At 38.7% G+C, this 144,179-nt stretch overlaps 5 protein-coding genes across 9 annotated transcripts in view; 4 read left to right on the forward strand and 1 right to left on the reverse strand.

The window, feature by feature from the left end:
• Window positions 1–20,455: 20,455 nt before the first annotated feature.
• SEPSECS (Sep (O-phosphoserine) tRNA:Sec (selenocysteine) tRNA synthase) lies at window positions 20,456–43,144 on the reverse strand. Of its 2 annotated transcripts, none has more exons than XM_062492691.1 (11): window positions 43,031–43,144; window positions 41,580–41,734; window positions 39,259–39,377; window positions 39,012–39,170; window positions 38,317–38,470; window positions 34,747–34,849; window positions 32,495–32,624; window positions 32,277–32,368; window positions 25,099–25,192; window positions 24,393–24,483; window positions 20,456–23,257 (listed from the first exon to the last, which is right to left on the reverse strand). In XM_062492691.1, the coding sequence occupies exons 1-11, from the start codon at window positions 43,142–43,144 to the stop codon at window positions 23,008–23,010; spliced, it is 1,461 nt and encodes a 486-aa protein (XP_062348675.1). In that variant the 3' UTR covers window positions 20,456–23,007. The 2 variants fall into 2 exon arrangements, with proteins under 2 accessions (XP_062348675.1, XP_062348676.1); XM_062492692.1 differs by lacking the exon at window positions 43,031–43,144 and adding an exon at window positions 40,524–40,730 and having other exon boundaries at window positions 41,580–41,716.
• Window positions 43,145–46,260: 3,116 nt separating this feature from the next.
• PI4K2B (phosphatidylinositol 4-kinase type 2 beta) lies at window positions 46,261–68,467 on the forward strand. 3 transcript variants are annotated; one of them, XM_062492695.1, is made up of 11 exons: window positions 46,261–46,608; window positions 50,509–50,666; window positions 55,688–55,888; window positions 56,390–56,521; window positions 57,876–58,029; window positions 59,536–59,603; window positions 60,102–60,198; window positions 62,649–62,782; window positions 63,860–63,919; window positions 66,457–66,651; window positions 68,428–68,467. In XM_062492695.1, exons 1-10 carry the CDS (start codon window positions 46,311–46,313, stop codon window positions 66,628–66,630), a joined length of 1,476 nt encoding a protein of 491 aa, XP_062348679.1. In that variant the 5' UTR covers window positions 46,261–46,310; the 3' UTR covers window positions 66,631–66,651; window positions 68,428–68,467. The 3 variants fall into 3 exon arrangements, with proteins under 3 accessions (XP_062348679.1, XP_062348678.1, XP_062348680.1); XM_062492694.1 differs by lacking the exon at window positions 68,428–68,467 and having other exon boundaries at window positions 66,457–67,887; XM_062492696.1 differs by lacking the exon at window positions 68,428–68,467 and having other exon boundaries at window positions 46,435–46,608; window positions 50,518–50,666; window positions 66,457–67,887.
• ZCCHC4 (zinc finger CCHC-type containing 4) lies at window positions 68,157–78,499 on the forward strand. The gene is given in 15 exon segments (XM_062492693.1): window positions 68,157–68,285; window positions 68,288–68,377; window positions 68,380–68,410; window positions 68,413–68,546; window positions 70,073–70,155; window positions 70,851–71,126; window positions 71,623–71,703; window positions 72,020–72,092; window positions 72,573–72,723; window positions 73,225–73,325; window positions 74,500–74,621; window positions 75,178–75,253; window positions 75,749–75,800; window positions 76,491–76,635; window positions 78,277–78,499. Coding segments are annotated over 15 exon segments (1,668 nt in total). The 3' UTR covers window positions 78,401–78,499.
• Window positions 78,500–79,234: 735 nt separating this feature from the next.
• ANAPC4 (anaphase promoting complex subunit 4) lies at window positions 79,235–97,074 on the forward strand. Of its 2 annotated transcripts, none has more exons than XM_062493431.1 (28): window positions 79,235–79,342; window positions 79,951–80,056; window positions 81,129–81,261; window positions 82,475–82,549; window positions 82,662–82,688; window positions 82,791–82,835; window positions 84,326–84,410; window positions 84,774–84,884; window positions 85,456–85,539; window positions 85,780–85,866; window positions 86,561–86,625; window positions 86,719–86,761; window positions 86,869–86,945; window positions 87,374–87,474; window positions 87,567–87,618; window positions 87,922–87,977; window positions 89,148–89,200; window positions 90,119–90,175; window positions 90,339–90,395; window positions 90,930–91,023; window positions 91,710–91,807; window positions 92,300–92,361; window positions 92,452–92,490; window positions 92,577–92,678; window positions 93,776–93,853; window positions 94,582–94,752; window positions 95,923–96,046; window positions 96,394–97,074. In XM_062493431.1, the coding sequence occupies exons 1-28, from the start codon at window positions 79,235–79,237 to the stop codon at window positions 96,607–96,609; spliced, it is 2,406 nt and encodes an 801-aa protein (XP_062349415.1). In that variant the 3' UTR covers window positions 96,610–97,074. The 2 variants fall into 2 exon arrangements, with proteins under 2 accessions (XP_062349415.1, XP_062349414.1); XM_062493430.1 differs by having other exon boundaries at window positions 89,148–89,194.
• A 44,784-nt stretch (window positions 97,075–141,858) lies between these two features.
• SLC34A2 (solute carrier family 34 member 2) overlaps window positions 141,859–144,179 on the forward strand; it is an 11,796-nt gene continuing 9,475 nt past the window's right edge. Inside the window, exons 1-4 of the mRNA XM_062493432.1 lie at window positions 141,859–141,967; window positions 142,067–142,201; window positions 142,683–142,811; window positions 143,715–143,858. Coding sequence (XP_062349416.1) covers window positions 141,862–141,967; window positions 142,067–142,201; window positions 142,683–142,811; window positions 143,715–143,858 — 514 coding nt within the window. The 5' untranslated portion in view covers window positions 141,859–141,861. The remainder of the gene's footprint in view (window positions 141,968–142,066; window positions 142,202–142,682; window positions 142,812–143,714; window positions 143,859–144,179) is intronic.

Raw genomic sequence — 144,179 nt, forward strand, 5'->3', positions numbered from 1 at the left:
TGGAAAGAGGAATAGGCAGAACAAGCTGGGGTGCCCCAGAGATTTTCACACATAGCCTCACCTACAGCCCTACCCTGCAACGAGACTTTTTGAGATGAGGAATTAATAATATATTAGCACCATAGGAATAAAAGGAATAAAAACTTCATGAACACAACAACCCACACACCCTCCTTTTTCTTTCACTTGTGAATCCCTGAGAGACTAAGGGACTCACAAATTGCCTCTTGAACTGCAAAACTAATGGAATCTGAACAAAGGCTGTGCACCCACATCCCCATGCCCCTTCCCTCCCTGCATCCTTATCCACTCAGGATCTGCACATCCTCACTATGCCAGTTTCAGTGACCTCATGCAATCCTTGTTTCTCTCCCTCCAACTGTGCCCCATCCTTGCACCTGCCAGGTGGGCAAGAAATTGGAAGAAGTTACAGCTGGCACAGTACTCTGGGTGTGCCAAGCCCAGCTGCTGCCGAGGCTGAGCAGAAGGAAGGGTGGCTGAATGCTCCTTGCCTGCCCCTCATCTCTTCTTCCCACCAGCTCCCTGAGTGGGAGCTCAGGATGTGTGTGTCCTCCATCCTTCTCTCCAAACTGGTTTAAACTCAGTGAGTCCAAAGTTATCAAAAGGTCCTGGCAAACTGGTACAAATACAAATAGAAGCAGTAAAAGAAGTCTAATTTCTTTAGGACATCAGGAAAAAGAAAAGCCCCCATGGAAAGGATGACACTTCTATGAGAAAAATAGATTTTGTTATTTGTGGGATGGCTGCATTTCATTATTTTGCTATATGAAATTTTGATATGAAATTTGACCACTTAACTCCCCAGAAAATCAACAAGGGATTTTAATTTTTCTCTTTCCACCTTAAACTAAAGAAGAAAATATTTATAATTTACACTTGAAGATGAAAGAAAAATGCATCCTTTATATGTGTAAGGACAGAAAGACTATGGCATTGGATACAGAAAAAGCAATCTGCTTCTGGGTGAATTATGTCTTTTGAATTCAGTGAAACAGAATTACTGTATTTTTTACCATGTTTGGACAAAGCTCAGATAATCTGCAGCCCCTCAAAACATAGGTGCATGAAAATAAATCCTTAGATACCCCATAATTTCAGATAACCCACAGAGACAGGGAGGCCCTGGAAGAAGGAAAGGAGGGTTTATGGGAATCATGGCAAAGGACTATTAAACAGAAGGCTAGATTTTGCCTTGTATATATCTGTTTATGGACAAATTGTACAGTCAGGTAATGAATTCTATCTACTGCCATTTGATCAACTGCAGTTCCTTGACCATTTCACCTCAATTCCACTTATTGATTTCTTGTGCACTGAACTACTTCCAACCTTGTCACTCAAACCAGGATTCTTGGGTACAGCACCCTCACAGAACAGACAGTCACTGCATTTTGGAAGAGGACAAACCCTCTGCAGTCCCAGTTTCCCTGAAAACGACCCCATATTGTCTCCTGCACATTTGAGATGAACCTTAAGATAATGTCCATCAAATGACAGACATTGGGGGTTTTAAACACCAGTCAGACTTGGTCTGACACAGCTTTAGTGATGTTAAAAAGTGTTATTATATTTTCTGCATTTCAGGAAAGTCAGAGCTCATTTCAGCAGATGAGGACAGGCAGAACAGTCTAAGATCACCCAAAGAGATGCAGAACAGCTTGGTTGTATTGACAACATAGCATTTGGTGCCATCTTTGCTAGATTTTTCTCTTCTTCCTCCTAATTTCTATTGGTTTCAGTCTGTTGTCCAGCCTGGGGTTGCTGAACGCTGCTGGAAGTGTGAAGGGGCAGTTCTGATAAAGGGATTTTGGGGCCTAGTCAAGCTCTGCCTGTTGCTTTCTCTTCCATGACTTACTCCATTTCCCCCATATTATTTATACTCTGAAATGCTTGCAGAGATTTGTGCTCCCTTGTCAGCTCTTTCTCATAAAGCAGCTACCTGAAGGTGGGTTGATCCTTGCTGGATGCTCTCCCACTTGCCAGCATGGAGAGCATTGAGATAGAAGGTGGCTCTAATTGTTTATACTCATTTCCATATAAGAGTCCCTCCCTTCATTTTCTCTTATTCCAGTCCTATGAAAATCATGTGTGGTAACCTCTGTGCTACAGGGGGAAGGAGTATTTTCACTAATTATGTTCTGTTTTTAATGATGTTACATTTTATTAGAATATTTTATATTTACAAAATGTATTTCTATTTTACTACATCATACAACCTAATCTAGTGCACAGAAAAGCCTATCCCAATGTACCAGAGCAAAGAATGCAGGTTTAAAACCCTGTAGACCTTTAACTTCCAATTATCATAACATCATTGCCCATCTTGGCCAACTATGTCACTGACTACAGTTTAAGCAAAAATTGCCAAGTGCATCTGTATTGCATTTGTCAATCAGTTCAACAAGACCCATTTAAATTGCTTTGAGACACTACAAACACTCCTGTATAACAAGATCTGGCGTATTCATGTGTGTGTTTTAGCAATTAAAGAAGTGGCACACTCATGGGAAGCGCTGAGGACCTCAGTGTTTATACTGCCATTCCCCTTTCAAAGGGAACACAGAGTGCTTGCACAAGAATTAAGTGACAAAAAGATCAGACTGACTCTACCTGAAGAGATGTGTAATTCTGAATGCACTTTTTTATCCCTCCTCTGCCACAGCTGATTACCCAACTTGGGGAAGGCTTCCCAATGTTTTCCAAAAACTTGTGCAAAAAGTTTGTGCTGTTCACCCAAAATGTTCTTGACAAAATTTGGATCTTTCCTCTTGGTTCTACTAGGAGGTCCCCTCCTCAGCAAAGTGAACCTGTCATCTTTGTTCATCCCATGCCAAAATGCATCAGAAGGGCAGAGGGTGGGAGGAGGAGGAGACCAGCAAAGGATGAGGATTGAGTCAGGATTCCCAAGAGAACTTGGACCATAGGTGTCCATGGAACCTGATGGGCTGCATCCAAGCTTGCTCATTCTATTGGCTGCTGCCCTTGTAAGGTCACTCTCTGTCACCTTTGAGAGGTCTCAGGGAGAAGGAGGGGTCCCTAAAACCTGGAGGAGAGCAAATTTTGAACCTGTCTTTAGAAAAGACCAAAAGCATAAGCTGGGGAACACAAGGACAAGGCAGTTAGCTTAACTTTGCTCACTGCCAAAATCATGGAATCCTCCAGAAACACTTTTCTTCAATGGATGGTATTTACCTGAACATTAGCAAGGCTTTTGACACTGTCTCCTGTGATATCCTTGCATCCAGGTAAGTCTGGACAGGTGGGCAACTGGTGTCTAAAGGCTGTTTGAATGGTTGGGCTCCAAGGGTAGGGTGAATGAACCATTCTATACCTAGATGCCAGTAACAAGCAAAATGCAGCAGGCATGTGTCCTGGGACCTGTCAGGTTTCACATCCTCATCAACGGCACCATGAGTGCACTCTCATCAAGTCTACCCCAAATGGCTGCACCACTCAATAAATGGGACAGCAGATCTGCCATCCAGAGGGACTGGACACACTGGAGGAACTGGCCAGCAGGAATATCTTGAAATTCAATATAGATGAATGCCACCCCCTGCTTTTTGGAAGGATCAATCCACTGCAGGGACACAGCTGATTTCCAGCTGGTTGGGAAACAGCTCTGCCAAGATAGACCTGGGGCTGTCGGTGTGTACAATCTGGGCAAGATTCAGCAGTGTGCCCTCACAGCAAATGTGGCCAGGGGTTGGTTACCAGGGCTGTATTTATGAGAGTGTGGCCAGGAGGTCAAGGGAGTAGCCCCTTTACTCATCAGTAGTGAGACTATGTCTGAAGTCCTGTGCCCAGTTTTGATCCTTCCAAATGAAAGGGAGAGGATGATGATCTGGGGTCAGTTCAGCAAGTGCCTACAGGCTGGTTGGAGACTGGAGCCCTTCCCTCTGAGGACAGGCTGAGGAAATTGGGCTTGTCCAGCCTAGAGAAGAGAGATGGTTTTGGAGGCACCTAACAACAACCACCCAGCATCTGTGGGGAGACCATCAAGGATGCAGGGCCATGGTTTTAATCCACAGAGAAACATGGTAGGAGAATGACAGAAAACAAATAATGAAACAAGAGAGGTTCAGATTGAATGTGTGGAGAAAGACTGTTGCCACGAAGACAATCAGACAGTGAGGTAGCTGCTCTAGGAGGCTGTGCAGTCTCCATCCTCAGCAGTTTCAAGAAACAACTGTATCAAACCTTGAGAAACCTGGTCTAACCTCAGAGCTGGCCCTGCTCTGAGCCGAGGTTGGACCGGTGATGTCCTGAGGATCCTTCCACTGTGATTCATCCTGTGATCACAGGAGTCTCTGGAAATGGAGCCTTGTTTATAGACACCATAAACAAAGGTCCTGGTTGTAGGTGGTATCACTGAGAATAAGAGATGAAATTTTGAGGTTTTTTGCTTCTCCTATATTTAAATTATCATTAAAAATGATGGATTATTTCAGGGTGGGTTTTTTTTTGCATCACCCAGATATATTCATATATACACACATCCATATATATAGAAACAGAGATTGTCTGTACATTTTCCTCTGTGTTTTTATCCACTAAATGCATGTTTTATAATCCTCAGTGTTTTGCAAGGCTACAGGGTAATCTGCTTCATTCAGTAGTTACTCTTGCTCAGGAAATGCACAACAGCCACGAATGCTCTACAGCTTGGTTGCTGGGTAAACTGTAGCTCATTTGTATTCAGCACACCGTGTAAAAGTGATAAGGAGCCAAATACTCCTAGGAAACAGCACAAATGAAATACAGCACACAGGAGGCAAAGTATTTATAGAAACAAAATATCAGCATTTTCCACACATTTACACAAAGCAATTTCAGTCTTTTCATAGGAAAAAAAGAACATCTCTGGCACTCATTTACTCATTTCCCTGCAGTCATATATTTTGGCCGAAAAGCACTGACTACATGGAAAACCTTCAGGTCATAGCAAATTAAAGATCAATGACAACCTAAAATAGATGCTGTCATATTTTCACTCCTAACATGTCTTTGCAATAAGAGCATTGTTTTAGCAGGTAAATAACATGACACTTCTGCTTGAATGGGATTTTAGCATTGCGGCTGAACTCTGTCCGCAGATCCCCAGCCCGTTACGAGAGAAGAAATTACATCTATGTTTAACTCCTTGGGACCTCTGAACTGATTCAGTGTGGCCCATTAAGTTCAAGACAGAGGCTGCCCATTGGAAAAGCAGCTGACCACATCTCCCTTTGTGTGCACCTCTCAGCCACAGGTTATGTTTGGGGTGGGGAAGCCTTGCTGTGTCCAGGCGTGATGCTCACTGCAGCCCTTGAGACAAGCCCCTGTGCCACCAGGGCTGAAATGCTTCAGGTATGCTCAGGGGAAGCGAGGAAAGAGCTCACCCCACTCAAGTCAAACTGGCTACACTGGCAGGGGGAGGAGCAGGTCAGGCCAGGCCCCTCTGTCCCCCAGTGCCCAGTGCTGCTGCACAATCCCCTCAAGCCACTGAGCACAGCACCCCTGCCACTGCCTCTGACACCCAGCTGACAGAGAAACTTGTCCTCGGTCTCTGAGTGAACAGGTAGGAATAGAGACCTGTTTTTAAAGTGCAGGTAATTGATCCATGAGCCTATAAGTGATGTTTTAAGACTGTCATTGTCTCTCATATATAGTCTTACAAGTACCATTAATCCTATGCAACAACTCTTATGGACTGGAGCAAAACCACAGTTATTTAGCAATTCCACAGTAAAGTAATAGAATAGGTAACAATTTTTGCATTAAGATTAGAGAATTATCATGTGTGCAACTAATTTCAAGTATTTCCATTTGGCTAATGTGAGTGAAGGTTGGGGAACACCACCAGCTGTACCTTCACCTAAGATCCCTTGGCTTTAATGATTTCCTGTTCTGGGATTTCTGGGGGTAGGGATTTGGAAATTCATGGAAAATATATGATAAAATCCCATCTGAAATGTGAATTTATCTTTTATTGATCTTTTATTGTTGGAGTTTTCATTAGAAGCACTGAGAAACAGGAAAAACAAGAGAAAATATTGAAACTGTCTAGTACAAAGCAAAGATACAAAACAGTGGGGAAAAGCATCTGAACTTGGAAACAGCAAAAAGACCTAAAAATGTCTTTTTGTTGCCATAGTGTAAAACTGAGTAAAAAATATTTTAGACAGAAATTGTCTTATCTAGTAGCAGAAAAGACACTAAATTTAATGGTACTAAGTAATAATTTGCACATCTCTATTTTAGCCTTTATTCTCTTCAGTCTTTACCAACATTAAATAAGCAACTAAATACGGAGTGATCAGTACAGGCATGTGATTTATAAAGAGAAAAACAAGGCTTGGGCTGCACTGGAGGCTGTGCAGCAGGAGCTACAAAATTCTGTTTTTTCAAGTATTTTCTTGAATCTATTTTTGTCTATACCTACAAACACAACATCTGCAGGTAAAACAAAGACATTAAAAAAATGTATTCCTGCAGAAGTTTCTTGCTCTACACCAGCCTGCAAAGCTTCAAATCAGTTCCTACCTGGCAGAGGAGTGACAATAGGTACCAGTTTTAGACAAACCTGAAAAGATTGAACAAACTGGGGAAAAAAGGATGCAGTTACAAAATGTATAAAAACCTGATCCTGAAGCAGCTGCAAAGCAGCAAATCTAAAACTCTTCTGGCCAAAAATGTGGAGGCTTTGGAAATTATTCTGTTTAGGATAAATTGATGCCATATTGTCTCTGACAAAATTTCTGAGCCCTGTTCCTTTAGGCACTAGAGGGATTAAGAAAACAAGGATAAGCACACAAGTTTCTGTGCTTCTAGCAAGCCTCATCCAGGCAACCTATTTCCAAAACTTCCTTTCTGGTCTTTTTCTTGGGATCATTCTTATTTTAGGTAGGTCTGACTTCCCCTCAGTTCTGTTTTACTCTTCCCTCTCATCTATAGTCAAGGAGCAGAAAAGCTCCTCTTCACAGACTATTCAGTTTCTTCTGTGAATTTACATATGTATCATTGTATCTGGTGCTGGTACTAGGTGAAAGATGTTTGCTTCACCAATTTGCAAAACAGCTAGGTTGGGATGAAAGCTATCAGAGACATAGATGAATATATTCATGCTCAGGACATTTGTTTCACCCTTCTAGATGCTTACGGATTTACTGACATCTTTAAAATTAATGTGTAGGCTCATTATGTTTTGTATCATGTGGCTAAACTGATCCGGTTTCTCCAGAGCTGTAAGAAGGATGTCAGTGTTTCTCAGTGTGTACACAAACAATATCTCTTTTCCTCATATCAGATTTCTATTTCCCATGCTAGGATACTTTTCATTTTTCAATACTCATAAATCATACTCATGCAACAAAACAATTCCTTTTATTGTGGAGTCTCCTAGGGGGTCAGCAAGATCATGTCTAGAGCAATGCACACATATAGAAGCTGCAGTTTAGGAGTTGTACTTTTCAGCTAAACTCAAAAAGACAGGCTGGGAAAGTAAGGTAATACCTCTCTGTACAGGGTGTAGGTGCAGAGCACTGAAACCTCAGTAACGTATTGGATGGACCTTGGAGGGCACAGGACACTTCCTTCCCACTTGCAGGAGGATGGATCAGTAACAGCAACTAACTCAGGGTAGGCTGGAGTGGAAAAAACAGAAAACCTGACTTAGGGATGCAATACTGATGATAGAAGCATCCCTTCTGGTGCCTTGTCTGAAGTCAAACAGGCTGCATAGCTTGGGAATTTGGGCATCATCTACAGAACACAGTTTTCAATACTGAGGCAGCTGCCTGTCAACTCCATTGTTGTCCAGCTCTGGTGAGTCCTTAGATCAAAAGGTGCCCATGTCCAAAACTGCCCAAAACTTACAGTTCCAGATCAGGCATATTTAAATTAAAAGGTGATGCAGAAATGGGGTGCTTATTTTCCTCTGCCCCCATGAAAGCCTTGAGTCACTCTATTTTCTTAAAGCACCTTAACGCAACAAGGGATCAAGACCTTCACAAAATGCAGTTCCAGACTCTATTTTTAAAATATCATCATAACCACCATGTTCCTCCCTCACACAATGCTTCTGATCATCATTCAGTGAGGAAATGACAAATCTGTTCTCAGTATTGCCCCAAAAGATTCTATAAGCCATGAGGAAAGAGTCATAACCTGAGGCTTAGAGTCTCCTCCTCCCTGGAGGAGGAGGAGATGTATTTCATCCTTCCAGGTGTGACCAACAGGACAAAAAAAATCCCTTCAACATTCATTAAGCTGAGCAGAAGGAAAAAAGAGCTTGACAACCTTTGGCCTCATAACCCAGGAGGTAAAGAGCAGTGTTCCAAGGATTCTGCTGCTCTCCAAATGTGGGGCACAGATTCCCCAGCTGAGGCCCAGCCAGGGACCTTCCATGGTTGTCTGCACCTCCAAGTGAAGCACTCCAGCCCTTTGGACATATTAGAGGGCTCAGAGTATCCATACCTTTAATGTCCCAAGGATTTCTGGCCGCTACCTTGTCTATATACTCTTGGGGCTGTGGATGACATTCAAAACGGTCAGATAGCACAGAATTGTATGAAAGACTTGGGGGTGATAGTTGATGAAAATCTTAATATGAGCCAGCAAGGTGCGCTTGCAGGCCAAAAATCCAAGAGAATCCTGGGCTGTATCAAAAGGAGAGTGGCAGCAGGTCAAAGGACATGATTCTCTCCCTCCATTCTGACCTTGTGAGACCCCACCTGAGAAGCACTGTGTACAGTTCTGGTGCCCCCCACATAAGGAGAACATGGAACTGCTGGAGCAAGTCCAGAGGAGGACCATGGAGTTGGTAGGAGGACTGGAGCACGTTCCCTACAACAACTGGCTGTGAAGGTTTGGGCTGTTCAGCTTGGAGAAGGCTGTGTGGAGACCTCGTAACAACCTTCCAGTATTTGAATGGACCTGCAGGGAAGCCAGAGAGGGACTTTTCATCAGGAACTGTAGTGACAGGACAAGGAGTAATGGACACAAATTGAATGAGGGGAAACTTAGGTTATATATTATTAGGAAAATATTCTTTACTGTGAGGGTGGTGAGACACAGGAACAGGTTGCCATGGGAGATTGTGGATGCCCCAACCTTGTCAGTGTGCAAGGCCAGGTTGGATAAGACCTTGAGTAACTTGGTCTAGTGGGAGATATCCCTGCCCCTTGCAGAGGGGGCTGTGGACTAAGGAATATTCAAGCCATGCTCACCCCTTAATGTTCTAGGATTCCAAAATTCTGTGGGCTGAAGTAGTCATGTATTTTTTTTCTTTTTTTTTCCTTTTTTTTTTTTCCCCTGGCAATTAGGAATCAAGCCTCCAGGGATGCAATCTCTTACCAAAAGAGTTCTGGCCTAGATATTCCTTCTAAAAGAAATCAAGAGGGAGCCAAGGGACATGGACAGACCATAATGTAGTGCAGCGTGCTGGAATTGGAAGCTTTCTTCCTCATACAGGGTATGCCCTGATCCAGACCCAGGCTGTCAGAATACCCAGTCAGCATTTGCTCAAAGTTAAATCTATTGCTTTTTATAGGCAGCGCTAGGAAAAAAATCTTACCAAAACTGTTACAAATGCAAACATGCACCCTGAGTATCACAGCTAGGAGAGGTGGTGTGTTGGTGCCCAGTGTGGAGGCTTGGCTCAAGTGGTCCCACTGGTGCAGCTGTCACTGGCACTTCCTGGCTCCTGCACAGGGCTCAGGACAACATGAAGTGCAATGCTGACAGCTGGATAGTGAGGAAGCTGGCCCTCCCAATCAGTGCAAATCTAATGTCATGGCTTCCATCAGGAGAATCATCACTACCAGAACTGCAAGCTGGAGTTACAGGATATTGCCTTAAACCAGTCACTGAAAGCAGAATACACCTATCAGTTTGAATTCTAAATCAATGAGCAAAAAGAATATCCTTGCTTAAGATAAAAGACTGATATCACCAGGGCTGCTCTCCACCATTTGACAGATTTTGCTTTATATTTATATGACCTTTTCCTTTCTTTACATTTTTGCGTCTGCATTCTAAAGCAGAATTTTATACAAGTTCTAATAAAGACAACTTTGACTGAAAATGATTAATTTGTTTTGGAGCACTGCTAAGACCTATTTTCAGAAAGAATGGAAAATACAGTCATGACAAAAGAACTTTGAATGAAGACAAAGGTAAGCTCTTTGGGAGTGTGGCCAATGCTCTGGGTGTGGGAATCGCATTCCCAGAGGTTCCTACTTGACATCTGGCTGCCAAAGATTGAAGCATGGGAAAAAACCAAAGACTAGTGTGCAAGAGCAAATAAAGGTCAGAGCAGCAAAGAAGGAATATGAAAATATGAGATCAATCTGTTGGGAATTGTGTATTTATCAACAAAAGGCTTTGAGAAAGATGCTTCAGGAAGATGAGGCATGCAGGAGGATTTGGTTGAGAGACAAACAGGAAGAATCTTGCATTGAATTTGGAAAGAGTAGCACCACACTTTGGTGACCATTTGGGGTGGCAAAATGCTGGCATATTCCTAACTACGCTTATGCAGACAAAGGAGAAAATCTTCTGCTACTATGATGCCTGTTTTTATAATGGACACCTGAAATAAAGATGGGAATTTTAGTTGCACTTCCTGTGGTATAGCTGATGTCAATTTTCAATAATGCTCTAAGTACTCAAACAATACATAAGTTTGATCTTAACAAGACATGATTTGGGCAGCATTACATCCCACCTAATTTCAATTAAAATAAGACAAAATCCACAGAAAAACCTTCCCCCTGCATCTCACACTTACCAGTATTTAAAAGTGCAAGAAAAACTCTCCATATGCACTAACAAGCAGCAAAGTGGCAAAGACTACAAGATAAATATCTGTAATAAGGAGCTTGGTGCCTTCTCTCCAAAGTGTCTAATCAATCAAAATGTATTTTGCACTGCATATTTGCCTATGATATTTGCTGACTGGTGTGAGTAAAGCTTATAAATATTGACAGTCTTGTGCTTTTTGGGAAAGAACTTTTTAAGTAAGGAGCCATCCATCATAGCATCAGTGTTTTTAGGAGCTATTTAGAAATAAACTAGGACTTGGGTTGTTCTAGAGGCCCTCAGTTATCACTTATTGCTATAGGAGTGGTTACTGGATGGTTACCCTCAATAAAGGGGTTTCTATCTCAGCACATGCAGCTTGGTACACGGCTCAAATAATTTGTCTGTTCCCTGTGCCCATCTTCATTTATTTGCTTTTTTGTGTGTGTGTGTGTGTTTGTTTGAGCTTGTTGTTTGGGTGTTTTTTTTTCCTTTGATTGTTAGCCTGTTAGAAGCCTCCACTCACAGGAAGCAGATTTGTGTGCAGTTCAGACAGGTTAAACACTAGTGGGAAAAGCTAATGTGGAGAGACTTGATTAAGGTCCATCAGGAGCTGCAGTTGATGCCCAGGCTGATGCCAAGTACCAGCAAGAGCCTCAGCTTTCTCTGAAGTTAATTTGCTGTTTGTCAGCAGCTGGTAGGATCAGGCTGTGTTCCTGCAAGCTCTATTAACGTATAATTGGATATGTTCAATGGTGTTCCCAAAGAGCATTGTTTTGTCTCTTGCCTCGGTTATCTTTCAGGCATTTAACAGCTGGTTAAATAACAGATACAGGCAAGAGGGAGCAGTTCTGCTGGGGCCTGCCTGTGCTCAGCCCAGCTGCACTGCAGGGATCGGTGACCCGCCGGTGCTCCTGCTCTCACACTCACACAAGCTGGCCTGAGACACAGAGGCCACAGCTCGTGCCTCTGTCTAGTGCATCTGCATATTGCTTAGGAGGAAAAGCAGCTTCATTTCCTTCTGTTTGACACTTCTGAGTGCAGTGGTTAATTCTATCGGCTATTATACTATATAATACGGTTATGTATGAAGCGATAATATACTAGAATATAAACTAATAAAACTAAACTATTATCTGGACTTTGGAAAAAACTTGGAAAGGTTTATTTCTTTATACAATGGAAGTGTTCTTGGAAAATGTGAAATCTCAAGGGAAATTTTGTGTATGTATGGATGAATTATGACTTAGATGACCAGGAATCATGGTACCTATATTTTAATGTTTCAAATGATTCTCTTAGTAGGATTTAAAAAAAAAAATAAAAAAGTCTTAGAAATTACCAGTTTGAATAAAGTTTGCCTTTGTTGAGACTTTGCAGTAAAATTGAAAGCAGACCTCAGCAACAACCTAAGTTTGGACAAAAATTTTAAATTCTTTGGAAAACAATCTAAATATCTGCATATAGATGCAGCATATGATGCTTCTGTTCTGCATGCTGTATGTTAAAAATAAAAGGTTATTCTGAGACGGAACCAGAAAGAGAAGTAATGTTTCAAACTAACTGATAGCATTGAAATGTTTCCTGACAAAAATCTCATTTTAGATGCCTTGTTTTCTGGAAAGCTACAAGCAACAGCTGAAAAAACAATAACATTTTATAATGTGAATAAGCTAATCCCTTAATTTTCAGCAACTTGTATTAAATTTTCCTAAAATCATAGACTTCAAAGGTAGGATTGGTAGATTGCAAGAGACTATGTAACTATAAATGCTAAGATACTATTTTTAATTATTTGAAGTATCTGTTGGTTGTCCTGAAAACTGATATTTTCTGGCAGTGCATATTCAATAAACTGAGAGCAGCAGAAATGGCGATAGCTCAGAGTCTCTTCACTGCTCCTCTGTCCTTCTGGAAGGAAATCAGAAATCTTTTTTAAGCTCCTTTTACCTTAGGCAATTCGAAATTATTGAAGGATCTAACTAGTCAAACCCAGTAGCCTGCAACTTGGGAGCTGTTGATTTGACTCCCATATATTGCTATAATGTGGTAGTTAGTCTTGCGGATCCTATACCAAACATTATTCAGGCGAAAATGGATTCATTTTTGTTTAAGTAGAAAACAGTTAAAAATGGAAGATTTGAAGCAATCTGCATGTGAAAGAGAGAGAGGCAAGGACAGGACAGTACGTGTCCTGAGCTACCTATCTTGTACCTCACGTTTTGACCTGCTGCTTTGGGCTTCTGAGACAGAGCCAAAGGGCGTAACTGGCACAGCTACATGAAAGGCAATTGGCCTTCTGAGAGGATCCTGCTGTCTTGTCCTTGTTTCCTATAAAGTGGGAAAAATACTTACTCAGCTCTATCTCACAGACAGATGGAAGAATCCACGTTTTGCATTTCAGGCTTTGTAGACCTCAGGCAAAAGTAAAAGATACATGCAAGTGTTGTACAACCAAAATCATAAAATAGAGAATTAAATTTAATTTTAAAATTAAAATATTTATGGGGTTTTTGTACATGCAAAGGCTTCTCTGAGATCAGCTCTCTCCTTTTTAAGCCACTGTGAATTTCTGTTGGTCCTTTTGGAAGGCCTTGAACTAAGTCCCTCATGACATATGTGCTCTTAGTCTGGACCAGTGACATGATCAGTCTTCTGTGTCATCCCTATGCTTTCATGACACAGTACTTGCACGGCTTTATCTTACTGAGATTCACAGACTCATAAATACAAATGTCTGTTACTGTAGAGCAGAAAAACAGGAGCAACTACAATCCCTGCACAGCCCTGCCATGCAGGATGCACCATGAGGATATACTTGAGCATGGGGCCATGTAGTAAGACCCAAAACACAGGATTTCTGCCAAGAAAATCCATTTCTCCAGCTAGGATAGGGGTGAGGAAGAGAGAAAGGAGCTACAGCACTGTAGCGTAGGAACTACACTGTACATGAACATAATATCAGCACTGCAGTGTAGGAACAACAAAACTGGGGCAAACAGTGGGTAGGGGAAAGTTGAAGGTACCTTACAATTTAATAAATTCATGCCTGATCTATAAAGGAGCAAATGCAAAAACCTTGCAGGCCTGCCTACACAAAGGACTGGGGAAAAGTCTAAAGTAGAGCTAATCCCTTCATAAGCCCTTACACCTCTTCTACTCCTCACTGGGTTTAAGGCCCATTTAAACCTTATCCAAACAATTCCAATGAGCACTTTATGGATGTCAGCTGCAGCCATGGCACTGACAGCCACAGCCACATTAGCCCTGGAGGCAGCACCACCTGCATCTACTCCTCTGACAGACCCCACCTTGACTGAAGGTGGAACACAGCAGAAGATGGGATGGAGTCGTAGAAATTCAAAGCAGCAGCATGCAGAAAACCAAATAGGTAAGGTAAAAAGCAGAAGAACACACAGCCACAGTAAGAAAAAAGGCAGGGGGTTACAGCAATCTGGTAAACTGAAAAAGGAGGAGGAATCACAGAATTCCAGAATGGGTAAGATTGGAAAGGATCACAGTGAGTTCATTTGGTCCAAACTCTCTGCTCAAGAGGGGCCATCCTAGAGCACATGGCACAGGACTGTCTCCAGATGGTTCTTGAATGTCTCCAAGGAAGGAGTCTCCACAACCTCTTTGGGCAACCTGTTCCAGCACCTGGTCACTTACACAATAAAAAAGCTCTTCCTTATATTAATGAGGTCCCCTCTCAGTTGTCTCTTTTTAGGGTTGAGCAGGCCCAGCTCCCTCAGCCTGTCCTCATAACAGAGGTGCTCCCATACCTTAATCAACCTCATAGTCCTCCTCTGGACCTGCTCCAGGAACTCCATGTCTCTCTTGTACTGAGGAGCCCAGAACTGGACACAGCACTCCAGATGAGCTTCACCAGGGCTGAGTAGAGGGGCACGATCAGCAGCCTTGATCTGCTGGCAATGCTGTCCCTAATGCACCCCAGGTACCATTGGCCCTCTTGGCCACAAGGGCACTGCTGGCTCGGGGACACTTGGTGTCCACCAGGAGCCCCAGGTCCTTCCCTGCAGAGCTGCTTCCCAGCACGTCAGTGCCCAGCCTGTGCTGGTGTGTGGGGTTACTCTTCCCCTACTGCAGGATTCTGCATTTGATTTTTTGGAATTTCAGATTGTTCCTTTCTGCCCATCTCTCCAAGCTGCCCAGGTCCTTCTGAAGGACTGCACAGCACTCAGGGGGATCAGCCCAAAGCTTCTCCCAGCTTTGACATCCATGAACTTGCTGAGGAGGCATCTGCACCTTCATCCAAGTCATTGATAAATAAGTTAAATAATACTGGGCCCAGTATTGAACCCTGGGGGGCACCACTTGTGACAAGCCTCCAACTAGACCCCATGCCACTGATTACAACCCTCTGGGATTTGCTGCTCAGACAGCTCTCAATCCATCAGGAAGGAGGAACTGTTAGAAGAGTGAGATTTATCATCTTTAAAAAACCCACTGTCCTTCCCAATGTGTTTATTTTGAGAACACATTCACTGTGCATGTTTAGCTCAGAGAAGAGAATAGATCAGCTCTCTGCTGTCACCTCGACTGACAGACAGCTGTTGCTGTGGCAGAGTGACAGCTGAAAAGCCATGAGATTGATTCCAATTCTTGCTCGAGAGGCTTGTGCTCACTCTGCCTTTACTGATTTCTTCTAATTGTCTATTTAAAACATTAAAAAATACTGGGAGATACAGGTCAGTGCTCCAGTAAGCTGATGTTTGGGCAATGTTTTCCAGGTACAAATGAAGATTTGCTTATGCTCAACACAAAGGCTGGAGAGAAAAAAAATTAATGATCTTATCAGGTAAAGCAGGTGTTGTGGTCACACCACCAAGGTCACTAGCATTAACAAAACACTTTGAAAACAGAGCTGTGGCATGTTCCCAGCAAGGTGCTGGAGTGTTGTAGAGATAATGTACTCAGCCTCGAGGGGGAAAAATATGATGCGCTAAGACTCGTTAACAGCTGTTAATGGCAGAGAACTGTGGACAGGAGAAGGATGTTTGACCTACCAGTCCTTTGGAGGAAGATGTAAACAACTGGCTTTATTCCCCACTGCCTTGCTCCTACTACGGCCTCCTATGCTTATGCCAAATAATTGCAGTATATTTACTAAAATGCTGTCACAGCAAACGAGCTGAGCTTTGCCACCACTTGCATGGATGTAAAAATCTAGAAAAACTGCAAGGTAAAGGAAAATTAGGGCATGCAAATGCAGAGAGAGGTGTTTATGCAAAAACAAAGTAAACAGGGAGACTCGGAAGTTCATATATGTAGCAACTAAATGAAAGTGGCACCTTTTAACTCTGCTAAGTGGTGCCCCGGGAGTCCTGAGTCACTGTTAATGCCTTCCATGACAAAACCACGTTGTTATTACTCCTTCTTTCTGGGCCTACGGCAGAGCCATCACATCTAAGAAAGAGAAGACACCACTCCCTCCTGGACCAGCAGACTGGACAGCCCAAGCCCGCTGCACACATCATTTCTGCCTAGCTGATACCTGCAGGAGGGCCACTGCAGGCCATGCCTCGCTTGGCAGAACACTGGCATTTCAGGATGCAGAGCACAAGGTGTGCCATCATCAGGTCTGAGCTCCAACACCTCAGACCTGCTCCACCCCACTGGCAAATCCACACGTGCCTTACAGCCTTGCTTGAGGCAGCAGCAGTGTTTCACTCACCATAACTTCTAATACTGATAAGGGTGTAGAAGCAATAAAGAAGCATTTATACTACCCATTGCAGTGCAAAAAGAGATGGAAAGCTATTTACTTGTAAATGAGCATATGGATCCAGAAGTCAGTGGATGAAACCAGCACAAGACACTGTGAAGAGCCCATAAAGACCTCCACTTTCTCAGTGACTGTGTCACTGAGAAACATCTCCCCTCAAGAGGCCTTGGATTAATGAGGCTAGAATTCCTAAGCATGCCTCCAGAGACAGAAAATTAACTGTGAGGCCCAATGAAAACATGCACAGTTAGGTCAACATGGGGTGCATCTCTTCTTCAACTTGAAGCACTATCCTTTAGCAGATTTAGACACACATTTAACATTCAGCTGAAATTTTTAGAAATCAAACCAAAGAGAAAACCAGAGCATGACAGTTTGTGCCATCTGCATGGGATATGAGCATGGGTTTTAATGACACCAGTTAAAACATTATTAAAAAAAATTATATTACAATCCATTTACTGATTACAAACCCCCTAACAAAAAAAAAAAAACTAGTGGCATGTGCACTTGCACCTGCTGCCGCTGTGTGCTCCATCTGACTTCTTACATAGGAGGTTCTGCATCAGTGGGGATGGCAATTCACTGGTAGGCATCCTTCCTCCCTTCCCATCCTTTTTCTGATGCACTAGTAAAGCATAGTCTAAAAAAAAAAAACCACACCCAAAATTACTCAGTGGGGTGAGGGCAGAACAGAGAACCAGAAATGCATAGTATTTGAGAGTAGGCTACCACTGTGATGAAATGAGAGCTACATTTTTACAGTAATCTCTGGTGCTTACACTGTGCAGGAGGTCAAGAATTTACTATGGATACTCTCATTCTTCAGGAGACTTAATACTTCCTCAGCTGCACAGCAAGAATTTCAGGCTATTTCTATTTTTATGAACTTCCTAGACACTTTCCTCATCTTCCATTTAAAAATGTGTCTTCACTGTATCCCAAGCCTCTCCGCCCACTAAGCTATTTGCAATTCCGCTACCACTATTGAAGTAGATGTAGTATAGAATCAGAAGCCAGAAGACAATGAGAGTAGTAACCAGACCGGTATTTAATCAAGATAAGTAATATAGTATGTTGCAATTTTTTAAGAACACACTTCTATAGAAAATAACAGAAACCATATTTTCCCTCAACAGCTACATTTCTCAAGTTGACATATTGTAGACCAAACTAAGCTCTTTTCCCTTCTGCAGTTCCACAGACTTCAGAAAGTTGCAGGTTTAACTCCTCAACAGTAGCTGTGTCTGCAAACTAGCTCTAATTCACATGTGCTTGGCAGCCCAACATCAAAGCAAAGCAGGAATGCTTTCCCCTACCGAGCACCGAATTTTCCTGCAGCCAGAGCTCAGGGCTGCACCCGTGAACCACCAGCTGCAGTGCTGCAGCAGTGCACCCTGTCCCAGTGCCTACAGAGTGCCTCTGAAATAGTTTAGGAAAGGGACAAGAATGGCTGCTAACATTCTTTACGTGAGTTTCCATAGCAACACGACCTTTATATGTTACAAGAGCCAAACACATATAACCAATGTAGAAAGCTTCAAAAATGTTGGAGGCCTTGTTTTTTTCCCCTGCATTTTGGCCATGTGCTCCTCTGGTACACTTCAATCACAAGAAATTTGCTTCAGAAAGAGTTTTTGGAGAAAACAGATCAGTAGTAATGCTGTGTGTTCATCCTGAATTCCTAAGTGGCGTGTTCCTACTTGGGATGCCTGGAAGAAGATCAATAACAAACGCACCTCTGCTGCTGCCATCGTATGTGTACATGACCAACACCACCCTCCAAACAGCAGTAGGTGTAAGATGGTAGCCTAATGTTTGCAGCCCTTTAAGAACAATAGGAAAGGTAGCACCCAGCTGAAACAGCTGTATTCTTCCTATTCACATTATGCTAAAAATCAAACAGCTATCATTCTGCTATAACTAACTCAGCCTGGACAGGAATACAGGATCTAAAGGCAAATTAAATTTCACCATCCACATTAAGAAATCAATTCAGCTTCTGAACTGCTTCAGCTTTGAATTTAGTTGAAATGTGGTTTGATGAAAGACTCCTGCTTAGCAGCAGATATAATTATCACACCCATCTTAATTAGATCATGAACTTGACTTTAGGATCCCCAAAGGAGTATTGAAAGCTTGGTCCAGTTAAATTGAACTTTGTCCAGAACACTGGAGCTTATCCATCAAGATAAATATATTAGCAGGTCTTTGATACAACAGATGCTTGCTGAGTAATGGAGCCAATGTCTTTTTAACTATGGTTTTTAAAAAGGATTATTAAACTGCACTAAAGTGTATGCTGTTATCTTTGAGGGGGAAAAGGAAATATAATATATGAAAAACAATTATTACAGAGCACATGGAACACAATTTTTCAAGCACTAGTTTCAGAATTTAAAATAATTTGAACAAAGGTTGTCCGTGGAGTGTCACTTTGTAACCAATTCAAGGCTTAAAATAGCTATCATTTAAAAAAATTGTCAGCTATAGAAATCGTTTTCTCTTCAGACTCCAAATCCTGTCAGACCAGGATGATTAAAATGTTGCATTAAAAAAAAAAAAAAAAAAAAAAGAAAAAGCAGGGGGGAGGAAAAGGCAAGCTAATCTCCCCTTAAAAAAGTAAAACCAGCAACTCAGTCTTTAAAGTCTCATGAACAAAAAGCTGTAGCCCATCTATCATTCACATATGGATCCATGTAATGATTCTTCAATTAGAATTATTATCTGTACAGCAGCTGAAGACTGAGAATTGCTGATACACTGCAGATGAGAACATTTGCTAGTCTCTGGGCTCCAGCCTTTCTTAAAAAATGATGATCACACAATATAGATGGCTCGGTTTATATGTGTATTAAGCTGCAATGCCAGCATTTACATTTGCAACATTACAATTTTGCTTTCTTAGGCTCAAGAGAATTTGCTGCATCTGGTAGATTTTATTTGCTTTGTATCTTAGGCAATTGTTACGAGCAAAGCACAAATAGACAATATTATTGCTCCAAGTCTTTTGTTTTGTTGATGATCTCAGATACCACAAAAAAAAAAGTAAACTGAAAGTGGGCCTGTGAGATGGGTCATTCAGTGTCAGTTCACTTGCACTGTATTATCCCAGTGCTATTTTTATAAGGCACAGCCATCTGCTCCCTCATTTCTTCCACCTGTATAGATCCAGACAGTCTAAGATGCAACATCAGAGGGAAAGAAAAGCACCTCACACAACACTTGCAGGCCCTGTAAGGAGGGAAAATTCACTTTGGTGATTCAGATGGCAGCAAGCTGAGCAGTCCCTGTCTACCCATGCACCCTAACTACGTGCTGGGACCTAGATGATGGAGAAAGGTAACTACATAAATAGTAGCTGTGAGACAGCCCTGCTACATGGGCATCTCTTCTTGGTGTTTCTACTAAGGATTCCTGCTCTATGAACCCTGAGTGTGTTCTGAAGCCCAGGTATTCTTTCCAGATGTCTCCCTCATAACGTAGAAGTAGGCAGCAAGTTGGCTCTTACAGATTTTTGAGCCATGCAAAAGTCTTTAGAGCTATGTGTACATAAAGATTAGAAAAAGGGCTACAAATTAATTAAAAAGCTTTTCTACTTCACTGTACAATCTTAGAAAGATCTTCACAGAAGGCAAATACTGCTAATGTATTTGTTATTTGTTTTACACTGCACAGTTTGATATATGCCCATGCCACTGCCATCTTTCACAGCACTGCTTTTAGTGGGTGAGAGCTGCCACAGCCATGAAATCTCCCTGTAACTGTTATACAAAGGAAATGAAACCTCTGCTCATGGGTATATGCTCCAGTGTTATCTCACTACTTTATTATAGACATTACTGAATAAAAAATACTTTTTATCCTCTACTGAATCTCCTGTTTCAAATATGCTGTAAAGAACCATGTCTCCTCCATTTACTCCTCCCTCCATTTATTTGGAAGGATATTGCCATTTGAATTACTTAAAATTGCCTTACAATCATGTGACATAATAGAATGGTTCTGTCTCTAAAAAAAATACTATTAATTAAAATTAAAGACATTTATGGGGATAAAGCAAGCAAACAAAACTGAAAACTGCTACAAAAGCTTATCAAAGCAATATAACATGAATACTTAGGTCAAGAGTTTATACATTGTGGTGGGACACATTTCTCAAAATATTTTAGATTTTCTCACTTCAGGTGGCAATCTGTGAACTTGAATGACATAAATTAAATTTTATATTTGTTTATAATTAAAGCCATCACCTTATTCTTTTTAATAAAAAGGTTTAAGAAGTAAAAATCAAAAACTACTTAGGCCTATGAACTCTTGTTCAGAGCTTTGTTGAAATTTTCAGCTTTGATTGCAAATGGGAAACACTCCAAAGACAGAAAAAAACATTAATCGAGGAAGCAGTTCAATCCATGTTAGAAGTGACTGAATTACTTTCAGGAGACAATTTATCATGAGACCAAAAAAAAGGTAGAAATGTCTTCCTCTCAGAGAAGGCAAGTGCTGTTTTCTTTATTCAGAATCAGGATACTACACATTGACATGCTTATTTTAGCTGCTATCACACATCTCCCTAAACTCTTGTAGCGACAGTGCTAACATTCACATTCTGTGACTGGTCACCTAAATCAATAATTTACACTAATTCAGACAATATCAAAAACCAGGAAGAAAGGTATCACTAAGGCCTGATGGTTTTCACCGGCTGCTCCAATATACAGAATACTGAGGCAGTAAGCTGCAGAGATGTGGCTCCAAAGTTTGTGGAAGTCTTACAGACTGGAAAAACTGAGATACAGCATGCTCTCATTAAAAAAAAAAAAAAAAAAAAAAAAAAAAAAAAAAAAAAGGAAGGGAGGGGAAAGAGAGAGAGAGAGAAACCTGATGTGTCTCCCAGGATGTGTTTGTACAGCAGATAACAATGGTGACTGCAGTCTGGGGAGCTGTACCTGCACAAGCTTGAATCAATCTAACACATAACTCCAGCAATAACAGCGTGGAAGCAGCAGTTCAACTTAAGCTGAAGATACAATGAACCTCATTAATTGAGAGCACCTTCATTATGATTAGCACATTATTAACTCCCACATACTAGCATCAGCTCTTGCATGAATTCATTTGAATGTGCTGGACAGACAATCTCTCAAAGGCACCACTATTTTGATTATGTGATTTACAGAGGACTCTGAAGGATACATGTCTCAGACCCCACCCAATAAAGTGACCAAAACATTACCTGACATTTAGAACTCATTAATTGTGTTATCCTGAACAACACTACATTACAGACAAAGAAAATGTCTTTGAACATTATGCTTACTTTGAACAGTAAATTACATAGAAGCTATGTACAAATGTAGTAACCACATTTAAGAATAACTACACATTTTGCAACCTGCAGCATTGTCACTCCAGTGATATGGAACCTTTGTTTGAGGAACAGACTCAGAATCTATTGTTTGCTTAATGAATTCAAATCAACAACTGCACACATCCACAGAAGCAACACTGCCAATGGCAAGAGACAACAAAAATGGAAGTATATAAATTTCAACAACAGACTGAAAATGCCAAAATACTCTCAGGTCTTACTGGCTCTTAAAACTGATGTGTTAGTGCTACAAGGCATTCCCCCTTTTCAGTGAGTTTTTGATCTGATTACCCTATGAAATGAGAAGAACAAAAATTAAAAAAAAAAAAAAAAAAAAAACCAAAGCCAAAACCCCCAGTGACTGTACTTCTTCAAAAGCCCTGACTTTCAGTATTAAAGCTCCTTTGGGCTGCTGAACTATGCAAACGTTTTCAAGAGCTGAGTACTGACAGGATGTGAAGTACTCTAGGCTCCTCTTTGCCACTGGAGGCTGACTGGTTCTAGGTAGATCATGACAGGTGAGAACACCTGAAAAACATTACTATTCCAACTCTGTCATTTACTCATGCAGTTTGAACACTGTATTTATTAAGTGCTATCCCAACATTTGCAAAAAGCTTTTAAAAGAAATTAAAAGTGACACAGTCACTGATGAAAAACAAGTATTTTGAGAGCAGAGAAATATGTTGCTTGGATGGTCTATACCTAGGAGGGAATTCAGTCACCACCACAGCCAATACTGTTAAACAAAACATGTGAATAAACATACTGTGATTTAGTAAACAAAGAGCCACACACAGATTGAAAGGCAAACTCTAGATCTCTGTGAACATAAAGCTGTACTTGGCAGATAGTAACTGCATTTCATATATTGCAAAAAACTTGAGTCTGGTCCTTTGTTCTTGGAGTAAGTATAACCTAAGTTCTTAAAGCTGAATTCCACCCAAATTTTTATTATTGTTTTCAGTAACAAGAATATAAGATCAAGGATAAATTTCTGCACTGCAGATGCACAGTCCTAACCCAGTACAAAACTGACATGCTTCTGACAAAACCTTATCTTCCTGTGTTACTAAATTTGTATCTTCTAGTCTTCAAGTTGTTCTGCGTCTGTATTAACATCACTTATTTCATTTATACTTTTTTCTTGCTTTGCTTCTTTTCTAAAAGTCTTCAAACACTTGTCAAGTCTTTTTAGGAATACATCAACATCTTGCTTTTTAATTCCAATTGCTGAGGCAGCATTGAGGTACGCACAAGGATAGTCATTTGCATGTGACATAAACCCTTTAAAAGTGTAGTTATTCACAGTTTGTACAGACCCACAGGGAACAACTCTGAAACAAACAAACAAACAAAATCATGAATTAGTTAAAAGATGCCTTGACATTGTATGTGGTACCCTAGGCTGAACACAAACAAATTCCTAATTAAGTAGGGAGTTGCTATTCCTTCCACTGATGCTCAGCACCAGCATAACTTAAGATCTGTTGAAAACAGGTCAAACAGCATATACTACAAAAGAATTAGTTACATAACAAAAGGGAAAACCTGAAACCTTCACATCAGCAAAGAACTGGAGTTTTAACTCCAAAAATTTCAACTCTTGAACAATTTCAGCCAAAGATGGTTAAAATTACAGGGCCAGCCAAGGTTAGGACAGGCAAATTAGAAAGAGTATCTAACCACAGTACATATAGATTTACTGCCATTCATCTGTGCAGGAAGTTCATAATAGTCCAAGCTAATGAAGCATACCTTCTGACGTGGAAACATTCATCTCTCCTACAAAAAAATAACATTAAGTCTATAGCAGAAGTTAGCATGGCAGCAGTAATATTCAGATTAAGGAATGCTGCCAAAACAAATTTTAAATCATTCTCTTCCTCTAAAAGGCTTAAACCAAAATAATTAAAAATTATTTGGCTTGCATTTCATTGTAACAGTATCTCTAAGAATTAATTCAGCTCAAACTGGCTCATGCTATAGATTTTTGATTTTTTAAATTCTTTGTTAACACAGTTACAGAAAGCAGAATTTTTTTTTCCATTTGACAAAAAGCTATGTAGGATATTAAAAGCTTATTCCCTTAACATCCAGCGTAACCATATTGTGCTGCAACAAACAAAACAAAGATCTTCCATTGTAGCTTACATCTAAACTGTAAGATCAGATAACATCTGGAAACTAAATTAAATCAAGGGATACTAGGGAATAATGGCACTAAATTAAATGGGCATAGATTACCTATTTAGGTTATCAAAGCAGACATAGAAAGCCTCACTGCTAACTCAGGCAAGGAGACATTACTACTCTATAACAGTCATGAAGAAGGGTGATTCTCTAACTCATTATTGTTAGACTTCCTCCTGTAATCATGACACAAGTGGTATAAATTCACAGGATTTCATATAATATATGCTAATACACCCCCTCTACTCCACCAATTTTTTTAATTTACAGTATCCTTACCTTGCTCCAGAAACTTGTCTTGTGAAAAGCATAGATCCAAGCTGGGTAACAGCAGCATCATTAGTTTCATCCAGATTCTTCAGTGACATGGCTAAAGTAACATAAGGTCAGATTAAAACTGCTACAAAGCTGCTTTTTTTCCAAAGAACCACCACAAATGACAAGTTGCTTTTCAACAGCAACAGGCTAGCCAAATATATGTGCTCACATACAAAGAAAAAAAAAAAGAACATGGCATTTAATAATTGTTAATTTTTCCACAAGTTGTCATAGATTACTTCCTTGTTTAGACTGCATGCAGATTTTGCACAGGTGGGCAGTATTATTTTGGTGTTCAGCAGAACTTTTGGTTAGAAAAAATACTTTGAGTAGGAATTCCATAATTTCTTTTACAACATTAAGACGATGAGTAATTATACCTTAATTTACTTTTAAATCTACTTTTTATGAAGTATTACTACATGCTAACAACTTCAGCCTGTCTTTAATTCATTTCTGTCAAATGAATATGTTGGACAGGAGAAAAATAAGGGGTCCACATTATTACACTACTTTTATTGTATATTACCTTATTGGTAACCTTATTGAATTATTATTCAATTTAGTAGAGTGTAGTGATGTTTAATAAATAGGAATGGTATGTGTAAATGCATTATGAATCCACAGTATATTGCATTTTTTTTTAAGTTAAAACCCCGACAATTACCTAAGGAAATGGGGTTATGTGGTGTGTCTAACAGTCTCTCATTGTGGTTATCTGCCAGCTTCTTCAGTTCACTTGAAAGATATGAAAACATCTCCTGAAAAAAAGATGCAATATTTTTGTTATTAGCTATCAAACAGAGAAAATAGCACTTATTTCACAAAATTGTTATGTCTCCATTACACCCTACAGATGCTCAGCTGATTCTCTTTTCATGTGTACCAAGTAAGTGGATCAGACAATTCTCTGAAATAATTCTATAAAGGAACAGCTCCATTTCCTGAACACTGTTCTTATCTCTCAAGCTGATGCAGAAGTCTCTATCTAGTCTAATATATGTGCTTGGGATGTCATTCATTCTCTCTGCGGCCCTAAACCTACGGAGGTAAAAACTCCTGAAGAGATTTTCACTGCCCTATCAGGTCTTACCTCACCCTACTTTTCAGGAGCCTTCCATGCCCGAGCCCCCTAAGTCACTGAGAACTGTTACCTTCACAAATGGCAACCTTTTGGCAAACAGCCCCTTACTTTTTTGTCTTCTCTCCCTTAATATATTCCAGACTAAAAGCAGTATATTTTGTTACCATGTATCACACAATCACATTTCCCCCTAGTGCAGAGACTTGTTTTTCTGGATGACAATAAAAGTCCAGTCTCTTAGAGAGGCTGTAAGTATGCATTTGACTGCATTTCATTTCACACAATATATGCTCTCCTGAATACTCAGCTCTGTTGAGCAGTCTGTCCTTTTCCTAGGACCCCCCTCCTGTTCAAATTGACTAAAAGAATTAAATACCTGAATTTCTGCTATCACTTAATTGGATTGCACCTTTACTGTGAAAGTGTCGTAAGACTGAGATTCATAAATACTTTGGCTCAGATAAAAGTCACACTGCACATGAAAGGCTGCTTCTCTTACTTCATCTCTATTTTATAACCTCCCTCTTCCCCAATAGTAATCTATGATAATTTCTCATGCTCTTCCTCAGTTTATTATATTCTTCTTCAGATATCAGTTCAAAACACTTATGGACAGAGTGACAATAAATACCACTCTTCTTACTGTAAGCTTTAGCTTTTTTACTATTCTTTTTAATGCTTAGTCTCTCACAAAAACTAGCAAAACCATACAGACACTGGGTAGCCTTCTTTAAAAATATTAAACACCAGGCTTCTCCTCTTTCAGGCCATAAAAATTTTCCTGCTTATCTGCTTAAGTGTGACTGTCTGTTTAAGCATCCTCATCAATTTCTGGACCTGACAAGTGATTTTGCTTTCTTTAAACAGAATTACCTCTTCTGTTTGTAGACAAGCATCCTGCTTTGACCTTGACAGATATAAATTACAGCTTGTGATCAAAATTATGCCTTTGAACAGAACCTCCCCAAGGTCTTATGAAACCAAATGAGCTTTGTGGTACCTAAGTTAGAAAAATGTTACAGCTGCTTTTTTCTTGAACCACCGCAGGAAACCTTGCCTCCCTTCATGAGTGACTAAATGAACACAGCTCCCCACCTGTACTTCTAATACCACAGAACAAATTCAGATGGAGAGAAAAAAGTACCCTGTTACTGCCTAAATGAATTAGGCTATTGAAACAACTATCCACAAAAACATAAATCTTCTGAATTACTTGAAAAAACACATAAAATTTGGGAGGTATCTATGTTTAATTATCAGAACCTGAAATCTGTGAAAAATCATTCTTATTTCTCGCAAATAAAGTGATTGTACGGTTTCATTTCAGAGTTTATTTATGGTTCACACACAGAAGCTGAATAATATTTATGTTTCAAATGTTCAGCGACTTCTTCCTTTCCTCCAGTCCCTCAATGTGTATAAGCATATTATTAATTTCTTACTTTCCATAATAAGCATCACTAATGTACTAGCCCTTTTATTAGTATTTATTTTGGAATACAATTAATAAATTAATTTTTGCTCCCTCTGCTGGCTATTTACTTATAAAACAGAACCAAAATATTATAGAAATAAAAATAATTTGTGCCTACTCTGGAGATATTATTGGTGAAAACCGTACTGAGAAAAATATACTGAAACAAGACCAACTTACAACACACAAAAATTGTTTGTATCTAGGAAATTCTCTGATAAATCTCTTACAGTATTACTGAGAGGACTGCTGAAAGGAATACTGGAAGTATTACTGAAAGTTGGTATAAAAAGTTACCCACTGCACAAATATATTAAATTTAATTAAATCTATTAAATGAAATTAGGCTACTAGATGAGCCTTTACATACATAGGATTTCATTAAACCAAAGAAGAATAGAAAGATAGTAAAAAAATCCAAGTATGTATTTTCATCAGTTTGACTAAAGCTACTTGAACACAAATTCAAAAGTTTCCTTTTTTTTTATGAAAAACTGTATTTTGCATCTTTCCATTGGAAGCCCTCTAGATATTTTATAGTTTCAGAAGTTTGTTGCAAAATAGATTAACTGCCTTTTGAAAAAAGGGATTAAAGCAATATTTTTGTGAGGTCAAATCTATAACCAACCTCCATTATAAAATATTTCTCTTATATGGAAAATTTATAAGCACCCTAAGCAATTATATATAATCGAGGTCTTACAAAATAGATTTTCTCTAGCAGGCACTCAAGTTTTCTCCCATGAAGCCAACTATTATGCTAAAGATCCACTGAACAATGCAAGCACTAAATGTCAGTTACGTTTCATTATTTAAAACACTCTTTCACCTTAGAAACTTATCACAAATCTTCATTTGGCTAGACAAATGAATACTAAACTATGTGGAAATGTCTTTCACTTCTGGTGCTTTGAGCATCTGAGCCAACAAAACACCTTAAAAACCAAAGAACAAGTCAACAACACTTTCTACATCAAACAGGCCAAACAACTCAATTGTTTGGATGAATCAGTCTACTTTCACATACATATACAAAAATATTCTCAAGAAGTGTTGTAACAATCATTAAAAATATTTCAATCATACTATATTTGCACTATAAAACTATTTTTAATAGAACCTACAACTAGTATGGGTGACTGTTCATTTGTTGCTCCACTGTGATAGGCACTGTTGTTGCAAAAGAGAGTAACAAGAGATAAACAAGTAAGGAAAAGGCCAGTAACTCCAGAGCAAAAGAAGATGGGGGTACTGAATAAGCCATCAATCCCATTATCAGCTGACAAAGAAGCAACTGACAAAGGCCAGAAAAGTTTTTGTGCAGGGTTGAAACTATCCTAGCTGGCTCTAACCACCCAGCTTACTCACACTCTGAGTCTGTAACACTCTGCCTTCCCCACTGTGTCACTTGGATCTGAAAAGACGACCTGTCCTCAGGGACTGGCCACAGAGCTGCCCATGGTGCAGAAGAGGACACTGCACAAGAGCCATTTCACAGCCTCTCCACCCTAGACACCGGCTTCCAGCTCTCCTGTGCTTGCCTGAGACTGATCTGGCCCCATCTTACTTTGCCACAACAGCTGTTTTATAATGCAACCATCACAGCCTCTCGTGTTCCGTGCCTCAGAAGGACCAGCTGCCTCTGAGCTGGGATCTGACCAGACCGCTTGGTGCACCACAGCTTCCAGCAGAGGAGCTGCAGTGCTGAGCATGGAGGACCCAGGAGGCTCAGCTTCTTGAAATGCAGCCAAACACATGACAAACTATACTTGTATGTGTGTGACACCTGCACATACCACACACCCTCCCAGGCAGATTCTCTTTCATTGCAGGTATTTTGTTATGGGTTTATACTAGAAAGTTTTAAAAATATGAAATTAACTACAGAAACTTTAAATCATTATATCATCTGTATCTAACATGTAATCTAAGAGAAAGTGTCAAGTAAGCCTTGCTAATCTGATTTGGTAACACTAACATTCACTTTTTTAAGGGTCTTTCTTAACAACAGCAAACACATACTCTCTTCAGCACTTGTGAGACCTTGAGTTCAGGCTCCGTGACCCATACTTCTCCAAAAAAGGCTCTAAGTATGGAGGCCTCTCTGAAATTTCCATTTGTGCTTGGTACTTGTTTAATTACACACCACCATTTAAAACTGCATTTAAACTAATTTGCCTCCAGCTCCTCTGAAGTTTGAATATGGTTACATATACTTTGCTGCAGAAACCCCCCCCAGTCTCCGACCTGCATCAGGAGGGGGAAACAGAACAAACCATTCTTCAGTGCAATATAAAACCATGAATGTGCATTACAACAATACTGTGCATGAGGAAAATCCTGAAATATTCTCATATCTGACATGCTACATGACATGTAACAAGCTGACTAGGAAAAAAAGAGGAGTAACAAATGTCTATCTTGCTTTGAGAATAGCTGATCGTTTTACATTTTTAATATCCCTCATTAAATGGCTCTCCTTCCATCATAAGAACAGCATCACAAATTTGAACTGTACAAATAATTTATTCCAATCAGAATTCCATCAATGATAACTCATGACACATAAACCCAGTATTATACCAAACTGTAAACCCAACCAATTTCCTCCTGGTCTGTATGATTTTAAATATTTTATATACATACTCCATAAGGATATAAAAATAACTCCAGTTTTACTCTCAGAAAGTAAGCAGACAGATGGATACCAATATAAAAAGCTCTATCACATCCCACAGTAACACAGAAATGCATTTAAGAAAATGAGAATTATCTTAATTGTTAAGTCCAATGAGGAAATCCACAAATGCTGTAAACAAAACCATCACCTCTTGAATAATAATGGTATAATAATTAGTTAAGTGGATTAAGAGGACCATATTGGATAATAGCAGGTATTAAACCTGGCCTGTAGGGTTCTGAATGTAGGGTTCTTGCTCTCCATGAAAATTGAGATGACAATTAAGCCTGTTGTTTATGCCATTACACAGTGCAACAGCTATATTTACTTCACGTGGCCTGGTTTAGACACACATGTATATATGAAAATAGCAACTTTTATGACCTAGAATAGTAAAATATAGGACATAACATAACCTGTACTGCGGCATCAAAAGTTGCTATAAAAACACAACCTTTACATAAAGTTCTTTAAAAGCAAAGGTATTGACAAATTTGACTATGGACCAGCTGTTATCTGCATTGCAAAAGAACCTAGAATTGCCTGCTGAGATCAGAAAACCAGTGTTCTAACCATCACATACACGTACAAAAAGGAATTCTGAAAAGTCAGTACTCCATCATATCCCTACATGTAATCTCATACTCTTGGACAATTGCACATTCCACAATTCCCAGCTTGTCAAAAAAATCCCACTCTATGTACGTGCTTCTCTCCCTCGTATATTCTCTTTCCTTCCTGTATGAAATAGCTGATCTGTGTAAAAGAAAAAACGGTCAGATTATTTTGTTCCTTGCTTGTGCAAGACTAATCTCTTCTCAGTAATATTCTGGTCTTTCTGGCCTAAGATCAAATAAGCCAAAGTAACACCCACACCAGTGAGGATCAGGTAAAAAGAGAAATAAAAGTAAAACACCTGAAGTTTTTTATAGCTGATTTTTTTTTCTGTGAGTAGGTGCAGCTGCACCAATATAGAAAGGAGTACTCAATGTCAAGCTATAAATAGTTCCTGCTGGAAGCTTAATAGCTCTGCTTCCTCAGAGCACAGGCAATAAACTATCACTATTGCATTTTTACAATTCAGGAATGAACAGATTTAAGCAAAAATGTTTCTATTTCTATAGCAAATCCAATAAAAGTAACATATTTATGCCATATATGAGGCTGTGTTTATAGAGTATACTCACATTTGAAATAAAAATACCTGAAGTTGTAAAAATATAATACTGTATTCACTTTAGAAATCTACTTCCAAGAAAATTAGATGACTCTAAGTATACAACTATTCATTAAGACATTTATAAAATAATTATTATATATAAACTTGGACAATATATCTCATGCTCTTTATATATCTGCTACTGGTAGAAAGGTAACAGCAAAATCAGCTTTGTAAAAAAACAGTAAATTCACTTGAAATTCTTTTGGACATAAAAGTAAAGGGGAAAAAATACAATTTGCTTTTAATGAAAACACAAAACATAAATGGCAATACATACAACAGTCCAGAATAAAATGTTGCAGTAGAGGCAAAAGTGGTAACTGCTTTCAGTGTTTCACAAGCTGTTTTCACTTTAGTTGCACAGATCACTTCTTAGTCATTGTAAGGGTGCTAAGTTGGTTTTCTATAGTCTAGCTATTCCTGTGGGATCTCAGTTCCAGTACAGAATTTATGGATGCCTCTATAAGAAGCTAGAAATAAGTCACAGCATCCAGAACTACTGCTCTGCCACATAATCAGGGGCAGCAAGCTGTAAGCAAGAAACAACTGGAATATAGTTTTCAAATAAAATAATGCAACAGATAATGCATAGCTTAAAATTATTAATTTAATAGTACTTAATTCACAGCATTTCCTTCTACAATGCCTCTATAAAAAGAATCTTCTGTATTACTACATAAAGAGAGAAAAATCAGGCATGTATTAATTCCAGAATTAAGGATAACTCAAGATATATAAATTCCAACATGACAGCCACTGGATTTTTGTGCAAGTGCAATTATACCCAACTTAAAACCCATAGCCTGTGAAAAGCTAAGAAGCAACTCAGCTGTCCATCTAGAAGAATAACTAAAATTACAGTATCTTTCTCTTTTTGTGGCAATGCACAGTATTTATTACCCAAACAGAAGTTTTAATTCTCCAGAGAATGTAGCACACAAACATTTAATTAAGCACTATCAGCACAAACACAATAGGGACAAAAAACAAAGAGTACAGACTCTGGGTTACTCTGAGTGTGTAATCTCCTGTCCTGGAAGCAGTGTGACCATGATATAACAGTACAGTACTTCTCCATTCAAGTTTTTGTGGAAAAATTCTACCATATTAGTCACATTTAGGAACAACAAATACTAATACTGGACAAGACAGTACAGGCCCTCCGTATAGCCTCCCAGTTTGAACAAACAACATGGAAATCATGCTTACACTATTTAGACAAGAAGTAATGATATCATACTGACTTTCCAGATTCAGAGCTCTGAGCTCGGAATTAAGTTCAATGGCTTTCTAGAGAGAAACTGGAATTACCACACAAAGCAGTTTTGCAACAAGACTTTGTTAACAGCTGACTTCAAGAAAATACTGCTTGCCAAGAAGCTTACCTTTCTCTCTTTCAGTAACTTTTTGTAGCCACTAGTTCCCAGAGACAGAAGTGTAATGAGGACATCTAAAGAAGGAGATGCAGATGCTCTTCCTAAAAAAAAAAATTAAAAAAATTGCAGATTAAAGTTGCAAAAATAAATTTCATGTGAAAGAAAGCTGATAATCGAGTTTTCTACAGTTATTCTATATGGCTGAAATCAGCCCATGAACTAGTTACCTGGATACATTTTGCTGATCTCCTGAATGAAGGACTCATTGAAGCCAGCAATAATAGCACCACCTACTGGAACCATAAAATTTTTGTCCAAGCTCTGAACAAAAGCATCTATTCTGCCAACTCGAGAACCCTTTATCAAAAAGGACAAAAAATAAAAGCCACAGCATACATTAGAAAAAAAGGAAATGAGATAGCATCATAATTATATAAAAGTGTAGCTAAAATAAATATAATTACTGAAACTCACAGATACTACATTTGTGATCAAAACATAAAAATCACAGTACTACCTCTTTTAGCACTGCTTACTATTAGTACCATTGTACTAACACAGTACCTTACAAATTTCCATTTTGCTGTGATTTAAAATACTTATTTTAGTTCCTGCAAGTCTACATATAGGTCCTTTTCAGCAACAACAAAAAAGAAACCCTTCAAAATTTAATGGGAGTTATACAGCTAAAACTGTTCAATGCCAAACAGTTTTTACAACTCTCACAATAAAAGGCTACAAGTTAATGCTTCATTAGCAAAGCTTTTTTCAATACATATATAAAATCGTATTAAAAAAGACCAGGCTTATTTCAGCATTCCTCCTTCTAAGGCTGTTTAGGCTGTTTTCAAAATCAAGATTCAAGTAATTTCTTATAGCAGTTATCCCCCATCCTTATACCTAACCATTGCTATTTTCAAAGGGCAAAATGTGGATTCTGCAGTACACCTTCAATTTGAGTAGTATGTAACTGTGAACTGTACAATTAAAAAGTATGCAGTATAAGAGAACCAAATACATATCTTTTTAAGACTACATACTAAATGTAAGAAGTAGAAACAGAGTTAATACCTATGGCAAACAGACGGGAAAAAAGCAGAGCCAATTAAACATCATTTATTAGTTCTGTATTTTGACAGCTTAGGGAACAGGAGATAGAAGAACAGTCCAAGTTTGTCAGTTTTTTGTTGGGAACATGAATGCCAGCAGCTACCATTTGATTCAATTGACAGGAGACCACCAGAGGAAAAGCACAACGTGAAATGGTCTCAAAAGCTTTTTCCTGAGGTACTCTTGCAAGTTGTATTCACACTGTGCTCAGCATGTACATATTCCTAAGTATTCATTAATAACTACTTTCTCATAAACAGAAAATTTTCTACCACAAATAATAAATTTTGTAAAAAAATGTAAAAGAAATCAGAGCTCAAATGTATACATTTGCATAAGCAAGGAACAAAGAACCTATCAAGTCTAGAAAAAACACAGAAACAAACATGGCAAAATTCTATTTGTAGCACTATAGTCTGAAATGTTTATTATCAGAACATTCCACAGCCTCACTCATGTTAGCTTCTCACTAAACTTGAGCAAGCTAAATACAATAAACATGTACTAAGTACATTACAAATAAAGCATATACCATTTTCTACTTCATAAATTCCCTCAGTTTTTCAAGATTTAGAAATGCCAACATGATACTCTTTCACAACTGTACATTAAAGCTGGTCTCTGTCCTGTTAGCAATGTCTTAGTATTCAGAAAAAAAGATGACCAGGATATTTTAAATTACTAATAGTTCAGGATCCTCTGGATCCTATTAAAATATAACCCCCCATTCTTTTGAATAGGTAACAGAAAAGAGAATATTGAAGAACAATGCATATACAATACAATGAGGAAAAATGCAAGAATTCTGTTTCATTACTGATCTTAGATAACAAGCAACATCCTTTTCAAACTAAACAGCAACTGAGATTAATTTTTTTGAACATAACAATGAACTTAAACCAGCTTCCTCAACCATTCTCTGTGCCAACAATATTTTAACAGTGACAACTTCTATCAAGTGCAGAATCCTTGCTGTAGAATCCTGCACCTTCATTTAAAAATCTGTAACTCATTCTGTTGAAGGCTTAATTTTTATTAAGGTATGATCCATTATGTCACTTTTAGTCAACAAATTTAGGAAATATTTTGAAAAAGCTTAATAAGGATACTTTTCCATTATAAAGAGACATGAACATACACAAAACCTAAATAAATTTAGAGTTATATAAAAAACGCATAATAGAAATAACTATTATGCCTAAATTCCATTTCTGTCTGTTGTGCTTTCCCAGAAAATTGTTCAAGTATCAGACATACATGGGATTACTCTCCAAGTTATGAAGCATCTGATAAAATTTGCTAGGTTGTCTACAATCACAGATTTACTTATACTTGTTAAAAAATATTACTGGAAATACACAGCTCCTACCTGCTGGATAAGATGCATACATTTTGAAGATTGAACTCCATAGGCATTGTTGACAATATGTGGAATGCCATAATTAGCACAAATCACAGCCAGCTCCTCCAGCCTGTGAGCATAAAATTCTAATTTAGAGAAGCATTGATTACTGTATCTTATCTTACAGGTCAGACCATTAAAAGACTGACAGGTCTACAACAGAGTCAGAAAGAGAAAAGTAACCTTTTTTTATTAGTACCTCAAGGCATTATTTACCATCTTAAGCTATAAATGTTAAGATGAAAATTCTATTGGCTTTTACACATATTGCAAATTGTTAATCTAGTCTGAGATTTTTCTTGCTTCACTTAAAGTTTTGTCTAGACATCAGTTAACATATCCCAAGCTATTCTTTAGATGCAAGCTTTTCTGTTGTTGTTTTTGCTTTACCGTTAACTAACAGAGCTTTAGCTAATCACTTTTATTTATTTATTCTAATATTCAATGTGAAAACAGTCTGTAGTAGTTTCAAGTGTCTTGGGAATCAAAAGCATTCTGTAACACGAAGTTTTTACATGGTTCTGTTTATTTCGAAGAACTAGTATTTAGATTTTTTGGCAGGAATATTACTTGCATGTTTCAGATAAACTGATTATGAGAAAAGAAACTGCTTAAAGGAATGGAGAGCCCTAAAATGTCTGAATATGGACATCAATTAATTGAAAATTTGTTCAGCTACTTACTCTTCACTTGCCTTTAGTACCCCTGAAATCACAGTAAGCTCAACCTGGATTGATGAATCAGTCAAATTAAGATTTATGTGAGCACAGTGAGACAATTTTAAGTAAGATCCTTCAGCATTTTAAACATACATATATGCAGTACCCTTTTCTGAAGCACTCCAAGCATGCTATATTATAAAAAAAAAAAAATTACTCAACATTTTCCCCAAACTTTTGAATCTATTTTAGAAATGGAATATATTAGAAAAAATTAGGCAACATAAAATAATTTTAAGTGATGATAAAAGTAATATTATCTTAAAAAAAAAATCAGGAAGCTCTACCTCCAGTGCATTTTTACTCTATCTTCTTCTGTACAGTCTCTCACTGTAATTTACTGACACACATATAAAAATGTGACGAGAGTATGAAAACATTTTCCAAGAGGTGACATTCCTTTGCATTCTATTTCTACTACATTGTCTAGAGTTGTGCTGCATTGCAAAATTCTGCTGCAAGTGTGTGTCGTATTAAATTTTCCAAACATAAATCCGTAGGAAATCAGCATCACCATTATTATCCTTAAAAAAATCAAAAGCGCCTTAAGATTAGGAAACACCAGTAATATAATGCACATACTGATTTTCTACAATCAAGATATTTGTCAGGAGATGCATTTCCAATAATTTTTCACATTTATCAACACAGAATCAGAAAATATTCTGAGTTGGAAGGGACCCACAAGGATCATCACAGCAAACTCCTGGCCCTGCACAGCATAATCACCAAGAGTCCCACCCTGTGCCTGAGAGCATTGTCCAAATACTTCTTGAACTCTGTCAGGCTTGGGGCTGTGACCACTTCCCTGGGGAGACTGTTCCAGTGCCCAACCACTCTGGGTGAGGAGCCTTTTCCCAATATCCAACCTAAACCTCTCCTAGCTCAGCCTCAGCCCATTCCATTGGGTCCTGTCACTGTCACCACAGAACAGAGATCAGTGCCTGCCCCTCCTCTTCCCCTTAATGAGAAAGTTGTAACTGCAATGATGCCCTCAGTCTCCTCCAGAGTGAACAGACCAAGAGACCTCAGTTGCTCATGTGGCTTCCCCACACTAACAGAATACTTGAGGAAACAATATGCAGGGCAAAGTTTTTGCCTTCTGATCTGCTGGTTCTTAATCAGTTGCATTCTTCACCTTCTAGAGAGACTCAAAGGGAACATAGTTTCCTTCTTACAGGCTTCTTTTCAAGTGCAGGCAGAGAATTTCACCAAACTAGAAACACAGAGGGTATACAGCTATGTATGTTCACCCTTCTCACCTTCTGAAAATTAAAGGAGCAATCACCCATCTTCTAGAAGTATGGAAAACAAAAAAGTTTTTTTTCTTAAAAATATTCTATTGAACAATTAGATCCATTTTGCAATACAGAATGGAAATGCTACAGTTTGAAGAGAATGTATTGTATGCAAGGGAAGCAAACAATGCACAGCACCTGTATGTATCCACACTGGCTTCCAAGGCCTAGAATGCAGCATTGAAAGTGCTACTAATCATGTCATAAAAAAAAAAGCATTAACATAAGTTGGCTACTGAAGTTCTTACTAGTCACAAATAGAGAAATATTTCCCAATTTATTCTTCCTTTCTTTTTCTCCTGTTTGTTAACGTTCATGAAAAGAAAGCTTTGTTCTTTTTTTCTACTACTGAAAGTAAAAAGATTCCGAATTCTGCTAAATCCATAAACCAACTGAAAAGGACACTTTCCCTTTGGTTCTCTTAAATACAGTCGTTTTAGAAACACCTTAAAGCACAAGCAGGTAGAATACTGAGAAAAAGGGCTTGTACACCTAGAGAATTACTCCCACTAAGTTAAACAGTACTTCAAAGGAAAGCCATAGGTACAGCAGCCATAAAACTACTTAAAATTTTAAAATACAACCACAACAACTAAATACAACTTTACAAATGCAGATATTTAAAGACAGACGTTTAAAATTGCATCCTTCAGAAATGCTGTCGGTTTTCCTTCCTATAGGAACATGAAAGTTATGGCCTTCAACAGATGACAGTTTCTTTTAAACAGAAAGCACGTTCAAATCTTCCTACAGTTGTGGTATATCATAACATAGTGCCACTACCTAATAATTCATCTCTTTGTTGTAGAGGACAAAACAATCGCAGCATGTCAAAAAGAGGAAGCAGGTAAGGAGAAGATTCATTTACCCAAGCTATAAAACAGACCATTCAGTTTTGATAGCTGTGATTTAAGTTAGCCAATAAATCTGCAAGTCAGCTTCAAGCAATATTTGTAGTATTCTGACAGAATTATATGGTTTTAACTCCCATCTTTCCCTCTAGCAACTAGGTTAACCTATGATGAATACTGGGGCTTTTTTTTTAAGGTAGGAGATGAGAGTGAAATGTATTTTTACTTGCCACATTTCAGAGTCAATAACATTTCTTTCCTATGCTTGTGGAGGAGAAGTGTAAAAAAGGCAACAGTAACATCAAGACACGGCATTAGCTAGGGAGCTACATTTCCTGGATTATGTTTCCATGAGAGTCTAGTTCTATTATTTCCATGAAATTTTAAGAAAACCATTAGCAAAATGACATTAATTTCACAAGAGAGCAACATTAACCTCACTTACGTAACATAAGAAAAACTTTCTGTGTAACTCTCACTTTTTAAATATACTTTTCTGGAAGGGGATTAAAGAACCTTTACTGATTTGTTTGCAGAAGCAATTCTAGGAAGATGGATGGTCAAAACACAGAGGTGTTGGTTGGTTGGGTTTTGTTGTTGTTGGGAGGTGGGGAGGATGTTTATTTGTTTTAACAATAAAAAATAACAGTTCTTACAAAGACTGTTTACCTATCAGGTACCCTTGGAGCAAAGCAAGATGTCGTAGAATGCACACAAAGAATATTTTCAGCACCAAGAGCCTTGATTTTGGCCTCCACTGCTTCAAGGTCTGTCCGTAGCTCATCACCTTCTAATACATTTTCTATCACCAAAGGCTCAAAACCTGACCAAAAAAGCGAGAACTGAATGTAACTCAACAAGTCTCTGACTAATTGTGGAGTTTACTTGCAGTATACATTTGAAAAACACTTCACGCTACTATTGTTTTAATAGAGCCTAACAGAAAAGACTGTGCAAATCAGACAGATTGTCACCTTCTGATCACAATTCCTAGGACACAAGTTTTTGCATAAATTTGAGAGATTTTAACCATGAGCTTTGGTTTTATATAATTCTAAGGACAGTAAATAAGGCTTCTTATTCCAAGGGTGAACTGTAACTTCCTTAGTATTGTGTTCTCACTTAACTCCTTTATACATCTCTGTACCACTGCACACACCCACATTTTGCATGGCATTAGAAAGACAGCATGCATATTTTAATTACATGTTGGAAATCAGGAGTGGCACAAATAGAGCAGAACTACCACACATTAGGCCTTTTTTTGTATCTTACTACAAGGCTATGAATTGATCACTCTGATGACAGTGTGCGTTCTTCCAACAGATACGAAACCTCCATTTGTCAATCAGTTACCTTCTTACCTGCAGTTATCATTGATTTAAAGCAAGATTTCTGGTCTATACGTGGCCAGATAATGTACTTTGCTTTTGGTCTCTTGTGCCTCAATGTTAAAAAACACAGAGTTAGACTCATGCCTGTTGCCATAGGAACCACAAAGCAACTGGTCACTGTCCGGACACCTGCACATAAAGAGCAAGTCAGAAATTAACACGAAGAATCCATGATGTAACTTCACAAACAAGTGAGATATTTCAAATATATACCTACCAGCCAGTTTTATAACATCCAGAACTACTGAATTAGTAAGCTTGTTCAAAAGGCTTGAACCTGCAGCTTTAGGCTGTACTGCAGAAATATCACCTGACCTTCCAATTCCATGGATCAATCTAAACAAAAGAAGTTGAAAACACACATCAAGTTGTTTCACATTGCAAAGCTATAATTGTTGCTGACTGAAGATAATTTAATTTGATAAACAATTGTGGAAAATTTTGCACCCAATGCTACATCAATATCTGCCACAATCAATTAAATTTTAGCAAACTACACATATTTGTATGAAATTTTGGGTTTTTTTTTAAACAGTAGATGAACAATGCTCCTGCATACAAGTAAAAACTATGAGAAGACCCATAGCAGCAATACCTTTAGCATCTGGCAGGTTTCCTTTTAAGTGCACCTCAGCACTTCTTGGTGTTTGCCGAAATAGCATTATAAATGCTGACACGTTCAGACACACAACCAAGGAAAACAAAAATTAGTTGTCTGTAGTGTAGTGTAATATAGCCATAGTGTTATTATAGATACTCCCTTGACAAATGCTTCATCTCCATAAAGCAAGGAAATAATATATACAAAGCCATACATATCTATATATACACATATATATGTATCGCTCTGCCCATCTTGTACATCTTCACTTCATCTATCATTTTACTGTGCAATGTTATCTGTCATGGAATACTATGTCTCTCTGTATTCTGTTTATAAATGATGGATATAAAATGCATTTATAAATATTGAGCATTATTTAGTTCAGGAGTGGAGGATCCTGAAGTAATTTGTAAAATACAAGCTTACAGAACTAACTTTACCCATGGCTGAAATGCAGCAGCTGCTCAAGCAAGCTAATAACAGTATATGCCTACTTATGGCTTTAATTCCATTTTTGTCTTGGCAACAGAATAAAATGCAGTCCAATGAGTATGTGGCAGTCAGAACTTCTTGGAGCATGGTTTTACAGCTTAAATGTATTCTCCTGTTTCAAGTTCTAAGTAGAAATCAACAAACACTTGATAATTAATTGAAACTTACATATAATCCTTACTCCACCTAAAATATTTTCTTCCCTCATTCCTGCTATGCTCTCAATAGCTGTCTCATGTCTATACTTTTTATTTTGTGCACATATGTACTGCTTCCTAAGAAGTAATCCTCTGTAAGACTGACCCTTTATTAAGCTAAAAGGAGAGACAGTTTAAAGACTATCTCCTGATACCTCCATCACTCCCAAAGTCACCTGTAAAACTTACTGCAGAAAGAAGTGGAGGACACCTTGCTTTTGCTGACACTCACAGGAGAAGCGAGATGCCAGGTGACAGAGCTGCATTGGAACAACAATAGTGAAGGCCAGTTCAGGCTCCCTCTGGCCAGAAGCCAGGCACTCTTTCTCCAGCACTGTCCAAAAGCAGAACTTCCTCAGATATCCTCCCCTCCCATGCATATCCTAGTCTAGAGAGCTGTACACAAAAATAAAAAAGCCAAAATGATGCATTACTGGATTTCACCATGAATTTTTCATGGTACTGCAGTGCTTATGAAAGCCATCAAGCCTAAGTAACTCAACCCCCACATGGTAAAACTTACTAAATTTCTGGCCTCTAATATGTTTTTGTGTTTATATTTCAAGGAGAAACATCCTGGAACTTTCACTTTGTTTCACTCCTGTTGGATAAAACATCACAGCAAGGTACTCCACATAGAACTCCACACACACATATGAAAACATACATTCATAAGGAAATTAACACAGAGCCTCTAAAATTATTGCATCCAACATAGCCATTAAGTAAGTGTCAGAAGGGCTACAAGCTAATAAAAGCTCTTTTAGAGATCTCATTGCTTCATATAAAATCTATTACAGGTGAATGGGGGTTTCATCTGCCTATCAACAAATATAATAAAATACAAACAGCTGTTCACTATCAATGTTCAATATCATGTAACTACAATGTACAGTAGTTTTAGAAATATACAGATAAAAACCTGTACCTTGTTTAAAAGGCATGTAAAGCACAGATTATTTTAAAACAGTAAGATCTCTGTTTCCCTTGTAGAGGATGACTCAACTTCAGCTTCTACAAATTCAGCATACAGGACATAATCCTGACAAAACATTTTTGTTTCAAGGCTTTCTAATGAGTTATTAATGAAAATTTAATCCAGAAGGCTGTATCAATTCAATTATTGCATTATATTATTTTTCTCAAATGCTACCAAGGTCTTAGCTAAACAAAGCCACAATAAAATATGCCATTGGAAAGCATTAATAATAAACCTGAATAATTCAAATAGTAAATAATTTGTACCTGTAATGCCTTCGGGCAACAAGTCCTGACACCACTCTTCCTTCCCTCTCACCAACACCACAGTTTCCCAGGAAGTTATTGCTATCCATTATAGCAAGTTCATGAAGAAACAATTCAATGGTGCTTTCATCCCATCCATCTTCAGGACATTTCCCCTTAATAGCAATAATAATAATAAAATATGAAACTTGGAAATTAAGAACAAACAAAACTTTATGCAACTTGTTTGATTATTGTTACCCTTCTTTCTCATGCTAAGCAGCAGCTTGTATTACCATTGCTTTCTTCTAAACTATCTAATGTTAACAACCCACATTCAGAGAAAAGTTAAATAGCAATTTTCCCGTATATTAAAATAATCAGGATATTTTTTACCTTCAAGTGTTCTCTATGGTACACACAAAACCACTGCAGGGCATACATATTAATTACTCTCTAAAAGATGATAGATTATTTGATGTATTCTCTAGGCATAATGTAGACAAGAACTCAACAATGAAAACTGCACAAAAGGGAAGATACTCAGGTATTAGAGAACCAAAAACATGAGCAGAAGGGAAATAGAGTTTTAATGTAATACATCTTCCTACCTACACATTTTCCTTCCTAGTTTTTGTCTAATAGGGAAGAAAACCATTTCCAAAATATGTCAAAACCTGCAGCCAGAAACGTGTTCTTTCTTGTGCTCTTTACTGAATTAGCAATTGCATTCACCTTTGCAAACTGCAGGCAAGATTCTCAAAGGACACGGACCCATAAAACCATGAAGATTTTGTATAGGTCCACAGGCTTTTTCACATGGCCCAGTAACAAAACAGCCAATTCAATAAATCGAATTAGCTTCTGAACTGCGGTATCAAAGTTAAGTTGGAAACAGCAGACGATAAGACTGAGGATGCTCAAGAACCAAAACATCTGCTAATTCATTCACAGGGAGTTTTATACACTGGAGGTAATAAAATACATTGTTTTGACACCTTACAAAGCATCACTTTTTACCTCACGTAACAATGTGCTAATATTTCACCGCTTTTAAACCTTTATTTAACTGTTCGCTGTTTCTCTGCAAATGCACAACCCAGGGCAGTAATTTCCTTTTCTTCTCAAACGCGGCCTTTCGCTCTGGGGCTCCGCCAGGTCCGCGCCACGACGGCAGCGGCTGTCCCGAGCCGCCGGCCGGCCGGAGGCTCTGCCAGAGGGCAGAGTCCGTGAGCCCCGGCCGGCCTGCGCGGGGCCGCCGCGGCCCTGCCCGCCTGCCCGGCCCGGGGGCTTTCCGCCGCACCCAGCTGCTCGGAGGGGCGGCTCGGGGCCGCTCTGCCCGCTCGGACCCCGGTGCGCGGAGGGGAGAGCGCTGCCCCACAGAGAACAGTGGTGCACGGAGAGCGGGCTGCCGGGGACTGCGCCCCGCTCGGCCCCCAGTGCGCAGGGGCGAGAGGCGGCGGCTCCATTACCTGCTCCAGCAGCGCCCGCAGGCGCAGCTCGTGCGCGCGGCGGCCCTGCGCCCCCTGGCGCACATAGGCCGCCGTCACCAGCCGCTCGCTGCAGCCCTGGTTCTCCGCGTTCATGGCCGGGCCGCGCCGCTCCCGGAGTCGCCCCCGCCTCTCCCCCTCCGCTCCGACCGGCCCGGTGTGGACCGGGCACTTCCCGCCGGGAAGGGGCGGGCAGGGGCGGAGCGGCGCGCGCGGAGCTCTGGGGCCCGGCCCCGCCCCGCCCCGCCTCCAGGTCCGCGCAGCGGGCAGAGCTCCGCGGGGCCGCCCCCGCCGGGCCCTTCCCGCCCGCTGGGCTGCGCTGGGCTTCCCCCGGGGCAGGCACGGGGCCTCAGAGGAGCGGGTCGGAGCTTGGGGAGTGCCGGTGGCGGCGTCCCGCCGTCAGAGGCTGGGAAGGGCCTGTTCGTGGGCTGGTTCTCCTTGCCCGCAGAGTTGAGCATTAGGCTGTTGAGAACAGCAGCTGCTGCCGTCAGGGCGAGGGCATTCTTTGCTCCTCGGAGTGTCTGTGGACACAGGTGCCTGTGGGACGTTCTCCAGGGAATAGCAGCAGCCTGCTAGGGTTGGGGACTTGGCCCAAAACTGCATCACAGGGACAAGGACAGCGAGACCTTTTTTTTGTTTGTTTGTTTGTTTTTTTTTTAAACACAACTTTAGGAAAAACAGTTACGCCAACAGGAGGTCTGGGTCAGGCTTTGCACCTTTGCTAGGAACTGCCAGTAAAGCCTCAGCAGGTGGAAGGAAGCTTCCTTGGAGCTCGGGCACCCGGCCGCAGTCGCTGTCCTTTGCCACGGGGACCGGCAGGTTTCCACTTGCCTCCTTGAAATAACTAGTAGGGAGCGTAAGCAAATTGAAGAGGCGCGTTAAGTACGCAGTGTGTTTGTTCCCATGTTTAATTATAACCAGTCTGTACCTGGTCAACTGAATCTGTTAATGAAATCTTACCTGATTCTTCTGTTTTACAGTTTTAAACTCAGGCGGCTTATTGGCGTGTGAAGTGTACGTAGCGACCGTCCCGCTTCTGTAAGTTTAGTTAGCCTGATTAGGATCTTTTGGGCGTTTTGACAGAGTAATCTTTTGATTACCTGTTTGAATTGTTGGCTCATACTATAATTAACACAGTTACTTAGCTCTTGGAGCAGAAGAGAGCTCTACAAGTTAGACTGTTCCCCTTCGCGGTCCCCGCAGTCACCTGCGTTGCTGGATGTTGTGTTGCTCAAGCTGCTTTATGAACGCGGAGCAGCTGCTCCTCCTGGTCTGTATCACAGGAGGGCGCTCACCTAAAGCAATAAGCGCACGATTGTCTGTGTATTCCCCTTTTTTCCTCCTGTTTCTCCTAATCCAGTGTTTCGACATAGTGCTCAAATACATATAAGCGGATGACAAAGTCTGCTCTGTTGGTTAGAAGGATAGGGACAAAAGCTTTAGCGTAAGGAAAATGGCCCGGCTTATTTACGTCATGTAATTATTAGTAATTTTAATCCAGGTGGCTAATTGAAGAGTATTAGCTATTTGGAATTAAAATTAATGGTTTGTTAATTACACTGATGGTAGTGTTTTGTTGTTTTGGTTTTTTTTAATTATCAGCTTTCGTGGTGTTTGAGCTATGCACTGCTGAAAAGTGAGGCAATGTAAAGGCTTTGTTAGCTCAAGACCTGAGAGCAAGTTACAGAATTCTTATTGAAACAGATGAAAACTATCAGTTATCTGCATGTAGAAATACAGTAACATATGTAGATGAAAGCATAAACCAGGAAAAAAATAGGGTTTTTACTATTTTTTGCAGTGAGGCTGGTGAGACACTGGAACAGAGTGCCTGCAGAAGTTGTGAATGCCCTGTTTCTGCAAGTGTATAAGACCAGGTACAGTGGAGGTCTGACTGACCTGCTTTAGTGGAAGGTTTGTCTTTAGTGGAAGGTCTTTGTCCACAGCAGGGGAATTGGAAATAGGTGATTTTTAAGGTCCCTTCCAACCTAGGCCTTTCTATAAAATAACTAATGAGTTTTCTTGTTTATTTTTTTTCAAAAGAATGAATTCTCAATCTTTGTAGAAGCTTGTGAATTGACGGTTCAATGGAACATTATTGAAACAGGCACAACTTACTTGTAGCCAAATGGAGGTGCAGTATTACTTAACAGTCTGCTGGGAAAAGTGTCAGACTTCTCCCTTTTAGTCTGATCTTTTTGTTTGCTTCACAGAGAAATGTCCATATAATTTTCTGTACAGAAAATTAGACCCAGTTGCTGTAACCTCCATTTATGTGTTTACTAGACATCAAATAAATATTTATCTGGAGTCACAGTTGACAGAGTTCACCTTTAATAGAAAGAAATAGGAACAGAAGTACAAGAGTGAACAGATTTTATCAAATGTTACAGGTGTTAGTAGTTACATAACTAAATGACACTCAGCTTAATTCTGAAGTCCACTTGCTGACAGGCAACTCTATACAAAACAAACACAGGTCCAGCATTTCAGCAAGGTTATATTTTGTCAGTAATAATGAAAAGTGATTTTTTTTCACTATGCAATTGGATTATACGCATGTTGAATTCTTATACCATGCTCTTAGCTATGAGAATGAATAATATAATTACTACATATTACTTTTACTATTTTTAGCTGAGAACTGATTTGCTCCCAGTATAACCCTTAATCCCAGTTCTATGCAAGTATTTAATGCACATATCTTTCTCCCCTATTTCACCGAAATTTGAGGAAATCCCTTTTTCTATAGACTGGATTGGGAGAAACATTCAGGCTGAAATTTGATGCAGTATGTTGGAGTTATACTCCAGATGACAACGCATGGATAGTGGGAGAACATGGAAATCATGGCACTGTATTCATAGTATTTTCTCTTACACTATTTTTAGGCTTCGTTTTGGAAATTACCGTGACCGAACGATGTTGTTCAAAGTTTGGGGAGGGCAGAGCAGCAGGCTATGGCAAGTGGTGGCTAGGAGGCAAGCCTGGTCCAGGTGTAGCACTAAGGCGAGTTTCAGGGATGTTTTTGTTCAGCGCTCGTCTCCCGAGGGCTCGCTGGCGCAGAGAAACCTCCGCAGCTGCCGCCGGCCGCCCCCGATGGCGGCGCGCTGCCGCGGCCCCTTTAAGGCAGGTGGCGGGGCGGGCGCGGGGCCGCGCGCACGCGCGGTGCGGTGCAGCCGGAGGGGCGGGAGCGCCCCGAGCCGGCCCGGCCGCGCCGCCGCCTCCTCCCGCCGCTGCTCGGCCCCGGCTCCGGCCGCCCATGGCGGAGCCGGGTGCGGAGGAGCCTGACGAGCGGCTGCTGCTCCTCGTGGAGCCGCCGCCGTCGCCGCCTCAGACCGAGTTGTCCCTGCGAGGGCCGCAGAGTGCGAGAGCCGTCCCCGGCGGGGCCGTGCGGCAGTGTGGGGAGCCGGGGCTCGAGGAGGTGGAGGACTCGGAAGACTCGGAGGACTCTGGGCCCGAGGGGGATGGAGAGGACGAGCCTCTCCTGCGGGCCTCGGGTAGCGGCCGCGGGCGGCGAGCGGGCGCCGCTTGGGACAAGGAGCGCCGCGCCGCCGCAGGTACGGGGCGGGAAGCGGCAGCGCTGTGCGTGGGGAGGGCGGCCCGCGGGTCCGGGGGGCAGAGGCAGCGGCAGCCCCTGCCTGGCCCTGTCCAGCCAGCAGGCTACAAAAATACCTGTCGGGACTGACGTACGCTCGGTGTGCCGTGTCCGATGGCATGGCATCGGTGAGCGGCGGAGGTGTGTTGGCCTCTCTCGACGTACGACTTGCTGACTGATAGTGAGGGGAAGATGCTGCAAACGGATAGAAGTTCGACTGCTTCGTCCCTGTGTGCAGGGCTGCACGAATTCGTTTGCATCTGCGTGAGTGTTTCCACTGTCGCTTCTCCCTGCTCTCTGTCTGCAGCTTTGTTGGGCCTTGTATTGTTTGTTTCTCTCGTGTTGTTTGAAACTTGTGGCTTTGCGTGTTTTAAAGACTGTTTTGTGGTGGAACTGCTGCTGCTGCTTCCTGAGCACTTGGAGAAAGGTCAAGTTTTCAGTTTGACTTGCCTATCCCACTAACTACTTTTTTGTGACCCCCTATCGTTCCATCTTGAAAAAAAGAGAAATAAGCCTGTATTTGTTCTTTGTTTTAATCACATGCTCACTTTGTACCATCACATGCTTTAAGAGTTTTAGATGTGGGCTCTACTGTCATATTTTTGGTTTTCATAACAATTCATCTTCTTTTCATATTTTCAAATCTGCTCTCGAAGAGAGAAACACAACGTAAAAGTCCAGAAATGCAAGAACTTAGTTATTAATGTGAAAAGAGACATAAATGTGCCCATTATCGAATTCTAAATATACTGACAAAATGATAAATTACATGATATTTATTGCTCACTTTCTTTTCTTTAGACTTTCAAACTTTCTGATTCTGTGCAAGTTTCTATACAAGTATATTTCTAGGATGAGTTTGCTGACAGAAATACATGGAGTTCTCTCACTTCTTTGTTTTTGCTATTGTAATTATAGTATAGGATTTCTTGCCAGAGACTGGCAACACTGTTTCTTTTGCAACAATAGAGTACTTAAAAATCCAAACAACCCCCCCCATGAAGTTTAACAAAATAAGTTGTGCTAATAATTCCAATTTAGTAACTACAGAGAACTTTTTGTTTAGCCATAGACAGGAAAATCTCATCTTTTAAGCATTGGTCTGGAGTGTAGTCCATACCTGTAATGTAAACATGCCATTAAAATGTTAAGAGTTTTCCTGTCTTTTTCCTACAAGACTTAAGGTCTGTTAAGGAGATAGTGCTTCTAGCAAAATGTTTCTAGAAACTTTAAAAAAAAAAAGTTGATGCTTCAAAGTGGAGGCAAGAGACGTGGGTCTTGCACCAATGATGCAATTAGGATGGTGAATGCAGAGTACTACTTGGAATCTGCCCCAAAAGTGTGTAAGAAAATCTCAGAACTGATACTGATTACACCAGCTCATCCTTTGTTTCCTTGTTCTTACCTTTTCCGTATGTGTAACCCTTGAAGGTGCAGATTGTTTCACATGTCAGCTGGAACCAACATGCACCAGATGTTATTCGTGTATGTTATTGCAACACAGAGTGTTTCCCTAATGGAGCTATGGTCAGAATAGGAGATTATGGAATTGGTTAAAGGGGCTACTTTTAATCATGTTAATGTTTAAAAAGTGTAACTCTAGCTTAGTGTGAAGAAGTTCATACATGTTACTCTTGCAAAGTCTGTTAGTTTAGCTTAGCTCATGTCATGCTAACTTGATGGAAGAACAGGTTGAGGTGCATACATGGATGATAGTATTTGTATGTTCTTTGGCAAGTCTTCATCATTCCAGTATAGCAACTTCACAAACTTGGGCCTTATCCAAATTAATGTGAAAAAAGTTCTCAAGCTTGGTAGTTCGACTGTGTGTGTGTGAGCTCTGTCTCCTTAGTGGGAGTTTAATGAGAAGAGTAATTGCAACAGAAACCTTAATTAGTTATAATTGTAAGTTTAGAGACTGTACTTGGAATAAGTTGTGGCATAACATGCTTTCTCAGTGGAAAATTTGATTAAAACAATTTTTAAAATAGACACTAACTAAACCCCCCCCAAACCCTAGCACAATACTATCTTCAATTAATATGGTTTATTTTCATATGGAGAGGATTGATAAACTCCTTAAAACAACTAGTTTCCTTGTAAATGTTTTTGTACAGCCACATCACTGTTGTATCATGCTTTCAAAAATTATCTCTTCTTCTTTCAGCCTGCAGTGTAATGGGTTTTTTTGTTGCTGTTCTTTTAATATTTTTTTAGAAGTTATCTTTTCTGTTAGAAAAGACATGGTTGAAGAATTTCCTCAGAATTGAGACTACTTAATGGCTCTAGATTCTAGAATAAATGCACAAAAATTAAAAACTGACCTCTGAGTCTTCCACACAGTCAACTGCAATCCATGTGATACAAAGTTAATCTGTAGCTTTTCTTCATCTGGAATATAACTGTGAAGAATGATTTAGCATGGGTGTTGCTCTTCATTTGTAACAGTGTAATGCACAACCCTGATTTTGCTTTCACTGACAACAATATGTAGTAGTCGGAGTTCAGCTGTGTGATGTCATATAGATGTGTGGAGATAGTCGAGGCTTGACTGAAATAAGAGCCACTGATTCAAAGTGACTTTTTCCATTAAAGTAAGTTTATTGTAGGTTTTTTGGTCAATTTCCCCAACTCAAATACCTCGGGACAGGAAAACCTTTGAACCTCTCTCCTCTCTCTTGTTGTCCTGCTCTAAAGTGTAGTTTATCACAGCAGTATTGGCCAGATGGTTATAATAGATTCTGATCCAATGGGCTGTAGCTGTTGATTCTTAAGAATGATCTGCTATTAGCTTTTAGGTTTCTCCTCTTAGTTGCTAACTTATACTAAGATTTTCCTAATTTTTAATGCTTCTTTTTGACTGTTTTTGTTGGGAGTCCATGTTACTGTTTTAAGTGGTACATACAAGCAAGGGCTAATGTTCTAAATAGCTTCAAAAACTGTCCTGAGGTGGAAAAAAAAATTAAAAGGTGTTTTTTAGTTTAGTGTATGCTAAATTCTTCAATTGCTGAAATTGGAAGAAAGCGACTTTATTTGTAAATGTTTAATTTAGAATAATGTAGCTGTTTGTTAATGCAGAATCAAGCCCTAATGTAGGGGCCCATTAGATTACACTTAGTGAACATGTGAAACAACCCTAGCCTTTGAGGATGGTATAATAATCTACAGTATCAAAACTTGTGAATAAGTATTGAAAAAATTGAAAGGTCAGTAGTATCCTGGCACTTTTCTTTCCACTCGTGTTTCTAAACGTTTGCATAGAGTCCTGGAGTTTGCCCTGATGTCTGCACAGACCTGATCAGTTGGCAGGTAAAGAAATGCTACGAGTTGCTTACAGTGTTTCAAGGCTGCAATGCTGCCGGGTGCCATAGGTCGCTGCTGTGCTGGTGCCCCTTGTGAGTGCTACATGTAGCAGATTATTCAGTGGATTAACTTCCTTGCCTTTTAGCAGATAATAAACACCTTAGCCAAGCTCTTAAAGGAAAGGTACAATGCTATTCTAATAGTGAGAAGTGGGCAGGACACAAAAATAATATGTAAATTTTTCATGCTTTTTTTTTTTTTACAGTTCTGACTTTGAACTTTTCCTTATACTTGTTTTGTAAATAATATTAAAAAGATAAATTCTTGAAAATTGTAGACACTTAGTAGTGGCAGTCTCAAATTTGCAGATTCGGCTGATTTAGTGAAACAAAGTTGGTTAGACATGGATAAATCAGTAGAAAAACTTTCACTAATTAAATGAACCAGGTTTTTAAGCCTGCTGTTGGATGGGCGTCAGCAGGGAAGGCTGCTGGTTTATCAGTGTGTTACTTATGCTTAATTTGTAGTAAAAATTGCACTTAAGAGTGATTGTTTCCTTGTTTTTCAGGACATACTGCAGATATGAATATATTTTTAGATGATCCAGAATTCGGAGAAATTATTCTGAGAACAGAACAAGCTATAGAATGTGGAGTTTTTCCAGAAAGAATCTCTCAAGGATCCAGTGGGAGTTACTTTGCTAAGGATCCAAAAGGGGTGAGCATGTTACTGCGAAGGCAGATACACCATCAGCAGCAAGCTGAAAATGGAAAGTCAGAAATTCTATCTATATGCAAATTAATTTAAATAAGTTATTTAATAATTTATTGTATGCCAAAATTTATTTGGGAAAAATCAAAGCAAGTAATACTTAGACTTCTAATTATGCCTTGCTGCATAAGCTAAGGCACAGTAACTGCTATTTCCGCTGCAGTTTTATCTTGTTTTTAATCATCTGCACCAAAGAAATATGGAGAGAATAAAAGGACCTCTGACATCTGAAAACAGTTCAGGAATTCCTTTGTGCAGAATCTTGTTCTCTGCGTGTCTTAATTGATTTTTGCCCATCTGAGCTCCTGATTTCAATATGGTTTAACTTCCTTTAAGCCTCCTATATTTTTTTTCTCTTCTTAGATAGCCTTTTATTTAGGTCATGTCTGCTTTCTCATATGTGATTGGTAGATGGGCAACAAGAGTGATGCCATTAAATCTACCTTTTAACTTGTAGTTGTCTGCTGAATCTTAGCTGGAAGATTCGGTTTTTTCTTGTGTAAGATTTGGTTTTCCCTTCTAGTTGGTAAATGGTACCTTGAGTAGTGATCATCAGTGAGGTGTCCTAAGGTTACTTTGAGACACAGAAGTAGTAGTTAGCTGAATCTCTCTCTTGAAAAGCAACATGTGGTTAGCATTATTTTGTAAGAGGAGATGATGTCTCAGACATACTTCCACAATGTTTTCTTTAAAATAGAAATACTTTACTACTGACCTGTTTCACAAAATAAGACCTCCAACGGCTCAACTTCTGTTAATTTGTCACATCTGATTTTATTTTAAGCTCAATCACAATTTTTTAGCTCTTAGATAGATGTAGGTGTTCATTAATCCTGAAGATATCAGTTGTGCTGGAAATGGAAGTTGGAACACTTTGAATGTCGAGGTTTTCAGAGCATGTTCAAGATTTTTGTTGTTCCCATAACAGTAATTTTCCTTTCATCTAGGAGGTATTAAGTTTTTTGTTTCGCTTTTAGTCATATTTTGGTCATTAGAAAATATATTCCTGCTTTGCCAGTTAATTTTCATAGGTTTTTGTTTGTTATAATGACAATTTTCCGGTGATAGCTTTTACACTTTATTGAATAAGTGATTTTTTTTTTTAGAGTAGCTACCTGACTTTAATATAAATAACTATGTCTATTTAAAATATATTTTTTATGGAAAGTGGCAGGACCACGCCTTCAAAATCTTCTGTAAATTGCAGTTCATATGCCTGTGTTCCAGGAACATTTGTTAGTAATGATCCCCTTCATTCTGGTGGAGAAAATAAAAAGGACGGTCTCTCTCTTTTTGAAAACTGAAGGGAAAAAAAACAACATTTTTCTGTAATGGCTTTGTGGGATTTTTGCTATCACATGCACTGATGTAAATATAAAAACTTCTTCAGAGTTCCTGCTTCAGGTCACTCTCTTTTTTTAGTAGCTTAGATCTGTAGATTTTCTGGTTGTGTGCTTATATACATACACCTATTCAAACGTTATGCTCTTTTTAAAGTAGTATCTTAAAGTAGGTTTATATCTTATGTAGTATGCAATAGAAAAAAATGTAAGTTGTCAAATACTGGTTTGCATCAATATTTTTTCAAAATTTCTGTGCATGATGTGTCTAAAGAATATTCTAGAGTGTCATGCTAAAAATACTTTACAACTGATTAAGTTTTTTGAGTTTTTCTTAATGCTGTGCAATCAAGATTTTTTTATTATTAGAAACTTAGTAGAGAAGTCATTAGTGAAAATAAATCATACCACAGCCCTGGCTACGGTGAGAGTATTTATACATCATTTTTATATAAACTTGACCACAGTATTTTGGATGGGCCGTGTTATTCCTTGTTTCTCATGTGGTGATTTTCTTATTGGTTTTCTTTTGCTGTGTTGTTTTTGCTCCTAGTTAAGTTTCTAGTAGTGACTTGCCCTCCTCCCTTACACAGGTCATTGATTTGAATATAAGTATTTAGAAGAAACAAAGATTGAGAAAAGGAGACTGTTTATTTTACATGGTTAAAAAAATTCATTGCAAAATATCAAAGTATTTGGGATACGGGACTGTGAGAATAAAAATACCAAGTGCTTAGAAGACTTTAAATTTTGCTTTTATTCTTTGCTTTTGTTCTAGAGCTTATCTGTATTTGCTATCCATATTAAAGGTCTGATAAAACTTCATTTTGTCAATAGTGCAACTTTCATGTGTAGAATGGATTTCAGATCCTGTTTGAGTATTGCATCATTCCACTTCAGACCGGTTCTGTCACTTGCTTTTTCCTATTCCTCTTGAGTAATCTCCTCTTTCTTATACTGGGAAGGAGCTCATTAAAGATGTGCTAAGCGTTTTTACTGGTCACCTTCTGAAGTGTTTGTCCAAAATGAATACCAAATTACAGATAAAATAAGCTGTTTCCATTAGGCCACCTTTTGTGCTGATTGGTTCTGTCAGAAAGATAAACTTCAAATTGCATAATTAAAATTAGCTCTTTGCATTTCTTGACAAAAATTATATAGTTGTATAGTGAAATGGAGTTCAGTACTTAAGCAGTACTATTACAGAAGGCTTGAATATTTCTGCATTTATTGTTCATTGTGTAAGCAATAAATAAAAGACATTGTGTCTGTTACAAATTGTTCTGCAATATGTTCCTGACAGTTTCAACTAATTGCTAATGTTCATAGTCAGTCTATAAGTTCATTTAGACTGGCAAAATAAAGACTAGCTTAAGTAGCTTGTTCTTGAAAAACTTGTTTGGTAGCTTGTTTGATTGAACTTTTTGGTTCTACTCTGATTGTCAACAGCAGTGGCTCTGCAAAGCTTAGCAAGGTTCTAACTTCAGAAAAACCTTGAAAACCATATCTAGATTTGACTGTATAGCACAATACAGTCCAGGCTGGTAATAGAATGAGCTAAGCTCCTATTTTAAATGAGCACTTAGTAGGAAGTATTAGCCAGAGAGTGATTCAGAAGAGATAATTAAAGGTTAGGCATGTACTTCTAAATACACCACAACAATTCCAAGAAATGCAAAGCTGCTGGCTTTGCTGTAAGCAGGTAGATACATGTGATTCAATAGGAAAAAATTAAATAATTTTTAAACTATTCTAAACCTAACACTAGGATTTTGACTATAGTAGTATACCCAATACTGTGAATTAAAAATAAAAACAATAATAAATAGTTAGGTATTCAAAAAACATGCTGGCTTCTCACATTGCATAAAATATTTGTTGCATTTGTGTAGGTCTAAGTTGAATTTCCTCTGTGCAGTTTTGCATTCAAGGTTTTGAATGCAACCTTAGAATCACAGATAACAGCATATCAAACCCAAGAGAATTCTTGTCAATTTGTTTCCTGACTCTGTTGACAGGACACTAATTTTCTAGTATGTGTGCAAATAATGGTATTTTGTAACTCTTTTCCTTGTAGTTAATGGGAATTAATCAAAATATGTGTATGAGGCAGATGATGCTACTAATGCCTGGTGTCTCGTGTATCTGTTTATAAACTGATTGAATTAAGTTTTCTATAGTTACTTAGTCTTGGGCAATCTTGGACAAAGCAAGATTGTCTTGGAAAAGTTGGTTGAAAAATCTCTAGAAGCTAAGCCAGCTGGTCAGATCCTCTCCCTAATCCAGCTGAATCAGCTGCTACTGAAGAATACTGCTAGTTTCTGACTGCCAGCCAACGTGTTCATGACCTGAGTGTGAATCAGCTTTGAGTGTCGGTGCAACAACAGGCAGCGTTTAGCTTATTGAGATACTCACTTTTTTATAAGGATTTAGTGAAGTACAAATATGTGAAAATGCTTCTTAAACAGTTGTCCTTAAGTATTTATCAGAAAGAATTTGATTTACTTGCCACTGTCCAGTGAGAAGGGATGAAGATGGAACATTTCTATAGCACTCCACCTGAGCTGCAGAAGAGTCATTATGTGACCTTTATGCTCTAGGCCCAAGTTTATCACATCAATTGAAAGGTTATATATTTTAATGTGGTGATAACCCCAAGGTAAATACAGAACCCTATGTAGAAGACACTTTGAGAAACTTCCAATTAAATGCTTGTGCTGTGGAGCCAGCATAATTTTAACATTATTCTTGAGGAATATCTAATTAACCTGTTGTTAGTTCCACCCTGTTTTGGAGACTGCAGAACCTGGCCATCTGTTCTAGTCTTGAGATGCCCTTAAGTTTCTAAAGGATTTCTTTTTTGCATCTTATCTCCTGGGCTTTAATCCTGTCATTTTTGGGGTTGTTCATTGTGTTGCCTTTTCTCTTAGTTTAAGCATTTACTGTTCCTACTGTCTTTCATTATTCACATATTTTGTGCTTATTCTCTTTTTTCATCTTTCTTCAGTTTGTTAACAGATTTCTTGAAGCATAGTGTCCAAAATTGGACACAGGGCTCTGACTAATTTTAAGATTTACTATGTAAATGTAGTGTAAATGATGGCTGATAGCCATTTTGATCCATTCAAACTCAGGGTAATGAGAAAAATAGATTTAAAAGAAAATAAGTCAGTTGATTTTTAGTGTTCTATATATTTGTCATTTTCCTGGAGCCATTACATCTCTGAAGTAGCTGGTCAGTGAGTTGTTGGTGGGCTGAAAATTGTTTTTAAAGCTAAGTTTAAAACCTCATTTTTTAAGAACTTCATATATACATATATATATATATATATATAAAATTCAGTGCTTTTGAATTTTGACAAAAAGTTTTGAAAAAGTAAATGTTGATTTGGATTTTCTCTTATGAAGTGCTCTTTTGAATTTAAATTTGTACTAATCCTAAAGAAGCACTTAATGACAAACTCATTTGGAATTCAATTTTGTTAGTTTTATCATTTCATCATCTAAAAAGATCAACTGTAAAATGAACTGGGTAGAATTTAACCAATATTTTCAAATAACTAATTTTTAAACTAATACTTTGCAACTCAAAGACCTCATATTTTAATTTTATATTATTTACCTTAGAAAATTATTGGAGTGTTCAAACCAAAATCTGAAGAGCCTTATGGACATCTAAATCCAAAATGGACCAAATATTTTCACAAAGTTTGCTGTCCTTGCTGCTTTGGCAGAGGCTGCCTCGTTCCAAATCAGGGATATCTCTCTGAAGCTGGTGCCTATCTTGTGGATGAGAAGCTGGGGCTTGGAGTCGTACCTAAAACTAAGGTAAAAGTTAAAACACATAAATTACTAAATAAAAAAAAATAAAAAAGCCAACATATTTGTCAGTCTCTGAACTGTGGTGGTGTATATGGCCTTGTATATCATATGTTATAAATAAGTAATTTATAAACTATTTCAAGTACAAAGACACAGTGGTTTGATGTAGAAAAAGTGACTGATTTTTGATTTAATGGATAATGTTGAAATCTGAATTAAATATCTTCTTTGGAACCACTTTCTAGCATTTTCTGATACCTTTTGTGCTTCATGTTTTGATGAGATGCAAATTGCAAAAATCAGCATATAAAATTCCCGCTTTTGTTTGGGATATGTAAAATATTCACCAGAGTATGTTCACCTTTTCATATAAAATTTATCTGTTGAAAATGCCTGATGCTTGCTTAGTTTTTGAAATTTTTTTTATCAGTGAGCATAACATTAACTGTAAATTTACAATTGAAATAATGAGGAATTCTGAGCTGTGTTTAACTTTCATATTTTAAGGTTGTCTGGCTTGTCAGTGAGACCTTTAATTACAGTGCAATAGATCGTGCTAAGTCAAGAGGAAAAAAATATGCTTTAGAGAAAGTGCCAAAAGTTGCTAAAAAATTTAACCGAATTGGACTACCTCCTAAGGTAAGATAAAAAATAAATAATTTGTGCACTTCCTGATTCTTACATGAAACTTCTTTTAAAAAAGGGCACTCATAAGTAACTACAATGATAGAAGAAATAAATGCTGCTTGTTGAAAACTGTCTGAAATTTGATACAACTTTTTCAAGATGTGTCCACTCTTGCATCATTCCTTCTTTTGAACTGTTTTAATAATCTTCTCACTTTTTGTTTTTGTTTCAGTTAACAGTCCTGTTTTCTGTTGGAGTAGTGACATATTTATTGTTGTACGTCTCACTTTTGCTCTATTTATTGATTGCTTAGTACCTGTCCTTTAAGTTTTTTATAATATGTTTTTATATTGTCAGTCTGTTTTTCCCCTGGAGTTAATGTAATTTTAAATGTTTTTTGTGTTTTTTTTTTTTCTTCTATTGTTTTTATTCTTTTGGGTACCCTGCTGTTGTGTTCTTCCTACCTCCCTTTTGTCTTATGTGCAGACTACACTGACTAAAAACCTCACATCTTTCTTGCCTAATGAGCCTTACTGTACCCCAGAATATCACTACAGTGTTCTAATCCTAAGATTTTGAAACACAGGTTACGTACAGTGTGGCTAATCCATTTGTGTCAGTTCCCAGCAGTTTAGATCCATGTGACATGGATTGTGCAAGTTTGTTTGGGCATGGTTATTCCACATGCTGTGTGTTTATCTATCTGCGTTTTAGTTCTCAAATATAAGCTCTTGAATTGCAATCTTGATCACCTTTCACTTACACATGGAGCCTATGCCAACTCTCATGTTCTTCCTTAGACTCTTTTGGGAAATGTATTTCAGTTATTTTTTGCAAAGAGTATCTGTCTTGAAAATGGTTAATGCTGCTGTTCTTATCAGTGAGGTTTTAAGGCTTTTCAGAGGGGAAGATTTTTCTATTGTAAATCTTAGTCGGTGTTCTCTGAATTATTGAAACAAGTGTTTCCAATGAAAAAAGAGAACAGGTGTTACTTCTTTCTCTCTGTTTCATATATTTCTTGTAATACTAACTGTTCATTTACTGAGCTGCCTGCCTATATTTTATTCCTGGTAAACTTAAGTTTACAAAAATATTTTTCAAAACAAATATTTTTAAACAAATATTTTTTCAAAAACCACCACCATCCCCAGAAACCCACCCTCACATGATTTAACTCTTACCTTTTCTAAGAATATAGCAATGAAAGAGAAATGTATTTATTACTTAATTTATTTTTTTTTAGTGTCATACTTCCTGTGCTCTGAACTTTGAAAGTATGTAATGAATTTTTCTGTTAATATTGAGATTACTTATGTGATCTACCCATGTGCATTTTCCTAATGCCTGCAGTTTCTTAATATTTCAGGTTGGCTCCTTCCAGCTGTTTGTTGAAGGATATAAGGAAGCTGACTACTGGCTCAGGAAGTTTGAAGCTGATCCTTTACCTGAGAACACAAGGAAAGAATTTCAGTCACAGTTTGAAAGATTGGTTGTCTTGGATTATGTCATCAGAAATACAGGTATTTGTTAGTATCTCTTAGTATCTGTCCATTTTTGTGAGGCAGAAGTCAATGCTGCCTGAAAGCTGGTGCTTAAGTCTTTTTATGCATTTCAGATGCTCTTTTTACAATTGAAGGCCATAAAGATGCATTTGAAATTTTAAAAAAATTACTTTGGGTTAATACATTAAATATTGCAGTAGGAAGACAGTCCAAACAACTCTTTGGTTGTTGCTCACTATTTTTGAGCAATGTGAGAAATCAAGAACAAAGGCTTTCATTGTGCTTTAATTCTGTGCATAGGCTATTGACTGTTTCCCCCAATTAGGATAAAGCATGGTGAGGTTTCAGGATCCCTAAGAAAAGCTGTGACTACAATTCCATTTATTCTAAACTGGAGCTGATAACACCACAGTTTTACACTAGCTTACAATGATTCATGTTCATTGTGTAGGCACTGAGGTACTAGTGCAATATTTACCTGTCAGTTCTCCTGCACTCTTGTTTTATCACGCAGAAGCTGTGTTTCTTCTGTGCAGGTGAATTACTTCTTGAGGAATCCAAAGGCAGGTTTATGTTTAAAATTTCTACTTTGCTGTTCTGGCAGAGGTGGATGTCTTTGCTTTTCTTCAGACATGCCAGGTCAAACTCATTTTCCTTTTCTCAAATTCTGTTTTTAGAAACAAACTAGAAAAAAGTTTCATAAGAACATAATACTTGTTTGCTATGTTGCTATGGTTTGTCAGCTTTATCAAATGAGCCTCAATGTTTCCAAAGAGTTAGTGTTGTTTGAAATTCTTAAAGTTGTGAGGCAAATACTCAAAAGCAAAACCTCATTACATGGATGATTTTACCTTCATCTAATGCATCTAATCATAATAGAACATGAAAATCTGATGATTAAACTTAAGGGAGGACCTTTAAAATGACAGAAGGTTCTACAAATACATGCAGTCGTTGTCTGTCTTGAAAGACCTTCTCAGAGCATTTAATCTCTCAGTTTTGTCTGAACAGTGCAGACGTTTTCAGTTTCCTGCCTTTCTGTTCAGTTTTGCCCCTTCTCCATCTTTGTAGAGTCTGTTTTCTCCATGTGTAGTCAAAGGTCACATCAATAACTTTGGAGGCCTTCTCCATTTCCTCTTCAGCATTAAAATAAGCTTAAAAATTGTCATTTGTGTCTGACAGATTTTTTCCTCAGGAAAAACGCACATAGCAACCGATCTTTCTGCATAAAATGTATGAATATGGTTTCTTTTGGCCTTCTTGATATTTTGCTGCATATTCGGCCAGCTGGGGAGCCTATAGGTAATACACAGCTAAGAACACATGGTAAATTTGGTCTTTCCACTGAATTGGTTGCATGTACATTTCAGTAAAACTAAACCATATGTGATGGGAAAAAGCCTTTTTCAACAGTTTTGCCTAATTCCACAGGTAGAGTGTCAGTTTACAATATTGTTGTATGTCACTCTAGATGATTATTTCTTTATCGATGACATGTTGTGACATGCATTTTCCTGTTTAAAGACAGAGGTAATGACAACTGGTTAGTCAGGTACGAAAAACAAGATGATGGACTTCATCTGTCTGATAAGGTAAGAGAATTGTACTCTGAAACTTATATTCTTTGAATTGTTTGGTGTTGTAACTTGGTCTTGCTGGAGATTAAGGGCATATTCTTAATCCTGGTGCATGGTCTCATGAAATATAATAACTACAAATTATTGTAGGCAAAAGGAGTGGAAAAGCTATTTTGATAAGACTAGGTAGAATAGTGCTAGAAATTATTTATTGTTCTGTATTTTTGCTCTGCTAGCTTGGGCTATAATAACAGTAACAATGTCCACTGTTGCTCAGGCACATTTCTTCATCCCTTTGTGCTCTGCTTATCTTGTGTTTGGGACAGGGCTGCTCTTTAATGGTGGTAGAGTAATAAATCATACATGGTGGAGTTTATTTGGATACTCCTTTATATTGTTTAAGTTGAATTTAACCAGTGAAGCTACAAAGTATATTATTTAATGTTTTTAATGTATTTTGCTGTTTGTGTAAACACGTAAGTATCACTTACTTTTTGAATATTCCTTCTGTAGGACAGCCAATGGACTTTAACTAAAGAATCTATTAAAATTGCTGCAATTGACAATGGTTTAGCATTTCCTTTTAAGCATCCTGATGAGTGGAGGGCATGTAAGTACTTCATTCTTCAATCATTTTCCTTTTGGGAATGTAACTTCCAAAGAAATGTTTTTTTTATTTTTGTTGTGGTAGTAAGAAACTAAGAAATCAGCACTGTAGCTATATATTGAATTTTTAAATAATGTACTTTTTGTCAGGAAGTTAGCAACAAATGCCATTTTTGCAATGGAATATGTGATTTGGTTCTTGTTCATATTTTTTAGTTTTAAACAGCATCAATACATGGGCGCTCATAAACATAGTACTGTATATAGTGGTGGAATTGGAAGAATTTGGCAACATGTTTCTCAAATATGTTTTCCTAAAAAACATAGTGGAAAAAAACTTGATTGCAAGGATCTGCAAATTGTCCCTCTGTTGGCCAAATTTCTATTTCAAAATGAAGTGTACTTTTGTAGGTGGACAAGTAGGCAGGTTGTTTTTTCTTGTTTGTAGAAGTTAGTGTTTAGTTAGTCAATTTTCCATCAGCTTGAAAATACTACTACTGTTAAAATGAGATGGTTTCTGACCCTGTTTCTGACTACTTATCATTAGGAGGGAAGCACCCAACAGGGCTTGCATTGACTTCTGTGGGCTATTATCCAGTCAGGTAATTCTGGCAGTTAAGTGTGGGCTAGTTATGCTGGTTAAGTACTGTGGTTAGTAGGGTTAAGGCTGGTTAAGTACTCCACCCAGAGCTCTGTGCAGTCTCTGTCTTGATACTAAATAGATGCTGTCCTACATATCTCTTGGCTAAAGTCACTTCTGTAGCTATTCTAAACACACAGCAATTATTGCTTATTTTATGCCATCTTTACTTCAGCATCAAAAAGGATAAATTTGCATGTTCCTTTAGAATTCTTTTGCAGATGGACAGGTGTGTGATAGCTTTGCAAAAGTAAATTTGTAGCATAATTTCTACAAATTCCAGTCTCTTACCCCCTAGAGCATGGTTTTGATGACTAGAGCTGCTTGGTCATTGAGGATAACCTTCTTAAAGCCAGAGAGCAGCATTTGCAAAAGACAGGAAGTTGGTCCAGCATGGGTGAGCAGAGAAATCCTAACTGAATTGGGATGAAAAATTTAAGTACATTTTTTTAAAAAAGAAAATATATAGAGATTTCCCTGAAAAAATAGAGAATTTTTCCAAAAGTGCAAGAATGGAGTTTGGAAAGTTGAAGCTTAGTTGGAGTACAGCTGGCAGAGGACATGAAGAGCAACAAGAAAGGGTTGAGTAAATTAGAAATGAGAGTGGGACTGAAGAAAAGTGCAGCAAAGACATAAAGGCTTAAGAAAGAATAAATTACTCAATGCTGACTTTGCCGCTGTTTTCTTGTACGGTTTGCTCTCTGTCTTTTGGATCTCAAAGCTCATAAGAGTAGGGCCCCTGGGAAAGAATCCCCAGATCAGAAGAAAGGGAGTACTTAAGGAAAATGGTCACACAGAAGTTCATAGGAGTAGATGGGATGCAGTGGAAAGAGGGGGAGCTGGCTGATGCTGTTTGTAATGCAGTTTTCTCGTCACTCTTTCAAGAGTGTAGTAATGTGAGAGGCTGCCTCAGTCTTCATGTGAGACTGTGGAATGAATCCTCCTGAAAGCTGTGTTCAGGCACATGAAGAGCAAGAAGGTGATGGAGAAGCCAGCATGGATTTACCAAGGACAAACTGCTTGATAACTAAGCAGCTTTTAATGATGACTGCTTCAGTGGCTAAGGGGAGGGCAGTGAATACTGATTTTTTTTTTCTTGACTTTGATAAGGACTTCTACATGCTCTGTCATAGTATTGTTGTGGGAAAATGTGAGATATGAACTTCAGACTGTGAACGATGGAAAACTGGCTGGACTGTCAGACTGAAAGGGCTGAGGGCATTGTGAGGAAGTTTAGGGGGTGACCTGCTGCTAGTGACTTTTCTCAGATCCTGCAACTAATAGTTTGGTGTCTTGTTTAACATCTGGTAACATTAATTGCTTTTGCAATATAAGTTGATAAAAGTTGTCTAATAGCAGTGGCATAAAAAGCTATGAATGTTTTTCTTTCAACATTCTTAGAAGGCATTTTAAAAAATTGAAATATTTTGAAAATTGTAACTTTTTTGTTAATTCTTCCATATGAGTCAAATACCTGAAAGATTGCTATTTGATTGTAGCTATTATTTTACTCCAAATGAAACTGCCTTACCAAGCTAGGGGAAGGCCTTGACTGTTGTTTGTAGTGTTTAATTGATCTACCTTTTTTTACTTACTGCTTTAACTGAATATTTATTGCTTAATATATTTCATTGTTTGAAAACATGGCTTAGCAGTTGTAAAGCTGCTCTGGGAACTGTAGCCAAAAGGGATGTGTGAGGTAAATGTTGGGGGAAGAGGGGTGTTACTGAGAGCTTGCAGCAGGTAGTAGAGTACTCGACTCAGAATTTCATTTTTGCTTGTTTATCATTAAGTGCACTGTTTTTCTATATTAGATCCCTTCCACTGGGCTTGGCTTCCTCAAGCAAAAGTTCCTTTCTCTCAGGAGACCAGAGATCTAGTTCTTCCTCGTCTTTCTGATATGAACTTTGTACAGGACCTTTGTGAGGACCTTTATGAGCTGTTCAAGGTGAATCAAAGGTTTCTTTGAATTGACTATTACTGAAGCAGCTGATACTTGTAATGGGACAGTTAGATTCATAAAAAGAATAACCATCTAACTTCTGAATGCCAAGATACGGTGCTATTTTATGTTTAGCCTTGGCATGGTCAAAAGGGTTTATGTAATTCTAAGGAAACTGTCACTGATGTGGTTAATTGATAGTAATTAGCTCATCTAGAAACATAAGTTACCTATTCCATATCTAAGTTTCACATAATCAATTAAAGCTAGTTTACTCTTAGAGCACAGATCTATGTAAAAACTGCATTTAACCTACCTATGTGGTGTGTATACACTTAAACTGTAGCAGCCTGAGGAAATAATGTATTTAATGTAACTTAAAATACCTCCTTACCTTTCAAATACTTAATTTTACATGCATATATTGTGCTAAGCTGCTGCTGAAATCTCGATCATATTGAAAGTCAAACTCACTTTAAAGATACTGAAACTGTCTGCAGTATTGACAAGTAAAGAATGTCCTTCTCTAAAACATTTTGTAAATATTTGTGTCAGATGTTCAAGTGAAATAATCCAATTAAGGACTGAAAGAATTGGTAATTTTAAACTGTTAATGAAAATGCAGCTGTAATGTCAAAACTAGATCCTGAAACACATTTTTGATATATTTGCATCCTCAGCTCATTTGTGTTCAAAATGTCTCTGGGTTTGTTAGTTGGCTACTATTAAATCTAAAGGAGGAAGTATTTTTCTGCTGGAGTTACCATGACAGAACAGTATAACATTGTGTGATAATATTAAGCCTGCTATCTAACACCTATTGGTGTTTACCAGTGCCCAAAAGTGGTATCCACTGATTTATTTTGTTGAGTGGAACAGTCTTCATTTTCACATATGTAAACTTAAAGCAATAAATAGACCTTTTTGTGATTCATACTAGCACTCTATTTAAAGCTTTCATAAATTATTATAGTGTGAGCAAATATGAATATGCATATTATGATATTGATGAATTTACATGCTGAATATATAGCTAAAAATAAATGGGTTATTTACTATGAACTGTTTGTTTTCTTAATAAAGACTGACAAAGGATTTGATAAGGCTACTTTTGAAAACCAGATGTCTGTTATGAGGGGGCAGGTAAGACTGCTTTTTTACAATTTTATTTATGTATTTAATTTATCATCAGTGCTTTCTTCAGAGCTACAAAAACTAACTCCTATTACACTGAATGAAATTTTGAAGGTATATTCATCTGAGAAGACTAAATTCCTTTCTAGAGCTTGTTCTCATTTGTGGATAGGTGAAACAGCAGAAAGTGTACCCTGATTTTTCTTTATTTTTACAGAAAATGCTTTTATTTTAACTCTTTTATTGATTTGTGGGTGATAGGGAGGACTTAAAGTACCTGCTAAGAATATACCATTAAAAATTAAAGGGAGTAATACATTTGGATGGAAAATTGGTATCTGATTTTATTATGTTATTAAAATTAATGTGACTTTATTTTAGAGGGTTGACTTGATTGTTGAAAGCAATATTAGGTAATAAAATTTCTTCATCCTATCAAATGTTGAAACCATATGTCATAACAGTCTAGCCATTTTCAGGTTAGAAATTTGATAATAGTCAAGTGATGGGCTTGTTTTATTTTCTGGGTGTTTTTGTATTTTTAAAAAAAAACACTGAAGTATGAGAGGAGAGGGTTTTTCCATCTTCCTCCTATTTTACAATTTATGACTGGTGTGAAATACTAGAGAAAAAGCTTTAGCTAAGAACAAATTTAGTTCATTGAAGGCATAAAATAGTGATTTCTGCAAGTATAAGGGAATTGGTCAAGGCAAATTAATAGTCCCATTTGCCCTGAATTTATTGAAACTTTGTCCTTGTGTTCATAAATTCAACATGGACCGTTCTAACCCCGACAATTTGTAGTGTCTTCATTCAGTGTTTTCTCTCTAGAATTTCTTATATCAAAATGTACCTTGCACAAGACTGCAGCTCTGCTTACTCAAACATAATCCCAGTTAACATCTTTCATGTGGTAGCTAAAAGACAGCAAACCTTATTTAATAAATTGAATTATAGGGGAGTTGTTTCTGAAATAACTCTTCTGAGAAGTTTGTGTAGTCACTGGAAGGTGGGTTCATGAAGTACTCATGCATCCTAAACTGGATTAAGTAGATTTTTTTCTGATGAGATAATTGGCTACAAGGAATCTGTTATTTAACAAAACGCTTGAGGAAAAACATGATTGATATAATTAGGAGTGAGGTAGCTGAAGTTGTCAAAATTAATTTTCCATTATAAAGGCTGCATCTGGACCCTTTCTTCACACACTGTCCCTCAGGTGGATTTTAGCAGAGATTTGTTTTAGGTTAAAAAAAACCCCAAACTCTCTCTACCTATATACAAGTGTGGTTCACCATGGCAAATGTCATGTTTTCAGGCATGGAAGAAATGCAGGTGACAACTAATCCTTGGATGCAATTTGAAATATCTTGGCAAACAAGGCCTTTTTGCACTGGTTTTTAAACTCATTTTTGGTATAACCAAAGTATGTTTTGAGGGGATTATAGAAGACTCGGCTATCTAGATCACATGCTAAGGGAGTCATTCAGTTGGAATGAATTTGCAGTATATCCAAAACATCTAAATGCATCCTTAAAAATGAGAATTTAATAATTAGAAAATGAAGAATCTAAATAAAAAAACTGTAGGGAAACATACCTTGCATGGAAGACTCAAGGTCGTTAAAACTAAGATACCAAGCATAGTTAGAAACCTATTTCTGTGAAGTGTAGGGGAAAAAATTGGGAAGGGTTTCAATCCCAAAAGAAACAGTTCTCTCAAGAATGTAGAGTCTAAGGAACGGGTAACACATCTACAAAGAGTTGCCTTAGAACTTTGAGAATGTAAATGTCAAGAGGAGTTGCTGGCAGAACCAAATTGCAGTAAATAATGCAAAAGATTTTGTCAGGGTTCTTTAGCTATGAAAGAGCAGAATAAGCAGAGGATCAGTCTTACACGGAAGAAAGGGGCATTGTGTTGGGGAAAAAGGGCTTGATATTCAGGATAATGGCAATGTGTCACTAGAGCTAAATTGAATACTTGCCTCAGTTTTCAGCAGGATAACATTGAACATGGAGTAAATTATGAGGGCAGTCCATGAGCACTGCAGTTTTGGAAGAAAGATAAAAGACTCCTGGGAGCTGAGGGCCAAATTTGGGTCTTAGCATTGGGTTTGGTATGAGCTTATTATATGGCTTCATATAGTCTGATAAGAAAATAATTTGTAGCTAAACTGCTGGTATGTCCTATGTTAAATCATGGTGATGGCTTTTTTATAGGGGATTTTTTCACTAGAGGTGCAGTGCTTTCAAGAGATGTGCTAAATTTAAAATGCTCTTAGATTTTTCACTTTGAATTTTCTGAAAATTTGGAGAGGACTGCATGAAACAGTCAGGAAAAGAATGGAAGGGTAGACAGCAGTAGGATGTAATACTGTTACCAAAGAAATGAAATATTTCTACTTGCAATAGCTATCTTTTGAAACAAATTTATTCAGCAGTACAATTCTCTACAGAATTGATGGTAGAGTGGCATCTAAAATGATAAGCATGTTAGCCACAGTTTTATTTGTGCACCCTAACCTAACCTGCTTTTGCTCTTTTTAGATACTAAACCTTACTCAGGCATTAAAGGATGAAAAGAGTCCCATTCAGCTTGTTCAGATGCCACGTGTGATTGTAGAGCGAAGTAGCACCGGAAGTCAGGGCCGAATTGTTCATCTGAGTAATGCATTCACACAGACCTTTCATAGCAGGAAGCCTTTCTTTTCCTCCTGGTAGCAACAAAAATACGTGGGAAGAGTAAGTTTCTCTTAACTTTAGAAAGCTACTTCTGTGTAAAGGCTCTGCAATAATGTCCTGCTGTACACCAAGAGCTCTGACTGCCAACACCTCAGAATTTAAACTCTAAAGACTCAAGAAATGTATTTTGAATGTAATAAAAGTTTACAATTTTTGTGTCAAAATTGTGAATTCTTATGTCAGGGAATGAAAAGAATTTGTCCATACTGTATTTTTATAGGCTAAATTAATGTATTCTGAATAAGGGAAGACAGTTTGCATATGCTGAGAAAGTAATTTTGAATACAATAGGAAATTTTTGTTTAATATAAATATGAGAATCTATACACTATCAGTTTCTTTTTATATGACCTTTAAAAAATGTTCAGAATGAACATTTGATTATGAAAATGCTTTTCCTTGGAATTTCTTTGTTATTTTAAACTGGTTATAGATTTTTGTAGACTAGTTACTTGAAAAGTCATGCACTTAAACTAAATCAATCTGTCCTTGAAAAACAAGTTAAAGAAAGGGAGAAGGAGGAAAAAATGCTCCAGGTAGGCTTTTTTGCACGCGAGGACCAAAAATAGTGAAATAGTTGTATTACAGCAAAATTCAACCCAAGTAAATACGCACAGTTTCTACTGCGACAAAATACACTGAGTGTGTGTTTCAGAGGTTGGAATTGCACTGTAGTGTTTAGTTATGTGTATATTTAAGCACATCTATGTAAACCTGTGATATTTCTTTGGAGATTAATCACAGTGAAGGAATTAAGTTGCACCATGTTGTTACAGGTTTGTTTTGCCATTATTTTAGCAATGTGTTCATCACTTGTCACCAGAGTGGTTCTTCTGCTAATGACGGAGGCACTAATGTGTTCAACACAAAACCTGTCTGCCTCCTAAATTTCTAGCTAAATATACTTTGTTTGGTTGGCCGGTTTTTTTGACTGGAAAAAAAAAAAGAAAAAGCCTGGAATACCTACAGCACAGAGGATTACTTTCATGCCCTGAATAATGTTGTGCTCACCTGCCAATCGCCATTTGCATTTATGTTTAAGTTACCTGGTTTAGGAGTTGACAGTAATGTTTCTAGGTCTGTGACTTATGTAATGTGGTAAATATTTTTATTTTAATAATTTTTCTGACACGACTGGGAAGGGGAGAAAGATTGCTGCTTTTATGAAACCTTCAGTATTTCAGATAATGCTGTGTTTTGTAATTCTAAGCAATATTGTTGAACTCAGAAATAATAAAGTGCTTGTATTTTATATAATTTTGAGTGGACGTAAATATTGATGTAGTGTGTCAGCAACCTCAACAACGTGCGATGCTTAAGGCTTAGGTGTGAAACGCGGTGCGGTTCCGAAGGGAGGGAAGTGCCCGTGTACCTTGGCCGCGGTTGTTCCGGCCGAGCTCTTTGTGAAGGAGCGAGCGGCGCTGTCCCGGCGGGAGGGGCCGCGTGCCGCTGGGGGGCGCCGTCCGCCCGCGCCGCGCGGTGCCCGTCGGGAAGGAGGCGGTGCCATGGCGGCGGCGGGCCCGGAGCGGCCGGGGTCCGCGGCGTTCGCCCTGCTCGGGCCGGCGCCCGGCGCGCCCAGCTGCCCTCACGGTGAGACGGGCCCGGGGAACATCTCCCGAGCGTCCCTGTGCTCGGCTCCCGCTGTGCTCCCTGCGCGGGCCGTTCTGCAGCAGCCTTTGCGAAGGCCTTGTTCTGGAAGCTCGGCTCTTGCCGCCGAGCAGTGAAACGGGTCTGCAGGTGGTCCCTGTGTTATCGTGTCCTCGCGTTTGTCCCTAGGTCCTGCACTTCTGTTTGTGAAGACCAGCCAAGGAAGAGAGGAAGGAAGAAGATTCTATGCTTGTTCGGCTTGTAGGGATAGAAAGGATTGTAACTTTTTTCAGTGGGAAGATGAGAAGGTAAGAGAGACCTGCTTAAGGCTGTGCTCAAGACTCAGGGCTACGAAGATGATCAAAGGTCTGCAGCACCTCTCCTGTGAGGAAAGACGAGGAGAGTTTGGGTTATTCAGCATGCAGAAGGCAGCGGGGAGACCTTTCAGCAGCCTCCCACTACCTGAAGGGAGTCTCTAAGAAATCTGGAGAGGGACTTTTTGCAAGGGCATGTAGTGGAAGGACAAGAGGTGATGACTTTAAGCATCAAGAGGACGGGTTTAGGTGAGATACTAGGAAGAAATTATTTTCTGTGAGGGTGGTGAGGCACTGGAAAAGTTGCCCAAAGAAGCTGTGGATGCCCCATCCCTGGAAGTGTTCAAGGCCAAGCTGAATGGTGTTCTGAGCAATTTGGTTTAATGGGAGGTGCCCCTCCCCATGGCAGGAGGGCTGGAACGGGATGATCTTCAAAAATCCCTTCCAACCCAAATCATTGTCTGGTTTTATGCAACACTGGTCATTTTTTCACTCTATTTAGCAATTTTAAAAGTGTATTTTATCGTGGGAATCTTTGGCAAGTGCTCTTTTCTAAACTTTGTGTAATAGCTGATATTTAGCTGAGCACTTATTTCATTCAGGAGAACAGGTTTCAAGTATAGCTTGTAATGAAGGCTGTGTACATTTTGATCAAACCTGGCATTTATTATTCTGTTGCCAAAACATATGGGAAGTTGGTCAATGCTATGAAATGTTGAACAAAATTGGGTGCTTCTGATCCCAAGATGCCCTTGTTTCCCCTAATTAAGATAGAGAAAATGTATTGGACACAAACAACAGTGTGGTATACAAAATGCTAAGGTGGGGCTTGGAATGATGCTTAGTAGTCTTAGAATATCTGCAACAATTCCTCTTTGTCGTTCATTCTGAATATGACTTATATTATGATGTCTTTTCTTGTATTGAATTTTATTGTCTCCTCCTTTAGGCAAAACAGTTCCATAGGTTTTGACCACATGTCTTGAAACTTTGTTGTGAAACCATGAGTATGTTTTGTGGGAAAAAAGTATAAAATTCAGAGAAGAGTGTGAGAAATTGAAATGTTAAAGAATCAGGTGCAGATCGTAACAAGGAGCTGTCATGCTTTTAAAATTATTTCACACAAAAGATTTGGGCAACATCTCTACTGTCATCAGTTTTTAGGATCAGATCATAGTTCTTCAGAGGGAACACACCTACTGGCACATGTTAATAGAAGGGATGGCTCCTTCTATCTTCCTCATAATCACCTTTTGAGATTTTCTCTGAGTCCTACATGTGATAGGAGAACGAAATGCGCAGTGTAAATTCACAGTGAGAGGCTTGTGTTGTTTTGCAGTGTGTCCCTTTGCTGCAGATGTATTTGTTCTTTTGAAACACCAAATGGGATTTTTTTTCCCCTTACAAAGTAGCTAAAGCATGAGACATTTGATGCACCCTTTTTTCATGTTGAGATTTGATGTACAACACACAGCAGTTGCTGTTAGTTTTGTAACTTTTCATATACTCAAATTTTGCAGGTATCAGAAACTAGGCTTGCAGCACGTGAAGAATATAATAGAAATCATCAGCCTTCTTTTACACACAGACAGAACGTGGACAGGTATTTTTAATGTGTATCTTCTTCAGTGAAGGTGTAGTAGTACAGGCTTCGGTACTCTGAATGTAGAGATAACATTTCGGGATTCTTTAAAATATGAAAAGAGGAATTTGGACAAATAACTGTTATACAGCAATGGAAAGGAAATAGCATGAAACATTTAACTAGAGCACTATTTTCAACCCAGGAATTTTGGGGGGGGGGGGTTGAGGGTTGGGGTTTTTTTGGTATGTATAGTCATTCTTATGTTAGTACTCATAATGTACTTAGGAGAGGTCAGTAGCAATTTCTGTTAAAAAAAAACCTTATTCCTGAATTTAGACTGCAAAAGTAACCGGCTTAACATTGTGAAAGGAAGCAAAGGTAACATAGTAACAAGTGATGCCTGAATTTTGTGTATGAACATACAGATGTTTGCTGATAGTTGATGGAGTCTTCACTCTATAATCCAGTTATTTTATGGGGATTCCCAGTATATTTGGTGACAATATTTTATGCATTTCAAAGTGTCCTTTGAATATTTCTTTTTTTATAAGTAATACTTTATTCTCACGGAGTTATGAGAGCTATGTAAACTGCATTGTCTGTTTAAATGTCTGAACTCCTAAAATATAAAAACAACCCTCCATAGCTCCCCTTCTTATCTTTGATAGAGGCTTTTTTCAAATTTTGTTCCCTATCGTCTTTTGTATTTAAAGGTACAAGAATTTTGTTCTGTTGCCATTATCAAAGAGGAGGTTTTGCCAGGAATGCCAGCAGTTGCTATTGCCAGCAGAATGGGAAAATCACTCAGGTCACCAGTTCCTGTGTAATATCACAACTGTCCAGCTGAAAAGTCCAAGTCAACTTCTATATCCACTGGAGAATAAAAAAACAAATGCACAGTATTTATTTGCAGACAGAAGTTGCAAGTTCCTACTGAATCTCCTTATAGATTTAGGATTCAGACGAGTGCTCTCTGTTGGAACACCCAGGTACATCAATGAGAATTGTTATACTTTCAAATAATATTTCTCTATCAAAACTGTACAGCTTACTAATTATTACATAGTCAATGATCTTCCCATAAAAAGAGATTCACTATGCTTTAATTGGTTGGGATTATCCAAGCATCTAGTGAAGTCTAGCTTTGAACTTACAAGATACCAGAGAAGACTGTGACAGCGCTGCAATTAACATGCATGCACACTTCAGATCTCTTTGGTACATATGGAGGTGACATTGAGTTTCTTACCTTCTGCTTTATTTTGTGTGAGGTGATCCAGTAGGCTCCACTGACTTCTCATCTTTTAAAACTAAGCTATTTTTCTCACTTTGAGTGCGGGCCAAATGGAAACACCCAAGTTTAGACTACTCTGTTTCCTCTGTTTGGTTTAGTTTAGTATAAAGTACCAGACATTCTTGTCTTGCAAGATCATTTCTGAAGTTGGTGATTGTGTGTTAAATTTCTTTGTTCCAATTATACTTCAGGCTTCATGAAATGATCCAGTCCAAAGCATCAGAAAAAGAAGAATTCAATGTTAGAAGCCTTCTGCTAGATATTGATTTCAGGTAGGTTTTAACAGATGTTTATGGATCTGAAGAACATATACAAAGATGTGTATTCTTACTGCTTTAAGAGATAAATTGGTGGTTGTTTTCCCTTACTTGTCTCTGCATCTTTGTTCCTGTACACATATATAAATGACATCCAGTTGATGAGAAAAGTAAGTATACTTAATAATTTCTCAGTATTGATTATGTGTTGTCAGTAATCAGAACCCAAAGATTATGTTTTTTCTTGACGTTTGTTTTCACTCTCATTACCCCTTAGGATAGACAAAAAGATATTTATATTTTTCTACTACTATTAAAACTTATTTTACAGGTATTCACAATTTTACACAGAGGATGAATTCTGCCACTACAACATGTTCAATCATCATTTTTTTGGTGGAGAGGTAAGGCCAAATATTTATTGAGTGCTTCTGTAAAAAAGAGGATGTTGTTGGTGGAAAATTTTGTAAGAAACTCATGACTAGTCTAGTAGAAAACATCATGGGAAAACATGAATTAGTTAAGAGCATTTTAATAAAAGCACCAATTGAGGTGTGTATGCAGCATTAGTTAGCATAAATTTAATAGTCAACTTTGTATTGAGTGGAAGAGAGCTACTGGAAAGGAAGCAGTCTCATTCTTTGATTTTCAGTAATGTTTTTATATGTTAGCTGAAGAAGGCACTTGTTTTCAGTCCTTCAAATCCACGTGTGTTTTTTGTGGGGTTTTTTAATGCTACTCAAGAGAAAATTCACCTCCACAAGAGCGGAAAATAGCTCCATCTTCAAAGTTGAAACTTCTACAGTGAGTGGTTTATTGCCAGAGACAGTATGTTTACAGTTCTTGAGCTGTTATTTCTGGAAATTAACCTCTGTTTCTTACAGGCTGCCCATGAAACTTGCAGGAAATTCTTGTGTGAAGAGAATGGTGAAAGAGTCATTATGGTAACTGATCCCCCATTTGGAGGTTTAGTGGAAGCACTGGCTTCTAGTTTTAAAAAACTGATGTCAGTGTGGAGGGACACAGAAAAAGAAGGTATGTATTACAGCCAGATGGGTGGCTCATGCTGTAACATCACTTTAAGGAAAAAGTACCTATTTATAAGACTGTGATTCTTGTTACTCAGGTGAATGTGAGCACTCATAATTTCTAAAGATGAACTACCATATATCTAATTTACTCTCGTGATAATTTTAGTTCAGTAATGCCCAATTTTCGATGTCTCTCTTAAAAACTTGCCAATTTTTTTTCAAAGCTACTTTGCAACTAAAATGGACTTTTAAAGGTAAAGAAAAGTAAGCTATTAAACAAGTACTCTTTTTTAGCAACCTAAGCGAATGTCCAGAATTTAGTTACATGGCACTTACATATCCACATGTAAAATATGCCAAAACTTTCTGTCACCTTAGAGAACTAGTTCTTCTACCCAACATAATGTACATATCCATGTTTGTATATCTGGAATATTCACTGTGAATGTCTCATGCTGCATGTACTGCTTTTCTCCTCTGTACACCAAAGTCTTTTAATTACTAGGTCATGACAACAAAGAGATGCCCATGTTCTGGATATTTCCATACTTCTTTGAGTCTCGTATTCTGGACTTTTTCCCGAGCTTCAGTATGATGGATTACCAGGTATGGCTGAACCCAGTGAATCTACTAAAGACCAGTTGTGTGCAATGGAAAGAGGAGTATGAATGAAAGCAGGTGCAGTGGCAACATTTCTCTGTAGCTGGACCTTGCTCATCTGAAGCTTGTATTCTGTATTGCTATTAGTTGTATCTGTGATAACTTGGTGGTGTTCCTGTTATGTATCTTGAACTCATCTGTCATTTATCCATGGAACTCTTTTCTTCTGCAAGGCTTTCAGTATAACACAAGTTACACTAATTCTGACAGATGCTTGTTGCAGAGGTGAAAGGTAACTTGATGAAGAGTATTTCATTTTTTACAGATGTTGAAATGTCAGTGGATAGTGCCCAGCCCTAGAAAAAAAATACATATATATTAAAAAATTAAGTTCTTTCATCTCCAGACTGCTGGGATCAGAGTACCATTATAATGATGGAAATGGTTGGACTTACTTAATAAGTGAACTTGTCAGTGATAAAGCAGTAATCTGGCATCAGCTTCTTCAATATTGTATCCATTCTGTGCATAGCTTAAGCACACGTACTTCAGTGTGTTTTGAGAGCTCAGTCATGGGTATTCGTGATGCTCAAGCTTTATTTTTTCATGTAACAGCTCTGCATGAATTTTGACATTGATGTTCTGAACAATGTATTTGTGTTTTGTAGAATGAAAATTTGTTGAAGAAAGTGGAAAACTCACACAAGGCTAGACTCTGCATTCCTGCCAGTGTTCAGAGCTGAGAGTTTTTGTGACAAATCTCTGAAGGCAGTGCTGGAAAAAGCAGGCTAATTGGATTTGCAGCTTTGTAATTACTCTGACGTGGGTTAAGACGTCATCTCTTGTACTGACAAACCAAACTGTATAGATCCTTCTGTTTAGCAGGTTGCTCTTGTAAACAACTGCAATGTTATATTATGTATCCCATGCAAATGAGCAAAAATGAATAAGTACAATATTATTGAAGTATTGTGAATCTAGCCTAATACTATATTTGCACAAATTTGTAAGTAAATGAGACAAAAAACTTGATGTAGAATTTGTAATCTGATTTGGGGTTAGAGTCTTTTATATAAACATGAACATTTCATAAAGCACTTATAAAGATAATAAATATGTAAATAGCTCTGCCTGTGCTTAGCATTCAGTTTAAGACTCTTTTATGGTTTTATTTTTCTAGGTAGACTATGATAATCATGCACTCTATAAACATGGCAAGACAGGTCGTAGACAGTCTCCTGTACGTATTTTCACAAATCTTACCCCAAGTATGATTGTGCTTCCTGAAGAAGAGGGATATAGGTAAGATGTATTAATTCTCAGGCAACTTTTAACAGTGTCTTTGTTCTTAATTTAGGCATAAAGTCTCCAAAGGAGTTTGGGATGTTGCTGTTCAGTAGTGTCTTGCCTAACTTGGATGCCAGGCTTAAGAGCACATTTTTGTGCCTCATTCTAAAGTTGTATATTATATAAACTGTGTGTAGGAGAGCTAAAATGTCTAAAAAGACATTTAAATTTTCCAGTGTGGAATGATGAGATCCCTTATTTTGTCTGTAGGAATTATTGCCTATATCTACAAGAGAGATTTAAGGCTATATCTGATAATCAGCTGTTAATACAGTAGTCCGAAAATGAACTTGTGAAAGAGGCATCGAAGACAGAGGAATTTAATTTCATTTGACCTGAATTTTGCTATGTGGATGTGGTGTGTGTAAATGGCCTAAGCAGTCATTCCTGCAGTAAAGATACAGTTTTTAATTTAACAAAGTGCTTTTGCAGTCCTTATATTGGTTGTTAAGGTTGTATAAGATTATTTGTTTTGTGAGCAAATAGTAGACCAGTACATCTTTTTCTCCAGATTTTGCACTATATGTCAGCGATATGTTAGTTCTGGTAATCAGCACTGTGAGATATGCAATTCATGTACATCAAAAGTAAGTATTTTCACTTATTTCTGAATGGCAGTTTTAGCAGCAGTTGGATAACAACCTCTGTAATACTTGCTTTGCTAAAAACATGTTCTGATACTGAGTTCCATGGGAAACCTGCAGCAATTCCGTTTCATAGACTTATTGTTTTCGCAGTACATCTTCCATAACCCACTGGGAAATAATTTCCCTTTCCCTAATTCCTTTGTGTTGGAAAGAGGACAGGACAGGTTTTCTGCTTGCCAGTTAGACCAGAACTTACCCAGCTGTGGTCTGTTGACACATGCATTTTTTCTTATGCTTTGAAGTTGTAGAACTTGCTGATTTCAGAATTTCATGTGCGGTTTCCACAGATTCTCCGGACTGTTGTTTCTGAGTTACAGTCCTTCCTACTGAGGAGTTGTTCCTGTAAACAGTGGGGACTGTACATGAGTAGTTCTGTTTTAAGATAGAATCAGTGGGGGGGTTCAATAAACAAAATAATTTGTTTGCCTTTTGTAGGATGGCAGACGATGGAAACACTGTGTTCTTTGCAAAAAATGTGTAAAACCCTGTAAGTACAGAAAAATATTTTCTGAATAAAAATGTATTTAGTCCAAAGAAACTGAGATTCCAAACCAGATGACAAAGTATTCTGTGAAAGAAGTAAAATGTGTTAATTCAGAAGAGATAGAATAAACAAAAAGTCTCAGTTTCATACAGGCAGCTCTTCTTTAGTTTAGGTGTACTTGCACTGTGTGCAAATGTAATAAATTCTTGTCAAGGCACAGTAACTCCATTTGTACTTACGGCAAAACGGAAATGTTTCCATTTGTCATACAAGTGTTTCCTACTTTCATAAACTTTGAATTTCATAAAAGTAGGCAATTACTAAAATGTTTCAGAGATTATGAAAAAATTTTCATGAGCAAATTCAGTTGTGTTTATATCCCTGTATAAATAGCTGAAGCAGTTATTTTTGTTACTGTTACAAAAATCAAAATCTGTAAGTACATTGTAACAGCTGCACTATTTTACTTTCCAAGATGACACACAGGATTAAAGTTCTAATGGCAAAATAATTCACACAGCATTGCACACTATGTCTAGTAATGTGATAAGGGACCAGAAAGTGACTACATCCATCTCTGTAAAGCTAATCCAGAATTAAAAACCTGGTAATGTGACCTATATTTAAAGCTTAGTTTCAAAAAGTTCGTTTTAAACTCTTCCGAGATCATAAATCATGTTATATATTTTGCAGCTTGGTTTCACTGTAGCAGTTGCAACTGCTGCACTCTTGAGAAGCACAGCTGTGAGAAGACTGATGTTGGCTGTTTCCTTTGTGGCAAGGCAGGTCACAAGCGCAGTGCCTGTCCCAGTCTCTCCCACACCAGAACAGCTCGTCAGTAAGTGTGATATTGCATTAATACAGTAAAACACAGCATTCAGATGAGAGCTTATGTCATGGAATCAGTTCAGAAAGGGATGATTTTTGGCTTTAGGTGCTGATGTCAGCTTTCACTATTGCCCACTTGCTGCGTTGCTGGGGAGTATATACTGAAAGGAGGGTGTGATAAAAGGCAGGTCACTTACTGGGGCTCCCAGTTCCTATCTGTGGGTTTTCTTTCAAAACTGATTAATGTGGATTGCAAACTTGGTGACTGGTGCACAGAGCTCTGTCAAGATGGCTGAAAATTGAAGTAATGGAACACTTTTATCCACTTTGAATTCCTTATGAAAGGGCAGATAAAAGAGTCATTATAATGGTTTTATAGTTTCCTGTCTCTTTTGCTTTGTTGTAGTATATTTTGCTTTGTTCCTTCTGGCATTTCAGGTGCTTTTTGTCATATAATCTAAATCTCCACCATTAGTGAGGATCACACTGAGTACTTTTATTCTTCCATGAGTCTCCTTTTGTCACATACAGAACAACACTGTACACATACCTGTATGTATCAGGGGGCCAAATAAATGGTGTGTGGTTGTCTTCAGATGGAACTAGCTGAAAAGAAGAAAGGGATTTGTTAAGAGATGATCCAGCAGGTGGCTCAGTCTTTCCAGTTCAGAATAACTGACTGCACTTTTATAAATTCCTGTCCAGAGTAATAGATTTTTCTGTGATTCTGGACTTGAATGGCTGTAGCAGTGGAAGGCAAATTTTCCCTCCCAAAAGCTGTGCCTATGTTACCCAGTGAGGCTCAGACAATTACCCTCTTATATTAGAATCCAGAGACTCACCAGGTGCTCTCTGGATGGCAGATGGATAGAGGTGTATTGCTTTATGTCTTACTGATACTAAACTGGGTTTTGCTTAGGGAGTAATAGACAGAAAAGGTAGAAGTGTTTCATTTTATATCTCTCTCATAAGAATTCCATCACTTAATGTTTCTTTTAATTTTTTTTTGGCAAAGGAAAAAGGATGCTAAAATAATTTTATGAAACCTCATCTGGTTTTTCTGTCAAGGAAGATACTGTTCTGTCAGTTGTACTAGAATGGTTTTAGTACTTTCATGCCAATTCATTTGCTGATTTATCGCAGAAGATAACTTAGATTTCTTTTTCTAACAAAAATGTTATATGTTTTGTTATGATTACTCAGCGTTTTGTGTTATGACAGAAAGCAATCCACTTGCTAGTTGTATTTAGGTCCTGTACTAATTGCAGCATGCTTCCTAATGGTGTTAAACTTCACATACTTTCTTCTAATTTCTTCTTCTTTCTTATATATCCATGCATTATATATTCAGCATGAAATTCTGTGTGGTTTTTTTGTACTTGGTGAGTGAGTTTCTTGTTTTCAGTATCTGTGTAAATTTAAATGCTGAATAAATACATAAAATGAATGTATAATGGCAGTGAAGTGGACAGTTTTGCAAAGTTGAAAGATCATAACACTTTGAGATGGAATGTTCCTTGTACTTTTTGTGACAGTACTTCACATACTGCCACAACATTCATATACTTATTTAAAATACCAGCAAATGTGTTTGTAGAGAGAAGTGTATTCATTTTATTCTAATCTCTATATTCCTTTTTTTGCTTTACAGGCCTGACAAAAAGAAAGGGCAGAAAACTCGAAAGAGAGTAAAGATGGGCATCTCTAAAAGATTAGCTATGAAACATGCCATATTCTCCAAGAGGAAAGTAAAGAATAAGAAAAAAAAGACATGACTTTTGTTGCTGCTACATAGTTGCTAATTTATTTTTTATTGTCAGCCTTTTGTTCAATTTTCTAAAAATGTAAATGCTAACATCCAGAATAAAACCTGATTGAATTGAGTGACAGTTCCTTTATTATACGTCATTACTGGTACCAAAAACAAAAACAACCCCAAAACGACTAAGAGAACTACCACAGCCCTTACCATGTATTTTATAATGTGGTAATTTTGTACCTAGGATTGGCTATTTGTCTAATTTGGTGACTGCTGGATGTTAAGGGGCTTACTGAGGTACTGGAGAATGCTTTTGACTTTATGTTGGTATTGGAGGACGTCGGGCGAGGAAGGAAGTGTAGGTGATCGGAAGGCAACGAATTCTAGGAATTCAGTCTCTATTAGTTACAGTCGTCTCACAGGATGGCTTCTGATTTTTAAAAAAAATCTCCAAATGAAAAAGGGACTTAAAAACAAATACTTAGTACTGAATAGTACTTAGTAAGTGAGCGGAGCGGGAAGAGCCTGACCCGACTCCCCGCGCCCGACCGGGATCGGCGCCACGGCGGCCCCGCTGCCGGGATCGCCCGCCCTGCTCCCGAGCCCGCCCCTCGCGGGGATCCATCGCCCGCCCCTCGCGGGGATCCATCGCCCGCCCCTCGCGGGGATCCATCGCCCGCCCCTCGCCGGGATCCATCGCCCGCCCCTCGCCGGGATCCATCGCCCGCCCCTCGCCGGGATCCATCGCCCGCCCCTCGCCGGGATCCATCGCCCGCCCCTCGCCGCTGCAGGAAGCGCCGCCCCGGAAGCGGGAGCAGAGGCCCGGCCGGTCGCGGCGGTCCCCGCAGCCATGCCCGCCTTCAGGCAGGTGGGGGAGAAGCAGCTGCCGCAGGAGGTCGTGTTCATGTCCTGGTCCCCCAAAAGGGACCTCATCGCCCTGGCCAACCGAGCGGGAGAGGTGAGTGCGGGTGCCGGGAAAGGAGCGCGGCAGGACGGGCGCTGCCTTTCCCTGCAGGCCCGGATACCTTTGCTGTTCCTTGGGGCACGTTTCTCGTAAGTCTGGCCAGGCATTTAGGGATAGCAGTTTTTTAAGTCAAGCGTCTTAATACTTACTGCTCATACTTCATTTTTTTCCATTCTAATTTCCGAACAAATTCACTTATGGTGCGCTCGTTGCTTGTTTGTGGAATTTTAAAGTGCGTGAAAGTTCATATTTAAATTAAATCTGCTTATAAGTATTTTTCTCCCTGGAACTGCAGTATGTGATCATGCATGAAGACAAGACTTGTGCTTTCAGGCTGTCTGCTAGGGAGGTGGTGGATAACCCCTGTTGGTTAGGAGCCTGTATCCTTATGCAAGGCTTAGCTTATTGCTCTATACTGCTGTGAACTGTGTGCTGCCCTCTGAAAGAACATAGGAGTGAATTACCTGCTAGAGGAGCAAGTGGTGTTTAAGACACAGGAGTTAAAAACTGGTAGAAAACTCTGTGCATCTTAAACTGATTTACAAACTTTTATTAACGGGAGAATGAGTTTTAAGTTTGTCTTTAATGCATTTGTTTTGTAGGTTTTACTTCATCGGCTTGCAAACTTTCAACGTGTGTGGAGTTTGCCTCCAAATGAAAATACAGGAAAAGAAGTGACTGCTCTTGCTTGGAGACCAGATGGCAAAAGTAATGCCAAGTATATGAGGTGACACGGTGCAATAAAACCCCATGGGAAATCATGAATGATGATATCTCTCATTTGTGAAAGAAGTGTTCAAATAAATTGTGTTTGAAGAGAAGGGTGGCTTAATTTTATGTAGGTTCATTTACAGTAATAGAGAGATTAATACTGTTGAATGTAATTGCAAGAAGGATTTGTATGCCAGATTTATGTCCCAAATGCTGCTTTTCAGGGTATAACAAAATTTTAACCTCCCTCCCAACTAAGCCAGATATTTTGTATGAACTGCAAAGTTTAGTTTTACTGTGAGAACAAGAAGCTGTCTGCTCAGGATTGGCTGAAGATCTTAGATTACTTAGCATAGGCAAAACTTCATAGCCTAAAGTTGCTCTAATTACAGACCAGAGAAGAATAAAAAAAGTCTTTTCCTTAGTAATAGAAGTAATGTTGAAATTAGTAGCTTAATAAATTTACGCCAGAAATCAGTTCATTTTTGACTCACTGGAGGTGGGAGAATGGGAACAATCTTCTTCCATGACGTGGATAAAAACTACATATATTGTTTTATGATGGCATCTGAAGAGTTTAAGAAACTTCTTTTTAAGCTGATTACCTGTGATTATAAGGAAGTAAATACAGAAACCTCTGCCTGCTATTTGCTATTATTGATGAAGGAAGTTAGCAAGAAAGTAATGCAAAAGTTGCTCAGCAGCTCCTAATTTGTGTTTTTTGTCCACCAAACCTTTCTGGTGGACGGTTTTGTGTATAATATCAGACTCGAGTCTGCAAAATTGGAAGCCTCTACTTTATCAGATCTATTGTTAGAAGCATGTTCAGTTCAACATGTAGGTAAATAATTGTGAAATCTGGCCTTTGACTTAAATTTTTTGCCTAAAGTGTGACAGGAGTTGAAACTTTCACTACATCAAAGAGATTTCAAATGAAAGTTTGGAAGGGCTGTAAACAGCCAAAGAAAAATGTCAGTAGTTGGCTTTGAAGGCACATTATTTTCTAGGTCAGTATAAGGTACAGTGTTTTGCACATTGATTATTTATACATTTACTTGTCTTTCTCTAGTTTTGGCTTTTGGCCTTGCTGATACCAAGAGGATTATTCTGTGTGATGTAGAAAAGCCTGAAAGCTTGCACTCCTTCTCTGTGGACTTATCTATTACATACATGCATTGGATGGAAGTAACTGAGGAAAGCAGGTGAGTCTGGAAAGGAGCAAATCACAGGCTATGTAATGTTACCTTACTGATGATTTATACTTAGAATGTTACAAGCAGTCACATAAAGTAATACAGTATTCCACAGCTGTGGGGTTTTTTTCATCCCTTGACTATAATTTTCCTTTTTTTATAATAGATGCTTTTCATATGCTTATTTTTGTGCTGATACCTTAGTCTTGTGCTTCTTCAGTTAATACATGAAATTTCAGCGTGATCTTGTGCTTCTTCTAAAGAGCTGCTTGATCTAGTGCTAGTATGTACAGCCTGTCTTTCTGATCCAATCAATTTATTAAACTAATTATAATAATGTTATGTTCATCTATTTTGTCAGTCAGAATAAGTATTGTATTTAAATCTTTCATCTGTGTTTTCCAAGGTCTTTATTTTGGTGTTTACATGTTTCACGTTGTGTCTTTGGTGTTACATCCAATTCCATTGGCAATTCTGTTGTTCAGGAAGATAGATTATCCCTAGTTGCCATGAACTCTGTGTGATTGAACAATTCTGAGCAGCACTTGTGAGCTGAAGGACATAATGATCCCTCTTTCTGTTGTCTTAAAGAAACCTCTGATATGCTCCTTATGACAGTGCAAGAACACAATTAAATAAAACATTTATTTAAAGGAAGCAGGTGGTGTGAACTCCTGACTTGAGGATTTCCCCCCTCACCTCCCAAAAGTATCAGTCTTAAAATAGCAAGAAAATAACTGTGTCTTAAACCATCCTAACATTCTTCTACTGGTGGGGATAGGCTTAGCTTCTTATGGGGAATCTCATCCTTCTGACATATCTAAGATGTGATATTAAGTATTGTGCTTTGATCTTCCTCTCACTGCAATGTGTCTTTAGCTGTTCTGAGGTGTGGATAGGTTGTACTGCAGGTTTGGAGAGAGTTTAAACAGAGAGCCTCTGACAGTAACTGCATTACAGGTAATGAAGGATTTGATGACAAAGCCTCTGAGACAGCAGATACAAACTTTATTCACTGGAAATAAAAAAAAGATTTTCAGTTCTTTTATTAACTTAAGCATTTGATAAATTATTAAAGGTCCCATAAAGGACTATCCTCTGATACTTGTAATTTCAATATACATAATATACTGGATATATTCTCTTAATTGTGGAGTTGAAAAGAAAGTCTCTTCTCATTTTTACAGCTTGGGTAATAAAGACAGTATTACATCTTTTTCAGTGTTCTCACTTCCTTTTACAATGCTGAAGATGAATCAAACCTCCTTTTACCGAAATTACCAGCACTACCAAAAAAGTAAGTGTTGCACTAGTAAGCTTAAGGAAATACCATTTGTCATTTATTGTTGTTATTTAATGGTCTACAGATGTCTGATCATTGTTACTGAGAGTAATTATTTTGTTTTCAGTTACAGTACCACTGCAAAAATTTTCAGGTAAGAATTTGTCATGTTACAACGCTATGTTTTTTCATTTTATTTTGCTTTCTGGTGTTGAGACAAACTAAATAAGCCCTAATGACATATTTTGTATTTCAGTGAAGAAAAGTCAGATGAGATTATGAAGCTTCTGGGTGATGTCAGGTAAATTCTGGCTGTGGATTGTTGGTTGATGTTTTTTGTTTGGTTGCTCTTTTAAAGGCATAAAATAATGGATAATTGAGTTTACTATTAAGTTATTTGTAGTTTTTTTTAAAGTCTCAGAGAAATGATATTGATTGTCTTTTTTATGTAGAAAGATAAAGTTCAAAGACTATAATAAAGTTTCCATCAATCACCTTTGCCCCTTAGTTTAGAGGCACTTTTTCAGCAACTGCTGTTGGTGTTGTATCTTCTTTTCCTTGGAGAAACAGATTTCTTGGAGTGCATTTGAAGGCTGATTTATGTGTTACTTAAGCTGATCTTGGAGACATTGGTGAATGCTTGTTCTACACAGGGAATTCCTGGGGGTTTGTATGAGTGTGACAAATCTAAATTTAAAGGTAGCTCTGAAACTGGCTGTATCAGTGTTATTTTAAAATAAACATCTGTTATTAGGAAACACATGGAGGGCAGCTGGTAGAAGTATAATTTAGCAGACTGAGGCTGGCTTTGTGCAGTGCCTTGTGCTGCTTTTTTGAGGAAGACACTTAATCTCTGTGCCTTGTGTTTTCCTTTTTAATGTTCCTTACAGTCTCACCACTCAGAACCACCCTCCTTAATTCAAATCTCCATCACTATCACCAATTACTCCTTTTTAAAACTCAGTAGCTCTGCTTACAGTAGGATTTCCTTGCTTGAGAGAGAGTGAGCTGTTAGTGGTGTAGGAACTTAGTGAATTTTCTATGCTCCCTTCATCCAGGCAATTAATCAAACCAAAAGTTTTTAAGGTACTGTTTTCCTGAGTTCTGTGTTGACTTTAACAGAAACATTCTGCTTCAATGTATATTTGTTTAGATATGTAACAGCCAGAAATTGCATTTAATTTTTTTGTATTTGTAGGCTTTTTCCCAAGCCAGTGTAGCACATATGTGTTAATAAATGAGCAAAACATAGACCTATCTCTCTCAGACTGTATTCTTTGAATTGGATTTCTGTTTCTGATGCTGTTGTTACTTCTGTGGCTGTTATGGCTGCTGCATCCATTTCAAATGTTCATGGTCTTTGAGCTGAGGAGTGCCACTGAGTGAGTGTGACAAACTCACTTTCCATATAATCAGGGTAATTTAAAGTAGCTGTGTACTAATACTTTGCTGCCTGCGTTGGTAAGGGGAAGGTTGCTAGAAACTTGTTACTTTTAGTGAAAAAGAACTCTCTGGCTAAACTGTGCTATTTTTTCCCTGTTCTCTCAGTTAATGTAGTAATTGATACTCTTTAATATAAATGCTAAAGGCATATTTTATCAATAAATCTAAGCTAATTTGTTAATTTGTTTTTAAATTTCTTGAATTGTGGAAGGTAGTGGTGTTTTCTTTTGTGCAGTGATTCTTTAGAGGAACATTATTAAGGGATGGAATTTAAATATTAAGAATTATATCTGTGTGCATTCAATTTTTTTTCAGTATGCTTATCAACACATTCTTCTATTTTTATAGACTTAATGCTCTTGTCCTTGGTGGCAGCTCAGGATTTATTGAGATATATGCTTATGGAATGTTCAAGATTGCTACAGTAAATGGGGTATGTTTAGTTCTTTTCCATATTTTTTCTTCATAATATACCAAACTACAGCTGAATTGAGTGAAAATACACATATGCTTACACTTAAGTGAAACTGGGCGGCTGAATTTAAAGAAAATAATTGGTTGGGTTGTTGATTATTGATGGAAAGACATTGTAACTAGGAAATTTAACATCTTGTTTCAAAGTTTGTTGTTAATACACAATAAAAAGAGTGGGGTTGTTCCTGAGCAGTAGCTGAAAATTGCACTGTTTCTATATGTCATTGAACACAGTCATATTTGTATGTCAGTGTGTTAGAGCAGTAAATATGTCTCAGAGGAAATGAAATGTTTTATTAACTTGTAAACTGGAATCCTGCAGGTGGCAGGTTCTTGTCGTGGACTGTGTTTGTCTAGTGATTTGAAATCACTGTCAGTTGTTACAGAGGTACAATGCTCTTCAGACAGTGAAGCAGAGATGACATATTTTCAGGCAAGTAAACTTAAGATTTTTGTAAAATAAAATTGCTTTTAAAATTATATTCTGGTAGCTTTATTTTTTTCCCATTATTTGCAGAAAAAGCAGAAGCTACCAGTTCCAGCCATTCTGAAATTAACCCAGTACAGCTTTTGAATTTATGATGTTTATATGTAGTTTCACTGATGAGACTGACAATGGTGATCCAAGGCATTTAAAGTACTGCTTTTAGAATAACATTAATTTATTAAACTACAGTTACAGTTATTCAGATTTTCTTCATTCTGCGCACAAAGGCATAACAGTAATGCTTTTGATTATCCTATCTATCCAGAGCAGTCATCCTTAAACCTATTACTAATAGACCTCCAAAATGTGGAATCTCATCAGGGGTTTTTATAGATGTATTAAAAATAGTTATTGCTTCTCTGAATTAAATTTATTTTCCTCTTAAAATCAACCTTAAGGAATTGAGAACTGAGAGACTTTTTTATGAGTCCTTCCAGTCTGTCTCTTAATTTGTGTAATCTATATATTGTTAAAAGACATATTGTCTGTTAACTGTTGCTTTTTTCATTTGATATAGTTGGACACTAGTCTATTATCAAGTTACTTACCTGAGGTAACTCGAATGGCCCGGAAGTTTACTCACATTTCAACTCTGTTACAGGTACAGTTGTGCTACACCATCCTTTTAGTCTTGCAGGCTTTGACATTTTAATGCAAGTGAAATAAATGTTTCTAGTAGGAGGCTTGAGTTGGTAAATGCAGAGCTCCAACTTGTAATTTGATAATAAATTTTATATAAGATCTACAGTATATCTTCCCTTTATATTGAAGCATTCATTTTTTGCATATGTTGTTGAAGGGGAGAGAGAAAATAATACTAATGCCTATTTCCATATTACAGTATATAAAGCTGTCACTGACATGCATGTGTGAAGCATGGGAAGAAATACTGATGCAGATGGATTCACGACTAACAAAGTTTGTACAGGTACTGTACAACCATCATTTTGGAAAAATACTTTGCAGTAGTTCTGTTGTTCTTGTTAGTCTACTGCATATCTTAATGTTTAAACATGATGCCTCCAGATAAATGTTTAAATTCAGAGACAGCCTGGAAGCTATTGTGTGTCAATTGCTCTGATGCTGAAGGTACCTATGTACAATCAAGCATAACTGTATTGTGATACTTTTATTTATTCTGATTTTTAAAAAAATCGTAGCTTTCAGCTTTCCCAGCTGTTGATTAATTGCTTTCTATTTAAGGTTGTGGTCTTTGTACTTAAGTCATTGATGAACTGACTACTGTAAAGGTTCAGTAACAACACTTAGAGCCTAGTTCAATAGAGTATATATAATTATCCATGTTTAAGATTCTATTGGATTTGATTAAATTTTGTGTTCATTGACCAGGGCCAGAAGTTAATTGATCATGTAATTTGTTTATTTTTTAAAATAGATTCTTGGTGATGGCAAACTGATTAGAATTTTTACTGGGTAATGCAGTTGAAAATAATTTGAAATACTAGAAAAAATCAGCGATCAGAAAATTTTCAGTCATCAGTAGTCTGATTTCAGCACTCAAATATATAGGTGGTTTCTTTGAAATACTTCATATGGAGTGTTTGTGGGATAATTTGGATTAAATATTTTCACCAATCTATTTCAATCATTTTGACTGACAGGAAAAGAATACAACCACTTCTGTTCAGGATGAGTTTATGCAGCTGTTGTTATGGGGCAAAGCAAGGTAGTTACTGTTGTTTTATCTGAGTATGCCTTTGCATTTGATGTTGAAACACAAAATTAAATGCCTATTTGGTTTTCTCCCCACCTTCTTCAGTCTGGAACTTCAGGCATTACTAATGAACCAACTGACAGTAAAGGTATGTTAACATTTTTTTAAACATACTAAACTAATCTATTTCAATATCTTTTAATCATTTTTATGTTAACAGAACATTATTATATGTTCGTATTTCTTTGTTAACAGGGTTTAAAAAAACTTGGTCAATCCATAGAATCTTCCTATTCCAGTATACAGAAGTTGGTTATAAGTCATTTGCAGAGGTAAGTCACAGAATTTCCCATGAATTATAGATTAATTTGCATATTATATGCTTTGCTAGAAGACAGTGTGCTCTCTTGGTGGTGCTCTCTCTATAGGTGTGCTGCTGTGGAGACTGTGATCATGGCAAAACCTATTATTTTACTTTTGCATAGTAGAGGACTAGTGAGGTATTTTATGCTGCATCCATCACCTGTAAATTGCTGCCTGGTGTGTTTTATAGGATCTGTGCACAATGCTGTCACTAACTTTGCATCATTGGGACAGTATCTCCTTTTCTCTGAAGTAATACCTTACCTCTTGTTCATGTCAGACCACCTTATAAAGCTTTGCACTTTTCACATTAAATGATAAAAATGTAACATGCAGCAGAGCACTGAATTTCCAGAGGGTGAATGAAAAATTATACTTCTTTCCTCTGTCTTCCTAGTGGCTCCGAGGCACTTTTATACCACTTGAGTGAATTGAAAGGAATGGCTTTATGGAAACAAAAATATGAGTCTCTGGGATTAGATGCCTCTGGAATTGATGGTACAGTAATGTGTGTGCTACCCACCTGCTCTGATTTCACTTTTGAAACCTTAATAATAATAGTTAGCTTTTTTTTTTTTTTTTTTTTACAGAGGCTATTACTGCTGTTGGTTCTTTCATCCTGAAGGCAAATGAGCTGCTTCAGTAAGTGTAAAGTCTGGAGAGTTTAAAAAACATTCCTGTTCAGTCTTGTGTTGGAGGAGATTAATGGGCTGGAAATAGAGGATGTTGGGAGAGCAAGACTTTTCTGTTGGTGGTGGACTTTCATCTTGTCTCTCTGCATACCAGGCTTACACCACAAGAATAGTCTTACTTGAAATGTTACATTGGGCATTTTGAATAAAACTGATAGTGCTTGTAGGCCTTTCTGTGGTAAAGATGGGACTTAAGCCTGGAGCAGCCTGTGACAGTCAGATTTTGTAGTTTCTTTTCTTGTTTCTTGTTTAGAGTGATCGACAGCAGTATGAAAAACTTCAAGGCATTTTTTCGATGGCTCTATGTTGGTAAGATTGGTCCCATAGTAATCATCCAGTATGTTTTATATTGTAAGCATTGAAATGCAGGCAAGTAACTAGGCCAGTCTTAGTTATAACCATCTGTTTTTTTCTGTCATAGAAAATTTCTGGACATATAAAGGGATATAGTCGATGAGGCAAGAGTAATTATGATATTAAACACAGATTGTAAATTTTGTAGTTCCCAATTAAATGTAGTATATGTAGAGTGGGTATTGTATATACTTGACCTGTAATGCTACTCCAAACTGTTTTCTGCTTCATGAGCAATTTGCTGGTCTTGATTCAGAGAAGAATAAAGTACTTTTTTATCTACACTAGATTTGAAGTATAGCATAATTCTGTGTTACTTGCTGTTTTCTCCTGTGACAGCCTAGTTACTTGTAATGTTCTGCACAGGTGTAAACAGTCTCTGAATGTCCATATAGACTTAAGTAGCCACCTTCAGTTGTGTCTGGGTAGCTGCAGAGAAAATGTTAAAGGAAGTGAAGCATGCTGTATTTTAGCCTGCTTCTTTTTATAAAGTGTTTATGAATAAGTTTATAATTTCTGTTTGATCTTTTTAGAACTATTTTACAAAAAACTAAGTGGTATTATCAGATACTGTAAAACCATCAGACATGCAGTGTTAGCACTTACTAGCATGAATATAATAGTTCTAATTTTAAAAATTGCAGAAAGCAGAACTGTCAAAGTTCTCTGTCATGTTGTCATATTCACTGTTTGTTTTGTTTCAAACTAAACAGAGAACTTTATCCAAGACTTGTAGATTTAAAATTAATCCTGTGCAATTGTCTTAAAACACATTTTTCTGAGCATGACAGTTTTCATGTATTTTACATATATCCATTTCTGTACTCTTAGTATGGACATGAACAAATTCTTATAAGCCCTTTTCATAATAATTTTGTTTCAGTCTCATACAGGGTAGAATGCAGTTGGAAAAAATTAAAGATAAAATTCCTCAAGATTTGTAATGTCAGCTAGTGAGACTAGAGAGACTTAATTTCAGTCTCAATTTGTAATTCTTCATTTCAGGCTCTTTTGCTTCTAATGAATTAATCTTTTTTAACAGCAGTGTCTTACTACATACATGTGAAAAATTAAGAATATTAGGAAAACAGTATTAATGCCATAAGAATATAATTTTTCCCTCAGCCATGTTGAGGATGTCAGAAGATCATGTGCTTCCAGAGCTGAACAAGGTAATAGTAACATTTTCTGCTAAATGGTGGTATCCTCTATATCCTGCTTATCTTGAAAACAGAATTAAAGGTTTCTTTCTGTTCCAGAACTTAAAGGGTAGTGTCTGTGTAATTTTTTTGAGAAAGTCGATGCCTGCACATTCACACTAATATGCTGTTATGCATGAATTATTTTTTCTGTTTTCTTTGTTAACCCTACTGTATTTAAAGTATGCTGGGTATGCAAGGCCTCTGTATAGCAGCTCTTTGTGTTCTAAATGATGAAGTTAACCAGAGTGAGATTTTAATGTCATTTTCAGTGCCACAGTAGAGGAGAGGGAGTATATAGTAACACAGTAATATAATAATACAATAATATGTGCATCAAATTTGCAGCCACAGTCACACTGCCCTCATTTGAGGGCAGAGGTGCCTTCCAGAAATAGATAGGCTGGAGGAATGGACAGGGACTTCCTGCAGTTCATGAAGGACAGAATGCAAGGTTCTGTTGTGGGGTGGGTTAACCCCCTGTGAGTGCCCTGCCGGAGCCCATGGGGCTGGGAAGGTGTCAGCACTGCCTAGATGATGTAGGAATCCCTGGATGCACGCTGGGCGTGAGCCAGCAGAGTGCCTTGACAAAGGTGGGCAGGGGTGACCAGGGCTGTAGTAATGAGAGATGGCCAGGAGGTCAGGGGAAGTAGTTATTGTCCTTATTTAGCACTTGTTGGTTGCATCTCTAGTTTGGGATCATGCTGTACAAGACAAGAATGGTCTGGGATGAGTTCAGCAGAGCACTCCAAGCAGGTTGGAGGCTGGCACATTTGCCCTGTGAGCACAGGCTGAGGGAGCTCTGCATGTGCAGCCTGTAGAACGTGTGTTCTGTGCTCATTCAAGTTGTTTCTTACCCTTTGTTTCTTCTCACTGTTTTGTTTTTTTTCCTTCTAGATGACTCAAAAAGATATCACATTTGTTGCCGATTTTCTTACTGAGCACTTCAATGAGGTCAGTGATACTGGTTTTCCAAAAACATTATTTGATGGTATTTTTGCTGACAGTAGCTGAGTCTGAATAATCTTAGAATAATATAATTTTATAATCTTCTTGTTCACTACTTCTCATTATTTTTGTGTTTAAATATTGGGTTTGTTTGTGATGTTTTTTTTAGGCACCAGAACTTTACAATCGTAAAGGAAAATACTTCAATGTGGAGAGAGTTGGCCAGGTAAAGAACTAAGGAAAAAATGCAAAACGAAAAAAATGAGAAATCCTTAGAGGATATTTTAAAGCTGTGTCCACTTTTCTTCTCTGGCCCTTTTGGTTTCTGTTGCACATACCAGTAGTTGTTTCCCCTTATTATTAGGAGAATGAGGGTTTAAAACCTTGTCATTTCACTTTACAGATGTCGTATTTTTAGGAAAAGACAAAAAGATTTTGTGGCAGTAGTAAAACTCTAAAAGCTAGTTTCAGTAAAACAGATCTGTTAGCTGTCTTTGTGACATTAATCACTGCATTTCAAAACATTTGTGTTCAGGACTTGATTTAAAAATAAGTTTCCTAGGGAAATATCTCCATGTGATTTTTAAACAATACTTGATTTTTCTTACTGTTTCTAGATGGGGTGGAATATTTAGTCTTAAGACTATGGCATGCTATTTAACAAGAAATGTTTCATATGCTCACTAGGGGCAGTAGTGAAGGTGAATTCTAATGTTCCCTGTTCTTAAACTGCAGTCTTAAAAATGTGTTTCTTTTCTAGTACTTGAAAGATGAAGATGATGACCTTGTATCACCACCTAATACAGAGGGAAACCAGTGGTTTAACTTTCTTAAAGATAGTACTCATCTTAAAGGTAATGTGCTTTTGTGAAAAAGAAGTGAATGCAAACTGTATGTAGGATGTAATAAATGTAGAAGAGTTATCTTTTTTAATGCTTATGAATTATTTCTGTAGTGTTACTCATTGGTCTTCATCTGAGTGGAATAATACAAATGGGCCTTATAATTCTGCACAGGGTTTATGTAGCTGCTTACCCAGTCAATTAACATTTTCTGGATATTGGGAGTTCCCCATCTTTTCTGTACCAGTCTCAGAAGTGTTGGCTTGGAAGGAATCCCAGAAGAGGCTTATTTTAGGATATCTTAATTCCAGTTCAAGAAAGTAATAGTTATGCTTAGGTTGTACCTGGGGCAAGTGTCCTAACTTGTTCTCTTTCACTGGAGTCTGAGAAAATTTCGTTAATTAGTGGTGAAAAAGAAGTAAAAGAAGAGACTATAATGAGCAGATGGTGACAGTTTTTCTAGTTTAACTTTAGAAACCAAAGACTGTAAAACCTTGACAGCATAAGCTGCATATAATAGAATTTGCCACAGTTGCCTTTTTCTGCCTATTTAATGCAATAAAAAGGGGGAAAATGGTAACTTTTTCCGGGGGGAGGGAGAAATGGTCTTTACAAAATCTGATTTTACAGATAATAATGGTGTAATATGTTTTTATAGAGATACAAACATTTTTAAAATTAACTTTGTCTGTTTACAGAAAGCCCACTTCTGTTTCCCTACTATCCTGAGAAATCACTGCATTTTGTCAAAAGGCAAATGGAAGGGGTCATTGATCAATGTTTACAAAAGCCAGCAGTAAGTTCAGTTTTTACAAATTATAACTTTCTTTTGGGGATAGTGGTCGACTGAAGGTAGCAGTCATGCTTAGCAAGGCCTGAAGCTTTAATCTTTGCCTTTGAGTGCCTGCAACTTGGGTATAGTCCCACTTCACTGCTGGGATTTCTCAAGCTTTTGTCCAGGGAAAGCACAATGGGGGATTATTTTGTTTAATATATTCACATGATTTTAGGGTCTGGTTAATTATGTGTGTGTATGTGCTGTGCCCCAGGTAACTGTGTTAGTTTGCAATACATTAGTGTAATATGGAGAAACATGAAACAAGTGTATGAGGTGACAGTAGTGTTTGCATTAGGGATGTTTATTTCAGGATAAATATTGGTGGAGTTTTCTTTCTGATGTACTCAGAGGTTGTTGATTGGTTGGTTGGTTGTGTTTTTTTTGTCTTAAAACATGTATAATTATAAATAACTGCCTGCATTTTATGGACTTTTTTATTATATTTGTTAGGATGTAATTGGAAAGTCAGTGCATCAAGCAGTCTGCATGTCTCTCTACAAAATTTCTCAAAGGTATTTCTTTATTAAAAATAGCTAAAGAAATGTACACTTAAAACTCATGCATGCATAGCATTTTATGAACTGTTTGTCTTTCCTTTGCAGTGAAGATTCCACACCTCAATTATTTAAATTACCATTTCTGTAAGTATGCTGCTATTCCTTGTTCCATGTAGTTTGCCAGTTATTAAAACTTGATCTAAATTTTCATTTCTTCCCCCACATTGCAGGTGGAATGACAAAACATCTAATTTACATTATGTTCTCTTCACCATGTTAGAAAATTCTGTTTCTAAAATACACATTTTGAGGAGACATACTGATACTTCCAGGTAAGACAAAAAGAGGGAAAAAGTGGTGTGTAAGTTTTGCCACATTTGTACAAATACAGTTATGATTTTAATCTATTTGTGAAAATAAGGAATGAGCACCATGAATACAGTCTTTCTTGGATACTAGAGAAAATGATGGGTACATTAAGAAGTGCAGCAGGAAACTGCAGCAGAAGTCTGTGTGGTATTAGACTCAGTCCAGTCTCAAGACCCAAGATGGTTTTGGGATAAGGAAAAAATCAGACTCCATTAGATTGCTGCTAACAGAATTACTTGTTTGTGCAAACTTCTGAAAGACCACAGAGGATCTGGCTTCCAGTGTTGCTTTGTCTTACTGCAAACAGTATTCTTTGATTAATATCTTGCAATCTGTAATTTAATACATTGGAAATATGGGGACTGCAGTCACAGGTGCATCTCTTTTGGTGTGTGGATCTGTGTACATTCAAGAGTTTGCATACCTGAGTGTGACTTGTCTGTCACAGCATGTTGGGCTGATACAACTGTTCAAGCTGCATTGTATCAAATAAGCTAGGTTTAAAAACAACAAAAACTTCCCCTCTCTGTAAAATGCTGATTTTTATTATCTGTCATTGTTTTGAGGAGACAGTGAATTGGGTGAGACTGTGATGGAGTGGGAATTTGTAAAGCACTTTCACTGCTAAGGAAAGCACATGGTGAAACTATCTTTTGTGCTTCCAGTTGGTAGCTGCTGATGACAGAATTACTGCCCTTTGGTGATTTCTAGTTCCTCCCTCATTCATACCTGAAACAAGCTAACCTCTTTTGCTGTGAATTAACAAATAAGAAAATGGACCTGAGACTAGGAAGACTGAGCAAGGAATATAGCAAAGAACTGTATCCCATAAACCAGATGTAGTTTTCCATTTGATTCTGTTAGTAACATTTTTCTGAGGAGCAGAAGAATTTACAAGGTTCCCATCCACCAGTTATATAATTTTGGCATGTAGCCATGTATTGTGGTAAGCTTAGATAGGCTTTTACACCATCTTGTACCACAGTTGCCATTAGAGATTTTGGATTTGTAGTGAAGGGAAAAATTTTTGTCACTGAGATAATTAACTTTGTTGTTCTAGGTCTGTCAGTAATGGGATTCTTGCAGTAGAGTTTGGAAACTTCTTGAACAATAGTATAAATGAGAGCTCAGACTCCAGGTCAGTATATTTGATTTTTCTTCCAGATTGCTGAATTAAAGATCTTATTTCCTAGTGGTTTTCTTGAATTGTTAGGTTTGAGGTTAACTCACCTGTGTGAATCAGGATGTAAGAAATGGCACAGGTGCATGAAGATGCAGGGTCCTGCGAATTTACTTTGTACGTCACCTCAAGGTCAAGTAAATTTTAGTTTTCCAGTTGAAAATTAAAGGTTTAACACATGTGCAAGGAACAAATGTAGCTGGAAACAGGTATTGTTTATCTGTATGATGTTCTTTAAGTAAGATAAGACTTGGTATGCCTCAATGTAGCCATCTTACAAGGCATATGATAGACTAAACTCGTCCTTTTCATGTAGAAAAGACAGATGTGATTTGCCCTCAGTACCTTTAGCTGTATTTCTCAATTTTCTTTGGTATTTATATTTACTGTTTCCTATGTTTAATCTGAGATATGAAGGTTGCTAGGAAGGGTTTTTCATGAGTTGCTTTTTTCCTCCCCTTCAGAATCATTTTGTCTGCATGATACAGGGGTCTGCCAGGTTATGGCTATTATTTAGTGTCACAGCTGCACAACTGACCTCTTACTATTTACAATAAAGCTCACTGTTAAGTACTGAATACTTTTTTACATGAGTGCAGTGTAACTTTAAAATATTTTATTTTAAATTCTAAACATTTCTGCATTCTCTTATATTACTTGATGCTTTCAAAATTATCTTCCTATAGATGCTACAGTTGTTTGGATGCTCACTTCTATGATGATGAAACTGTAACTGTAGTTCTGAAAGAGAGTGTGCAACAAGAGGGGAAGGAGAGGGTCTTGGCTCAGCTGCCTTTATCTTCAGTGTATACGGATGAGGACCAAGATAGGAAATTCATTTGGGATTCCATGGAAAGGTATTGAAGAACCTTGAGCAAATCTGAAAATGTAGAACTGAAAAGCAAATTAAGCAAATATTGTAATTGTGTACGGTTACTCATACTTTGCGTGTGTGTAAATACTTTGAGGACTGAAAATCTTTTTGTGCCAGGAGAGTAGGACTGGGGAGATGGAAGCTTCCTAAATAGTTCATTTTGTGGTTTTTGGGAGGTTTGGGTTTTTTGATACTGATACTGCTTCTGTACCTGGCTGTTCTGAAATGCAAGGATCAGCTGAAGACACCTTGTAGAATCAGAAATCTTCATTTCTTTAGAAGATGCTAACTTTGCTGGTCAGGATACTTCAATTTAGGATATCAGCATATGTGATCATATACCTCTGCCTTGTAATAAGAGTACACAGCTATTTCTTGGTCTCTCCATGGTAGTCACCCTTACATTGTCAGCTTAACCTTAAAACATCAGAACTGGTACCACTGTCTGCATTGGCATAGGTAGAGGAGAGCATCAAGTGAAAGTGAACACACACACAAAGGCCATTGTAGTTCAAGCAATGAATCCAACCTTTAGTTGCTGTGTGTCCCTTGCTTTTACTTTTTCCCATTCTTCTCTGGTGGTTTGCTTAAGATGCATTTTTATTTCAAAATAAAAAGCCATACTGAACTGTGAGTTAACATTTTTATGCCACAAAAACATTGTGTATTGAAGAATGAGCAGAAAATATTAAGAGGAAGTTCAAACTAATTCTGGCTGCTGTAATAGGTTGGGAGTGTCTTCATACAATCCCTGTGAGTGGGGCAGTGATGCATATTTGAAAGGTCATGGAGGCCAAACTTCTGTGTAAGGGAAGGCACTGCATCCAGGACTGTGTTTGGAAACTCCTCTTTGTGTAGAGGAGAGGTTTGAAGAAAAGCTGCCTACATCATGCTATAGCTGTTTCTTGTGGGAAGATCAGACTTTACAACTCCCTTCTCACCTGCTGTAATGTTTTTAACTCAGTTGGAACATGCTGTGTCTCTACAGTTGGATCTCCTGTTCTAGAATATTGTAGCAGCTTTATGATGGTTTCAGAGGCTTACCTGCTTGTTTCATATGATGACATTTAGACTTTAGAAACCTGAGGTTTTTCTTAAAATAGCAGTTGTTTCTTGTGAACCAGGTCTGTGCTTTTTCCCTTGCTGTGTGCAGGCTGGATGAGCAAAGCAGTGAGATACCCACACGTACTGTTCTCTTGGAGAGCCAGTGGAGAGTGCTGGAGAATATGAAAGCTCAGTATGTTTCTGTAAACGGCATTAGAAAAGTTTCTTGTGTGGTAAGTACAGTATCTCTGAAAAAGCCTGTCTGTTAAAGGCAGTGTGCTGACTGAAGTGGTAACCTAAAAGTTACCTTCTTTAAACGAACAGATTGTTTTCTCAAAATCTGCTAGTAGTGTGTCAGGATACAGTCATACCTGTCTAATAGCACAGGATAGAAAAACTTTAACAGCCGGTAAACTTGCTTTGCTTCTCAGTCTGTAGACCAATAAAAAAGTTGCTAATTCCCTTGAAACCTCCATTTCAAAGATAAAGGTTATTTTCAAAGTTACTGGCTAACAATTAAAATGCTGTTGGTGTTTTTACTTATTTTGTCATTAATAGGAATTTCTTACTGTCTCTCTAGCTAAGTTCAAACCTCCGCCACGTCAGGGTATTTGAGATGGATGTAGAGGATGATGGGGAAGTTGAGGAAGAAGAAGAAGAAGAAACAAGTCAGATTGCAGCTGGGGAACCTGATGAGCCAAATCAGCCTGCAGATGGCCAGGACAATGTGTGTGATGCATCTGCTGAAGAGCTACCTGATGAAACTGAAGAGCATGAGACAAGTCTGGATCCTTGAAATAGGCTTTGGTAATAGCAAAGGGACAGGACCAAACTGTAAATACTGTTTTTAGTGGCACAAAGAAGCTGTGTGTTGAAGAATTAATAGAAAATACTAAAAGCAAATTCAAACTCATCCTGGCTGCTATAATAAGCAGGGATAATATCAATACCGTCCCTGGGACTGGGAATGATGTGGAGTGATACATTTGAAAGGTTGTTTAACTAGTTAGAAAGTAATCTGACTTCAGGCTGCTGAGATTATGGGTCCCATACCTCCTCAAGCAGCTGAATCAAGTTGGAATTTTGTATTGCTTCTCAGCTAAGAAGAGTGTTCCAGAGTACCTTCATTGACTCTTTTTTGTCTGGCACATGGTTTGGTACCAGCTAAAGTTTTGAAAGCTTTTTTGTTTGCCATTTTTAATAGGTGAGGAGAAAAAGAAATACCAGCTGAAGTTTTTGTAGCTGGGCAGCTAGGCCATTCAGTCCCAAATACTGTTGTAAAGATAAAATAAAGTTGTATATAAAAAACAACAAAGCTTGGGGCCTAATTCTTTGCTTCTCAGACTTTGTGTTCTAGTAACAGATATGAAAGTTTCCTGTGGAACCAAAACATAAGATCGCAACTCAGTGTAGCGCTAGTTAGCCAACAGAATTTAGCAACTGTTCATGAAATACATAGTTTTAAAAGCTCTTTGGATAACATCTATCCATGGTAACACAGCATTTCAAACTATGTAGGTCTTTAGTCCTCAGTTCACTGTTTGCATGTGCAGTGCATGATTTGTCAAATGTTTGCATGTCTCAGCCTGCTTAGTTTCTCTGAATTTGTTCCTGAAAGGCTGTATTTTCAATCTGGAATCATTTGAAGTGAAAAATTTCAAAAGAGAGTATATTTTTGTATTCTGATTTAGCATTGGAGGTCATGCATAGCCCTCAGCGTAATCATGTTACTTCCAATTTATATATTACTGTAGGCATGATGTAGTGCTAAGCATTAGAAACTAGAAACAGTGTTTAGAAATCTAAAATGTTTTCTTCTCCCCTAGTAGCTGTCATTCTTAACTGATTTAAAACTCAGCTCTTTGAATGAGCAATGCTGCTTAATGCATGATCTTCCTTCAGGACAGTGAGTGTACCTTGAGTTTGTGTAGAGGACCAAGTTTCCATTCTGTGCTTTAAAAAATCAATATTTTGAAATTACCACTTGGCATTGCAAAATTTGAATACTAAACTTACCCTCTTGTTTTGAAATACACAATTCTTAAGTAACTTTTTTTTTTTTTTTAAGTGGACTTCTGAAGGTTTTGATCTCTCTGGGGGAGACCATAGTCAAGCAAGCTTTCAGTTTTGAGACTAAGTTTTTTCCTTTCCTAACCTCTTTGAAATCTGCTTGCTGTTCATCATTGTCATCCAGCAGATGGTCATGTTTCAAGGCACAGTGAGGCTGTAGGACAGGAGGGGCAGAAATGCCTATCCAGAAATGCTGTGATTTTCTGTGTAGAGCAGTTCACCCTTTTTAAGAAATTGCTGTTACAACAGAGCCTACTCAGCTTAAACCTGGGCTTGTGTTCTTCCAGGAAATTTTGCTTCTGATCTAACTTGGAGTTGTCACATCAAAGGCTTGGAAGCAACTATTCTGCTGTGCTTTGTGCTATGTAGTTTTAGTCCATTGGCATATGTAAGTCTGATCTATCCTTCCTCTCTAGTTCATAAATTTGTGTTATTAGCAGATGTGTAGCCCTGTGTCACAGGGCATGTCTTTCAGACATCTCCCTAAGGTTTTTCTGTGCACTTTTCTAGTCCAGTCTTGGATGAGCTTGAGTCAGTGTGTCTGGAACTTTGTGTCTGGCTTGGGTAAGTCCATGTGCACATTGTACATTGCACAGTGGCATGGTACAGGCACACCAGTGGTCAGTGCTTCTGAATGCATTGCTGATTCCTTCTGACTGGCTTTCTAAAAATTTGATTTGCTGCCAGATTTCTGTAATAATAAATATGTCAGTAATTTGTTTATGCACCTGTTTTCAAAAGGGTGATAAGTATTTGATCTAGAAGTATTTTAGGATTTTGGTGGTGTCTGGGTATGGTGGTTTCTCACCATTTTGATCTCTTATGCTAACCGAAGGCTCACTCAACCTTTTTCTGTGTAGGGGGGAGGGGGTTGTCATAATTTACTAATAGTTTTGTAGACAAAAAAACTCCTATATTCTCAGCAAGCATGCACACAGTCCTCTCTGTAATACAAATCTTTAGGTCTCTAAGAAGCATTTACTGCTACCTCTTTCTTAATATCTGTTGGGTTTGCATTTGGCATCACTATGTTTTTAAAAAGATCTTAACACAACTTTTATTTTCTGCTCTTTACCTCTGTAATCACTTTTCCAGATCTTTTGCCCATACCTGTTCTGCCTGATCTCTTCAGTTTGCCCCATTGCCAAGTGTGTGCTTCAGTCTCTCACCAGCTGGTGCTGTTTTGCTCCACAACCTGGACATGCTGTGGTACCATTGCCTCCCACTTACATGGATTTTGTGGCACGTTTGTACCTTCCTTCATAAACAGCCACTTGAGCTGCTTGAAAAGACAGGAGATGGATGTAGAGCAATAGTGAACAAAAGCTTGCTTTATTAAAGATTTATGTTTGCAGAGGGGACAAGGGATGTGTAACAAGCTACAGCTGGTCCTAATGCTCCTTGACTTAAAAAAACCTACCTAAAAACATGCCTTAAACCCCATTTGTAAACCTTAACAAAAGGGAAAGCCATCTTTGTATGCATGAAAATTCCTTAGCATGTGGCCTGTATTTAATATCTGTAGTCAGAATTGGTTCATGTGTCTTGTTACCTACTGCAGCAGCAACATCTGAGATTTCTCATGCTACCTAGAACTAGCTGTTGTTCTTGGAGTTGTGGCTATAAAATTAACTTCTTGCTTTACGAGCTGTTTTAGGGGAAGAGCTGTCTTAGTTTGTGCCATGGAGCAATGGTAGCAGTCTAAGAAGCCCATATTGGAGAGAGGAAGGAAGACTTCACTATGGATCACATTATGATCACTCCTCTCTAAAGCAGTAACAAGAGAGAGGCAAAATGACACTGGGATCTCTAGGGAGAATGCCAGGTGAGGAGTTCCAAGAAAAAAGCCAAAACTACATACCACCTCTATAAGCTGAAGAGAAGAAATGCCACTTGTAGGTGAATAAAATGCATTTAACAATTTCTTTAGGTTAAGTAATATTGCTGCAAGGAAATCAGCAGCTGTAGACCGTTGGTGCCAGCGAAGTCCAGGGTTGCAGGAAGTTACAATGGAATGTTAAGTGTCCTGAGGTGCTGGCATTCTGCCCACAGGGGTTATTATGGCTTCTGCTCCCAGCTGGCAGCATCCCAGCTCTGCAAATAAGTCATCATGCCTGCTCCTGCTTTTATGCAGTTCTCACACTTAACCTACAGGATAAGTAAAGAATCATATCAGGTTTAATTCTTATAGGGCTCCTGGAGGGAGCTGTCTCCCAGAGTGAGCCTGTTCTTGCTGACAGCATTATAGCTGGTGTCCCTTTTCCTCTGTGCTGTCACAAGGAGTCCTAGACAGATCTCCTGGATTCAGAAGTCTACCACCTGAATTTTGTGCAGACTACTTGAGCATGCACATTTAGGTGCTTATGAGTATGTGGATATGAGGGTGTGAGTGAATGAAATTGGTTTTAAATTAAAATGAAATTGGCTTCCCTTACACTGCCTGAATTTATGGTTTGCTATGTTGCTGCTGTTGATTATGTAGGAGAGAGACAGTGCCTTTTCAAATTTGAGAGGATGGACGTAGTCTAAAGAGAGTATTGAGGGAAGGTGGAGAGAAAGAACTAGATGCAAATATTTTTACCAATGTATCTGATGCCTTCTCGCAGGAGCTGTTCAAGACCAAGTTGGATGGTGCAATCTCACTTAGGGGGTGGCATCTCTGTCCATGGCAGGAGGGTTGGAACTAGAGGATCCTGAAAGTTCCTTCCAACCCAGACACTTGATAATTTTATGATTCTGGAAGATTTAAAATACCAGTCTAGGGTTTAGAGGCATGTTGATTTATCTGTGGTCTCTATTAAGGGTTTTTATGCTTAATTTAAATTGAGGGATCTGATGGCTTGCTTAGGAGGAGTCACACTGAGTGGGTTTGGCTTGACTTTCAGGGACATGATAGAAATTGCAGGCAGAAGAGAATGAAGAGACATTCTGTCCCCACTTTCATGTCTCTCCAGTGCATTTTATCTTTGTAGATTACTGATATTTCCTTGACCTGAACCTCTATTGCTCAGTACTGAGTGAAGGAGCAGCCTTATCTGTCATGGTTGAGTGTATTGACATTTGATTGGCACAATCTCAGCTCTAGCCAAAGTCCTGTGCCACCCTGTCCTTAACCCAGAGAAGCCAATCAGGATTAGCCTTTGGTCCTAAAGTCCTGGTTGAAGGAGTCCCCCCAGGAAGGGAGACTGCTTCACTCCTCTCCTCCCTCCTAGCTTAATACTGAGCCACTAATAAAAGCAGCTTGGAAGATGTCAGTAAACATGCTTATCTGATTCACTTCATAGCATTAGCAGGAGCAATATGCATGTCTTTACATCCAAAGAGGAGTGATAAACAAAATCAAGAAAAATGTTTACAATTTGTTGAAATGAAGTGCATGAGCAAAAATGCCAACTACTTTGCAGAACAAATCCAGCAGGAAATCTTAATTGTAAAGGCTGTCTCTTAAAGTGAAGCTGTGCCACAATCTGTGTAGCCATGTTGGAACTGGGTTGCCTCAAAGGGAACCAAGGCAGAACTTCAAAGCAAGTGTATAATACAGCAAGTGCTAATTAGAAGTTCAGGGAGGGAAGAGTGTCCCAAAAAAATAAGTGAAATTCATGCCTTCCATTTTCCCTCAATGTTTATTGACTATGTTTTTTTTCTCCTGTGTCATAACTAAAGACTTTCAGATTTGCGGTCTTGTAATACTTTTAAGTTTCTCAGCTTGCATTAGAGATTGCATTGCTTTTTATTCCATAATGTCTCTCAGATGTGCTAACGTGCATGTATTCATGGCAACAGTACATGCAGCACAGCTGTTGCTATGTTGGGTTTGTAGTCTTGAGTTGAATTTGACTTCTAGAGTGGGATTGTCCAGTCTTTGGTGAGCCACTTTCAGTGAAACACCAGTGACACTGATTCAGTTTGTTATGGCTGCCTCCCCTTTCTACTGCACAAAGTGTACACGGGGAGTATTGCAGAGGGGAAGAATGGTTCTGAGTGCAGTCAGATCTGGCTGGAAGTGAGTGACATTGCTGGCTTGCCAGGTCATATTCAAGTTGGGCACGGTGAAGTCTGTTTTAATTGAACAGTATCCTCCAGTGTTTCTCCTGTTCATCTCTTGTTCTGGCACATTGGTGGGACTTTGTTGTGTTTGGGGATGAAGAGCTGTGCTCTGCCCTGCAGCTCCAAAGCTGTGCTAGTGGCAGGCTGAACTCACAAGGGAGCGCTTATATCCTCAGGCTATTTCTGAGTGTAATATTTTATTCATGTGAAAAGCTGCAGGTGACTTACTGAACAAAGTAGCCTACCTGCACACAGCTGCAAATGCTTTTAACAGAAACCTGTCTCCAGTGCTCTCTGTTCTGTTTCACACTGGGATCCTTCAACAGCTTGAGACTGGACTGTACTCTTCATGCATGCTTTGTGCCTTGGGGAGATAACCAAAGTTTGTATTTAAGTAACAATATTTTAAAACAAGCTATTGAGTTTACATCAGAGGAAAGTTTAAGACTTTATTCTTGGTTCCCTTCCAAAGGACTCAAAAGAAAGCATGCGAGTTCAGACCAAATCAGCTTGACTTTTGCAAAATCAGCACTTAATGGGTGTTCAGCCAGGCCAAAATTCATACCCCATTTTCAGTATTTTACCAGTTAAGACAATATTTTTTCTTACATTTTGATGTCATGTTGTTTTAAACATCTTAGGATGCTTGAAGTACAGAATCATAGATTCATGGAATGGTTGGGTTGGAAGGGACCTCAAAGATCATTTTTAGTTCCAGCCCCCTGCCATATGCAGGGACCCGTTGCACTAGACCAGAAAAACTTAACTTTATGGAGCTGCTGTGTGAAGATTGGGAGGGATATTTTTAGTGTGTAATTTGTTGTTTTCTGGTTGGGTTTCTTTTTTAAAATCAAAATTATTTTTATTTGGCATAATATCTGTGATACAGTTTTATGGATTTATAGCATGTTTTATCAGATAGTTTTGTGACTTCATTTTCAAATGTACTATAAGGGAGGTGATAGCTTTAACAACCCTTAAAGGGGGTATTTGAGAGGCATTTTATAGTAAACTGCTGTGACTATCTCATAAATCATGTATAACTGGACTGAGGGAGATGGACAAGAGACTTCTAGGTACTACAACAGAACACCACTGGCTTTTTAAGGAGATAACATTTTTCCCTGAGTCCTCATCAAAGACTCCTCACTTTGCTTTGGCAACTACATTTTTTCTCCAAGCCTTTCATTATTGCCTTCTTTTTTGTTTGCCATCACTCCTGGAATGAATTTTCTTACTGTTCCTTAGCTCATCTATTGCAAAGTCAGTATTACTTACACCACTTTCTATCCAGCAGAAGCTGTTCCAGGTATCTTTGCTCACCAAAACCTTTCTACTGCCTTTTCTGTAAAAGTAGTAATAAACAATTACTTAATTTAGATTCTGTGCTCAGTTTACAGTCTCAAGAAGGTGCCAGACTAGGCAGTAAACTAAAGCTGCAGCACAGTGTCATGTCACCAAGATGTCAGCACTGAGAAATGGTGCCTGTTGAGGTGGTTTCCTGAAGCTCTATCTCCCAAATGTTTTATCAATCTCTTTGCCAAATACATTTTGATTTACTAGCCTTGTGTGTCAGCACTGCAACATTGGAAAATCCCATCACTGTGCAACAAGGTGAGGTCAGAAAGTATGATTGTTAGTTTTGCAGGATGAGAAACAACTGGCAGGCTGTGGATCCTGCCACATATTACCCTCTTTGTCTTTTATTCTTCCAACTGCTGATTTAATATAGCAAATTTTCTACAGTCTGAAAGTCTGCTTCTCAAACCAGCCCTTAATATGAGGTAGGAATTGGCCTCCTCCAGCATCCTGGGAACTTGCCCATAGGGAAAAAGCAATGGTGGAAATATTTTACTGGTTTCTCCAATCAGAGTTCTGAATTGCTTTTGTCTATCAAATCTTTGGAGACTGCTTCCACTGTGTAGATATTAATCTTATTTAGTCCTATGTCAAACTTCATAGTTATTTACAGCAATCATAGAATCACAGAATGGTTTGGGTTGGAAGGAACCTTAAAGATCATCCAGTTCCCCTCCTTGTCATAAGCAGGGACACCTTCCACCGGACCAGATTGCTCAGAGCTCCATCCAAACTGGCCTTGAACACTGCCAGGGATGGGGCATCCACAGCTTGTCTGGGCAACCTGTGCCAGTGCCTCGCCACCCTCACAGTGAAGAACTTAATATTTCCAATTACCACACACCATGATTGTTAATGTACTACATCATGGATTGTGATTTTTTTGTTTGTTCTTCATTTAAATTCTCAGACTCCTCCTACATATGTAAAAGCCCACAGAAAATGTGGGGCTGATTTAAGGTGCTGTAGCTTCATGATAGCCAGAGGTCTGTTTTGAGATGTGAGGGAATGTATTACTCATAATTAGTCAGCAAAAATTTCTGATACTGACTTCAAAAAAGTATTCTCTTGCAGATGGCTTGTAAACTGCATGGGTAACATTCTTCTTTTAACTTTGTTCATTAATTCTGTAGAAAATGGAGAAAATATTATATGACAAAAATAATTATACAGTATTTTTTTTATCTAATAGATTCCTTAATTAACTTCAACTTTTGGTTACACGCAAGACTCAGTGCTGATTTTTTTCTGCATACTATACATTCATGCTCTCCAATTTTAACCCATGTAATAGTAAGGACATGCTTATATAGTTACATCATTGACAAATATCTTAATCTGGTGTCTAAATTTAAATCCTTGCAGTACTTCAGTAGATGATTTTGAAAGAGCTGGTCATTAATGTGATCAAGACCGCATTTTTGCTTTCAAAGAACACCCTATGAGATCAGAATTGTGGCTTACTTTAAGTATAATAATTTACAGGATTCTTGTTTATGGAAGTGTTTTCAATAAAATTGGAAATATTTGATAGTGCCAGTTAGACTAAGCAATGGGGGACAAAAAGGCATTTTCATTCTAGTAGGCTTTCCAAGTGTTATTTAAAAATATTTATCCAGTGGTCAGAAATTCTCTAAAAATAGTTTTGTTTTTCTACAGCAAGAAATAATTTGGAAGCTTTGAGAAGAATAGATAAGTGAGAACATCCCTGAGAAATGAAACTGAGTACAATCTATCTTCCTACACATATGTTATCAACATTATGGTAAAAGTTTTTGTTCCAAATGTTGCCATCCTCCCAGTGTCTTTCATTTCTCCTTGTGATTCCTGATTATGGGATCACTTTTAGACATTTACTGAAGTAAAAATGTAAGGGAGGCACTATTTTTGTTACACATTGCTGGAAGTTGCTTCATTGTTTGGATGGAATTTACCTAATATTTCTCAGTCATGTAAACATTTGGACAAATATTTATAGTTTCAAATAACTCAGAATCATTTAACTAATAGAAAAAGAACTTCTTACCAGAAAAAGTTGATTCTTTCCCAGAAGCTTGCAGCAAGGAATGTTACAGATTCCTGAAACGCACATTTGAGTTGCACGATCATCATTGTGCTGCAGAGGCCTTATGGAGACTGGAATTAGTAAATTAAATCCTTTTTGTTTGGGTTTCCACACTTTGGATTGTAATTTTTTTAGTTTCAAGACTAGTAAATGCACGTTCCTCTCATTACGCATCCAAGTTTCTGAAGTTGTCATTTTTTCATAAAATATAAACTACAAACCACCACAAAGACAAGATAAATAGAAAAACCTCTTTTTCTAATAAAAGAATTTCTGTTTGACTTGATATTTTGATAGGGAAGGGTAAAGAAACATGTATGTATCAAACATGTACCAAGTTTTCACTTCTATTGAAAAACAAACCCCAACTTTATCGCTTGGGGAAAAAGAATGCACTGAACTAGTTTTTGCTTTTCCTTTAGCTAACAAGGTATTTATCTGTATTGTCTGTATGTAACCAAACACATGCCAGACAAAGGATCAGACACAAAGTAAGTACCTATCACTTCCTGTTTTCTACATATTCCCATAATTTTTAACAGTGGAGTGGTTTTCAGAAGTTTTTTGAGTGCCCTTGATGAAGGGGAAATTATTTGGCTAAGAGGTTGTTTCTGTTAGTGTGGGTGGGGTGTAAGAATGTTCAAATTTGGGAGTGGGTAAAAAAATCCAAAAGGACCAGTCATCAGTAATTCGGGCAGAGCGTGGAGACTGGGAGGTGAGTGTGAGAGGAAATGGGAGAGACAGGTGGAGACAATGTTGGGCAAAGATGATGAGATGAGATCTTGTGCCTTGGCAGTGTGAGCCAGTGAAGACTTCTGGAGCAGCCCCAGCTTGAAAGATTCCAGAGGATATTTTGTGTCAGAGCAATGTGGTTCCAGTATGGTGTGTAGCCACAGAGCTACTTCTGTTTTCTCTTTTTTTCCACATTACAAAATTACAATTAAAAAAAGAAAGAAAGTAAAGGAAAAAACACCCTAGTAATTTCCTTTAGCAGACTTACATCAAGTAAGAGGTTCAAACACCTTGCTATTCTTATCAATGTTGATGAAATTGGGTCAGCAATTTTGCAGGCTTTTTTAATCTAACAGAACGTTAGATAAACTTGCTAAGGTGCACCATTTGCTGTGTTGGAGTTGTAGGCACAGTAAAGAAGTATAAAGCTGACCTGCATCTAAAAATAGAAGTACCTGGCAGAATGCAAATGGAAATCTGCGTCATACATTTTTATTTGAACAAAACTAGCTGTAAATCAGATATGGGCATAAGAAATTATTTGTCTTGAAGTTAGCACAGGGTTCCTATTTGAAGGACTGTATCTGTAAATCATGTCTGGACATAATGAAAGGTTTATTTTCATACTGTTGTAGGCAAATGCTGATAATACTAATGCAATGCCAAGTATGTAATGCCTTTTTAAAAAACCTACCTGGAGTTTTTTATCTGTCTGAAAAAAAACTGAATTAAAATAAAGCAAGCCTTGTTGGCTACTCCCAACAGCTGCCCAATAGTGTTTCTACTTGCTAATAAGACCACCTCTTATTAGCTTAGCTCAAAAGTTTCACACAGGCAGATGGGGCTGTGCTTTACAAGTCCTGTACTGTGTCACTTAATTAAAAAAGAAAATCTAGACAGTCATCCTTGTGATATAAGCAGTGACTTGACATAATTTTGCCTGTGTCAATCTATTACATATTTATCAGCTAAGCTAGTGGCCTAAATTCCTTTAAAAGCCTGGATGGATACAGACATGGACCCACAAACAAGATAACAGTGTAAATGTTTGGGTTTATAAAAGTAAGCTGCTGAGTGCCTGCCCACAGGACTCAGAGCACAGCTGCAGCAGCCAGCCTGCAGTGAGGGTACCACAGCATCGTGAGAGGAGGGCACAGCAAAGGGCAGCTTCTGTGAAATGCTGGGTGTGTGCTGCAAATCCACACCCTGCCTCGGCTCACAGCAACTCATTTAGTAGTCATGTCTTCATATCTTTCTATCAAGTAGAATTGGTTTTGGTGAAAGAACAACCGGAACCTTCTTTTTTAATTACAATGAGCGCAGTGAGAATATGTGCAGTCAAAAAAACCATCCAGGACTAACTGGATGGTTCATGTTACTGTGAGAGGTTCTGCACACCAGGAAGGTATCTCTGAAAATCCGGGCTTCAGTCCGGAAAAGTTTCCTGAGAATGGGACTGAAGCATCTGGGCATATACTGCTGTTGTTATGAGCACATCTGAAATATGGGCCTGATGCATCCTCACAACAGATTGGTTAGAGACTTGATTTTTATGTTTACTGCCTCTGAGTAAAAATGAACTGTCCCTCAACCTGCTTGCAGTGACTGTGCACACACTGTAAGGTTGGCCTGTGTATGCCATATGTATATGCATATTGTCAGTGATACCTGGTGGCCCCATTGGAGCAGCAGCTACCTCACATCCAGAAAACAAGGAGAAATGGGCAAAGTACCTAAAGGGGAAGAAGAGGGGGTGTGTGCACAGAAAGCCTCAGAAGTTTGGTGACTGCTTCCTGACTGCTGGATAATTTGCATGTTTTAGTACATAAAGTACTGTAATTATTTTAAAGGTCCAGGTGCTTGGCCTATTCATTATTTTCTCAAAGTCAAACCTTAATTCTGTACCAGGAGCCAGAAACCATGGAAGATTTTCAATGTTGTTCTTTTTCATTTATGTCTTTTCTGTTTCAGACGAAAACAATATATTTGGCTTAAGATTTCTGATTAAATCTATGGTTTTCCATTTCCATATTTGTGAAATGACACTGCAGGAGTATTACCATGCCTTCTTGGCTGGTCCTCCAGTCATTAGACCCTGGTAGGAGTGGTTAGGTCTGGGGTGGTTAAGAGTGTTAGGCCCAACTGGAGAAGAAAGAGAGAAGCTTTTTTTCTCTTTGAGCAACTGAAGTTGTTTAAGGAGAAGCCAGAGATCCACTATCTGTTTTTAAACAGGAGAGATGGGGAAAAGAGGAGTTATATTATGAAGTATGATCTCAGAAACTCTGTGGGTTTCATGTACTTTCTGTGTAGACTAGGAGCTGGTGGAGCATGTGACTGAAGTGAATATGGACCTTAAGAAGGCAGGTTTACCCATTAGCCTTATTACTTCTCCATTTTGACTACACAGAATGGCTTTTCCTTTTTTTCCCCTTTGTTTAGGGTATGCCTGTTCAGCCTGCCTTCAGTTAGTGTATATCTTACTCTACATATGAAGTGATCACTTAGTAGTAATTGCTTAAAAGTCAGTTTCTAAGAATATTCCACCTATTTAAATTGTTTGCAATAGTGAGAACAGAGAGCAAATGCAGAAAATGAGAACACAGACAAAGTGGATTTGTTTTTAAATTAAATTAGTGGAAAATATTTATGGGATTCATCATTCTCTAACTGTAAATGCTGCTATTGGATTCCTGTTTGTCTTAAGTAAACACTTATTCCTGGATCCTTCAAGCAATGATTTTCTTTATATCAGGTGCACACTTCAAATGCCTTCAATGTCTTCTACTTAATGACCTGCCAGAAGCCTCATTACACTTTCTCTATTGTCCTAATCATCATGTTGGGGAATCTTCTGATACAAAGCTGTGCAGGTCAGCCAGTGTCAGGAATCTTGCCCCGTGTTTTGACCATTTGGAGTTCATCCTCAAAGTGCTTTGGAGAAATGTACTTTGCTTGCTAAGAACTTAATTTGGCCTATTAAGATTTGTCCTCTCCTTCTGCAGTCTGAAATGATGTGAGTGTGTTATTGGCACTTCAGAAATACAGGTTTAGTGCTCCCTCAGAGTTGAACCTAAAATGATTTCTTAGTATCAAACTTGCTCATTTGTTGTAGTGGTAATTTTGATATATTGGTGGTATTCTGAAAGGCAGTACTTATAGAAAAAGGTCATTATATTTCATCAGATCAACAGATCTAGCTGGAAAAAACCTCAGAGTTGGGTTAAGAAACAGAAGTGCTTCTTCAGTCTTCGAAAGTTTGTTGCAGCAACAGATTGGCTGAAAAGCTCCAAAATATTGCTTCTCTCTATTAACACAACTAGTTTTTGTTTTGAAAAAGGTTAGTGACCTGCTAAAAGGTACAAAGGAAAAGAGGCAAGCCAGTTTCCCTGTTGCAGAAATCCTGCTATGCTGCAGCTCACTCTTTCTTCTCATCTCGTTCACCTGTTGTTGCTGTAGCTGGAATAATAAAGCACCCTTCAGCTGCATTGCTTTGCTGCCTCCAAAAAAGAAAGATTAGGAATATAATGCTGCACTCATTCTATCATCCTTTCTGCCAAGATCAGTGGGCAGAGCGTGCTGAAAGAGAGTTTGGACGAAAGTGAAGGACTAACTTGCATAAGAAACTAAATATTGGTTAAACACTCACCACTTGGTACCAGAATACAGCTGAATATTGAACTTAATACTGAAACCCATTCAGTACAAATCTCTGCTGAAATATGATGTTTGGTTTGGATTAATGATTTAGGAACTTCTAACAGAGGTAAAAATAAAAATATGAGCAGCTTTTCAATAATCAGGAAACCAGGAAATACAGGACAATTACTAGAACTGTTTCAAAGCAAAGAATTTCATTACCCATCACTCTAATAATTTTAGCTGTTTTAAATAATTTCAAAATCTCTCTTAATCACCTTCTAAACTTTTTAGGTTACTGTATTTATTAATTTAGTCAAGTTCTATGTAAATTAATTTCAAAATAAGATGATTAGAGAAGCTTTTTCTTCCTTTCCTGATAGAAACAATAGGGGATCTCAGCCTCGTTATAAGGCTTGCTTTGAAAATATCTAGTAATTATAAGATGAGTGAACAGCTTCTAATTGCACATTTATGTTGTCTCATCTGGATTTGCTTTTTCCTCTGAAGCCTCATTTGGAACTAAATTAACTAGATGACTAATTAAAGCAAGGCCTGTGACTGGAGATCAGGAAAGCATGTTTGAATGACAGCTACACCCTCTTCCTTATCTGGCAGCATCCTTGAATATTAGCAGCATGGAATAATTAGGTGTGTCAAGTTATGAGTTGATTCATCTTCTTTAAGTGGTCCCAGAGGAAGAGGTGGAGGATGATCATTCTCCAAGAGGCTGAAGAGAGTAAGATGCACAATGTATCCTCAATTCCTGATGCTTCCTCTGGATATGTAGCTGCTAATATTTGAGTTCTTGAGCTCTACAACATCCCTGAAGTGCAGACATGAAGTAAAAGGTAGGAGTGTGAGCAGAAACACAGCAGATGCATGAAAATAATGTTACCTGTGCTGGGGAAGTAGTCCAAAATTAGTTCATTTTATAGAGGTAAAACAAAAATCCTTGGCAGGCCAGTTGGTGAAGCACTTTGCGTCTCTTCCACCTGTTTTGTACAGTTGTTTCAGTAAGCCTAAATGATCAGTCCCTCCTGTAACCGATAAAAGTAATTTGTGTTCTTTTTGTATATGGAGCCCCAAACACCACAAGCTTTATGAAAAGGGTATATTCATATAGGAGGGTATATTCCAGAGCTGCTAAGCACTGTAGATCCAATTTTGAATTCATGATTGAAGCTGGCATGTTCTTTTAGTCTGATTTTGGATTGCAATCTACCTATGCAAGTGTATCTCAAAAAGAAGTGCTGTTAAATATAGAGCAGACCCAAAATACAAGGCCATGGCCTTGGTTCCTTATCTTCTGAAACAGGCCATTTTAGCAATGGTAAACAGTCAAACAGCCAGCCCAAACACAAAACTTAGTCTGGAGTCCTGTACCTGGGCCAGTCCTTTGTGGTGGTCTTCACACAGCTGATGTTAAGTCAGCAGCTCTGGTACTAGAGAAGGAGAGGGAGCTAAAACTGTGTAGGAGGAATAATGGCAAGGTCCTACCTACCATAAATAAATAAAGGCTCAAAAACTTCATCATGGGAAGAAGATGGTTAAACATAGAAAAAAAATCACAGATAACTTTACTAGTATTTTGAACCTGTAACCATTGTGAAATGAATAAATTGTGTAGGAAGAAGGCATATGTCTAGAATAGAAGAACTGTTGCTGTTAAATGAAGACCTCAGGAGCAAAGCTGAGTCCAATAATAGCCTGTATGTGAGGTCAGGGTTCAGTTTTCAGATGATTCAGTATGACAGTAAGGTGTAGGCCCTACTTAAAATCATAAAGCAGAGAGAGACAAGGAGCCTTCTAGCGAGTTTCTTCCTGCTGCCAAAGCAAAACTAGCAACTTCTTCATCTTATTTTTAAGATGTTAACTTCAAACACAGTAAGGGAACTCCTAAAGCTGACACAGAAATAATTGCCAAGAAGCTCTATCAATATTAATGCCATTTGTACTGAGAGAGTGGTACTAAATGGAAATTGCAGTTCTAATGCTGATTGTAAAATTGATAGAGGTAGGAGAAGATAGGACCCAACCTCCTCTCCTCCCCCAACTTGCCTTACAAAATTTCAGAAATTGGTCCACACCTGGCTGATACATTGATGCTGTGAAACTTGTGTTCCCAGCTCCTGCTAATGGTCTGTGTCTGGGAACTCCCAGGTAAGGGAGGCAAAAGCAACTCTTCTTTGAGGGGACTGCATGATCCTCATCTGGTTTTGGCAAAAACATATCAGTACAGGTTAGCAAGGAAATAATTTTTTTATGGTTGCTGTTTAGTTCGGTTTTGTCTTTCCTGAAATACAACAATCTGGACATGCAGCTATGAAGCAGTCTTTTCCAAAGAATACTTGTGCATGTATATGTAAGCATGTATGTAGTGAAAAGATACTTATTCACATCCAAAAAAACCAAATTGTTTTGTTGTGAGCACTGTTTCTATTTACTCAGCAGATATAAGTTGTATATCCCAAGAGTAACAGTAAAACTGGGTGCTCAGATTATAATTCTGTAGTCTTAAAAATTACTATTTTTTCTTTCCTAAATGCAAAGGAAATGTTGGCCTTTTTTTCTGCAAATGAAACAGTTCTATGTAATACCCACCCTCTCAAGCACAAATAAGAATGATTGGAATGCAGGTCTACAGTTGCTGAAGAAGTTGATTGCTAAATTCAGGAAGTTGATAGTTGTATTCAGTGGGGTCAATCTTAATTTCTAATGTACACTGCTCTGAGAACATGATATCACAGCAGTGTTGCCCTGTCCTCTTCCCCTCTTCCCTCTGCGCTGGCTGTATGCTCTTACCCTGTAGCTGGATGCTAGCAGCATAATAGCCAGACCAGAAAGACAATCAACAAAATTGTCAAGATAATGTCTAATTGTCCAGTTTCAGATGACCTCTTCTGAGCTCAATTTCATCTTTGTTAAAAAACAGTAATTTAGAAGTGCTTTCCTACTCTGATAACAGTATTTGTTACCACACTAATGAAATCAGTAATCAGATTTGATTAATTATACTTTTCTGTAATCTAATATTTTAGTAAGCTTGAAATAATGTGAAAATGTTTCCTTAAAGAAACTGTCAGGAATTATCTCTCATTGCCAACTGACTGCTGAAATACACTTAATGAGTTCTACAGCTTCCTAAACCAGGTTAGGTGAATCATTAGATAATATTGATGGTCCTTGTTTACAGTTTCTCAAGCTCTGTGTTCCTGTTTCCTATAATGAGTGTTAGTATAATGAACAGCATTACACTTAGGTTAAATCCCACTGCTTGAACTCAAAGATCAGAAAGCAATGTACAAAGATACCACTTTCTTGTAGCATTCTGTAGCTGCTTCTGGGCTAGAAGGTGGTTAATAACATGATATTAACTCTCATTCCTGCAGGCACTCCCCTTCAAAGCAAGAGTGCTGCTTTGAAATAGAAAGTAGCACTGTAGTTTCCACATGGGGAAAGGCTGAAAAGGGTCCTGAGTGCTGGATTGTAGCCCAGGGGATGAAGAAAACTGTGTACTTGGTGGCACAGACTCAATTATTCCTCATTTCCTCCCTCTCCCCAAGCTGCTCATGTTCTCTCTGCGGCTCTGCTGCCCTGTCCTTTGTGCACCTTGATTGATTTGCTATCTCCTCTGCTCTCTTTATGAATCTTCTACCAGTCTTCAGCCAAGCACAGATGTCACCCTGAGCTCACTACGGAAATCACTACCTAAGGTCTTTGAGATTCTTACCTGTAAATCTCTTCCCCTGCTCAGATACCACTCTCCTTTCTGGGCCTCTGTAGGTGTCCTTGCTCTGTCTCCCATCATTGCCCCAAGATCTTTTTACCATTTTGTTTGTTTAGCTGGTTCCTATTGCAGTCTGGATAGCAACTGTGAAATAAAATGCCTTTCCCCCTAATTTTTCCCTCCCTCTCAATTGTAATTTCTTACCTGGTCTACCCTTCCATTCAAAGCTTTCCTATTTTCTCTCTGTTCAGGTGAAATGGCACTCCTAGTGGTGGGCAGTGCCACTGAGGCCATCACAAACACAGGAGACCAGGCTTCACCCATTCCTGTCTCCAGTGCTGTTTCCACCTGCTGTCACTCCTGCCACTTTGGGCTGAAGCAGGCTTTGCAATGCTGGAGCACAAAGTCTAAGATAAAGTGCTGAGATAAAGCCAGCTCAGATGACTTTGTGTGTAAAATCAATTATTGCTTTTTATTGTTGGTGTTTTAGGAGCTCTTATGTTGTTCTGCTCTTTTTGGAAGTGCTTGTGGTTACTGTAAGTACAGAAATACTTCCATCCAGTGAGGACTGTACAAAGGCTATCAAGATTCAAAAATAGGCTACTTTCAGTTTAAATGAGATGACAAAAAGCCAGCTAGAGTTATCAGTAGGTTTTGGCACTTGTTTCAGAAGGGCCAAGAGTTGTCTCACAATGGGTGTAGCTTCTTATTTCCATGCTCATAATGCTCAGAGCAGGGCACTTGACAGCTATCTCTGTAGGTAACCTGCAGATGTGCTTCTCAAAGAATTATGTGAAAACATAAAAAGCTTCATAAGCCAAAGTACAGCCATGTTAAGCCTGCATGTGTAAAAGTTATGCTGCTTCTTGTTTGCTTGTAAGTCTTTGTTATATACCATATAATTTCTTAAATAATATGATGCCAGGTTGTGTTTTGTTCTCCAGCTTTTTGAAGTTGGACTTGATGATCCTTATGGGTCCCTCCTAACTTTGATTAAAGGAAATTTAAATGTCTATTTTAAGAACACAAACTAATTCAGCTCAGCAGCAGCTCTGTCTTGGTTAATTTTTTATACTGTATATAAAATTTTAAGGAAGTCATGTACAAAACCAGTCACCAAAACATGGGAGATGCTCTCAAATATAAGATGCTATCTTTATTTTGTGAACGAGTCTAACTTAAAAAAAAAAATAAGACTTTCTGTACCTCTAACACTTCAGCGCTATGAACATTGTAGAAATAATTTGTTTGCACTTGTGATTCTGGGAGAAATTATTGAAGATAAAGAAATCAAGGTCTGTAGGATGCTAATCGAAAGCAGAGGAGAGTTGCAGAGGACTTGAAAAGGCAAGCACCTTTTATGAGAACTGTGAGAGGGTTAAAGAAAAAGCAGAAGGCTGTCAGTGAAGGGAAAGGAAGGCAACATAACTCAGCAGAAGAGCAGCATCTGTGTCAAAGGAAGGTGGGAATGCAGCACCTTGGCTGAGATCGTTGCAAACTTAGGCAAGACAGGTTTCATGAAATTAGATGTTGCATTACATCTGAATGTCACCTAGCATGAGGTGGGGTGTGGCCCAACACCTTTTGTTTAGTAAGTGTGCACATAACAGAAACAAGTTTGAGAAATCCTGTTTCTGGAGTAGTCAGCCTTTCACAAGCCTGGGGCTGCAGCACTGCCACTGCTGTGGGACCACCCCTTCCAAATCTTTGCCTGCTCACCCATCACAGGGATTAACATGGAGGGCTCTGCTGCTTGGTGGGGCTTTTTGGTGTCTCCTACTGCAGCCTCTGGAGGTGCAGGGTGCCTGGCGGGTGCTGTGCAGGGCAGGCTGCGTGCCTGCTGAGGGCTGTGCTGGTGGTGCAGAGCTGCAGCACCATGGGCTCCAGCCCCACTACTCTCCTGCATGGGGACAGGGACATCATTCACACCCTTGGAGTCCTCTGGGGAACCTGTGCATAAGCTGGCTCTCGTTATTAATGAGCACCCTTTTGATTTATGTATGTAAACACTTTCTGGAAAGAACAAAGACTAAAAAAGCAAGGACAGTAAAGAAACCCTGCTTGGTTGTCATCTGTTGTTTTACAGAAATTCATGATTAGGCAAAGGGATTGCGGTATTTTTATGGCAACACTATTGATTTGCTCTTTCTTGTAGGAATGTGTAGTCTTTCAGTGCATCTCTGGTGATGTTGTAACTGAGGTATGGTGAACAGAGCTGAGTATGAACAAAGTTTGTGTGACCCAGTTTTTTCCCTGTGGGGAAGTAAATCTTTGACTATCAGCGAGCATAGGTGATATCAGATGGCCACAGGTGATGCAGTTTCAAATGTAAATACGTGATGGAGATGAATTAAAACTTTACCAGCTGTGGGAAAAGGGTGTTAGTACACATACCTGCTGTTGTATTCTTCAATGTAAACACATTTGCTTGACATGGGAAAGGTCTGGTAGTAGGAATGTGTAAGGTAAATAATGGAGGGAAAACTGTAGGAAAAACAAATAGACAAATTATTCTTTAATTTTTGCAATTTTTTTTTCTTCCATATTATAGCTTAATTTGTATTTCTTATCTGTGAATGTCTGTTTGCAATTTAAAAGACATTAAAATTTATCTTCTAATTATAAGCATAGTAGAGTCAATACAGAAAAGGAAAAATGGATTTGTATGCAAATTTGACCACAGCATTCAGTACTGAAGTAAAAATTTGTCTTAGATAAATTACTTGCTCTGCCCTTAAATTCCCTTTACCCCATTTTTTTCCCGTTTTGCAGGTTGGCAGACACAGTTATAAGTAGGCTCAAACCAGAATTTCATCAGTATCAAATACTTAATTTCATTGTATGAGGAAAAATATCCAAGCTCTTAATGATGGACAAAGAGGCTTTATGTGCCATTCATGTTCTTAGCTGAGGATAATTCACCTGGAAACAGTCAATTCTAGCACTTACTGGCTTTTTCATCTTCCGAACTCTTTGTCCAAGATGCTTCAACTTAATCTAGAATTATGGGTTTGATGACAAGTTATTTGGTCAAGTTCAGATACTGAAGCTGCACAAATCAGATGAGATAATAAATAATAATTTTCTCCTACATCTATACTAACTTTTTCCTCAATTGTTGCTTTTACAGAACTCTACACTTTCTTGAATGTATTTCAGGGTTATAGGGCATGTTCTTAGGCACCGAAACAACTAAAACTATCACGACAATTAAGCAACAAAGTATGGCAGCTGCAGTTTCTGATTTGGAAGAGAAAGCAGAGTGTATGGCAGTCTCTAACTTATTAATAAACTAAAGACTGTGCTATTGCTTCTTTCTCCATCAGGGACAAACCACTCAAGTGTTTTGCTGGTTCTCCTTTCTTGAATATTTAAGTGACTATTTCATTTTGTCTTTCTGGAGCAGGTCCAGGTCTACAAGTGGAAAATACATCTATTGTTTTCCAATATTTACGTTGAGATAGTTTTTCTGTAGGCCAGCTGATTTAACTCCTACTGCAGTGAGAAATGGGCTGTTTACTATGAGTGAGGAAATGCCGCTGCAGCCTTTCACTTGCCTCTCTTTCCTGCAATGTCTGCTATGTAAACCAATGCTCACTGGTTTGTACTCCCTCAACTTTCTCAATTTTCCAAAATAAGACCTGCACTTTAGACATCCTGAGTATGCAGTGCTTAATTGGTCAGAATTGCAAATACCTGCAGTGCTGTCTATTATACAGATTTTAAACCTGCTGTTTGGTTGTTGTTGTTCTCAGAGTTGTTTCTTGCAAAGGCTGTCTTATCCAGAGCTGTCTCTCTTGATATTTTATTTTTGTGAAGGAGGAAGCTCCAGCTCTTCCCTGAGAAATCAGTGGGTGGGGAGCTGGTGCTGCTGACTGAAAACCATGGCTTTTGATCAATGGGCCAGGGATCAAGATAGTTGGGGCCAATTCTACGCCAGCTTGTACCTGAACATGTCTGGTCAAGGCACAGTACCTGCAAACTTCACAGGGGGTATTATTAATTTACTTGGACTCACTCTTTCCATACTAGGAACTAGGCTGCGGTGCTGTATTGTATGACTTTCCTTTTGTTGCAGGAATGTGATGCTGCTTGTTTCTTTAATATTCAGAGAAACATGTGGCTGGTGCTAAAAATAGTAATGAATAATCATGACTTTAAAGCCAAAGAAAACAGAGAGAGAATCTGGGAACCCTGAGTATGTAAGTCTTCTTATTTGGCTGGTGTTTGCTTAGCCTTTTTATTTGGTCTATCTTTTTGCAATCAAATAAAACTTAGATAGGTTTTCAGCTAAGCTGACTCTATCTGGAAGACTAACAAGCTTTCCAAACAAAACAATTCTTTTAACGAGATCATAAAGCTGTCTCCTCGGGAATGAAGCACGGTTAGATGTTCAAGGCTCAGTCTGCAGAATCTGACATTTTCAGAGGCCAGAAAAACCTGAGGCTTCTCAGCTTTTGTCTTTACCTGTGGTTCAGTGCCATCTCAGCTGGAGGCATTTGGTCATTCAGATACTGCAAAGTAGAAGTAGAGCTGATGTGAAAAATTATACTCTGGCTCTCCTTTTTCATGTTCTTTTCCCATTGTGTGAAATGGGGAGAGTCCATTAACATCAGTCTTCTTCTGGAGCTGTATTTCAACTCTATCTCTTTGTTGGCTATGAGGTTGTTAACATAAAGGAGAAAACAAATGAGCAAAACAAGTTGCTCTTAGCAAAGCCCTCCAAGCATGAGTGTTATAAATGATGGTGAAAATTTGCTGCCTGTGTTTGGTGAAAATGTTAACAAGTGAATAGCAGAGCATAGAGCCACAGAAAAGGAGAGACATGGTTCTGCAGGTGTTTTGTGCTGAAGTGTCAGTGTATAGAGCCCACACTACAGTATTTAACACCATCATTGCCTCAGAGGTTAAGCCTCTTGTCAGCTAATTATGAGTCTCCTCTGCTGCTCTGGAAATCGCACAGCTTCAAGTGTTGCTCTGGAGCCCTGCTGCCCATGCAAGAGAGATCTGGAGAGCTGTCTCTCACAGCCTGCAATCCCACCCCTGCCTCTTCTCTTACAAGGCTAGTTTTTATTTTTATTTTAATTGGTAATTTTTTAAAAACTGAACTCTTTCATGTTATTCTATATGTATATTTTTGTTATTATACTGATTTATTATATATTTTAATTATATTCAGAGACATGAAGATGGTTGGTGATCAACCCATGAACAGCTAAGAGAATAAGGGACACTGAAGAAGTACCCTGAAACGTACAGTGTTGTGGTTCCTCATCTGTGCCTGTAACTTGTCTATTCTGGGCAGAAGATGAGTATTCATCATAGTAAAATTAGGCCCTTGGTAATGTCAAAAACAATCTCATTAGATGTCTGTGGAATTTGGGCTTCTGAGTCACAGAGGAGAGACCCACACCAGACACTGAGTGATGGCACAAGAAAGACTTGAATAGTGCCAACACAAGCTCATCTGTTCATAAACACTGCCTTTACACAGAGCTGTGTGTTTGGAGCCAAAATTGAGGCAGTTGCACTCCAGAAATGCTGCACCCCATCACATACAGCCTGGTAGTTCAGACACTGCTTAGCACTGGTGTGGTGGCATCACCAACCACTCTGAATTTCTGCTCCCTCAGAGGTATCTGTGCTCTGTTCCAGCAATGGAACCAAAGGAGACCAATGTAAGCAAGTGAGGAGTCTGAGACATGCTGCTGTTCAGCAGTTGGTAAAAGTATCTATTTAAAGCCTTAATGTTACTTCTGGAACAAAGGAAACTTCTTTAGAAGGCAAGTTGAATTTTGTGAGTAGTTAAAATAAGCCTAAAAGAATTTTGCAACATACACATAGATCCAGAGCAACGGGTAAAGCTCCTTAAAAGCGGATGCAACCTATTTCAGATTCTTTTAGAAATACCAGAAATGAACTACAGAAAATTCAACCTAGAAACCTGAGCTAGTGCAAACAGTGAAACTGTACTACCCTTTCCATTGACCAGGAGCCTGCTATGCCTTTTTATTTTCTTAACCTAAAAAATTTTGCTACTGCAGAAAGATGAACACAGTGGAGTTAGAACATAAACTCATATTTTAGAGTGTCTTTATTTTAAATTTAGTCTTCCTCCCACTTCCTTGAGCTGAGGAGGTATTGGTTAGGTTTGGCTTCAGTTTGGCTCTTAACTGTATAGAACTTCTAATTCCCTGATTAAAAGGGAAAGAAACATTATTTTTAAAAGTAATATCTAATTTATCTTTTCCTCTTGCAGTCATGGGAAACTGGTTTATAATCTCCCAATTCCTTGCATGCTGTTTTTCACCAGAGGCAAAGTTGAGATTTCTGTAGTATGTACAGTCAACAACAAGACACAGATGAGAGTTCCTGAGATTTAGCCTGTTTAAATATCCCATGAAATTTCTTTCCAGAACTGTGTAAATGAAAAGTCAACATCCAATATTTCTTCACCCTGCCAACAAGTGCTGATGTTTGCCAAGTACTCTGCATCACCCTAGGTGAACTCTCCAAGAGAAATCAGTGTGGTTCAATGTCCTAATGTGGCCACAGTGCAGGGGCACCTGCAGAGTATTGCTGCTGTAGGATGGGATTATGTCCAGACTAATTACAATGTCCTCTCTGCAACACTGCTTGGGAGATGCTGCTGCACCCTTCCAGTTCTGGAGCTGGTTTGGCAGTAGATTAAAAAACCAAAATATTGACTCCACTGGACATGAAAATATATCTCAGACCTCTGTAAAGGTCATTTGTAGACACTGAGTTCAGATAGCCTACATCATAACTGAAAACATGGTATGCATTCCACACCTCCCACCCACTCAGTTTTCTTCTTTTTGAGGGACCATCTCCTAATATTTGTAGTGCTTTGCTCTTCCTGTGTTCTGGCCTTACCCCACTGCCTTTGCTCAGGAAGCCCCATCTTGCCAAGGAGAAGACTCACCACTGCTGTGTCTAAAGTTATCAAGCCCCCAGCCTAGTCCAGTGAACAGGAAAGATACTTATCACTGCCTTCAGGGAGTTCAAGATGCCAGAGTTCTTGTCCTGATGTAACCCATCTGTCAGCAGGGGTCACAGTGTACTGGTTAAGTTCACAAAATGAGTTTAGGGAAAGAATTCAAATAAGCACTTTTGTAAGCTGCTTCTTCAATTAGCAGAGAAAAAAAGCTGTTTTTGTAGGAGTACTGTGGTATGTTGCTACCTTCTGGAAAAGCCGGTCTCTCTCTGTGGATTGTGAAGGACTAGAAACTAAAAATAAGGTTTAACAGAGAACCCGCACCTTTCTAAAGAGGGAAAGCTAAGATCAGTACTCGAAAGGCAAAGTACTTTTTTGTTGTTATATGTCACTAGAAATACCAGCTTTTAGTAATGCCATTAAGTTCTATAGATCTCTGAGTTGTTTGATGATAGTTGTCACAGCTATAAGTATTTTTTACCTCTTCTTGGCAATTTCTCTTTATGGTTACAAGCAGTCACTGCTAGATCTAATCAAGTTTAAACATCTGAATCATAAAAATATAAGAGCAGTAGTCTAGAGAAAAGGGAATTTTAATGCAAGCTAGTGTTCAAAGAAAGGTGTAATTGTCATGTGGCTTTGCTTTTATATCTGAAATACATGGCAGCAACAGCATGAGGAAGGTGTTTCCATAGGAGCATCTCTTAAAAGTGTTGTCCTCAAATTACTCCTGTGAGTCAGTAGAAAAGACATGTTTAAGGAAATGATCAAAATTGGAAATGGCTTTGTGCATCTGTTTGTTTTTTTTTGCGCTACTTAAAAACCATGGTAAGCTTTGGATTTAACTACATTCTTCACATAGTACTGTAATTATTGGCTATACCCATTGTTTTTTTTCCTCTCTTCCTTGCCTTCTTTGAACTTCTAATTTTTAAACTTTCATTTATTAAGACCTCTATTTTGTTTTCCAATAAATGTTTGGGTTAAAAAAATTTAAAATCTTTGCTGTGGCTTGCTGTTATTAGGGTGTAGAGTTTTACATATGGGTCTTCAGTATCCTCAAAGAGTGATACACATCTGATATGGGCAACCATTTTCTGACCACAAGGTTAATAAAAAAAAAAAAAAATCTAATTTTTAATGTTTCTTTTGTAGTCTTACTGACCAGGCAATTGGTATTTTGTGTCAAACATAAAAATTTCAATACTCTGATTACTATTGACATTCTTAGTCACTTCTCTTTGTATGAAGGGAACTGTTTTAGCTAAATGAGGGGAATCTTCAGGCCCCTGACAGATGGCTGTCTCTGCTCCAAAGCCAGTCCTGCTGCAGAGTTGCTTGGGTTATCAACTCCTAATCTTTTCAAGTGAAAATTATCTCAAGTAGCTCTTGACTCCAGTAGTTGCTGTTCCAGTGACCCTGTCCATAAGTGTTTGCACGGACAGCCACAGTTAGAAGAGAATGTACAATCAAGCCTTACTGGGATTTACACATGAACTAAACTTTCTGGGCTCACATCCCACAAATCTTGCCTCTTTTTTGAACAACGCAGCAATTTTTCATCCAAGAACCTTTTCTTCAGAAGTTTTATTGCAATAAAATATATGAATCACAAAGAGTTTTGAAGAATCAGCATTCTCTAATACGTTGAAGGTCCCAAACACCTACCTCCACCTCTAACCTTTCCTGACTCCTTGGGTTTTACAGAATACTTCAGAAAGGCAAGCTTGAGTGATCTGCTCTCATTTCTCTTGAAGTGCTCAAATGACAAACCCCTGAATATATGGCCAATTAGACACTGAATTTTCATGTTGTTCCACCAAGCTGTGATGATCATCTTGATGTCCTTAATTTCTATTCCAATTTCCTGATTACCTTTATGTGCACTATTGCTGACTACAAATCCATGTTTACTCTGCTGGTCTTCTACAAAATATGAGTAATAAATTACACAAAATGTTTTGAATCAAATGTAAAAACCGCAAAGTTAATTGAAAGGGCTTAAAGGTGGAGGGATTTAGAGTTGTTTCCTCCTTCTCAGAATTTTTGAGAGCTGACATACTACTTTTCCTACCCAGTGATTTCTGCATGGGACAAGGATCAAGTTGTGCTGGCAAGCCTGACCAAGTTCCCAGGAAAGGTGACAGAACTTTCCTGTGAGGTTTTTCACCTCCTGGTTTTATATTCAAGGTCTATGGAGTGACTTCCTCTTCCCTGGGGGAGGAAAGGCCTCTGCCCTGGCCTTTTCATTTCAGGGTGGGTGTAGAAGACCTGTGGCTGCAGGTCTAGCAGCCATCCTGAGCTGGCTCTGATTGCTGTGACTTTGGCTGTGAGCAGTGTCCTGATCTGGGCACGCACCTTCCAGGGGTGTGACTGTGTGACCTGGCACAAGATGAAGGCTGCACCAGGTGAAGGCTACACAAGCTGCTCTGTGTGACACACTTCAATAAAATTTCTCTGCTGTCAGGTAGGAAAGCATTATTTACTGTAATGACTAAAAGTGAGCCCCATTTTGCTTCTCAGGCATTTTTTCTCAGGAAACACTGTTTTATATGCAATTGCATTGGGTGAATACTGGTGAATTCCATGTGCGCGTGCAATCCCAAATACAGTGTGCTCTTACATGCTGTTGTGTGATGTGATGACAGCTGAGGTGATGACATGCTCTGTAAGGCAGTTCTTACCTTCAAGATCTACTTAAAGACAGGGGATTTAATAATGGATTTTTTATAAAATATTACTATGTTCAAAAGCCTTGAACCTCAAAAGGCTCATGAATGTAAAATAACAAATCCTCCATACAAGACTTTTCTGTCTGTGAAAATGATAGGTGTGTATTTTGTCTTTAAATAGCAGAGAGTTTGTCTTTGCTTAAACCCCTAGGCAGAGAGGATCTACTACATTATGTGCTTTGGGTAAGTGGATTTGTTAAACATGCCTCAAACAGTCTCTTCCTTTCTTTACCACTATTTTTTAGTTTGAAAGACAGGTATTTGCTAAGAAAAGTAGAAGGGGTTTTTTTGAACTGAAAAAATCTTATTTTTTCTTTTTACAAATTATTATAATTTTGGAATTAAGGGAGCTCTCAGGCAAAGATATGGGGATAGGAATAACAGTTCTTTATTAGTATATCTAACAAGACAAACAAGAACAACAACAGCTATGAAATTACCCACAAACAGAACAGTAACTCAGTCCCAGTGTTTTTTGGCTGCAGGCACCTTTTCCCTGAGCTGCAGTTCCCGGTGCTGGGGGCGGGCGGGTCCCGCAGAGCCGCAGGAGGGCTGGGGGTGATGGCAGCGATGTCCCAGGGGGAGAGAGAGATGGAGAGAGAGCTCTCCGCTCACGGTGTGGGTCCTGGTGCTCAGCAGAGTGCTGGATGGTGGCAGGTTCCAGCGAGAAGGCAGCAGGGCAGGGTCTGACAGCAGTGAGGATGGCTCCCAGCGCTGGGATGGCAGGGATGGGGCACAGGCACCGATCGTCCTTCTCGTCCGAACTCCGTGGGGGAAATGGGGCCGAGCCAGAGCCTCCCGTCTGCTCTTCTGGATGTTTGGATATCGAGGGGTTTCCCTCCTCTCTCCCCTCCCACTTGCCACCAGGGCCCAGTCAACAGGTATCTTAGCATGACAATGGGGAAAATTCCACAGAGGGAAAAGGGAAAGAACTAACCCCAACATGCTACAAGAAATGTGGGGATATGGGTATCTGTGTCTTGTTGATCATCAGGTCAGTGGTGCATCTTTGAGGGGAAAAAGCAAAAAAAGGATTTCTCTTCTGGGGAAAAACACAGGACAGTAATTAGGGCCAGGAGTGTGAGAATATATAGACCATACCTGAAATGGCTGTAGTGCACTGGGGAAGCTTTGAGAAGAAGAAGTTCTATAATAAAGGTCAGAGGGAATGTGAGTCAGATGGCTTAAATGGCTGCCAGCCCAGGAGGGAGATAAGAGACTGGAAATAGCAAGTGTAGCACATAGCATAGCAAGCATCCAAGAAAGAAGGGAGAAAACAGCGACCAAAACGGTGCAGGTATGTTGTAGTGTGAAAGACTTCAGAAAATAATTGAGACAAGAATTATGAACATATGGAGGTTGATAAAACTGAAAGTTGAGTGCAGGTGGGATGTGTTAACCTACAACTGTTTTAGATGAAAACATCTGCTGTCTAGTTCTGCTGAATTCCTTATCTGTGTTCCTGTGAAACTGTGAATATATTCTCAGAAAAAGTAATACCTACATATGAAGAAGTATTAGTATGGGAAGTGTGATGCTGGTGAAGAGGCAGACGTGTATCAGTCACTTGGTATTGGTCCTGAGTGTCATACCAAAAACCCACATGAGGACTGCAATACTAGAAATTAGTTTAAACATATATACAAAATGAGTGGATGGCAAGAATATTAGCAGTCAAGCATTGTTTGCTTTATCCATAGAAAGGAGAGCAGTTTCAGAGGAGAGTAGCAGGGAGAGTAGTTTATCTAGCTGTTTGTGGTTCCCTGCCTTCTGTAGTGCAGGAGTCTTCTTCCTGTGCTAGAAACTGTTGTAGCTCTAATGACACATTTTAACTCCTTGAATAGCAGGCCAAGGTTAAAATTCTTTTACTGAAACTTGTTCTGCCTGATAGGGTTAATATTGTGGCAGAAATGGCTTTAGCATCCAGACTGTTCTACTTTAGAACAGAAAAATAAAGATAAGATAGAGGTTATCTCACAAAACACATCTGCAATTCCTGCAAACCAAAGCCCACAAAAAAACCCCTGTGTATTTTCTTATCTGTGAAGAATTTACTGTATCACCAGGATCTATGGACTAGACTAAGCATGTGCAAGTTATACCCTGAACCTGAAGGCCTGTGAGCTTTCATTCCTACAGGCAAGTTGTAAACCCTTTGAGAAGGATGAGAGCTGCACATCTCACCCTGTTCATTAGAGCTGGTGCATGTCTCTGTGTGGCAACAGGTCTCAGCACAGCTGGGTTTGCTGGTGCCTGGGGGTGAGGACCACCACCTACACTAATAGCAGAGAGCACCTCAGCTCCTTCCCCTGCATCCCTCTGCATGCCTGTCCTTGCAGACCACAGTTTACACCCATGTCCTTGTAGACCGCAGCCTTGCTGTCAGATGTGCAGTTATGGGGCTTGGTGTCCCTGCTGTGCCATTCCCCTGCCAGCTCCTCCTCATCCCCGAGCTGTGAACCCCAGTTTGTTCCCAGAGGATGATGTGCCTTGTGCTGGCACATTGTGCTGGGACAGCTGCATGGAGTGAGCAGCAGTGATGTGCTGGGCTGCTCCTGCATCCCTTGAAGCAGCAGCCACCCCTGCAGCTGGAGCAGTGTGAGTCCTGTGGCTGCTCCCACCCGCAGCCAATTCCCTACTCCAGCAGCACAGCTGGAGAGCTGTGGCTGCTGTACTCAGGCTGCCCTGGGAGTGGGTGGGCAAGGGCAGGAGGAGGAAGGTGTTTGGTGGCCGAGTTCTCTGCGCTGAAAGTGCTCTGGGGGGTCCAGTTCAAAGCAAAGCATCCCAGACCTCGAAACTCGTGTAAACCAAATATTGTTTCAAATCGTGGCAGCAGGAGCTGGGGGGCTGCAGGCAGCCTGACCAGAGACCAAGGGGCCACGGGGAGTCAGAGGAAGCTGCTCCACTGGTGGAGATGATACGATGCTGTCACCTGACTGAAAGGTGGCACATTTTGAAGAATTCAGCAGAAAATTTGTCAGCCATCTCAAACTGGCCACTCCAATGTTCCTTTGGATAAAGCTGCCACTGAACTTCTTCCTCTAAGAAAGTATTTCAAGGACAGGAAATTCTCAGAAATGGCTGTTCAAATGGGCGTATCCCTGTCTTCACTTGCAAAGAGCACTTTTAATCTCAGGACCACCTGAAAGAGGAAACTTTGAAACAAAGATTGCAGAGATGTGTCAGTATCTTGTGTAAGGTATGGCACCTGTCTCAGGCTGCATTATCTTGTCCTTCACCAGAAATTGCTCTCAACCATTTATAGCTATCTTAATCTTATATCTTCAATGTGCACCTTGCATCTTCAACAGATTGATTCCCTTCAATGTGAAATGCACTATGCAAAAATCAGGTATTATTACCCTATTATCAGGCATAATTAACCTAAAGTATTTTAGTTTACAGATTACACAAAATGTGCTGAAAACTGTTCTATATACCTCCTGAACAGATCATGCAGGCTTTGCATTAATGGCATTTTATGGCCTGCTTTAATTTTCAAAATGCAAGACCAGTAGTTGAATCTGCCACATAGTAAATATGACACCCTTCAGAAACAATGGGACTAAGAAAAAGAGCCAGTGACTTTCCAGAGGAAATATCAGTAAGTCAGTAAAAGGCAAACAGTAGCATGCTTGATATTATAAATAAGTGGGTTGCAAAAGCCATTTCTCTTTCTTCCTGCTTCCCTTTGCTGTGATGGTTTACTGTCTGCAGTTCTGTAGTATCCAGCTGCAGAAGAGTGCTTCCAGCTCTGCAGGCAAGTGCATGACCTATCACACATGTGAAAGATACACTGCAACTAGCAACAACATTTATGTGGACTGTTTCTGTGTTTAAATGGGAGTTGGATTGTGCACTTCTTTGGTGCATGCAATCAGACTGTAAACACTATCAGAAACTTTGGCAGTTTGCTGTGTTCCTGTTTTCCAATTTTCCAGGGCTTGTATTTCATGACACTATTTATTCACTCCTGAGAAACAGCCATGTGTTTCCCAAGGCACCACATCTAGAAACTGATGCTTAGTTGCTGCCAGGACTCTGTTGTGTACCTGCAGGAGCATGTGTTTATCATCCCTGAGGGACCAGGGACATGTCCATGTCCCTGAGTGCTGGTGGACAGCTCTGTCCCAGCTGCATCCCCATCACTGCTTGTCTCAGCAGACTGTGGCTCACAGCTGGTGCCTCAGACAGGATTTTGTTCCATGCACAGTGTTCCCTGTTGCCTTTAATGCACCGTGGCTGAAAAAGGATCCTGGTTGTTATTCCTGCTGCTGTGTTTCAGTGAGAAGAACAGCCTCAAGCATGGAACAATTACATCTGATCAAGGGCTTCAGACTGTGGAAAGGTCATACATAACAATTATTCTGAAATGTCTGCTTTGATTATCTGTGAATATCACAAGCTCTATACTTCATCCTTTTTTCTTTTATTCAGCAGTATTTTTCAAATAAAGAACCAAACTCATCTAATAACAAAAGAATGTGTTATGTGTAGTATGACATGTGCAAACCCTTGCTGTGGCTGACAGGGGAGAAGGCTGGTAGGTCAAATCTTGTTTCCTGGAGCCAGTAACAATTTACAAGACCTGTGGAGACAGAGCTGATTAAAAAATTGCAGACCAATCCAAGCATGGTGTGAGGATCCAGGACGGCACGTAATGTATTGTAAATGGGCTATACATTATTTATATAAATTAGCATAAAGTTACAGTTTTACAACTCTGAAAGTCTTAAGTTACACGTCAGCTGTAACAGAAGCACCTCTTTAAATCTTAATATATGCAAAATGACACTTGTTACCTTCAGGTTTTCAAAAAAATTCTTCCAGGACAATTAAGAAGCAATTCTTATCTTCTCACTGAACTAATTTATGCTCGTTACTTAAACAAAGAAACACTTAATTTGAAAGTAATGGAAGTCATAGGTTTGCAATAGCATAATTTTTATTAAAAGTGCAGATACATCAATGAAAATGCAATAAATTATTATTAAGACGGTGTTGTTACTAACCCATAGAAATACTTAGCAAGACTTAAAAGCAAGAGCTTAATTAGGTCACGTTATGAGAGTAAATTCCAGCTTATCAATAAGCATAATATTTGGGCCTGAGTCTGAAGACGTTTTAAAGAGCAGTCAAACTATACAGCCAGTGGTTTATAAATTATTTTTTAGAAAGATGAAATTATATTTTCCTGAGCAGAGGAATTGTTCATAATACTTTTAAATGTTAACATGATCCACTCTTTAAAACAAGAAGATGGTCTTTGCTGTAGTATTTTCTCTTTTGACTTGAGCAACCAGCCAAAGTTTTAAACTGTTTCCTTTAGGAAAGATAGCTAATAATGTATTCAGATATCCTTGAACTATCACTCTGTATTTTCAAGAAATGTTCAAATTCCTGTTTTGTGAATTCAGCTTAAGAACAAGACAGAGAATATTTTGTCGTGAGTTTTGCTGCAATTTTTCTGCCATCATCGAGCGCAAAGGTTTGGATATTTATTTAATACCTTTGAGTTCTGCTTTGTGTGTTCGGTAGGAAAAGCTGTTATAGATTCCAAGCCTTATAAAAAGGAGGGAGAGGGATTTTTCATAAGCAGAGAGTAACAGGACAAGGACAATGGTTTTAAACTGGAACAAGACAAGTCTACATTAAATGCTAGGAAGAAATTCTTCCACATGAAGGTGGTGAGGCACTGGAAAAGGCTGCCCAGAGAAGCTGTGGATGCCCCATCCCTGGAAGTGTTCAAGGTCAGGTTGGATGCGGCTTTGAGAAACCTGGTCTAATGAAACACATCCCTGGTCATGGCAGACAGGTGGGAGCTAGGCAATCTCTAAGGTCCTTTCCAACTCATGCCATTCTGTGATTCTATGATTCTGTGGTTCTGTGATTCTGTGATTGATTCTATTATTTTCCATATAAAGAGACACAACTGCAATAAAAGAACATCACTTTCTATCCTTTAAGGGAAGCAAACAGAAAAAACCCTGCACAAGAGGAAATGCTTTCTGTCTTGAGTTCCTCTTTGGGTTTGCCTTGTGTCTATGTCAGTCTTCTTTTGTAAAATTAAGTATTGGTCTTGCTACTTCCTTAATTATAAAGCTAAAAACATGTGTGTAAAAGGATGAACTGTAAACAATTAAAAAGCAGCTACTGCCTGCATGCCTTGGTCAATATAATGCCTTACACAAATGTATTTACACTTCTGAGTCAATAGGACCTGTAATTGTGTATGAATAGGAGATTTAATCTTTCAAAAGTTTGTAAGAAGCTACATCTTCTTGTTCTAATGAAGTCATTCATTGCATGTATCTTGAAGATGGGCACTTGAAGTCTATAGAAAATCCTGAGGATAGTATTTAAAGAAAAAAAAGCCTTGCATTTCTTCATGTGTGACTTAAGGCTGAGGACTTCTATCCAATTTCTACTGCAAGGAGAGTGGCAATGGTTCTTCCATCATGTACAATGTCATGTTTCCAAGAGTAAAATCCTCCAGACGAATCCACAGTTTCAATGTCTGACAGCAGGACTGGATCAAAACTGGATCTGCCAATAGATGTGGCACAGGCATCAATGAGAGAAGTTGCTGTGAAAGGAGACAATTTTTCCGATGTTTGGCACACTCCTAATTGCAAGATCTCTCAACTATCTCTCTCAACTAGCAAGACTAGTTTGTCTAATGCAGTAAAAAAATTACTGCAATACTCAAACAGGAGAGGGCCATCCTCACACCTGAGTTAGATTTCTTTCCTGATTATCCTGGCAGGAATGGCATGGCATGGCATGGCATGGCATGGCATGGCATGGCATGGCATGGCATAGAATAGAATAGAATAGAATAGAATAGAATAGAATAGAATAGAATAGAATAGAACTCAGTTGGAAGAGACCTACAATGATCATCTAGTCCAACTGCCTGACCAGTTCAGGGCTGCTCAAAAGTTAAAATATTTTGTTTAGGGCATTGTCCACACATCTCTTAAATGCTGACATGCCAGGGGCATTGACCTCTCTAGGAAGTCTGACCTGGAGTTTGACCTCCCTTTTGTTAAAGAAATGCCTCCCAGTGTTCAGAAATGCCTCAGCTTTGAACCATTCCCTATCCCTAGGAGAAGGGAACAGATCTCTCTCCCTCTTTATTACTCCTCCTCAGGGAGCTAGAGAGAGCAATAAAGTCACCCTTCAGTGTCCTTTTCTCCTACATGGACAAATTCAGAGTCCTCAGCAGCACCTCACAGGACATTCCTTCCAGCCTTTCACCATCTTTGTTGCCTTTCTCCAGACAATTTCAAAGACCTTTGTATTAGATGATAATCATGGGAAATTGCTTATAAACTATGCATTAAGGAAAGTTACTGTGTTTGATATTTATTAAATAACAGATGGTTTGATTTTGTTTTTGATTTTGCGAATCTGGTTCAATGACTTGTACAGAATTAGTAAGCTAAACAATTAGTTGTATGGCAAGTAAGTTAAAAACAAGAGACTTATTCCTTTGCCTTATTGCAAAAGATCACCTTTAGGTAAGTCACCTAGAGTTGTCCAAAAGCTGTTTCAAACAAGAAGGCTCAGAAAGGAAATACTGTCAAGCATTTTGCAACAATAAGTACAGAACAGTGTCATTGATTAAATAATTTGTAATTTTTCACCTGGAATTGGAGGTGTTTCATACTTTATTTGGAATGTATATTTTTGTACAGAGTAAGTGGATATGGCCTTTGAGCGAGTAGAGTGTTTTTGGGAGACAATTTAATTTGTATTAAAAAGTCCTCATTTTATGTCACCCTCAAATCTGCTTTTTTGGCAGAATTCCTTTGGGGAGAAGATAAATAAGTGTGAGTGTGGAAGCTGAGCAGCTGCTCTGTAGGAAGCTGTAGGCAGCATGCTGCACAACGCAGGCACAGAAGAGTGCCCAGGTGGGAAAGGTGAGATGAAGCTTCTCTCTCTGCAATCATGCTCTGCTGGCTGCCAGTAATTATACTTGCTTGTCCTGCTACCAGCAATACCATGCCCAGTGTCAGCCAAGAGTTAACAAATCATGTAGGAAGAAAACAATGGATTTCTTAAAATTAAACATATCTTTAAACTGTCTGTGATTAATAAAGGAGCCAACATCTCTTACTTTCCCAAAGCACTTGAATCTGTAAATTAAGGTTTGCCTGGAGTGTGAATATTATTATTTATTTAGGAGCTCTCACATTTCCCTTCTCTTCCTCTTCCCTGTTACTTGTTTGCTGGGAAGGTGCTACTTGCATTCACGGATATGTGTCCAAAGTGGGAGGCAACCAGAGGCTGTGGAATATAAGATTGGTTGAGACAGTGAACAGGAGTGGGGAAAGAGGAGTGGGGTGACGGGGCAAGGTAAAGGGAGAGACAGCGTAAGGAAAGGTTAGCAGGAGGGGAATAATATTGGGTTTCTTTCGTGATTAAAAATTTCTGACCCCAAAGCATCACGAGGTCTTTGTTTTGGAGATTGTTTTTTAATGAATTATCTTAACCTTTAGTTAAACCTCTTAGTTCTACACTCCAGACAAGAAGTAAAAGTTTAAAACAGCTATAGTAAGCAAAGTTTTAAAAATTATCTGGGATTTAGTGGTCAAAGCAAATGACATGACCCAAATTTTTAGCATTCTTGCTGAAATCAAATGCAGGCTACTGTTGGTACTATTTTTCACATGGTCTGTTTTAGCCTGTGCCTTGTTGCCTCTGGCCATGCCTCCCCTGGGGAAGGGGTCAGGAGCTGTGGTGCCTGGCTGCTGCAGGGCTAAACAGAACTTCCCCTGCTCTGAACCCCTCAGCCCCAATGCCTGGACTGCAGGCTCCAGATGAGCTGTCCTTTACACATCAGTAAAATGTTGAGAACAGTGCATCTTAGTAGCAAAACATCAACTTAGTAGGACATTAAAATAAGATACTTCAGCAACAATAAAAGCAACTGTAATAATTGAATGGGAAACATAGCTATTATGGAAAATGTGAAGAAAATAACCCCCATAACTCATGTTCAAGGATGCATTTGTACTGACAAAAATATTTGAGACATGATGGTAATGACAATAAGCTCATTCTATACTGAAGGAGCTGCTCAGTTATTATAAGACCAAAAGGGATTTCCTTTTTTCTTTCAAACACTTCTATCTGTCTAAAATTGTTTGCCATATAATTGCTTCATAAAAACTATTTCTCCTGTGTTGAAATATTTATTTTCCTTTGTATGTCTGAAAGCCCTTCCTGTAGTTTTTCTCTTTGTGACTCCTTCGCTTCACATTTTATTTCCCCCTTCCATTCCTGGCACTGGTTCTGTTGAATGCTGTCTCTTTATGACTTTATTCATTACTCAGTTCCAGAAGTATGTTAACTACTGTAACTCCATTAATTTTTTTGCGTATCATTCATGTTTGATGAAATGAACAGTATTGTAATACAGAACCCTGTGGTAAGATCATTTCTTTGTACATTAAATTAGATTTTCTTATTCCTGTTGAAGTAGACTTAGGAGTTTTTCTTTACTCTTCCCAGCTATAGCAGAAATAGTGGGAAAAGAAGTTCTGAGTATGTGTTGCAGTAAGAGCCAGAAGAGTTCAAGGTAGCTAAAGGCCAATGATTTCCTTCAAAGACAAATTTACACTACTTAATGGAAAATAAATTAATTAGTGAACAGCAGAATTGTAGCATTTACCCTCTGTTACAAAATCAAAGCAAAATCAAATCCTGGTCAAAGTCAGCTACAAATACTGTTTCCAAATATATACCCAGCTGGGTATCACTGTGGAAGTTCAAACTCAAAAAATACATCTGACTGGGTGTTTTCATTAATAAACTCCACTGCTAAAATGTTTAAAGGCAGAATAGTTTTCATAAAATAGGTAAAGCCAAGACTTAATTTTTTCCAGGTAATTGCATAAAGAAGGAAAGCATTCTTAGCTGAATGGATGTAAGTCCTTAACCAAATAGCTCTTCTGGCTATGTCTCTTTAACGATGAGGGCTTTGTATTTTGCTATCTGTAATAGGGAAGACTGATTTACACTCATGTTGTTCCCAAATGTAGACAATTAGATTTGTTCAAGGTTTCTGAACAAGATAAAATAGACACTTTTGTTTCCCAGTGATGGAAACAATACCTGTTCTCTTCAGTGAAGAGTCATATAGCTGTTTTCTGGATTCCCACCCTTTTAGAATGTACATTGCTTAGGGGTGCATTCGCTGGATTTGTGGAATTTAAAAAATTAAATTAAAATGTAAGACAGAGAGAGAGTTTTTCTCCTGATGTTAACTGGGAGCCACGCTCATGCTTGCTGTCTTTTGAAGCTGTGTCTACCAAAAGAGCAAACCTCATCATGTTAGTATTACTGTGAGTGAATATGTATCTTGGACTCCACCGATACCTTTGCAGGATAAATGGTCATTTCTTTTACTTCCTTTTAACTATTTCTATTTTAGTTGTGACTTAAGTGCACTTGGTTTACTATCCTAGGGCTTGGGTCTTAAAGATGGATGGGGTTGACACTTGCACAGCAGGTATTCCTTTTGTGGGGGAGATCTGCAAGGGAGCTTGTAGCACAGATGTTATGTAGACATGTTTCTTGTCTGTGTCATAACTTCTTGCAACATATAACAGTGACTGGACAGAGTTCACCTCTCACAGAATTTGCACATGCTAGGAATTTTTTCTTATTCTGTGTTTAAGACATTTCTTGTGTTTGTACTTCCTGCTAAATGCAAGGCTTTCACAGGTATTATTCCAAATAGCTACAGAGTAACCTAGCACCTTTATTAGAGGAAATCAGGAGCCCTGAAATTTGCTTGCTTGCTTTGCTTTATTAAGTGTTTCCTATTTGTGTTTGTTTTTTTTTTTTTTTTTAAATTAGGTCAGTTTCAAAGTAGGCTCTAAAGTGGGAAGATAAAGCCTTGCCTTATACTTCCTGAGTAGGAGCAGCATGTTTTGAATGTGTGCCAGACAAGTACTCTGGACTATCCCTCTGACTGCCCTGGTGTTCTGGGAAGTACATCAGCTTCTTCCTTCCTCTGATTTTGAATGAAGGGAAGGCTTCTGGGACAAATAACACCCACCTTCATCCCTTGTGACAAGCTTCTTGTGAAGCTTCTTTTTCAGAGTGACTCCGCAGAAGATTTACTCTGGACTTCCAAAGACAGACTGTAGATTGTCTGCCTTTGTGTAAATTACTGTTTCTTCTTTCCTAATTTTTTTTGTTTTGTTTTGTTTTGTTTTGTGGTTTGTTTTTTTTTAGCACAATAGGTCTGATATAGAATTTTTCTCTTTCTAAAATGTTAACTTGGCCAGCACATGGGATTGTGTTTAGCAAATGGAATGAGTGATGGTGGAATAAAAGCACTGCAGAAGACATCATCAGGTTCTGGTTGAGCCATGACAGGGTATTTGGGTACTTGAAATGTGCACATGTCATAACTGCCCACTCAAAAGAGCTGGGTTTCACAACCAGTGACTCAGAAGAGAATAAGCCATAACTCAAAGAAATACAAGTATTCCCAATTAAAAGATCCACCTGATTTCCTACATGTTGAGTATCACTGAAAATGTACTGTTTTAAGATGTAATGTTAAAGTACACTTCAATTAAGGAAACTGAGCCTGTGAACCACCACCACTTGTGTCCTTTTTCCATTACTTCTTTCCACTTTTGGACACTTCTCCACTTCACACAGAAGAGAAATTGGTTTCCTTTCCATCCTTTCCACCTCTGTGCAAACTGCAAGTGGGGAGAGTGAGGCAGGGCTGGTGCTTCCATCCTTGGGCTACACCTGCCAGGACATTGTGGGCAGTGGGGTCGACACCAGCAGAGCCACTTGCAGGCAGGGGAGGTGCTTGGTGGTTCTGCTGCCAAGATGTGATGCTGCACACGGGGCTGCAGAGGCTCTCATGGTCACTGCTTATTAAACATTTCTGACACCAGCTCAGGAGAAGGAGAAGTTGTGACTCACCACTCCTCAGGCTGGGGCATCTCCACGGGACTGAAAGGTGCAAAAAGCAAGAGTTTTACTTTACTAAGTTACTAAGTCACTAAACTGCTGGGACATATGACTGCGTACAAGCAGACAAAGCAGATCTGCTGGTTAGACAGCTAGTTTACAGCTTATTTTCTTTGTGTAAGTTGCCTACTGAAACAGAAAAAAATTTCAAAGATAATAAAGCTGTAATACCTAATTCAGCTCCCCCACCCAGCTCCCTGTTAAGATCAGGACAAGAACAGACAGCAGTGCTGGTGGCTGCTTTGTCTAATTTATAGTACCACACTGTTTTATTGAATAACATTTCTCTTTATCATCTATTTGTCTTCATCTCTAGCATTCTGAATGCGATTATCAAAGGTGTCCTTACACCTTTAAATCCACTTTGGAAGCAGAGCCACAGCCAAAATGCTAATGAGCTTGCCTTAATTGTAAACATTGAGCACTGATAAGAATGAAACTCCATCCTCTGTTCTAAGGAGTTCTTACGTGTTTCCTACTTACACCGCTTTTTATCTGATTCTCCTTCACTTCTGTTCTTAGGCAGATTAATAGGCACCTGAACAGACAAATAACAGTACTACATCTCCTTCGCACCCTTTTGACAGACTTTTGAGACCGCAAAATATTTTTGGAAAATTATTATTGGAAAAAAGATTACTGAATGATCAGGCGGACGGCAATTTTTCAGGCTGGAACAATCCGTTCCCCAGCACTCACATGAACACATTTGTAACTTGTACTTAAATGCTGATGGGACATTTTTTAGAATGTGATAAGTGTGAAATAGCCCATAGTTTTATCAGTGTTGGTTGCTGCCCACTCCTGAAAAAAAAAGTTTTATTGTGATCATTAAGTTGCAGGTAGGCAGTGCCTCTGGACTGTAAAATAGGAATGTTAGTGTGCAGTGATGAAAGCAAACTTTGCTCAACACCTGTCTATATATATTGCAGGTTTCAGTGGCTGCCCAGTTGATCCGTTCACTCTATTGTCTCGGAATTAAGTTGTGGTAAGTAAAAGCAACTAAGACTGAGTTTTCTTTTCTTCTCTTTTGAACTTTTTTAGCTTGCAAATCTAAAACTCTGCTTTTTCAGTTCAAGAAATAGCAAGAGAGAGGTAATGTGGGGTACTGGAGTGGCATGTGAAATGTCATTCCCCTGTTAACATTTTCACCTTGTTTTCCTTTAACTGCATTTATATTTCAAGATAGTGATAAAAAACCCCATGGATCTGAAAACAAATTGTGCTTTTTTTATGAAATTAGCTAGGTTTATTTTTATGAAATATGATATTTTGTTAGCAGCTGCCAAAAAAACACATCCCCCCCCCTGCCCAAAAAAAAAAGCCAAACCACAAACCAACTGCCTATAGCAAAAGAAAGTATTTGTTTAACTATTATTTGAAAAAGAGTGAGCTTTTAAGTCATAGTGATCAGTGGTATTGGATACTGGAAAATGTCTAGGATATGATTAATGAAACATTGGAAGGAAATACGGTCAGTTCATGTGTTAGCATAGATCTTCTGTAAAACCTGTGTGCCCCCTACACTGTGTCAGGCTATTCTCAATGGAAACATTTTCTTACGCTAATTTGGTTTGATACACGGAGGTGAAAGGAATACATTAGTCTAATGCAGTTTGCTCAACTAATGTGGCAGTAGGCAGAAATCAACTGGTTTCTCAGTAACTTTTATTATCAGCTCTTCCATTAGATCAGTAAGTCTTTTTAATGTCATTATTTTTCTTCTCTTTATTCTTTACTATGTATTTTGTCTATGGGATGAGGTAGATCTGTACTATTTCCTCATTGGGGGGTTACTAATTTTATTGGCATTTTATTATGAAAAAGTAATTGTTTTATTTAAATACATACTAGGCATTTCAAGTAGTTCACTGGTATTTTCTGGCTCTGGTTCCTTGGTGGCAGTCTCCAGTGCTTTGCTTGCTTGTGAATTCAAAAATTAATCTTTGGGATTTGTTCTCTCTCTGCACATACCTAGTTATTAGTTCTCTTTTCTAGCTTTTTAAAAGTGTTTTTCTCTTAGCTTTGCTATGTGTTAGATTCAGGTGTGCTAGCAATGAGTCCTACAGATCCAAAGGAATAAAATTGAGCACAGTGCTCTGTTTTTGTGCCTTTCACATATCTCCTTTTGCCTTTACTACTGCATGAGTTGAAAGTTTACATCCCGGCTAAGCCTGCTGACTTATTCAAAGAAAAAGCCCGAAGGAAGCAGCTGGTTCCAGAGCAAAGACAAGACTTGCTCCTAGCAAGGCTGAATCATTGCTGCTGTTTATTTAAGTTGTTACTGTTTCTGTTGCACCTGGGGCTTTGTGGCTGCCGTGGAACAGGTTCTGGGGCAAAACTATCAGCTGAAGGAAAGATACTGAATGAATTTGTGCTGGTTGAGGAGCTTTCTTTTCCTGCATCTACATAATGTGTTTTGATGTTGCTAGTGGTACATTTTGAGGGGGAAAAGACAATATTTCTTTAAATTTTGTATAAGAAATGCTGATATGTAGCTTGGTATTTATTCCTATGAAGTATGTGTGATAAATATTCATATTTACTAAGTCATATATTTGGATATTAGGTTAGCTAATAAATCCCTTTTTAAGATGAAAACTTCAGTGCTGTGGTGAATGATAAGGAAGAGATGTATTTTTGTAGAAAAGCTGAGACAGAAGGAGGGAGTGTGAGAAGAGAGAATGGGGAAAGCCTGGCTGAACCCAAAATCTGATACAGAGCTGCTTAAGCAGCCTGTAGGTGCATGTATGGTCATGTTGGGGGTTGTAGTTATTATCAGTTAGTTCTGAAAATACTGCTCTTTTCTTCAGTACTTTCTTTACAGGAGTGAGATTTCTTTAAGACTTTCAGCTCCATAGCCCTTATGTCAGGCACAATGTGGCCTTTTTGGTGATCTGTCATGGGTGGAGAGGTACGAACAATACCGGCCAGGCACATGCAGGTGGTAGTTCATTTACCTGTGTTAAATCCAGCAAAACAAATACATTAACAACAGTTTCTGATTTAGACCTGCGAAGCACAGAGGGTGCAGCTCTGCAACTGAGGCAAAGCTGTTACAGCCTGGTGAGTCACTGAGGAATGCAATATAGGGCAACTGCATGACACCTAGTGTTGCTCAGATAATTCCCCAGAGACTTTAACTCTTTGAAATGCTGTAGTGAGAGAGCATGGTCATAAAAACCACAGGAGCCCAATTTGCGTTTTTCTCTCTCACATTTTATTTCAGAATTTGAATGCCATCGATTTTTTTCCATCTATCTCACTCTTAGGAGGAGAAAGGTTCAGTTTATTTTGAAGATAGAAAGGTTGCCACACATGGTTAGCATTTTCCAAAGGCAAGGAAAGATTATACTCACAACGAAAGAAGCACACACGATGGTGTGAGAGGATTTGCCACGAGGTTCACTGAAACGGACTGGATTACATCTCACACAGGCATTGGCTTTCAGACCTTTACAATATGCATAGCATATTGTGACCTGCCACTTTCAGGAGGAAATTAGCTCCCGTTTCAGTACCGCTCCCAACAGGTGGATATCCAAAGCACCAACGCGTGTCCTGACGTGAGCTCCGTGACTTCACCCTGGGTGCAGGCACCCTGGCAGGTGCCCTGCCAGCCCAGGCAGGAACCAGATAACCAGATGCACGGCACTGAGACACCTGGGCTGGCACAGGGGTTGGCAGAGCTCATCACTCCAGCACCTCATGCAGCAATTTTGGCTATCCTGCCTTTGGACCTGGACTGGTGTGTCCAGCTGAACACAGCAAGTTGTGCAGTGTGCGTTGTCACTGGCCTGTTCTCTAATACGTTCCTTTGCATGTAGCTGTCTTTGGTGCTCAAAAGTAAACCACTATTAGGGTTTTCATTGCCACTGATATCTTGCGTCAGCAATGTTGATCTTTTCTACCGCACCTGACGTCAGCCTTTCCAAAGGCATGTGTGAGCTGCCAGGGAGCCATGCGGTCACTTTGCCTCCCCACTGCTCTGCTCCTGCACAGCACACAGATTGTCCTCTGAGTATTTTCTCAAGGTGTTAATGTCTGTATTTCAGCCAAGGAAGAATTATTTAAAGGGAAAATTATAGAACGTAGATTATCTTTGTAGCACAGTGATTAATTAACAGTAAGTAGTTGTGGCTAGGACTCCAGCAGAGAGTATCAGGTGTCTCTCCACTATCTTCTCAGCTGTTCCTCTTAACAAGAGCTGGGATCTGGGAAAGCTGACAGCTTTGGTAAGACAAGGGTATGGATGGTTCTGCTACCATCAGTCCTTGATACCACTTACACAGCATGGGCTGTTCTAGTAATATCTCTGCAAACCCAAAAGCTCAAGGCAAATGCTGTAAAAGCCTCCAGTACTCAAGACTATCTTCTCAAATCAGAGGTTGGCTAGGTCTCATAGGAATGATTTTATATACATACTTACAAAAAACTTCCTCTACAAAGGTGATTAACTCTCATTGTATGATGTTTAATCACATAAAGGAAAAACAATAATAATAATAATACATGACGTACCTGTGGGATCCTGAGCACCTCAGGAACATGGGAGATGCTTATTATGGAAAAATGTTCTGCCGAATTCTTGTTTGGGGAGAGTTTATTTAGGAGACGTAGAGGCTGTTTGTCTGTTGAAGTTTTCAAGCTCCAGTTTCTCCACTGACTGCATCAGCTCAATTTCCATACAGTAATCATGCAGGCTGAATCCTTCATTTCCATGCTAAGCGTAACAGAAGAGCTGTAGCGCTGATGGCATCTCTAGGAATGGTGGTATCCAGCATATTCTGCATCTCCATGGCTGGAATAAGTTGCAACTTCATATCTGACTTTCCAGTATATTTTCATGATTGCATTTCACTTAAGAATCACTTGTGCAGAGCAGTTATTTTCTTAATAGCCTTTTAAATGCTGAACATATATAAATGAAACTTGTTTAACGAGATGGAGGTGTTTTTGCCTGGGTGGGGCCGGAGGTTGTTTTGGCATGGATGAAAATGCAAGAATTTGCTCCAAGCAAATAGGAATCCTTGCTGAAACAAGCAAGAGTGACTTTCATCTCTTCTAGGATCTTTGTATATCTTGGAAGCTGCTCTGCGTCTTACACCACAGATAAAAATGTAAAGCGTGTAGTTTTTGCTAATGGAATTATAGAATAACTTTTCCTGGTAATGTGGAAGAGGAGATATTCTTTGTAGAGTGCTAGAAAACAGTACCCACCTGTGTTACAGTAAGACACAGGTGATTTTGTCTGTGACTTTTCCTTCCCAGCTAAACAAGGAGGATGTGTGGCTTACTGATGTGGGCAGGGACAAAACATTTTTGCCGTCAGCTACTTAAAGGATTATGATTAAATGAATGATTAATTATACTCCCTTAGAGTGACTGCTGGTGAACCTTGTTTGTGGGAGCATGATACCAGCTCTGACTTTTGGAGGCTGGGCATGGGGGCTCTGTGGATGAGGAGCATTGGAGGCAGATTTGCTGACCAGTGTTTCAGCCATGTGGGTGTGCTGGTCATGGGGCAGCTCTGACTGCAGCACTGACTGATTTGTGTGGCAGAGAGGGTGGAAAAGACAGACCTGAAGGTGAGGCTTTCCTGGACAGGTTTCACTTCTCCCATCCTTTCCACAGAGTTTTCAGATGTGCTCGTTCATGTCACCAAGTCTGTTAAGGCAGAGGCATTGTGGTACATATTGGCTCGTTTTTCCATACCCACTTTCCCTCTCTGTCATGTCTCTCCTCTGGCTTCCAGTATTGGTGAAGCAAATAGGGAGGACTTTTCCAGGCTTGGCCTTGTCTTGTGCCTGGACCAGGTCTGTCATGTGTGCTTGTGCCCATGCTGGCAAGATCTGGACATGTGATATCTTACTTTTTAAGTTATTATTTATTAATATTACAGTGCATGTCAATTGTGCCCAAAATGGGGTCAGGAAGGAAGAGGTTCAGAGAGAGAGTCTGTGTGAGATGGGTGAACTGGACCTTGCTACCAGCTCAGCTTTATTTGCAGCATCAGCTGTGAGTTGCAGGCAAATAAAGACTTGCCAGTGGCCACTGCTCTCCAATTGTCCTCTTCTCCAGGCATTCAGCAAGCACAAAACCCTGGGCTCTTCTTCCACCCTGTCCAAGATTCTCCTCTTCATATGTTTCAATGGGAATGAATCAGTAAAGGCAACAAGGCATTGTGTTTAGCGTTCATGACTCAAACTAAGCAGTACTTTAGGGAAGAATTTTTTTTGCTAAAACATTTCTCTGTATTGAATTACCAGGTAAAGTTCTGTGTATTGAATTACCAGGCAGTTGCTTAAATCCAGAATGTGGAAGAAAGTAAGACAATTCTCTGGCTTCTTGTTGAAAGGAGTTTAATTAAAGTTGAGAAATGCCTACCTTTTGGAAAGCAGAGGAATCTTTGCTTTCATGACAGTTAAATGTGTATGAAAATACTGTAAGATGTAAGATGGAAATAATTTTTAATTGTGTACAAAAATAAATAAACTGTGATTTAAAAAATAATTGAGACCTCAATTTCCCAAATAGAGGAATAATTCATAAAATTTAGTAAAAATTTGTGTTCAAGGGAAAATTGCTTGTATTTAATTTTCATCTCCTTTGCTCTTTATCCTTATCATATTTCTTACATACTCTCTCATAAGGTGAATATTTTGACTGCACTTGCATTTCAATCAACACTTCTCTGTTAGTCACAGATCATGGCTCCCTGGCCAGAGGTAGAAAAGCCTGAAACCAATAACTATATTGGGGACTCTTCCAAACATAACCAGAACATAGCTGGGAAAGAAGGAGATAATCACAAAGGTAATATGCTCACTCGTGAGTTATAAAAATATATAAGTTTTGGGGATCCTTGGAGAAAGAAAGTAATTAAACAATTTTTTAAATGTTCTATTTCATCAGGCAATGTGGCTTCCCTTGGAAATAAAGGAGAAATTCAACCTGCGTTTTCCACAGTAGCTTTGATAGATGAGACAAGGCCAGAAGAAGACCCATGGGCTCTGCCAGAACTGCAGGACACTGGGGTCAAGTGGTCAGGTAGCCATTTCTCTGTAAATAAGTTACCTACATTGTTTTCCCATCACTTCTCTCATGTTCTTCAAGAGTCAAGGGGTGTATTATGTTGAATCAGTTAAGAAAAATCCTGAAATCATGCTTCTTACCCTCCTTAAAACACAAGGAGATATATGCAAAACAGTCCAGCACTAATATAGTTTTATATCCAGGCACCTGTTGGTCTTTTTTTTTTTTTACTCAGTATGATGACTATAAAACCAAGGGTCAATGTCAGATTTCATTAGGCTTTTTTCAAATACCAAAAAGGTTTTTTGTGGTAAAAGTAGGTAAACAAAATACCTGCTTCTGCAGTTAAAATGTGATTAAGAACATTCTTTTAGGTTTAATCACACACTGGAGCCATGTCACTGTCTTTGTCTCTACCATTTCTGCTTGTGCACTAGAGTATTCCAGAAAAAAAATCAAACAATTCTTTTATGCATAATGTATTTTTTTTTTTCAGAACTGGATGGAAAAGGAAAAGTCATTCGTGTACTCTATGGGATAGGGAAATTCATTATGCTACTTGGATTACTCTACATGTTTGTGTGCTCTCTGGATGTACTGAGCTCTGCTTTTCAACTGGTAGGAGGTATGAAAATATCTAAAATATCAAGAATAAACTATGAATAAAGCAGCAATTTTTTTCTGAGACACTTAATTACAACTACCACTATTCAAGAACATTCTTCATATGTGATGAGATGAAGTAGCTCTGAACACTTTCAAACACATTTGTTTGAAAGGGTCTTTCTGTCTCAAATTCCAAAGAGCTGTTGACATAGGGGTTATTGCCCCAAATTTCCCAGTAGCTTCCTGCTACTTTAGTGACAGTTTACAAAAAGAACGTCTGTGCATAAATCTGTCCCATGTAAAAGACATTTCAACAAAGTGAAATAAGAAAACTGTGCTCTTGACCAAAGCATCTAACACGAAATGTCCCCCAAATCCTTCAAAGATGAACACTACTGAAATGTACTTTTTTACATTTCATTACATTTTTTACATTTACATTCAAAGTGTTGAATTCAGGCGATGGACTCAGGAGTGGTTATCAGAGAAATATGTACACTTCTGTGAAAGTATTTGGCAAACATAGAAGGGTACAGGAACAGAATTAATCAGTATTATTAAAAGCATTTTCCTTAATTCAGTGTCCAAAAATACCAAGTGATGATGTTTAAATAAAAGTATGTGTGGTTTTTTTTTGTCCTACAGTCCTTCAGTTGATGGCTGTGGCATCATATGCTTCTCTGCAGAGTTCAGCAGGGCTTATAGTAATTGAGACAATATAAAATACTCTCTTAAAACTGAGAAGCTGAGAGTCCAGGACATGAATCTGGATCCCTGGGCAATATTGTAATTTTTTTGGGATAGCAAACATGATTATATATGTATGAAATAAATGGGTGAATGATCTTTAATTAAACACTCAGATAATTTCTATGGACTTTACCTTCTACTTCCATCACTCTGAGAATGTTTTTTTTAACAGGTAAGGCAGCAGGGGACATATTTAAAGATGATTCAGTGCTCTCAAATCCTGTTGCGGGACTGGTGATCGGAGTTCTGGTGACTGTTATGGTGCAGAGCTCCAGTACATCTTCATCTATTATAGTCAGCATGGTGTCCTCCACATGTAAGTCTGCTTACAGTGTCTTCCTAGAGATCACTCATAAACCTTGTCTCAGGTGCAAACATTCCCATTCACATTCAAATTGTGGAAGCTTAGGGTAAAAGAATAGAGACTGTAGGAAAAGATTTTCACAGCTGTTTCCCTGATATTAAATCAACATTTAAAAAGGAATAATAATGGTATTAATATAGGTGGTAGTAGTAGTAGTAGTGGTAGTAATAAAACCACAACTGCAATGAAAATCATTGGACGCCTTGGCACTGAATGACTTAATTTTGGAATTATCTGCATACCTTTCTCATATTAGGCAGTTATTGGACTTCA

Source organism: Cinclus cinclus, chromosome 5 (genome assembly GCF_963662255.1).
Source record: "Cinclus cinclus chromosome 5, bCinCin1.1, whole genome shotgun sequence".
NCBI classification, from domain to species: domain Eukaryota; kingdom Metazoa; phylum Chordata; class Aves; order Passeriformes; family Cinclidae; genus Cinclus; species Cinclus cinclus.

Coding starts and splice junctions, on each gene's coding strand:
- SEPSECS (XM_062492691.1), bottom strand. CDS start 43,144: ATGAACGCGGAGAACCAGGGCTGCAGCGAGCGGCTGGTGACGGCGGCC. Junction 41,735..43,030: donor TGCGGGCGCTGCTGGAGCAG/GTAATGGAGCCG, acceptor ATTGCTATTAAG/GGGAAATGTCCTGAAGATGG. Junction 23,258..24,392: donor AGACAAGTTTCTGGAGCAAG/GTAAGGATACTG, acceptor TGTTTGTTTCAG/AGTTGTTCCCTGTGGGTCTG.
- PI4K2B (XM_062492695.1), top strand. CDS start 46,311: ATGGCGGAGCCGGGTGCGGAGGAGCCTGACGAGCGGCTGCTGCTCCTC. Junction 46,609..50,508: donor GGAGCGCCGCGCCGCCGCAG/GTACGGGGCGGG, acceptor GATTGTTTCCTT/GTTTTTCAGGACATACTGCA. Junction 63,920..66,456: donor TGTCTGTTATGAGGGGGCAG/GTAAGACTGCTT, acceptor TGCTCTTTTTAG/ATACTAAACCTTACTCAGGC.
- ANAPC4 (XM_062493431.1), top strand. CDS start 79,235: ATGCCCGCCTTCAGGCAGGTGGGGGAGAAGCAGCTGCCGCAGGAGGTC. Junction 81,262..82,474: donor GAAGTAACTGAGGAAAGCAG/GTGAGTCTGGAA, acceptor CATCTTTTTCAG/TGTTCTCACTTCCTTTTACA. Junction 89,201..90,118: donor CAGAGCTGAACAAGGTAATA/GTAACATTTTCT, acceptor TTTTCCTTCTAG/ATGACTCAAAAAGATATCAC.